The sequence below is a fragment of the Alosa pseudoharengus genome, unplaced genomic scaffold, assembly GCF_046254945.1.
Source record: "Alosa pseudoharengus isolate Yale_2024_CS ecotype anadromous, Long Island Sound unplaced genomic scaffold, YU_APseudo_1.1 YU_APseudo_1.1_scf_2, whole genome shotgun sequence".
Lineage (NCBI taxonomy): Eukaryota > Metazoa > Chordata > Actinopteri > Clupeiformes > Clupeidae > Alosa > Alosa pseudoharengus.
In genome coordinates this window covers 20649408-20793586 of record NW_027468663.1, presented here as the reverse complement: position 1 = coordinate 20793586, position 144179 = coordinate 20649408, and the positions used below count along the sequence as shown (strand labels likewise).

Below are 144179 nucleotides of genomic sequence, written 5' to 3'. Positions count from 1 at the left end.
GCTTGAGATAATGGAGACATTGATAAAGGGCTAAGCCTGAAACGTTTGTTTCCTAGTTTTTGTCACTGTTAAAACCTCCCTCCCAAAATGTAGTGATTACACGTCACAATGCCAATGACTTTATCAACATAACATAACCCCTGTTTTTCCTGAAAATGTTGTTTGTATGTATGCATCAAATTTTTTGATGTCCTCACCCTCTGTATTGTCCTACCTGCAGAAGATGACTGAGGTCATGAGGGCACTGACGCCGACCAACTCCCCTCTCTCCTCTCCCAGTAAGCATGGGGACCGGTTCATCCCATCTCGAGCTGGGGCCAACTGGAGTGTGAATTTCCATCGCATAAATGTGAGAATGTAGTTCTAATCTAATCAGCATCAAACTGGGATTCATCCAGTCCAGTGTCTGAATGTACAGTATGCCGCCTCTGTTTTACCATGGCCCTTATTTTGTTTGTTTCCAGGAAAATGAGAAGTCGCACAATCAAAACAGAAAGACAAAAGATGGCACATCAGACAACAGCAAGGGTAACACTGATAATTCTTAATTACTGTCATTTATTTATGTTTTTTTGGTCACACTCACAGTCTTTTGTACCTCTGACAACAGAAGAAAGTGAATCAGTATAATCATCAGAAAGATGGCAGTGCTCTAATGTACGTAATCCATGCTATAAAGAGTAGAAGAATTTCTTCAGGCTCGCCAGCAATGAAATACTCTCCTGTGGAACAGTGAAATGTGTTATGGCCCCCTCCATCGGATCCAAATCATCGTTCTTGGGCTCTAATTGTGCAGATGCGTCTGTCCTTGCTTCAGCATGGTAACCACGGCAACACATGCTGAGGCTTGTATGAATAGTTTGAGCTCGCTCACCTTTTTTCCTCTGGCCGTCTCCACTGCTGTCTCTTCTCCTCCTCTGTGATTGCCACTGTCTCACTTACTCCATATTCACAAGATGTATTAGCCAGGGGGCAAAAAGAAGCCATGTGATTTCTTTTAGTTGGTTTTTCAGCTATGTCTGGTGCAGAAGAAAGAATCACAACTCACAAGCATCACCAATGCTTAGCAGATGTGTCTAGTGTTAAACCTTACCCAGTGTTGTAGCGTGTTGACTTTTAATGTGGTGTGAGGGCATTACTGCTGGTATCATTATTAGTTGTCTGTTTAAACATTGATTTCTCATATCAGTTTGGAGTTGTGTTTGAAATCTACTGAAATATCTTGCACACGTCACATATGGCAATGACAGAGCATCATGGTACATACTGCTGGTGTGTTTTAACTCTGCTTGTTAGCTGTAGTTGATCCCCCAGTGGGGTTTCACTCTGCTTTATCTCACGGTGGTGTCTTGGGAACTGTGTGGGTCTGTGGTCTGGTTCCTACAGCAGACGGCCTGGCGTACTCTGCCCTGCTGAAGAACGAGCTGTTGGGCGCGGGCATCGAGAAGGTGCAGGACCCCCAGACAGAGGACCGCAGGCTACAGCCCTCCACCCCAGAGAAGAGAAGCCTCTTCAGTGTGAGTAGGACTTGCTCTTTAAAAATCATCTATTTCTTGTAACTTTTAACTCTCTCTCTCGTGATTTTTTTTTTTGTGTGACTTTCTTGATCCTATCAGAAATGTCCTTGAGTATATTACAGTGAAACAAAATGCTTCAGCTTCAGACAATTTTGATATCTCTGTTTACAGTATCTTTAGTGTTTGTAATCAACCTTTAAAGTTAGTTGTGTGTGGGTCACGGATGGTTTTTGAAGGTGGCTATGCCTTTTCCTTTAACAGTATTCCCTCAGTGCCAAGCGCTCCCTACCAGATGATGGTAACAGTGTATCGCCATACTCTTTGTCACCTGTCAGCAGCAACAGGTACCTTGGCATTTTATGTGTTTATTTCTCATCAATTTTCTTTTAATAGGAACACTTTTCTAAGAAGCACTAGAAAAGGACCTCTCTTGAACTGTTTGACTCCTTACAAAGGCTTGATGCTGAAATGCGTCACTCCATGACAATAAAGCCTTTTTAATTGTTTAAATGAGAGAACCTTGGAGTTTGCTTTTTGGTTTTAGTTCTCAGACCTCTCAATTCTTGTTGCCTATCCTAGTCAGAAACTGTTGCGGTCACCAAGGAAACCGACTCGAAAGATCTCAAAGATCCCGTTCAAGGTGCTGGACGCTCCTGAACTGCAGGATGACTTCTACCTAAACCTTGTGGACTGGTCCTCCCTCAACGTACTCAGCGTAGGCCTGGGCACCTGTGTGTACCTGTGGAGTGCCTGTACCAGCCAGGTGTGTATGGGAGCTAGACGTGGACAAGCCTGTCTGTTTGTGTGTGTATGTGTGAAGAATTAAGTGGTTATCATAGTAGCACAAGTGGTAGATTGGTCGATTGTGTCCAATAATGACAGAATGGGTGTCATTGCAAACGTTAATATGTTGGGAAAAGTGCATTGATTTGAGTTAAGCTTGGATTGGCTTTTGACTGAAAATGCAATGCTTTTCAAATGGTTTAGAAACATTTGTAATGTTTGAATGAGAGTATGAGGAGCTAGTTATATTTCAGACATCATTCAAACAATCACCAAGACGCATAATGGGAGTTCTAATGAATGTGACCTTGACGAGTGCCGAATCTAAACACAAGTTGTCAGCAACAACTTGAATACAGGTGTAAACAGCAATGTGTCTCAGCTGACCACTTGTGATCGGATCACCCAAGATGCATTCTAAAAACAACAGGTCCTTAGAGGTCTTTGTCAGTTTTATATGCATAGCAGGTTCTTGATTTGTCCAATGATATTCCTTTTGCAGGTGACCCGTTTGTGTGACCTATCAGTGGAGGGGGATTCTGTGACATCAGTGGGATGGTCAGAAAGGGTACGTTTGTTTGCCAGCTTGTGTCTGTGTGATCTTTGGTTTTGTCTGTGTGACTTGATGTGTTATTAGTGTTATTAAAAGATCACACATTCAAATAAATGTATTGATTCATTATTTTTTAACCAGAGAATATTTTTTGAAAAACAAAAATGGCTAGAAGTGGGATGTACTACGGTGAATGTTTTGCCACCTTATTTTAGGATTTAGGAGCAATTTTAGTGGTGATTTGGGGCAATTTTGGAGAGTCATGTGTGCTGTATTGCAGGGTAATCTGGTGGCTGTGGGCACACACAAAGGCTTTGTACAGATCTGGGATGCTGCTGCTGGGAAGAAGCTCTCTGTCCTGGAGGGACACACAGCCAGAGTGGGTGAGTACCAGGAAAGCTCAGGGTTGGCTCACAGTCACTCTCAGCAATCATGCCCTGAACAAAAAGCCATTTTCTACGTTCATATCCTGCCTGGCTGCCATCTCGCCGTCTTTACCACTTTGCGTCTGTGTGCGGCGTGCAGGTGCTCTGGCCTGGAACGTGGACCAGCTGTCGTCGGGCAGCCGTGACCGTCTGATCCTGCAGCGGGACATCCGGGCTCCGCCGCTGCAGTCGGAGCGCAGGCTGCAGGGCCACCGGCAGGAGGTGTGCGGCCTCAAGTGGAGCACTGACCACCAGCTGCTCGCCTCCGGGGGCAACGACAACAAGGTAACCGCCCGCACTGACCACTCACACAGCAGACCAGTGCAGCAGACCAGTGGCTTGTGGCCAAGTCGCAAATAGGGATAAAGGAAATGGACTGATTGACTGATAGGCCAGAGTGGTGGACATAGTGACATGATAAGGCCCTTACAGGATACCTTATAGGTCATCACTGATACTGTACAGATACTTGTACTGTACTGTTTTGCGCTCCTCTTATTTCCCTTAGAGGAGCTACAGGGTTACATGTAGCTGTCTGCTATCTTTAATAATCAACACATAGTTCTGAGGACTAAAGGGTCATTCACAACAAGAACGATAACTATAGACAAATATCATTCTCGTTAATATGAATGACGACGTTCACACAAACAATAACGATAACGACATGAAGAACAATATGGTTGGGGATCACTTTCAGAGCGATTTTTAGAACGATAAAAAGCTAATAGCCAATCAGAACCCATCAAATTTTAGCCGTCACATTCATTAACACAAGGACAGACTTTGTTTATCGTTGTTCAGTGTGGACACTTTTATCGTTATGATTATAGTTATTGTTATCGTTATCGTTCTTGGTGTGAATGACCCTTAATGCCTCCTCTTCCTATTCTTCTTTCCCCACTTCTTCTTTTCCCCGTTCTTTTCCCGTTCTTTTTATTTCTACTGACCCCTCTCCTTCCCTCTGTGCCCGTGTGCCCTTCCTGGCCTGGCCTGGTCCACCTCCTCCTCTCCCCTGTGCACTCTCTCTCTGTGCTCCCTCCCTCCTCTCCTCAGCTGCTGGTGTGGAACCACTCGAGCGTGCTCCCGGTGCAGCAGTATACGGAGCACCTGGCGGCGGTGAAGGCCATCGCCTGGTCGCCCCATCAGCACGGGCTGCTGGCGTCGGGCGGGGGCACGGCCGACCGCTGCATCCGCTTCTGGAACACGCTGACGGGCCAGCCGCTGCAATGCACCGACACCGGCTCCCAGGTCTGCAACCTGGCCTGGTCCAAGCACACCAACGAACTGGTACGTCAATGGCAATGGTGTGGAGGAAAGGGGGTTGAAAACTCAACAAGGGGAAATTAAATAAAAAAAATAAAAAAAACTTGATGCTCGAGGTCATCATCGACTTTTAGAGCTGGCTGGTTGTGCAGTAGAGCGGTCAGCTGTTGAGGTAGTGGCCACATCGATGGCCAAAGATGTAGAACATGGCCATGGCTGAAGAGGGAACAACAAAACCAACCCTGGGTGCACAGTAGCTAGTTGCAAGCTGGACAGGGCCAGGGGTCTGGTCAGCCTCTGCTGGGTCATGTGGGAGACGGGGTATGATGTGGAAGACCCGGAACGATGCTGATTGTGTGTGCAGCTGCACCAGAAGATGTTTTCCACACTCTGCGAATAGGTCACACTGCTGCAAGTAGGGATGTAACGGTATGAAAATTTAACCTTACGGTTATAGTGACCAAAATTATAACAGTTTTCGGTATTATCACGGTATTTCTAAGTGTGTTCAATATGTTCAGAAAGCACTGATAGGCCTACACAAGCTGAAATAGTTTCAAAAAGTGTCCCGTTCACTTTTTTCTTCATGTTTAATTGGCTATGTGCTTATAGCTTAACTTACCCTACCATAACTTGGAGTTTGTTATTTCTGTTATTTGGATGCAATGAGTGAGACCAAAGTAAGCGTTCAAAATAAAACTGTAGGCTACTGTATTCTCCTCATAACGTGTGTGGAATGGATTTAATGTGGACGCGAACATAAAAAGATGCAGAGTGGCTACATGATACAGTGCACGTTTTGCGGTGAAAAAGGTCCGCCTTTTAAAATCAGGTGTAGCCGAATCGTTGTTAAAACCATCAATTAGACAACAGAATCAGTAGGGTACCAGTTTTGTTCCATTGTACCAGGGCTACTGTATGTCAAAAGCAGGCTCGGATGAAGCTGGGAAGGATTTAACACACGGTTTCCACACCGCGGTAATCAAGAGTGATAATCATGATATTTGAAATGAAAACAGTAATTATTATCGTCAACATTTTTATCGCGGTTTACCATTATACCGGTAATCGTTACATCCCTAGCTGCAAGTGTGATGGTGTGAATTAAAAAGAAATGCCAGTTACACCTAAAACCCCTAAACACACTCACATACACACAAAATGCATCGCAACACTTTCCTCTTTCATTGATCCGCTCCGCTCGGTGGTGTGTGTGTGTGTGTGTGTGTGTGTGTGTGTGTGTGTGTGTGTGTGTGTGTGTGTGTGTGTGTGTGTGTGTGTGTGTGTGTGTGTGTGTGTGTGTGTGTGTGTGTGTGTGTGTGTGTGTGTGTGTGTGTGTGTGTGTGTGTGTGTGTGTGTGTGTGTGTGTGTGTGTGTGTGTGTGTGTGTGTGTGTGATGTGACGTGTGGTTTTGTCTCTGCTCCCCAGGTGAGCACACACGGCTATTCCCAGAATCAGATCCTGGTGTGGAAGTACCCTTCCCTCACACAAGTGGCCAAGCTCACGGGCCACTCCTACAGAGTACTCTATCTGGTAAGGTGTCTGGAACCCGTCTTATTAGCCAGTAAAGTTATACGCAAATGGGAAGGCAAAATTATTTCAGTGTTTATTTTTGTGTAGCTAATATATTGTTGGATTGCTTTGGAATAAATGGAACATGCTCTTTGGGGCTGATGGTAATTTTGATACCATAGATTTAATAAAGACCCAGTCAGACCAATAGTATGAAAAATCAGGAACAGAGTTTATTTACAATGATGCGCATCAAGGGAGAGACAGCATGACTTCACCTAAAGATCCATCAGCTGCTCTAACTAGACAAGGAAATAGTTAGAGTTTAAGTATCCTTCCAGGCTGACGGGAGATGGCGTTGGTCATCCCATCTCACGTGGACTACACTGAATCAGACCCTGATTAGTGGCAGCCTGGCAATCCGGAGCAGATAGCTACTGACGCAGCCATGCAGAACAGTGAAACACTGCAAAGTCATAATATTCCTGCTTATCTCTAACTACAGTCACACACAGATATACACAAGGACAGTACAGATATCATACAGTCATTACATAGAATCATACTTTTAGTATCAAAGTGACCCACTAATGAGAAATGCAGAACATTAAACCACATATTGGAATATTGGACATAATGCAGAACATTAAACCATATATTGGAATATTGGACATAATGTTCTATTCCACTTTCTCTCAGGGCTTTAAATGTGCAGTAGACCTCTTTAAAGCTTTGAATATAACATGTAAAATGTAGAAGCATATCACTAATTACCAGAATAGTCAGTTGGTCATAGATAGATCACCATTGATGGATGTTGTTTAACAGTGCATGGCCTTTCATTCAATCAGAGGATTAAGTCTTTTTTTTTTTTTTCGTCCTTAGGCTATGTCCCCTGACGGAGAGGCCATTGTGACCGGGGCCGGGGATGAGACTCTGCGCTTCTGGAATGTCTTCAGTAAAATGAGATCTACCAAGGTACAAGCAGACGCCAGTGACTCACATCTCACCTATCCCTGAAGATAGGCAAGAGCGGAGAGCAAATTAAATTGCATGCAGAGGTTCAGTGGATACAGTGAATGACCCCCATTTACACAAACAAATATTATCCGAGACCTAACGGCTAATTTTATAGCAATGTGCCTGTGTTAACCATTGAAATATTATATAACAATCTGCATGCATAGGAAATTGAGATGGCAAAACACTGGGGCTATACTGTGTATGGCCCCTGGATAAGATGATATCACTGAAGCATGACTCACCCGTTGAACATCTTAAATATTAACTAAAATATTCACTTATCCAATACATTTTATCTTGTAGGAATCCATATCTGTTCTGAACCTCTTTACAAGGATTCGATAACAGAAGCATATTCGGTTGGACAGGACTGACAGACCCTCTAGGTCTATGTACACTGACTATCGCACAACCAGGATTACCTGTGGAATGGCATTATGTCCACGGCCCTCTTCCTCCCTTCTGATTGGTTGGTCAGGGGATGGAGATTCCTCTCTGACCTTGGAGCTTATTTCAGAGACTTGTGCAGGACTGCCAAATACTGATTCTGTCTTCATGAACAATCGGATTTTCTGTCACCATTGTGCTCTTCAGCTAGTTGTTTTTTATTACGTTTTTGTTTGTTTGTTTACCTTTTGTATGTTGAGGTTTATTTTGTTGGTTGCATATCTTTATGTTGTTTGCGGTGACAAGCTTTGTGCCTACTGGTGAAGTGTGTTAACCGAAGATGGTTAACACCTCACCTCAGAAAGAGACCTGGATAGGGATTGAGGTGTGTATGGTATTTTAATTGACTGTTCATTTATTTACCGAAATACTTTTTAACTTCATTTTTAACAACTGACAAATTGTCTAAAGTTTTTTTTTCCCACCCAGCCCAAAACAGAACTATTCAACTAACAAATCTGAAGAAAAAAAAAATGCTGAAAAATACCATTGCTTAATTTGAGATTGAAAAGATTGTGTATTTGATGTGTGTGTGTGTGTGTGTGTGTGTGTGTGTGTGTGTGTGTGTGTGTGTGTGTGTGTGTGTGTGTGTGTGTGTGTGTGTGTGTGTGTGTGTGTGTGTGTGTGTGTGTGTGTGTGTGTGTGTGTGTGTGTGTGTGTGTGTGTGTGTGTGTGTGTGTGTGTGTGTGTGTGTGTGTGTGTGTGTGCATTGAATGAATCAGGTTCAGTAAATGGACTAATTGGGTGAATAGCTGTAATGTACGAAACCTCCAGTTTGTTATTAGTTCCCCTTGCCCATCTCTCCAGTCCATCTCACCATTCACCCGTAAAACCAAATTACACATTACATTACCCACTACATGATTTCATTGAAGTTCTGTATTTTGTGTCGTTAGTACAAAATCTGGCTCGCTTTGATTAAGGGTCTGTTGCATTAGCCCACTGCTCTCTGCTCCAATCAGTGGAACTTCTTTAAAAAATGGTCTTTGGCACTTTTATTTCTATTTTAAGAAAGGAATGCCATGTGATTTTGAGTTTTTTTGTGTTTTGTTTGTTTTAAGTATTCTGTTAAATCAGGTTTGTGTCTGTTTTATTGTAGCGTAAATAATTTTATGTGTGAATGAGTGTTATTTATTTGAGTTTATCTGAGAAATGTAACATTGTGAGGATACATGAAGAGTTTTTGGTTTGTATGTTATTTTTTGTTTATTTTTTGCCTACGGAATGATGGATGGTCTATTTTATTTTTTTTTACCCTGAAAAAAAGATGGCTGCCAAGTCAGTGATGAATGTTACTGTAAATAGGTTAATGGAGAGACACTGATTTCTTACATGGGAATCTGAATTAAAAGATCAAAGTTCCGGTTGCTTGTCTGTTTTTAGTACACACACACACACACACACACACAGAGATAGATTTGGCAACACAAAATGTGTAATAGGAGAAAATGTCCAAACTGTAAATTCAGTAATTCTGCAATAGATATGCAACCTATCAACCTCACCCCTTTACAATCTGTTGCTAGTGTAGATTGCCAACACATAAAAACAGCATTGCAGCCATTTACAGCTAGATGGTTCTTTAAGGGCCCGTCCACACGGAGACGCTTTTTAGGTTAAACGCAGAGGTTTTGCTTCGTCTTGGCCGAGCGTCCAAACGAATCCTGTAAACGCACTGCCCGAAACCGCACTTTTCTGAAACCTGGTCCCAGAGTGGAGAAATCTGAAACCGTAGCCCGTTTGAATTCGTTTAGACAGCGAAACCGCACATCCTGCTTGCTTATCGATGATGTCATCGCCAAACCTCAGCTGCCCTGGACTTGCACTTATAGTTTTGCTTAACAATACTAGTTTTCATACATGACATTACCTACGATTAGCCTACACTCCGTAAGATAAATATCACAACTGGTGCTGCGCAGCGCCGATAGCTTATGACTCGGTGGACTGAACACTGTTTTTCCCGGTGTTTTTTTTAATGCATTCTAGCTACTGTCAGTGACGCGAGAGAACTTAAGTTATTAGGAAAGTGCGGTGTAAGTTTAGGCTACATTAATTTGTGCGTATAGTGCCAGTGTCATTCATTTTTTTTACATGTCTTCCAACATGTATACATGCATTCACAGTCGAGTGAAATCAGCTTACAAAGACGCTTAGAACTCACGTTAAGCCGATTGTAGCACACTGAGTGCGAATGCGCGATTTGATGCAGGCAAAAGTATTGACTGTTACTAACGAAGGTTTTATAGCAATATTATAAATGTGGCGACAGAATAGCCTAGAACTTGGGTAAGCTTTGCGTTTAGTAGCCTAATTGCGGTGACAGCCAAGACTAATGTGAATCACGGACTATCCTACAACCAAAGAAAGTAAAGGTGATTAGTAGCCTAGGCCTACCTGCGTTAGCCAAATAAAGGACGGGACTGCACCCTTCACAAACCGTAAAATAAAGTTTATTAGTTTTACAGTTGACTACAGTTGACAGTTCACCATCAGTCCACACAAACAATTCTGGTTTCCTTGCACTAGCCATTTCGTCTAATCCAGGGGTCTCAAACACCCGGCCCGCGTCCGGCCCAATTCCGGCCCGCGACGTAGGCCTATGTCAAAATAATAACGTAATCCGGCCCTTGAGACTTTTTAATTGTGACAAACAACGATACTGATTAAAATAGACGATAGTTCCAAGTACGGTGACAAATCTCATTTGTACTCTGCTCCACTATGTGCTAGACATCCAGATCTTAATTCAAACCCAAAATCGCTGCGCAAAGTTTTCAGGAAATACTTGTATTACACGCGAGAAACACAAAGACGTGCATTTGTAATGACGCGGAAGCGATGCAGGCCATAGTGTTGCATAAATTGAAGCAGAAATTAAGCAGAAATAGGCCTACACCAAATGTTGAAAAACGTTTACGTGTGATAAAGTCTTAGGTAGGCTATGTTATTCACCTATTCTAAATCTGAAGGAGAATATCCTTTTGGAGATTATGATCGATCGTCTATTGAATGGAGGTGCATCTGCGTGTATACGACGGCATAATAAGCATGGCATACCATGCTTATTTCGACCCTCTGCCCAACATAGCTTGGAGGTTGCAGTGGTAATCGTGATGATAGTGTCCGTAATGGACGTGGTACAGACAGCATGGTAGAAATAGGGCTCTAAACTACAAAGTCACCTGCAATATGATGCGAACTTCTGGGTACTCAGATTACCCGCGATAGGAACTGATTTAACCAGAATACTTTATTGTAGGCCTTGTGGTTTAGAAACCATATACATCTTAGGTGTTGGTATACATCTTAGGTGTTTTCCTGTTAATTTGTTATGTGGGTAATATGAAAAAAGTAAAGTAAACCTGCTCAAATATGTTCATCCGGTATTTATTGAAAGATGCATAATTTGAGGTGCTTGCCATCCAGTGGCAAATTAGATGGGTAAATTTACCCCCTTCATAAACTTTTTGTTTTTCTCAAAGATTTTTACATTTACAGTAGGACTTTATCTCTGACCACTTTCAAGCCATGGCCTTTTGACATTTTGATATAAAAATCCAATGGTGTTGCTTAAACTATTTTTATTTGGTGTGAAACACACACATACCTGTTGTTATGCTTTTCATTTGTTTTATAATTTGTATTAATATTTATTTTATAATTGTTTTATTTATAAGCTAAGGTTGCTAGCACAGGTGTCTAAAACTAGATAAAAACACTTGCACTTGCTGTTTGCAGTTCTGTGTGGTATTTGAAAAAAAGAACATTGCATTTTCAGAAATAGCCGGCCCTCCAATCAGATGACGTTGGCAGAATTGGCCCCCAGCTCATTTGAGTTTGAGACCCCTGGTCTAATCTGTCTGTTTGTAAAGCCTACAGCGTGAAAGTTTTGGTAAATTACTGTAAAGAAACAGTGCCACCTATAGGCCTGGGATATGAAGTAACGTGTTGAGTCGTGTTGAAATGGATCCGTTTGGACGCAAATATTCTTGATACGGTTCCAGGGAAGACGGAGGAAAAAAAGATCGGTTTGGTACGTGTGGACTAGGCCTAAATGTAGTATAGTGTGGTGTGACGGTTAGGCATCAGCCTGAAAGCATTTTTTTTTCTGAATTAGGCCTAGTCCACACGTACCAAACCGATCTTTTTTTCCTCCGTCTTCCCTGGAACCTTATCAAGAATATTTGCGTCCAAACGGATCCATCTCAACATGACTCAACACGTTACTTCATACCCCAGGCCTATAGGTGGCACTGTTTCTTTACAGAAATGGACCAAAACTTGCGCTTTACAAACAGACAGAATAGGCTACGACGAAATGGCTAGTGCAAGGAAACCAGAATTGTTTGTGTGGACTGATGGTGAACTGTCAACTGTAAAACTAATAAACTTTATTTTACGGTTTGTGAAGGGTGCAGTCCCGTCCTTTATTTGGCTAACGCAGGTAGGCCTACTAATCACCTTACTTTCTTTGGTTGTAGGATAGTCCGTGATTCACATTAGTTTTGGCTATCATCGCAATTAGGCTACTAAACGCAAGGCTTACCCAAGTTCTAGGCTATTCTGTCGCTACATTTATAATATTGCTATAAAACCTTCGTATTCGTTAGTAACAGTCAATACTTTTGCCTGCATAAATCGCGCATTCACATTCAGTGTGCTACCATCGGCTTAACGTGAGTTCCAAGCGTCTTTGTATGCTTATATCTGATTTCACTCGACTGTGAATGCATGTTGTAAGACATGTAAAATAAATGAATGACACTGGCACTACGCACAAATTAATGTAGCCTAAACTTACACCGCACTTTCCTAATAACTTAAGTTCTCTCGCGTCACTGACAGTAGCTAGAATGCATAAAAAAACACCGGGAAAACAGTGTTCAGTCCACCAAGTCATAAGCTATTGGCGCTGCCCAGCACCAGTTGTGATATTTATCTTACGGAGTGTAATCGTAGGTAATGTCATTTATGAAAACTAGTATTGTTAGGCAATACTATAAGTGCAAGTCCAGGGCAGCTGAGGTGTGGCGATGACATCATCGATACGCAAGTATATAAATAACATAGGTTTGGGTTTAGACCCGGCCAAGGTACACCTTTATGCAGATGATACAATCATTTATGCTATTGCTCCCTCAATACAAGAGACAATGGATACCCTACAGGCTGCATTTGATTCACTACAAATATCTTTAGTCAAGTTAAAACTGGTATTAAATGCCAAAAAAACAAAATATATGACTTTCACACGGGCACGGTCAGTTTCTGACTGTAAAATACTGTCACTGGATGGCATTCATATATAAAGGGTAACCTCATATAAATACCTTGGCATCTGGCTTGATGACAAGTTATCTTTTGATGTTCACATAGATAATCTTACTCTAAACCTAAGTTAGGTTTTTATTTCCGTTTAAAGAATTGCTTTCCTTTTACTGCAAGAAAAACATTGGTCCAAAGTACCTTTTTATCAGTGTTAGATTATGGTGACTTAATATATATGCATGCCTCTCTAGGCCTCCTAAAGAAAGTGGATGTGGTGTATCACTCTGCTTTGCGGTTTGTAATAGGAGTACCTTCTAGAACACATCACTGCATGCTATATGAAAAGGTTCAATGGACTTCACTGCATCTAAGAAGAAAAATCCATTTTAATCTTTAGAGCAAAGGCCCTAATGGGTAAACTTCCCAGTTATATTTGTAATCTTTTGTCATTTTGCCCTTCTACATACAACACCCGTTCCTCAAACAAGCTCCTCCTACAGTCTTCAACTTCCCGAACTAAATTGGGAAAATCTGCCTTTTCATCCTTTGCACCACATGCATGGAATGAGCTACAACACACACTTAACATGGACTCCTTACCCTCCTTAAATGTTTTTAAAAGTATTTTAAAGCTTGCTTACACTGAGCAGTGTCACTGCTTCTAGTGTTCTATTTTTTCAAATATATTTTAGCTCTCCTTAGTCTTTGTTGTCTCTGACTCTGTGTCTTCTGTGTTAGTGTGCTGTTGTTGTTAGTGTGCTTTGTTGTCTCTGACTCTGTGTCCTCTGTGTTAGTGTGCTGTTGTTGTTAGTGTGCTTTGTTGTCTCTGACTCTGTGTCCTCTGTGTTAGTGTGCTGTTGATGTCTTTGCTCTGTACCCATGTCCCATGTTGTATTTTCTTTGTCTTTTAAAAAAAATTGCTGCCATCTTGACCAGGACTCCCTGGCAGAAGAGACATTGTGTCTCAATGGGACCTTCCTGGTAAAATAAAAGTTTAAATAAAAAAATAAAAAAAAAATAAGCAGGATGTGCGGTTTCGCTGTCTAAACGAATTCAAACGGGCTACGGTTTCAGATTTTTCCACTCTGGGACCAGGTTTCAAAAAAGTGCGGTTTCGGGCAGTGCGTTTACAGGATTCGTTTGGACGCTCGGCCAAGAAGAAGCAAAACCTCTGCGTTTAACCTAAAAAGCCTCTTCGTGTGGACAGGCCCTTATATTTTCAAACATTTTTTTACATGTCTTTAATATGTCACTTCACTTCAAAATCATGTCACATGTCACTTCAAAATCATTCTTTACTTTTGTAGCCTAATTATCAACTTTACTTTTGCACTAATGCCCTTGAAGGTAGATTTTCCGTGAGGACCATTGACTCAGTAGAAAATAGGTGTTAGCTACAATGAAAATGTTGATGCTAGGATGTCAAAAGCACACGTCACTATCAGAATTACTTTTCATAGGGAGAGTTACTCATTTCTAGGCGTACATGTTGTACAGTGTGAATCTGCTGGTTTCCCTTTGGCGCACAGTCTATGCACATGTTAATGGCATTTTAACCTTCCACAGAATCGCATCATGATCAAATGTAGCCCAATTGCTTTTTTGCCATTAAGTTAAGGAGAGATCTTCCATGGTTTGTATTATTTCCCCTCGCTTGTCTTGAGGCTATAGGCTGTCAACAATTTGACAGTTTGACAATTTCAACAATTTTGCTAATCTACGTTACATTGATTAAGGGCATTGAATTAGCAACCCTATAAGTCAAAGCTTTGTTTATACACTAAAATATTTTATAGTTTGCTGCTTTATTTGCCACAGGCTGAGAGCACCTATGCACTCCTTTAACCCATTGCCAACTTACCAAGTTCAGGAACAGGGTTCATGTGAAGAAAATAATTTAGGATTAAAGCCCTGTTTTGAGGATGCAGACAATGGGCCTGGTCTTTCTTGCTGTGGGAAACTATTCAGTGGAAATACGATGCTATGAATCACAGACGTATTATAATATTCAGGTGCAAACAAGCTCATGGAGAAACTACAACATCTGGCTTAAGGCTGACACAAAGGAGGAATATTACAATGCATAATCCTCCCACATGTCCCTGTTGAGCCTGAATGTGAAAGTTTTTCCATCATAATGAACAGGCAGGACAGGGATATATGAACTTCACCCTAATATCGCAGTCATTTTTACGTTCAGTTTTTATCAAGTCATAAACAATGTCAAACAGAACTTCTGATTATTGTATGCCTATCAATTGACATGAATGGCGATGGAAGAAACATTTTTGATACATTGTGTGCTCCTCAAGGACATAAGACATATAATCAACAGCAGCAGAAACATGAGAGTATTCTAAGAATGCCTTTTCAAACACCATACATTTTCTTTTATAATTAGGCCTATGCATTTTCTTCTGTAGAGCAGATTATGATAATATGAGTTTCTTTAAATTGTGATAAAAAAAAAAACCTGAAAAGATAAAGCAAATTATTAAGATGTCCTTTGCTGACAATTCCTCATATTGAAGCGGTGTGGTAGCCTACAATAAGGACTCTTCTGGGCTTTCAAAAGAGATATAGCCTAGGCCCCAAAACGTTTTTAACAATAAGGAAGGAGTAATTGAATTATTTATGACCTGGCATGTGTATATCACAGACTAACAAAAGCACCCTCAATAGGCCTACTTGTATCGTGATGAAGTGAGATTAGGGGAGGAAAGGGACGAAAATCTCGATTCAAATGCAAATAAAATCTCTTCAGTGTGTAAAATGGATATCATGCAAGACTAGCCTACGCCTACAAGTGGGTGGGAGTGAAATGGAAGGCTAATAGGACAAGGGAGGGCAACAACACATTTTGAAATGCTAAAATGCATATTTTTTATTTCATGACATATGAGTTTTTTATGCAAGTGGCTTTAACTCATTTGCTTAATAACGCATAGGCCTACCCGTAACAAACATTTGCTCGCTGTTTTCAGGCCTTTTTTTTTATGTTCAGCTTGTTCTCAGTATCAAATTGGGCAAAGGCTTGCATGGCCACTCCAAGCATCTTGCCTTGGTGATTATCCCAACCATGTAAAATATAACCGATATTCAATTGGCTGATTCCTGACATCGTCATCAAAAATATTCCATCCCTCTTTCGTGTTTGGACAGTATATAAACAGACAGAATTTCATCTTTCCTGTGGCACTTAGGAACATCACTACGTGGATCGAAAGTGGGTGGGAATCTGCCACGATTGACATTTGTTCAATGGCAGCTGCAGACGGCGCAGAGAGACTCGCGCGGCTTGAATAAAATTACCCGAGAGAGTCACCTGTTGATTCTGTCCTGATATGGTGAGTACCGATGGAGTAACTTTAAAATCAAAGAGAGATCGACTGTCTTCGTTCTCTTCACCGGGAAAACTTGATCGATTTAGTCGATGCACAAGGCTACAGCAGCCTATAATTGGCTGTTTAGCCCAGGGGCTGTGGTAGCTTAAATAACAATCGGAATCTAGAAATTGTATAGGCTATAAATGCTTGTAGTAGCCTAGCCTGTTATTTATGTAAGGCCTACATTTAATTGAACTGATTAAATTGTTGGTCTATGGCTTAAAGCAGTTCTCTCACAGAGACACTTGCATTTGTGTATGTGTTTACTAAACTGCTCTTAAAGGCTAGACGAATCGTTGTGAAATGTTTTGTTCTTTAAGGGCTTTTTTGGACCCCGAACTTTCATGCAACAGGTGGCAGATTTTTTCAGCCGGAAGACAGAATGGCGAATGTCACACGTGCAAAGTCTCGCTGTTGGGCGTCTTTCAGCACTGAAGCAGTGAACAGCTCCCACAAGTCGTGTCGTTGGAAGGTCTGGGAGATATCAAACTGTAAAGATGCATCTATCTATCTATCTATCTATCTATAAGGTGAAGGCCTATATACATAGGCTATGCTTAAGGAAGAGGCTCTTCAGTCATTTAGTTGACAGAGTATTTTTGATAGCTATATTCCCATGCTCTTACAAGTTGATAAACAAGGTTTTTCCATATAAAGGGCAACATAGGTCAAAACTCAAGCTTACAATGTACTGGACATCCCCTCAAACGTAGGTTTCCTTACCATGGAACACTGTCTGTCCACAGACCCTTCCCCCATCTTCCGTTTTTCTTGTTAAATTGACACTCTCCACCCCCCCCCCCACCCCCTCCGTCTGCTGCCTCAGCTCTGTTGCATAGCTACCAGATCTACCCTCAGAGCACTGACGATAAACAACAATGACTTGGGCTATATGTTTGTATTTTAATTGCTAGAGCTAAACCAGTTTAACTTAATGATATCATGGCCATTGTGGGCTTTATCATGGTTTAGGTTATATTTTGTTCTGCAGAAAGCAGATGAAACTGAACAGAGACTTTCTCTAAAATGTCATGTTCTGAGAGCTGGACTTTTTCCTCACACACACCAGTGGTTGATTATGAGAGTTCCCCTCCCCCTTTTCTGTCCCTCTTTGAAAAGGGGACGTAGGCTTGGCTTATATGAATAAAGGGAAGAGAGGATGTCTACTTATTTAACAGGTGAAGCAGGAGCGGAAATAAGTATTAGAAAAAAGGAGAATAATGTGATATAAAAGAGTGAAGTGTCAGACAATGGGATACATGGAAATTAAGTGTATAGTCTTGTGCCCTTCCGGTTCATGGACTATTTCCTCTTCAGAGGTGGTGGACTTTCACAGCCAGGAGGTTTGGGAATTATCAGCACTGAATGGATTGATTGAGCTGTAGAAAATCTCAGATGACAGACAGACAGACAGACACACACACACACACACACACACACACACACACACACACACACACACACACACACACACACACACTCACTCACTCACATACTAAGATGAAGAGGACCTACACCTGCAAGATTTACAGTTATAGGCATAGTTAAGAGAGCCTGCAAGAGCCTCTTCATTGTATTTTTTTTTTTTCATTCCTCCTGTAGGCCTAGATTAATGGGGACCTGGGTGAAGAAGCATGGAGACATTTTGCTCTGTGTGCTGGGTGGAAGACTAGTGATTTTGTTGTGAAACTGAACAAAGACACTAACAACAAAGCCCAGTCTACCTCTCAGCACAGGGTACAGGCCTGCAGTGTCTTTTGTTAAATATTGATATTATGATACTATGTAGGCTACTCATGCAATGAGATGAGAGGGTGAGTTGGCTATTTTCACAAGATAGCCCACTTGGTCATCTTTTGCTGGATGTAGGCTAAACATTATGAAATAAAATGAATAGCCCTACCTGATCTATTTTAAAATCAAGATATATTAGGCTATAACAATATCTACAAAGTTGTCTATTATCTGTGATGCTGTTGTGTTTTAAATGACTGATCAATAAAAAAAACTGTAAACCTATTTATTGTTCTGATTTTCTATGGACTATGTTGTGGGTAGGCAATAGGTGAAGGCTACGATTGTGAACTAGAGTTTGTAGCCTACATGTCCTTTAACATTTGCGCAAGAACATTTGACCTCAGGCTTGTTCCAGTGAGCTGTGTGGAATAAGAGTTTTTTTTATTTTTTATTAATTTATTAAATTATATTATTTTATTAAATGATAGTTCTAATGTAGCCTAATAACACTAGTCAGCCCAGTTGGCCTGCTTAGCTGGTTTTGGAAAGGTATAAAGGTCGAATGTAGCCTAAGCCAAAACATGGAAAATGGACAAACCTGTCCAATGAATCGTATAGAACACATTTAAAAATATATATATATATATTTCGATCATTAGGCTACCTTCACAAAGTAGGCTAGCCGACATCCACGAAAAATCATCGAATGATTTTCGATGACTGACAAGGCTGTCACGAATTCCATAATTAGATCGTGAAGTCTGATTTTGTGCCATGGACCCTGGGAATGTAGTTTCAATTGTATGATTCGTCGTGCTGCGTGGTCGTTGACATGACTACAAGTACCGGCATAATAGAGAAGGTACTTCCGTCTGGAGCAGGTCCAATGCCCGATAGGTTTGCTGGGAAATGAATTTCTGAACACTGGAACGCAGAGAGGTGGATTATCGAGCTCTTGTTTTTTAAAGACTACATTATCCATGATGCCCAGCGTAAATGGTAAACATAGACCTGTCAAACAACACAGATGCCATTTTGAAAGTAGCCTTAAAATGGCAGAAAAATGCAGGAAAGAGGCAGGGGCACTGCCAAGGTTTCTTCTCTTTATTTGAATAACCAAGCTCTACCCCGCCGTTTTACTTTTTTCGGGGTTTAATGGAGAAACAGAAAGACGAGCGCAGGTAAAATGGATATCACAACTGCGGTATTTAATGCGGCGAGAGATGGTAAACTGAAACTTATCCAGAAGTTGCTGAGCAACAAAACTCCGGAGGAGTTGGAAGCGCTTACCGAGGAGAAGACCCAGGGAGGTACCCCACTGTTGATCGCTTCTCGATATGGACATTTAGAGGTGGTTGACTATTTGGTTGAACATTGTAAGGCTAGTGTTGAACTGGGGGGCTCTGTGAACTTTGATGGCGAAACGATCGAGGGCGCCCCTCCTCTGTGGGCGGCTTCTGCGGCAGGTCATCTGCCAGTAGTTAGAACTCTTTTAAAGCACGGTGCCTCTGTCAACAACACAACTTTGACCAACTCCACTCCTTTGCGGGCTGCCTGCTTTGATGGTCACCTGGAGATCGTTCGCTACCTTGTCGAACACCGGGCAGACATGGAGGTAGCTAACCGCCATGGCCACACTTGCCTAATGATCTCGTGCTACAAAGGCCACAGAGAGATAGCGAAGTTCCTTTTGGAGCGGGGAGCAGACGTGAATCGTAAAAGCGTTAAGGGCAACACTGCCTTACACGACTGTGCTGAATCTGGCAGCCTAGAAATTATGAAAATGCTTATAAAGTGCAACGCTAGAATGGAGAAAGACGGCTATGGCATGACCCCTCTCCTTGCCGCTAGTGTCACAGGCCACACCAACATTGTGGAGTACCTCGTTCACCAGCCTCGAGCCACAAGGGAGGATCGGATTGATGCCCTCGAACTGCTGGGCGCAACCTTCGTTGACAAGAAACGTGACCTGTTGGGAGCCATGCGATACTGGCGCCGGGCCATGGAGTTGCGGCAGCCAGGAGACAAGACTAGCTCACTATCGAAGCCCCCTCCGGGACCCCCAGTGCCTGCTTACGACTGTGCCCGGGAGGTGAGCACTGCAGAGGAGCTGGAGGCCCTCATCACTGACCCAGATGAGATGAGGATGCAAGCACTGCTGGTGCGTGAGCGCATCCTTGGGCCCTCACACCCAGACACATCCTACTACATCCGATATAGGGGTGCCGTGTATGCTGACTCTGGGAACTTCGAGCGGTGCATCAGCCTGTGGAAGTATGCACTGGACATGCAGCAGAGCAACCTGGATCCACTCAGTCCCATGACAGCCAGTAGTTTCCTGTCATTTGCCGAGCTTTTCTCCTTTGTCCTACAGGACCGTGCCAAGGGCACTTTGGCCACGCGGGTCACCTTCCGTGACCTGATGGGTGTGCTGACCAAGAGCGTGCGTGAGGTGGAGAGGGCGGTGGCCCAGCGCGACAACCCCCCTGAGGCCTCGCAGTTCACCAAAGCCCTGTCCATCATCCTGCACCTGCTGTTCCTACTGGAGAAGGTGGAATGCTGCCCGGACGAGGAGCACTGCAAGCGTCAGACCGTCTACCGGCTACTCAAGCTCAACCCACGGGGCCGCAACGGCTACACGCCCCTGCACATGGCCGTGGACAAGGACACCACGTCTGTGGGGCGCTACCCTGTGGGCCGCTTCCCCTCGCTGGCGGTGACCGGGCTGCTGCTGGAGTGCGGCGCCGACGTGGACTCCCGGGACTGCGACAACAACACGCCCCTCCACATTGCCGCCACCAACGGCTGCCCCGAGATCATGGCGCTGCTGGTGCGGGCGGGGTCCCACTTTGACGCCACCAACTCCCAGCGCAAGAGTGCCTATGAGCTGCTGGACGAGCAGAGCAGTGGCCGCCACGCACTCCACCCGCTCAGCTACGTCACACTGCAGTGCCTGGCCGCCCGTGCCATTGAGAAGCACAGACTGCCCTACAAGGGACTGATCTCCGAGGAGATGGAGGCCTTCATTGAGCTGCACTGACCTCACCTGCCCACGTCCCTTATCGACCACCTTCCTGCTCCACCAGTACCTCACCCCCCCACCCATAAACCCCATATCCCTCTGAGCCTCCCCAAACCCCGCTCAGGCTTAGACCAAATGAAAGCAATAATCCCAGGCCACTAATCGCAAAATAATGAAAGGATTTGTACTTTGCAGCAGTGTGTGTTGAGATCTTTCTTTCCTTCTCTCTGTCTGTGTCCGGATTATTCTGTTGCAGGGCTTATGAATAGGTAAAGACACTTTTGATGTGCTGTGGTGCTTTTTGCAGCAAGCAGATGGCTAGACATTTTGATTTGATTTGCGCACCTCGGTTCATTGATCAGTCTTCTCTCCCTTATAGGCTGCGACAGGTGAACACTTTTGCATTGGCAGTGATTCTGTGTTTTATAGTATTTAATTTTGAAGGTGGTGGCTTTAGCATCAGTTTCAAATCTGGGCTTTTTGCTTCAATTAGGAATGATAAAAGTAAACCTTTTTAACATTTTATTGCATGGGCATGGGTACAGAGAGCTGAGTGGCTTGAATAGTGTGCTTTATTCTGCCTCTCATCTAATGCAAGTGAATTTAATGAACATTATCAGGGCAAAGCGGTTTCTCTTATTCACCCTCCAACGTAATTTAGCTTGTTAATCTCATTTTGTTTTACATTCAGCGGAGTGGTTTAAAAAGAAAAACTGTGCCAAATGATTTGCCTCAAGTTCTCGACTTTTTCTGTGTGTTGTCAGACTTTACTAGCCATTAATTTACCTTTATCCTGAATGGGCCCTATGTTGTGATGTTGATAAGTGGGAACTCTGTCATGTGGCAAGCTTTGCTACAGCTCTGGTGGCTTGGATTACCTGAGTGAAGTCACACTTGGTCACCTGAAGGCAGTCACATCATAGGATTGATGGTTTGCACTTCATGAAATGAGATTTCATTTTTTTTTAGGACTTGGCACTTTACCCATCATAAGGTCATCCATCGTCGGTTGCTGAAGTTACATGGAAATCTATGCATTATTATGTTGAAATGTAGTGTTATTATCAGCTGTGTACGGATGACAACAGTTTTGGCAACCTGGTTTACAGGGTATGGTAATGACTTTACTTTTACACCGTAGTCTTATTTTTACCCCATTTATGTGTTCCAGTCAACTGAGTCGTTATCTGCGTTGTTTGTGTGTGTGTTCAGTTAAATCTCACCTGGTTTGACAGCACTTTGACAACACCCTAACCCCTCTCTTCTGAACCAGGGACATTCTCAGCAACTCCAAACTGATTCAATTAATTTAAAACCATTACTTCTGAACACAAAACATGTTTTGAGATGCCTGAATAAAATTCAGTATCCCAAACAAGAACTTGTATTTTTGTAGTCTGTATTTGAGCTTTCTGTCTCAGCTTAGTTTTTACACTGATCACCTTCAGATGCAATGCATGGCAACCAAACATACTCTTAGTACGTATGTAACTTGAGCTTTAGGTCTTTTAGTGCTGCCATATCTTATATCGAGTAGTCAAGCCGACCATTTGATTCAGTGGGCTCACTGGGCTGTCTAGAATAACTGGGTCTTCAGATGTGTAAAGATGCAAGGATTGAGTGTAGGCTATCTGCTTACGGTCTTCGCTGGGGCTCTAAATAATTGGTCTCTTTTGTCACTGTGGTATTATCTTTGTGCTGCTCTTCAGAAAAGTATTTCCCAGAGTAGCATCTATTTATAAATACATAATGACCGCAATAGGCACACTAAATATGAGGCTTCAACAGAAAGAGATTTAGTTGCCTCACATTCAATGAATGGGTTAGACAATTTGTTCTTGTACTTGGGATGGGGATGTTTAAGCAGACACCTAACATGTCTGTATGCACACATGAACACACACAAATACGACGAGTGCGTCCATGCAGAAAAACTCACTCTCTCTCACACACACACACACACACACACCAGTCATTTTCACACCAGTCAGCATTTCCACTACAAATGTTTCATCACATTAAGTGGAATTATTCAGTCTATCATGTGGTATAAATTGCAACAGCTGGGATTGCTCATGAACTGGACCCACTTCCCTCCCTCCCCTGGTAGTCTGTAGACAGAGTGAGCCTGCAGTAATAGAGGTTCAAATGATCATGGCATTCCAGCTGCAGGCCTTTAAAAAGGGGTGAGTGTTCTGCATGCTGCTTTAATAGCACATAGAAAGCAAGCTTCACAGGGCCCCTCCCAAGACATGAGCATGGAAGAGAAAGAGCATGTTTTGCCCGTGAACACCTCCCTAGACAATGAATCATATTTAGGTCAACCTCCAGGAGACAGCCCTGCTCTGGAATGGGGAAGCGCTAGGTCAGGGTAGTGGAGTCTCAAACGGTCTTTTTTCTCGCCACAAAGAGCCGATGTCTAATTTTTCCCTTCTTGTCATCAGCTTCTCACTAGCATGGTATGAGGTCCCAACCTATGTTTACAGACTGAGGGCGATGCACAAAAAGACCAATCGGAAACTTGAGCTTGCCACATCATAGCTGCTTACCATATAAATAGAGTGTGACAGACGTCAGTGGGAGGGGTGGATTTGTGTGTGTGGGGCACTAGATGGCAAGTCTGCCCCTTGCCCCTTACCTACCATTACCACTATTTTAGGTCCTGGTAGTCCCATGCGGTAAAGTGCACGAGTGTAAGACAACCCCTTAGAGTGTGTCAGAGAGGGCATGTTTGGTGTCATGCTTTTAATTAGGTTTCCATTAAATGATTGCCAGATAAATGCAACAGCATTTTCACTCAACCAGGTCCAGCTTATCTCGCTCTAATGATTTTGGACTAAGTATAAGTAAGTATAAGTATATATACTCTTTTGATCCCGTGAGGGAAATTTGGTCTCTACATTTATCCCAATCCGTGAATTAGTGAAACACTCACTGTGTGTTCACTGTGTATTTAGTTACATTAGTGAAACACACAGTGAGGTAAAGCACACACTAATCCCGGCGCAGTGAGCTGCCTGCAACAACAGCGGCGCTCGGGGAGCAGTGAGGGGTTAGGTGCCTTGCTCAAGGGCACTTCAGCTGTGCCTACTGGTCAGGGTTTGAACTGGCAACCCTTCGTTAACAGGTCTGAAGCGCTAACCAGTAGGCTGCCCACAGACTAGAACTGTAGTAATGTAAGAAAATATCTACAGTTTTCAAAAACACATTGATTTTTAATGAATAGTTTATATGCAAATATTTGTGGCAGACTGATTTTTGTAATGTAATCTATCCTCTGACATCTGACTCTTCTACTGCAAAGGAAAATTGGAAATTGACCTAGATTTTTATGGTGGTGGTAAGGGTTTATTATTATCTATACTGAGACTGTTTAAAAAAAAAATAGATTTGAACAATCACAATATATCGCCTTGCATGTAGTATCACAATATAGGGATATAATGAATTTAGAATGACCATAATTATCGTTTCGCGAAAACATTTTGGCTCGTGTGAGGCAACATTATTTAAAAAAAAATTCTGCCCATCCAAATTCATCCAGTGTCATTCATATACTTCAGTCAGTGCCATCATTCATGACTATATCTTTCAGTTAGATGCAGATAAATCAGGTTTTCCGAATGCCACATTGTGACCAAGTCCCTCTCTATACTCCCAGGTCCAGTAACTGTGCCTGCTTGCCTGATCTCTACAAAAGCACCCAAACCCTTCTGATGAAACAATGCTTTTAAAGTCTGGGGATGTACTGAATATGAATAACCTAGGTTATTTAAGCCCTGTGAATAGGGCTACCCTGGAAATCAATGCATTTGCGCTATTCACACAGAAGATGATTTCTGTAGAATGGCCTCCAGATGATACATCACTCTCACATGGTGATGTATCACACTCCCATTAATCATAATCTCGTGTTGTGTGGAGAGTAAAGAGTAAAACAGCTTAAAACATATTGAGAACATATTATATAATCGTATCAACTACTCAATCAATATTACAGTATTGTGTCGTTTTCAATTGATCTTAATCAGGTCTGAATTTGTGTGAAATCACATCTCAAGGGTTTAGGCTTTTGGAATAGATATAGTTTTGATGGTTTAATCGGCCTCTCCCTAATGGTAGATGCCAAAATGTATCAGACGTATACTTGGTTCACCAGGTCAATGTATAGGTCATGGTGCACCAAAGTATGGTGGAAAGTGGGACATGTCAGTTCATTAAATCACATGTAGGGTATATGTTTTTAGGAGGGCTGTCAATCGATTAAAAAATGTAATCGAATTAATTACATACTCTGTGATTAATTAATCTAAATTAATCGCATATATAATTTTCGCTGTGAAAGTATTTTAAATATTTAAATTCAAATGAATCATTGAATAATCAGCATTAGTGACATTAAAGTTCAAAAACTCTTTTATTATTGTGTGCATGTGTGCGTGTACATGTTTATGTTTATGTGTGTGGGTGTGTGTGTGTGTGTGTGCGTGTGCGTGCTTGTGTGTTTGCCTGCGTATGTGTGTTTGTGCATGTGCAGCATGCGTACATATGTCTACTGTGTGAGTATGTGTCATGCGTATGATTACTGTGAATGTATGTGTGTGCATGTGTATCTGTTAATGCACATGTGTGCACATGGAATGGGTTAACATGACCCCTGGAGGCAAACATACGGAAAAAATTACGGGAAAAAAAATACGGAAAATCATCCTAGGCCCTACGGTTCTCAAGATATTCACAGAAAACTGTGTCTGCCCTACCCTCCTTTCGGGGGGTGCAGTCCAGCGGGGGGGGGCTACAGATCAAAACAAAAAACGATGGTTCCATGCTATCCATGTGGGGTTACATGCCCACCAAGTTTCGTGTACCCCGGTCTTTCAGTGTCCCGGGAATCCTTGTTGGTGTACGGTCACTAAATGTACACATAAATTATTTTATTGTAAGGCCCCCCATGAACGAAAGTTCACTAAACTTGGCATGCATTCAGGGGGTGTCATAATGATCCTACACTTTCAATTTCGTGCAGTTTTGACCATGTCAGCCAGAGATATTGTGATGAAAACACCTAATTTTTTGCTTTTTAATTTTTAACTAGGTGGCGCTATACATGAAATAAGTGGTAATGGGATGGGTTGACATGCCCCCTTAAGACCAACATACAAAAAAAGGTGGACCTCCTAGGCCCTACGGTTCTCGAGATATTCACAGAAAACTGTCTCCGGCCACCTACAGGCCAGTTGGTGTATAGGAACATAAATTAATTTATTGTGTGGCCCCCCATGAACAGAATTCCATGAAACTTGGCGTGCATTCAGAGGGTGTCATAATGATCCTACACTTCCAGTATTGACTATGTTAGGTCACAGATACCTGCGATTACAACACCTCATTTTTACTTTTTTGTGTTTAACTAGGTGGCGCTATACATGAAATGAGTGGTTATGGAATGGGTTGACCTGGACCCTTGAGATCAACATACAAAAAAAAAATGGTCCTCCTAAACCTTACGGTTCTCTTGATATTCACAGAAAACTGTGTCTGCCCTACCCTCCTTTCGGGGGGTGCAGTCCAGCGGGGGGGCTACAGATCAAAACGAAAAACGATGGTTCCATGCTATCCATATGGGGTTACATGCCCACCAAGTTTCGTCTACCCCGGTCTTTCAGTGTCCAGGGAATCCTTGACGGAAATTTGGACATGGGAAAAAGAAAAAAAAAATCTGACTAAACCTATATATTTATTATGAACGCCGCTTCGCTGCGCGGCGTTCATAATAAATTAACACTCCCCACAATGTCAACACTATTTCTTTGCATTGATGTGCAACTTTAGAGTAGACAAAGTCCAGTGATATGCAAATACCTTGTTAGCAGGGTGCCATTTGTGTAAAAACCAGAGGGGGGGATGATTTTGAATAAGTTTGTAAACCCCCCCCCCCCCCAAAATTATTATTATTTTTTTTTAAATGAACGAACGATTCATAGCCTAGTAATGTCATGGCTAATAATACCCTATATTATTTTTGCCACCTTTGTAACATTTTAGTTTTAGTTTACCGTGGTGTATGACTTTAAACAGCGAGTGTGCTTTGTATGATGATCAGCTCCTCTAATGCAGGGTAGGACTACGTTTTGACAAGCATACCAAATTCACCTTGTTCTTGCCCCATCTGAAATGACTTCTCTACTTTTGCTGCCTCCATCCTTTCTGTATTTGTTGTGTAAAAAACGTTGTATATGATTGCACTGAAGTCTTAAGTTAGTGAATTGGCTAACAGTGTTAGTTGGTAACCAAATAGCCTACACATTGCGCTACACGCTGCGTAGGCTACGTGCATTCTGTCTCCTGCTGATTTGCGTTCAGTAGCCAAGTGCGTAATATTGCAAAAGTTGAAAAAATAAATGTGTTTATTGTAGCCTACAGAAAATAAATAGCCTTTCATACTGTTAGTTAATTGCCTACAGTGCAGTAAAGAGTTTGGAGAGTAAAGTTATAGGGCAACTTGAAGTTTTATGAAAATAATTTACGAACCAGAACATAAAGACCATGAAGCTTCTATTTCTTGCAGCTGTTAAAACACCCGCTAGATAGTTTAAATATCCACCAACATTCGTTTTTGCAGTAGGCCTACAGATTATTTCTAAAAGTTATTTGTCTACTACTGGCTGATTTATCAAACAAGTGCTTTCTCGTTCGTCCTCCGCAAACTACAGGTGAAGCAATTTCTGTAACACTTTTTGTGATGCACAATATCTGCTCATTTAATATAAGTTCCTTCGGACAATAGGCCTACGTTCTACTCTACGTGCAGTTGTCCTCCACCTCAGTTGCATCAGTTTTCTAATTTTGAAGGTTCTAAAACATTATTGTGCTTCACTGAATCCTTCTCGTTTTCTTTTATTTGTCCAGCTAACTTTTCCATTGAACCTAGCCATTTATGATGGATTACACACTCGACATTCTGAAATGTCCTGCACGATCAAGGCCAAATTAAGTTATCACGCAGCCACTGTCAGCAGCATCAGTGCTGACGGTGATGGTGCGTTTCTGATGTCAGATTATTATGTAGGCTAGCCTACTAGACTGTTCTCACGTTGCAGCGCTTTACTTATATGAAGTAGCATTAATCAATATGAGGGGCAGAGGGGGATAAATGTTGTCCCCCCCGACGATAAAAATAATTTAGCAGAGGTAAGGATAGGAAAACCAGAGGGGGGGAAATCCTCACCATCCCCCCTACAAATCGCACCCTGCTTGTTAGACATTGCAGAGGACTTTATTTTAATCAACTCTTTACGGCCATCAGGCCGTTTTTTTAAAAGTAAATGTTCCAATCAATGATCTAGGCAGTTTTCTTCTCTCTCCTTCATTTTACAGTATGGTTACTGACTAGACCGGCTTAGGGTCAAAGGTCATACGGAATCGATTAATCTGCACTATTTTTTTAATCAGTTATTTTTTCTTAAATTAATTAAGCGAAATGAATCAGTTATTTTGACAGCCCTAGTTTTTAGAGAACATATATATTGTTTAAGTTGAAAATAGATTAATCTTGATGGTGAGGCCAAGTCATACACTTCACCCGTATCATACAGCACTATGTAGGGGAGAGTGGGGTGATTAGTGCCAGTGGGGAAGTTGTGCCACCCCCTATTTCGAAGAAATTGGTCATGTGACCACACATTTTTGAAGACTCAGCCATTTCAATCATCCTGCAGAGAAGAGAGCCTCATTGCATGAGAGGTAAGCACATTTAAGTTAAAAGAACTGTTTTTTGCCTTTCAAAGTAAAATTTCTATGATCATGTTTTTTTGATTGTTGTGTCAAAACAGTTATAGACAAGTTTGAAACATTTCACACATGTTTTAGTGCTTTGGTAAGCTACATTATGAGACTATACAGGTAGCATGATGTTAACTCAAATCTGATGGATGATGCATTTTTTCCAAAATGGTGGGGTTGGGGTGATTTGTGCCAAAGGCCCTGGGTTAAGTTGTGCCAGTGGCACCTCCACTTATACTCACCCCCACTTATAAATAATGTTTTAAACATATTATTTTATTGTAATTGTGCATTTTATTCTTACATTTTATCACTAAAACTATGTGACATTCTTTATTTGAGACCAAAAATAGAAATATACCATCATGCCACAGAGTTATAAGAGGAAGACAGGCAGGGCATACTGTATGGAGAAGGAGCTGGCAGAACATATAAAGGCACGAGCAGTAATGCTTCACGGTCTAAGTCCATGAAATGCTGTGAACTTTACACACACACACTGACCAGGAAGCCTGGGAAGGAGAGGGGGAACATCATCTAGGTAGTAGCAGTGGCAGAGTTGACATCTACACAACCACATCCAACCACCTAAATCTGCTGTAAACTTCTCTGATCAACAAAACTTTAATCTCATTTCAGGTATGACTTCCCTCCACACAAGATCTACAACATGGATGAAACTGGTGTGACAATGGAAAATGACCTTTGATGTGCTCGTGTGGTGCAATAGGCTTGTAGAAAATTGGCCCTTTGATGTTGTAAAATAACTTTAAATAAACCTTAAATGAGTTATTTTGTATTGATTTTGTCTAGCTTTTATAAAGCATTACAGTGTCTGAGATCAAAATATACTGTTTGAAGAGAATCGATGGCACAATTTACCCCAATGCATTCTCTTCAAAGGCACAACTTACCCCGCACCGGGGGCAAGTTGTGCCACAAGACCACTTTTTTTCAGAAAGCTATATCTCTTAAATACTATATTTCAGATTGAAAGTGATTGTTCCCAGAGATGCACCACATCCTGAAATATATGTTCATATTGTAGTTGGAAGCATTACTATCATGGCCTCCCTTTACCGTCACTTTAGTATATATATATATATATTTTTTTTTTTTTTTGGGCTTTTTTTTTATGCCTTTAATTAGATAGGATAGTGGAGATTGACAGGAAGTGAGTGGGAGAGAGAGTCGGGGTGGGATCCGGAAAGGACCACGGGGCGGGAATCGAACCCGGGTCGCCGGCGTACAGTGCAGGTGCCCCAGCCAGTCGCGCCACTGCTGGGGCCCCGTCACTTTAAGTAAAAACTGGCACAACTCACCCCACTCTCCCCTATGGGTCATGGAGCACAAAGGTATGGAGGGAGATTGACATTCCACTATCTAGTCCAGTGTGTCAGTCTGTCTTTGGACAAGGCTTTACCACTAGAGGTAGCCCCATAACACACAATAAACTGGTCACATTGTCAAAAATCTGCCAATAGCACTGAGCATATAACCTATTCGATCTTTGAAGCAAATGGCGGTGGGGAGAGATTGGCCGTCCAAGAACCTAATTCTGGAAACAATAGGAGCCATGATCATCTTAGGTGTAAGAGTAGGCACATCACCATTGTATCTACCCTTGTTAAAAATGCTGACAGGATGGGTGAACTGAGAGTGCATGAACACCCATAAGTTTGCTGATGCACGTACAGAGGCAGTTTTAGCACAGACCACAGGTTCAATCGGATCAAAAGATCCCAGTAGGTCGGGAGACCCTAAGCCACTTCACTCCTACCATAAGACCTGACACCAGAGTGAACCTGGGCCTGCATCCTCAACGTGGAAATGATGTCAGAAAGAGCTACCAGATGGTCTTTGAGAATCAGAGCAGCTTTCCCCTGTTGAAGGTATCAGAGTAATTTTCCCCTGTTAAAGGTGAAATTATAGTCAGCTAGCCTGGAGATTCCAGACCCAAATCCGAACGATTAAGGGTCTCGCCACGAATAATGTAATGGCCCAACTCGAGGGGCAGCACCAAGCATGCATTTGGAAATCTCACTGCACGCAAATGAATAACACTATACGACCTAATGTTAACTGACACATTCCCGGACTTCGACGCAATTGGATAACACTATGACTGTCATCTGTTTAGCTCGCCTCTGGCCCGCCTATATCAGATACACAGATGTGATTGGTTCCTCGCGATGCAAGAGGCAAAAGTAACGTGCATCATTACTCATTGCCAGAGTCTGTCGCTAAGCAAATTGATATTGCGCTCCCGTGAGAACTCTGGATTCCCAGGGTAATAGTCCGCAAAACTGAGTACTGAAAAGGACTGTTATGACTTATCACTTCATAGAGAAAAAATGCATAGGTAGAGCCCTGACGCTCTGAATGGATGCTACCACGCCATCAGACAAGCCTGATGTAAGAGCCTTGTCCTCTTACAAACCCATAGTCTCCACAGGGCCACCTCCAGCTGCCCTACTTCGCACAAATGGGATAATATGGGAGAGGTGGACACTGGCCTAAAAGACACATAACAATTCTGGGCTAAGGGAGTGATTGTAATTGCAAGATTACACAAAATACGCTTGAGATTTCTCTCTGCTGCTTCATGGCAGAGAGCAAAATGGTGGCCACGGGGTATTTTTTCTGCTCTAAAGTCCACTGTTTTTCACCAGAAAACTGTAAAATGATTATAGTTTAATAGATTTTAATGTATTTGGTGTTCTGGTCAGTGGTCCTAGTTGCGGAAAAGCTGATCCAGAGTACCCAGGACCTCAGACTGGGCCAAGGTTTTACCAGAGTGGTAGAGAAAACAGAGGGGAGACTCCCATAGGAGACCAAACAATGGCAGCGCTTTTCCATGACAGTTTCCAGATTATGGGAGTTTTGGAACTTAAAACGGCCAACCACTTGGTCAGTAGTCAATGAGTTAATTGATAACGCTCTCCAGCATCCAGAAATACATCCCACCCTCCTGCGATTCAGCCATTCAGCACATTTTTGGAACTTTTGATCACGTGGCAGCGACATCAGAGTGTCACTCTCGCATCTCTCTCTTTCTATTGCTCTGGGTTTTACCTTCCATTAGGTCAATGAACCTAGGCACTCAGCCAAGACAATGACAAGACAAGACAAAGACAAAAAAGTGGCTTATAGAACCCCACTTGAACCCCACCAAAAATCACTACCGAACAGCTTGAGAGGATGTGCAGAGACATAATAGCATCAAAGCAATTTTTGAAAAATGCTTGTTTGTTGAGATGTTTTTTTCTGTTGCTCTGCATATGTCCTCTCCTTCATTGCTCTGATTGGTTTTAGGTCTATCCAATTGCGTCCAGAGGCATTTTGATTGGCACCCACTGGTGACGGCCCATTGGAAATGGGAGGTGAATGAACCGTTATATATAATACCTCCATGGAATGAACCTTATCCAGACCCAATTTCAATTGCAAGAAGACTTGACTGGCTGTAATCGCTTCCAATAGGCTAATGCTTTTGGGTCTGAGTACATATGTCACATTGCTTTTTTCATACATCTGAAAAGTCCTGCTTGTTTTATCATTATAGGGCATTGAGTGTAAATTGATGATGGAAAGAATTTAAACAATTTTATAGTGCAACATGAGGGGGCGTGAACTTCGACTTTTTGAAGGCACATAGTGTGTTTCTGAATGCACTATAGTGTGTTTTTGAATGCACTTAGTGTGTTTTCTTTTAAAACAATACTCCTTATCAACCCCTTAAAGCATCTGCAGCATTTGCCACTTTTTGGGGTTATGCTTCTATAGACAACAAGTTGTGGTCTTCATCTTCAAATTAATTTGGATTGTGTATGATTATGTGAAAGACAGACACACACACATTGTTCTCACTAGCCATTCAGAATGTGCACAGATTACCTACATCTTTCAGTCTGGAACACCCTATGAGAAAAGCTTTCATATCTCAACAATCATAGCATCATCGCCAGTAGTTAGTGTGTTGGTAAGCTATTATGAGTATCACCATGACTGTTGACATATCTGTTGAGTATATCTATCTATCTATCTATCTATCTATCTATCTATATATCTATATATCTTGAGCATGAGAGCGGATTGGGGATAACCCTGACATCCTGTGGTGGAAAATGTTCACTACAGATATTTATGTATACATTTAGGAGGAGATTGGTGGTAGCACAACAAAGCTACTTCTCTAACAAGTTCTTTTCACAGGGCAAGGCATCTACTGCCTTGGCCCAGGCAGTTGGTAGGTTGGCCTTACTGATTGCTTTGCTGTGTGTGGACTTTCTTTCCCCAAATATCATACTTGATGTGGTACACACTTTCTCTAACAGATAATTAGTCCCTAGTGACCCCACCTAAAAGCAAAGGATAAGTTCACACATGTATTAATAATATTTTTCCCACATCTGTATAACTCAAGTCACTGGAATAATCGGCAAGAATCCAAAGAATCCACTTTTTGCCACAAGGTGGCAGTAGATACAAATTAATTTATCTAAGGCTGTTTTTTGTCTTGTACTGAACAGCCTACCATCTGATGACAACAAAGACCTTTTCTAACTGTCTTATTTAAACAACTTCTCCTTGTGAATGTATATTCACCATATAGTAAATGAAATGGATGACAGCCTTTTGTGCACATGTAGGCCTAACGGGTGTAATGTCTTAAAACTGACATAATAGGCTACTATACACTCAATAATCATGGGATATATTTCGATATATATGGGATATATTTTTTTTATAAAAAAAGATCTTGAGAAAAATGCATGATTAATTTGTGAAAACCTAAGCAACTTCACAAGTCAGCGAGATGTATGTGTTTAAGGTACCCATCCCTATTTGACCCATCTCCATAGAGACCCTACAACACCCAGGGCTATTCATTCTTCCTCCAGGTAGACCTTATGCCTTCTCAGTTTCACGTGTGTGTGCTGTTGCCAGTTCTACTTAGTTCTGCAAAGCAGGCCTCCCCACGACCCATGGTGCTGGAGCCGTTTGCGTACTACAGTGCCTTTTAATTTCCAATCTGAGCAAGTACATCGATGCAGAACACACCAGTGGAGCTCAAATCTGTGTCAAATGAGAGGGTGGAATAGCCTGATGAAGGCTATGGCTGTCTCCAGTATAGGGGTGGAAACTGTGTCAGCTGGCACAGCTTTCTGCTGACTTGGCTGGCCCTAATGCTGTATGCTGCAGATGAACTCCTGGATTACAACAAGGGGAAGAGAAGGTGAGGGGGGTCACACAAGACACCGTTTTATCAAAACACTGTCAAAACATGCTGGATGATTTTAACAGAAATAGACATTTCATTTCATAATTAAAGAGGGTATGTGCTTCATTATTGCTCTTTTAGCCTAAAATAAAATAAAGATTTAACCAACATTATGCAAGGTCGATGCCAGGACAGTCCATGCCAAATTAAAATAAAATTCGTTGTGCCCAGACTGACTTCAAGCTCTTTCAGTTCACAAAGCCTACACACATAGGTTGCCATTGGCGAGAGAGGCCTTCATCACATCACCGCGAGTAGGGTGTGTATGTGTGAGTAGGGAGGGTACCAAGGAGGAGGGCTGAGAGAGTATCGATGACATCAACCACCATTCTCCTACACCGCACAGCCTAACGGAGGCTTCTCGAAATGGGGACAGAAAGATAGCAGCCCAGTGAGATAGCGCAGCTTCACTGACACCGTTTTTTTTATTTAGACTATTTTTTCATTGAGACAATTCGAGCATCTCAAAATTGTTGAAGAAAGCACGGAGATACCGGATTATAATTTGCCAGGCTCCCCTTACCTCCCGCTCCTCATAATGCCCTATGTGGATGGCCTCATGCCTTTTACCAACAATAAACGTTTTTAAGGTGAGTGACATTTTTAAAATTATGCAGCCTGTTTAGTTTTGATATCGGTTTGCCATATGAAACGAAATAATAGCCCACTAAGAGCCGAGGTGCTCTTCACTCAACTCTTCTTTATGCTCACCTCCGTGGGTGCAATGTTGGATGTAGCTGTCTGCACGAGAGAGAATTTCCCGTTTCTTTCGACTAGAATTTCATAGTCATCTAAAGTCAATAATGACAGAAATAGCCCAACAGAAAAGCAGAAAGCCGAAGACTGAAACCCAACATTTGCCATGAACATTATATTGTTTGCCTATGCGGTTGGTGCAGGTTGTCGGTGGCATCCGATGCTCGTGCCACCCAGCTGTATCCCACAGTCTCATTGTTCGTTTAAGAATACACGGGGGACCCCTCAATCATCGACGGCGGCGTTATTTGCCTTTGTTCTTCTTTTATTGTTTTGCATAATGACTTCAGTTGTAACACGATCGTTTTCTTTCATAAGCCTTCCTAACACGAGCGTGGGATTCCGCACAAAGACTTCTTTTTAAATTACGCTCGTGGTAACTGCCGACTAAGTGACCGATGCCAGGTTTTTCCGGAGCGTAGGCTATACTCTGTGATTGCAACTCAATGGAGGCCAATAGGGTTTGTGGACTGGCTGATAAAGGAAATTGCAGGCCACATCAGATTATAGAGTCGGGTATGATTGTTTTGCGTTTTAGTCCAACAGTTTAGTGAAATACATTTGCAACTGATTGTCACTGTACATCGCACAGATTGTGTATTTGAATAAATCTGGCCAGTGCAGTGCAATGTTTGGTGAATAACGGTGGGATAGCGCAGGATCATATCGTTGTTCAGGTTTTCGATAGCCCATCTGTGCTTCTACCATATCAGAATCGCATCGGACTAATGCTCTCTTGGTGAAACATAGATGTTTGGGTGCCATGGGGATTAAGATAAAATGACATTAGAGGCTATAGGCCTATGTCAGATGGTAGAATAGGCTTTAGCATAACCTGGGAAATAAGCTTTTTTCTGATAGATTAATCAGACCGTTGATGAGAGTTCACTCTGAAGTCAATACTAAAGGCTACTTTATTGTATGTTTGTAGTGTGTGTGTGTGTGTGTGCGCGTGCGCGCGCGCGCGTGTTTGTGCGTGCGTGCGTGTACGTGTGTGTTTACAGAAAACTAGTTCTTCATATCACCATAGGCACCTGCTGTGTCTTGTGTTATCAACCATTAACAGCCCAAAATGTAGTAAAACATTAATGGTTTGGCCAAAGTCGAACTGAATTGTGAAGAGAGAGCAGGGACTCCAGACATGTTTGTGCGGTAAAATGAAACTGAAGGCTCACCATTTTCTTGTTCATAATTTTGGCTGGCTCTCAGAGATGTGTCGTGGTTAAATGTGATCGCGTCTAACTCCACAGCTTGCATATTCAAGTTAATTAGATCCAAAGAGGGAACAAGGTTCACTAAACTGTTTAGGTTCACTGGACTGCCCCTTCCACTCTTCTGTCGTCAGAAACACTGACGTTCAATTACTGAAGGGCACGTTTGTATTATGAACACTCATATTGCCCTGGATGCACATTTGTCAATTGAAAACAATTTCAATTCCAAAAAAATCATCCGCTGTGCAGAAACGTCCGTTTCTGCTCTTTACTGTGTCTATATGCAAAAGATGAAACAGGTGAGCAGGAATGCAGATTGTGTGGTATTTTTTGTTATTCCCGCACATATGTTTGAGAGTTGTAAAGGGCCAACATGGAGTTATTTCACGCCTTTCCTTTTATCTTTAGGGGATGAACTTACCATACTTCTAATGAGGTTAGCATTACAGAAGAAGAGACTAAACAAACATCCCAAAGAAAATTGAGATTCACTGGGGTGGATGTCAACATTGCTCTGTATTGCTAAATGCATAGGGGAAGTGGAGATGGTTGCATGTATGTCCCCATGACGTCTCCAAAATGTAACCTCTATCTTTTGTCATCCCTAAGAAATATCTGGTCTAGGTTAAAGGCCACAGCCAGTCTGTTATCTGTGGCATCAGCAATAAATTAAGCCACCAGATCTATCTGCTGTGGACAATAAAGCTTTACCTGGAAAGATATATATTATATTGACAACATTTCTCTCCTGTCTTGTTCTCATTTAGCCTCTTCAGTGTTATATAAAAGCACTAGTGTGTGCCTTGAGTTTATATTGTTTTAGTCATTTTTGTTTGCATCAGAAACGAAAGGTCAAGGCCATCCTTTGTGACCTCACTGCGCAAAGACCGAACACGCTTTGGCTGACACTGACACAGACATGTGTTTTGGGATGCCATGTTAAGTTTCACAGGAAAAAACAAAACATTGTAGATGCTTTCCTCTTGACATGTTACAACTTAATATTTGGCTCCTCTTAGTGCTGACATGCCAAATCCAGTTGAACATGGTGGTAGGTGGTGGGAGCTGTCTTGACGACTGACGTAAATGGACGGCGAGATAGTGACAAGTGCTAGATGTGGGTGTGCATGGGAAAGATTGAGTGGAATCATGTCAACACTCTTTATCTATGTTAGAAAATGTTTGTGGGCACAGCATTAATTCATCCCGCATTAAGATAATTTTTTTTTAGATGAATTCTGTATCCTCTTCATGAAGTGTCTGTGAATTAGCTTTAAAAATTGGAATATAGGTGAAGTACTGAATATATCATTATGACCTGTTCTTTCAATAGAGGATGTTTGCAATAATAAGCCTCTTAGTACCAACACGAACACTTTGAGCGCAGCAGTGTATGTGTTATAGAAACAGAAATGGCAAAGGTTTATTATCCACAGCAGTACCACAACATTTTATGTCTGTGCCTCTTTTTATGGTTGGTGAAATTGTGTTCTCTGATGTCATGGTAATAACTGTCCCAGTGTGACATGATGACTGGCTCTCAGAGTAGGGTCCCTTTGACCTCTGATCTCTCATGGTCGCCTCTGGTCTGGGAGGACCAAGTGGACGCCACAGCCGTAGATGAATCCATTTTGAATTTCACCTCGTGGCTGCGGGTCAGGCTTAATGAGCCAAAGATTGGTGTTGAGTTTTCGTAGCAGGTGTCCCGTCATCTTGCTCATTGTCAGCCCTTTTGCGGCGCCCATTGATTTTCTTCACATAAGAATTTTAGATGCTCTCTTCACCCCTCTCTGCTCGATCAATAAAGGAATTTCTCACCGGTTACCAGGATGGGTCGTCAGGGATATAAAGGAGGCCACTGCAGCAGCTTGTAAGAATTACCCGCTGTATCAGGAATTATTTATCATCAATTACCTGGGGAAATAAAAAAGGCAATGCACTGTTTTACATGCTAAAAAGTGAACTATGAGCTTTTATGTGTTTTTAAACAATGTCAGCTTTCTGTGGCAGTGCCAGAAAAAATGCTAAAGGCCTGCATTTAGAACCTGGTAAATTTCATATGAGTGAGGGGACAGTTGTATGCTAAAGGCCTGCATTTAGAACCTGGTAAGTTTCATATGAGTGAGGGGACAGTTGTATTCTAAAGGCCTGCATTTAGAACCTGGTAAATTTCATATGAGTGAGGGGACAGTTGTATTTTAAAGGATACCAAGAGAACAGGGGAAGCGGTGGAGGGCTAAAAATAAAACAGACTGTGGTGGTGCTTCAGTTGACAAGGTGCTGCCATTTTTCATAGAGTTCCCGAGATGCTCGTCTGATTGGATCTGCTGTCTCCTGGCAACGGCTCAGGTTACACCCTCTACCTTGCTGGATGGGTTTAAATTTTTAATTTAGCGCTGGAATAATGGGTTGGAGGAGATGAAGCTGTGTAGCTATTATTTATCACATATAAAAAAAGAAAGGCAGAATAATAGCAGGTCCAGAGCGCTGCAGCAAAGGTTTATCTAAGATTGACAAACACTGCAAGTGAATGATGCCTCCTGTATAGGACCCTTCTGTTCAAAACTTTTAAATGGATGAATGCCATACATGTAAATCTTCTCGTCATTGATAAAATATAATTGAAGAGATATTTCCTGGACTGGATCATATTGTGTTTTCAGCCTTGTCTATATGTTATTTTCTTCTTGGTAGTAAAGGCAGTGCCAGACAGGCCACAGTAAAGGCAGTCTAGCTGAAAAGGCCTGTGAGGCAAAGACATACTAATTGGAATGTGTGTTGACAAGGTCTTAGCTGTGTTATGGATCTCTGCCTTTCACTGGTTGATGCAGTGATTAAATAGCTTATTATTTGATTTGAATTCAAGTAAGATGAATAGGAGAGCTTAGGATACAGACAAGTATGAATTTTACCTTGACACCTCTGCATACAGGTAGACAAAATTATTCAAAATTATAATCTTTGCCAGTATGTGTGTGTGTGTATTCATTCCTGGTCTACTGAGAGTTATGTATATTGAGTCAGTTCAGAGAGACAAACTGAAATAGACCCATTAAATGCTTCAAAGATCATCTTAACATTCATGAAATGGAACTTGTCTGTAGACAGTTTGACCTGCACAATCTGGGAGGCAGCTTCAAGTCAACTTTATGTTGAGGAAATATATCACAAATCCAGCACATTTCAGCCAAACAAGAATACCAGGGCAAGAGCTGCCCTGTGATGCATTATAATTATAGAGCTGAGTTGTTCAGCCATCATACAGTCTGGTATGAAACTGTCATATCGGAAGACCTCGACTCCCCTGATCGTTACATCTATGGAAACAGTTGTGTGTGTGTGTGTGTGTGTGTGTGTGAGAGAGAGAGAGAGAGGGAGGGAGAGAGAGAGAGTATGTGATATACAGTATGTAAATGTGGATGATGTGTACTACATAGCTACACAGCCTCTGCCACACCCGTGGTCCTATTGCACTCAGGACAGTGTGTGTGTGTGTGTGTGTGTTTGTGTGTGCCATTTTCTACTTAGTGACTAGACCAGCACTTATCCGAGGCTATCTCACTCAAGTTGCCATAAAAGCCGCTGTCCACAATGGGAGCAGTTGTGTGGTGATGTGCTATCATGCAGCTCATCTGTAATGACAGTAGATTAAAGAGGATGATCTGGGCTTTGGGAAGCCTGTTTCCGGGGTGGGAGAGGTAAAAATAAAGTAGGCTTTCATTCCACTGGCACTAGGTTGTATGCTATGATATTTGGAATGGTTTCCATAAGTGGGTTATCAACACATGCTAGGGCAGTCTCAGCATAGGACTAATGCAGTGTAGAAATGCAATGTCATTATTCATGTTATTCATCTTTAAACTTAGTGTGTAATATTTAGACTTAGTGTGGTGACTTTTTAATGTACTAATATTCAAACTCTTACTTTGAAATGACTTTTTTATTTAGCTTGACTTGACCTGAATAATACAGCATCATGTTGACATGACATGATGGTCAGCAGCAGTAGATGGACATGATCAAAACTAGGCAAAAAAACATTCTCAACTTAACCATAGATTTTATTGCAAGACAGACACGGCTGACCAGTTAAAGGTTCTTGGATCGATGGGCACTGAAAGTATTGCTTCCTGTATTAGAATGGTGTCCTTTAAAAATCTAATTTCACTTTAGAGGCTCTTAACTTTATACCTTAAATGTAATCATGGCCACATCGTTATTCCTGGCAGTATTCTATTACTCTAGAGTCTAGAGTGGTCCTGCTGGCACACATCACTGCTACTGCTACTGAGGCATTTACTCCTTTCAGATTCACAGATCATCTTTGCCATTACATGTGTACCGTGAATTTCTATTTAGATTGCTGGGCTGTGGCTAGCACGTCGGGCCCTGCTACACTTATCATAGAGGAGCAGACTGGTAATGATTCTAGAAGGTTCTGTACAACCGGTTGCCGCGCGGATGTGACAAGTCTGCATGAGCAGAGGAAGAAAAAAAAAAAAACGTCTGAGCCCAAAGTGGGAGGATTGAACACATTCAGCCTCTAAGCCTCTCAGCACTTGTCTGCGCCGCACAGAACCCTGGGGATGTGATCAGAGACCTCGCTATCACCACCAGCCCAGCTCAGTCTCTGCATTTGTGCTGCACCCGCCCCCCCCCCCCCCATCCCCACCACCCCAGTGCTGTTCTGTATCAGCCCCAGCTCATACAGCTCGGATTTATTGAATTATGTTTTTCAGCATATGGAGAAATATTAAGACTGCTTGTAGCCCCCTGACATTTACCATGTGGAGCACTCGGGCTTATTAGCAGTCTCCTATTCAGGCATGTCTGTCGGGAGCCGTAAGCCTGTGCTTATTTTATGCCAGATACCTGCCTGCTGTTCTGGCTCATGCTTTCAAACACACTGATGCATTCCACTGATGTGGTGATGTGGACTCACTGACTGCTCTTCAGTTGGATGTTCTATTATGTCACCTTTCCCTATTTGGTCATCCTGCAACATAAATGCATATTAATGTCATGAGATATGTTGAGTGTGAATTATATATAGGCTAGTCTATATTCTCAAGTGGGAAAACAGTAAGAAAGCAATTGTAATGTGTCATTATCAAATATGTCCACTTTTTCACTTCAAGTGCAGGCATTAAAACACAAGTATTGTCTCAAGTTACATGTTAAACTGTGTAGGCGGACACTGCAAATGCCTCTGAGCTGGCCCATCACTCACAGATGTAAACAAGCCTTTATGGCGAACTAACACTAAGCCTCCCACTGTCTGGCTCTGGATGGATAGTGTACCTGCTGAAAGTGGGCCCAGTTTGTCACCCTCCCCCCTGCAGCAGTGGAGCCCTCCGCGTAGCGCTTCCCTCCATCAGCGCTCTGGCAGGCACCTGTGTGCGGAGTGCCACGATGCGGACTCATCTGCCTTTGGCACGCCACACACGCACGCACACACACACATACACACACACATACACACAGGCACACATTTACACACACACACACACACACACACACACACACACACACACACACACACACACACACACACACACACACACACACACACACTCTACCAACAGGCTGTAGGGTCATGGAGGGAACCTACCGCTCAGCTCCAGCAATGCCAACCGACCGTTCTCTCACCATTTAACAGTGGGGAGATATTATGATCACTGTTTAGAAAGCCACTGCCAATGTGGAAATCAGAAAAAAAAAGCTGACAGTGCCCTACATATCTTAAATACAGTAATAAAGCAGCCTAACGGATGGATATGATCGTTTACTTGGGGTCAATTCTTTTCTGTTTGCTTCGTTGTTGAAACTCGAAGTCGAAAGCATGACAAGAGGATGAGGATACCACTAGAAAGCTTTTTCAGATGTTACTTCTTTTGTAAACTAAAGTAGCCTACCCTACATTCAGAACCAAGAAAGTCAAAATCAGGAATCTGGCAGTCTCAGTTGTGTGTGTCAAATGCTCCTTTCGTGAGACAGAAAGCAGAGTTCAATATTCCACCTAGCTATTTTGTGCAACCTTAAAAGGAGAACTCCTGCAATTTTCCACACAGATATGGGGGGGGGATCACCCTTAATGAGTTACTGAAATGTGATCAAAGTAGAGGTCATTAATTAGATTTACTGACTGACTGACTTGCAATAAGGAGTAGCCTATTTTTGGGTAAACACAAATGTGCAGTTCTAATGGATTTAGCTTAAAAAGTAAATAAAAAATAAAATAAAAATATTCTCCTACATTCTTGTAGATTCAAAATGGGCCATTCTCTCATTGCATTAGGCTACTTTATTGTCATTCTATTAATCATATAATTTCAAGTTTGAAAGAGAAGAGGTGTCACTATTTTCTATCTTCCCTAGGAAGTTTGCTATACCCTGCTATACACTGTTCTGCTGAATAAATCAATAAACAAAAATAAATCCACCCTACAGCTCTCCCTCAAACCTTTACTTGGGCTTAGCCATGCTGGCTCTCTCGGCATGTCCGCTCTTATTTCCATATCTGCATATGCCTTTGTGGGATCGCAGAGGGTCTAATGCTAATGTCTGACGCAGCAGCTCTTTGGCCATGAGCTCCGGCTATAGACTCCATATCATATCCACAACATTCACACATGACATGGGGAGAGGTGGAAGGGGGAAGTCCACAAACTGAATGGGAATGGATATCTATCACCCAGTATAGGGAGTCATAGGGAGTCTCAGGCAACATCTGTATTGTTCTTCCAAATTAGTCTGATAACCCATTTCCTTGCTTTCAGTCCATGTCATAAGCCTATGGCACCATCTGCTCAGTCTAGCCAAGACGCTCACCCTAAGCGCACCATTCCCCCACCCACAGTTGACCTCAAGGGATGCCCATTCACTGATGACTGCAACTCTGAGCAGCTGGTAGTGAGAGTGCTTGCTCTAAGCTTGCCACTCCACTCTCTGCAAACCCCAGGCATGGCTAACATCTCTTAACTTTACTGGTGACCCTGGGCAAAGCTGCTTAGCCCCCGTGCATTAGCTGGAAACAACCGAGGTCAGCTGGCTGTTTCACTGCAGCCATTATGGCCGCTGACGCCAACCCATTCACCACCTCAGGAGGATGGACTTCCTCTGTTTTTCAGTTGAGGAGCTAGCAGACCTTTTTGCTTTAAACCTCAGTCATGCTACTGTGTCTCTCTGTAACCCATAATGTACCGACCCCACAAAATGGAGAGCTTCCACCATAATTGACTCATGGTGAGAATATCTTCCTTTGATGGTACTCCAAGATCAATGGAGGAGTCCTGTGTGTGAGACCCAAACCTGAGACTCATATAATCCTTTCCTTCAGACCTCACAAGGGCAGCTGTTATTTGGATAGTGTAAGCTGAGCTGGAGAGGAGCTTACTGCGTGGTAGTCGTGGAGACAGACTCCCTGGAGGTTTTGGATTCTGTTTGCAGATCTCACAGATGGATGGGAGCTGCGCATGCAGGATGCTGCTCAAAGGGAAGGAGGAGAAAGGAAGAAATGTGTGGTAGAACAATCTAATGACCACACATTCAATAAGAGAGATCTCTACATAATGATTTTGAAGTAGGCCCTAGTGTTTTTTTTAACATGCGATTGTGACAAGAAAACATCTGCGTATGTGTGGTTTGCTTTTATCATAATAGGATAGATACTCAAAGTGTCTGTTGCATATATTTGTTCACAACTCTCCCAGTAGGTTTGGGTGATGTCATCTTAATCGTGATTTGACATGTGTACAGTATAACATTGCGATGGACGATGATACGATGACATTTATGCTAAAACATGATATATTAAAATATTTCATGTTTTAGCATAAAATAGTCCTAATGAATTATTAGGACTATTTTATGTTAAAACATGAAATATTTTAAGTTCAATGTACGCTACAGTGCGAGACATGCAAAAAAACAAAAAAAAACAATAGCAATGTCACAATCAGGAATTATATCTTATAAGACGGTAGTTTCACATAGACTATTAAATCCTTAATTTTTGCTCTCTGTCTGATAGCCCTTAAAGTACCCCGCATATGCATCCGTTTAAGGCTTAATTTCATTTCCAGGGAAAAGTTTTAAAAAAGAATGTATCTAGCCCATGTTACAGCAAGGTTTATAGTACGTGCCTGGCAGGTAGGGGCATGGCACCACGATGGTTGCTTCCCACTGAGATGACGTTCAACCATCACGATGGACGATGCCTTACCCAGAAGTGGTCTTCTATTCTACATGCTTCCATTGAGTCATCCGGTTGTTGTTTGTGTATAACAATATTAAGGCCTTAGCAAGCAGGTTTACAGCATTTTTCGCTCACTATTTGTGAAGCATATTCCAACATTGTCTGCTCCTTGAGACATGTAATCTTTTATCCTCTATCTGTGGTTTTAGGTGTACTGGCTCTGGCTGCCAGGGATTACGGAAATGAGGACATGAAGCTAAATAGGTTTTAAAAAGACAAAGTGGTAAGGAGATCCCCTTTCTTTTGCTTCGCTCAGTGCTTCTGATTTCAAAACTGACTCAGGTTTCTGGCCAAAACGCTGCTTCTGTGCAGTTCAGCAATTCTTTGTGCAGCCAATTTGGTCATGAATGTGTTTCATTAAAGAAAAGTGACAAAGGCAAAGCATTAAAAAAGATCAGAGCACCGCTCCAAGTAATGAATCGCCCCAAACTGCTCTGCTCATTGCGTCATCAGCAAAAGACTATCCGTTACTGCGGGTTCTTACTAAACTGTGTTAGTAGATCACATAGAACAGCAACATCTGGATGGGGTCATTTCAGGGAGGGAAATCTGCCACGGTTGGGAGGGAAGCTTAAATACAGGAAAGAGGAAGAGGTGGAATTCACAGGCTTAGTGAAAGCCTCGGTTTGCGTGTTGACTGCAGAGGTTTATATGAAAGGAGAGAGAGAGAGAGAGAGAGAGAGATAGAAGGTGCTTTGCATGAAAATACAAAATACATCAAGTGAAGACACTTTGTTTTGTCTTAGGTCACTCTTTAATGATGCCTCACAACCTATTGTGCCCCAAACAGTGGATCCTAATTGTCTCTTTCCCTGCATAAGTGGTTAACTACTGTCTTTTATATGCAGGGGCAAAGCACAGATTGTTACAGTGTTGTAATATGAAAAGCAGGAGAGAGCAAGAAAGAGAGAGAGAGAAAACTTATTATCAGATCCCATCTCGCTTGGCTTCACACCTGCATGGTGGAGCGAGGGGGAACAAAAATCGATTGGACTTGTGGATTATCGACTTCTCACCAGGGAGCTTTTGCAGACCTCGGCTGAATTGATGCACTTCTGCCAATGGTGAAAAATGCCCTCAGTCTGAGAGCATGTTCATGCGCTCTGGGTTTTAATGTGAGACTTTGGACTGGAAGGGGCACCAAGCCCAGGAAGTTGCTTAATTATTAATGGAGCCCGTGACAATCCATTTCCACCCCTGTCTTAGGACGGAGCCGTGTTTCACATTAGTGCTGTCAATAAGAGACATATGTCAAATACATGTGATCATCACTTGGGCACTTACTGAGGCCGGTGTGTATTTGCGTGAGGGATTGCAAGCAGAGTGGAGGCTTGAGTGAACAGCTGAATTTATAGACTGTAGAGCAAAGAGAAATTCATCATTACCCTTGACATCCTAAAAGACACTCAAAATCCAATCTTTTTGGAGAGTAGCAATTGCTATGTGCTTCCAAGTGCATGTGTGTTCATTCTTGGCATGTGCCATATGCAGCGATGTTTATTTTTCATGTATCAGCTGAAAATGAAGAGTAGAGGACCATATTTGCAGTCTCTCTACATGGCAAAAACAGATGGTTATGCTGTGAAAATCCATGCATTTTTTCTCCACTAATCCACATATGGAGGCCTCTCAACCTTCTGCCTGTCATTGCGCATTATGTGTTGTAGGCCACAGCGTACTGTTGAATATACCGTAGTTAATTTTGTGTACACAAAACTGTAACTGTTATACATGAAACATCATAATCTTCTACCAAAAAAAGATCAGTAACCTTGTTGTAATCTTGTCACACCTGCATGAAATTTAGTATCTGAACAAGGAACTGGAGTGACTGTTGGTATAATTATATTGATCTGTCTGTCTCTCTGTCTGTCTGTCTGATAATATCTGTCTGTCTTGCAGAGTGCCTGGCCATCATAAGTGAAGCGTCCATCTTTGCCCCCTCCCCACTGAGGGGTCATGGCTCTCTGGACAGGAAGAGGCGCCTTGGCTCAGGCTGAGCCGAGCTCCCGCCCCGCCCACCGCCTGGCGCTGCTCCTCAGCCTGCTCCTGTTGCCTCTGCACAACCTCTCCGCTGCCTTAGGTACCGCCCATCTGTCCGCTCGTTACAGCACATCTCCTCTCGCTCTCCTGCATGCTGACAGAGCCCTCCGTGTGTCATAGCACTGGGAGATAGCGTGGAACAGGTAGACAGGCTGGGCTGTTGAAAGGGAAATAGAAAAATGCTACATGTTAAACGCGGATGGCTTATCTAGGGAGCAGTGAATCAAGCCAAGCTTACTCACCGTCCATCATAGAGGGGCACACAGATTTATCTCAACTTGCCCAGTACATTGCATGAACCATAAAATGGGAAAAATGACTTGCCTTTAACCATGCTGCAGGATTCACCACATGTAGCATGCCAGTTAGAGAATATTTCACGCATCCTTAGTCTGTGCGTGCCTATATGTGTGGCTATACCCTGCATGTCAGTGTTTGTCAGGCTGTCAGACAGACATAGGCTACTAGGATCTATATATTGTGTTGAGTTTTCTGGCAGGAACCCCCCCCTCCCTTTTTTTTGTGGTCTGACAGGGGGTTGATCATGGTTGTCATGGTGATGCTGCACCCCGTGTACTGGTGATGTGCTAGTATGGTGTCCACAGAAATGAGGGGCTAGATGCACAGTTGTTGGTGAGATACTGCCGTTAAGAGCTTGGCCATTTGCAGAGAAATCAGGGAATTAGTAAACATAAGATTCAACTTATAAATGTATAAATGTATCTGTGCTGGATTTATTATGCATTATGGGCTGTAGGTTGCTGGGGCTTAAAATACTACAATCCAAGTACTTAATTGCTGAAATCTTGTTCCATATTGTCATATGGATTGTTTGATGTTCAGCTCTCTGCTTTGAGGATGTTATTTTTGCATAACATAAGAAAGGTTGATTATTGCACCAGCACGGTTCTGCTAACATGGGAGCTGAGCTCTCCCTGGAGATTTTCACCCTGCTTCTAGAATTCTCCCAGAATTCCCGAGTAAACAAAAACACACCCAGTGCAGTGCTGATGCTGTTGCGTCTGGGAGAGGTGCGAAACCAAGATGACATTGGCTTCCTCGCTCGTTCTCGCTCTCACTCTCTCTCACCCTCTCTCCTTCTCTCGCCCATCTCTCTCACTTCCTCCTCTGGGAATAGTTTGATAACGGCAAATACAAAAGCCCCTGACATGCCTGAGTAAGTGAGTGGTTAAATCAGAATGACAGTGTGTGCAGTGGAGAAGGAGGAGGAGGTTTGGATGCTTGTTCCACTCCGGTACTCTCTACATGGAGGAGACTCACCTGTGAAAGAAGACGGCGGAAAGAGGATGAGGAGGAGAAGGAGCTGAAGCAAGAGAGCGTGAGAGAGACAGCAAGGAAGAGAGAGAGAGAGGAGGGAAGGGGGAGGGGAAAGGGTGGTTACCATGGTGAGGGGTCAGCTCTAGCTGTGATCTGACAGATGAGTCTGATTCAACTCCTGAGTGGGAGGAGTTTCAGCTTGCCCCGTTTGACGTGCTGCCATGGCAACAGCGCACAGAGGCCAGGCTCCGGTGCTTGGAAGGTTTTTGTATCTATGACGACGGGCCTCTGAGCACCTTGGGACTCACCGGGTGTCAATCTCAGGTGCTGGGGCCGTCTGTCTGAGCTGAATTTGATCCTATTCTATTCTGGGATGGCTGGGGATGGATCTGGTAATGGCTTATTGAATTGGGGGGGACAGAAATATTGCTGTGTGTTATTGCCTTCTGTCACCAGAGTGTCACTGAGATGGCCCAGCGTTGTCAACGTTCCCCTCCTCGACTGTCTCACCTCTTACAGGGCCTGTCACTCTTTTTTTTAGCCTGTGATTGACAACATTTCCAGACACAAATCTTTTTCTTTTCCCCCGTCTCCCCCCAGTCTCCCCGAGATTCATCAAGCTTCCCACTGACCAGATCGGTGTGTCAGGGGGGGCTGTCTCTTTCGTGTGCCAGGCCACAGGTGACCCCAAGCCACACGTCGTGTGGAACAAAAAAGGAAAGAAAGTCAGTTCTCAGCGCATTGAGGTCAGTCACCTACCCTTGTTCAGTATCAGTTACTGCACCTGTATTTACTGTTGTTCTGTTGCACACACACTCCAGCATCAATGGATAAATTACATACATTGTTAAATGTTCTATGAGTAGGTTTATATGTATGGTATATACTTGGCTGAAATTATTATCTTCAATATTTACATTTACATTTATTCAGTTAGCAGACGCTTTTATCCAAAGCGACTTACATATGTCAATTATATGACAAGAGCCATTCTCCCTTCTCTCAGAGCATATCAGGACTAAGTGCCTTGCTCAAGGACACAATGGTGAAACTCTTCAGGCTCCTTGCATGCTAGCCCAGCTCCTTAGCCACTATACGTTACCACCGCCCCATTCCCATATTTCTACTAATTTTTTATATTTTTTGTCCATGTTTGAGTAAAAAAAAAAAAACTGAGACAATGTGGTTTGCGGTCCTCACTGTGTTCTGGGTCTTTCTGGGTGCAGACCATAGAGTTTGATGGTCCTCACTGTGTTCTGGGTCTTTCTGGGTGCAGACTATAGAGTTTGATGAAGGCGCAGGGGCAGTGCTGAGGATCCAGCCCCTGAGAGCACCGCGGGACGAGAACATCTACGAGTGCGTGGCCCGCAACAGCGAGGGAGAAATATCAGTCACTTCCAAACTCACAATCCTTAGGGGTAAGTGCCATGGTTGAACCTCCTGAGCGTGAAACATAAGCAAAATAGTGTCCATTGTGCAGCTAATTTAAAAAAAAATACCATCATCCATGCCATCAACACATACTTATGAACGCATGTGAGTCATGAACCCCATCTCCATTATTGCTTTGCAAATAAATTATAAATAGAAGCCATTATTACATGGTCAGCCCTGTGGTCTTCATAGTGGCGGTAATGAGATCTGATACAAAATGGGAGAAAGCTTGTTGCCATAGTAACATTGATACTCCTGCGAGTGCATAAGACGAATGAAAATGAAAGTTTCTCAACAAGTTGAGCACGCTCCTGCTGAGGCACTGACTCACCAGTCTGCTCCAGTCGCTCAGAGACAGACACAGAGCTCCTGTAGCCATGCCTCTCTCTAACCTCTCCAGATTTGATGTCCAGACGGGGTGTGTGTGTTGGTGTGTGTGTGGATGTGTGTGTGGGCGTGGGGTGGGGGTTTGGTGTCTGCTAATCTGATTGGCGGGTCAGGGGGCGGGTCTTTCTGCTTAGGCTTATGGTAATGGATTCCTGCCCCTCTCAGATGTGAGTCTCAGAGGTTCCTCTGGCATACTTTGATTACCTAAAAAATGGTGAAATATGTCCCCGTGTTATGCCAGTAAAAGCCCAAGATAATTCTGCATCTTTTGCAGTTTTACCTGAGATTTGCTCACAAGTATTCCCTTGGTACATCACCTAATCTTTCCTGATGTTGTCACTTACTGCCAATTTCCATGTATACGGAATTGTTCTGAGGTTCAGAAGGTCTGATGATTTACAGCTAGAGCTTCTCCTGTAATTTGATCTCTATTAGTTTACTATCTGTGAAATCAAATGTAAACACACATTTATCTCAGGTATTTTATAGTGTCATACATAAATGTATGTTTTTTTAAGCTTTAGGGAATTTCAGGTTAGATATAGGCAGTGTCAGCATTGAATGAAATGGTATGCACTAAAATGTTTGTATTCATATGTATGTAAGCATTCACGTATTGATGTAATTATATGTATGTATTCACCGTCATGCTCTGCTGGTAATGAAGTGCCTCCATGCTGGTTGAACTGTGTCTCTTGGGCGCATTCTGTTTTCTGTGCCATGTAATGGCGGCCTGCTCAACACACAGACTTCCAGCTCCAGTAAGGGACAGTTACGATAGGAGGCTCGTTTCTACATGAGGAACTAGGGGATTAGGCAAGACTGGGATGTATGTGTGTGTGTGTGTGTGTGTGTGTGTGTGTGTGTGTGTGTGCGTGCGTGCATGTGTGTGTGTGCATGTGTGTGTGTGCATGTGTGCATGTGCATATGTGTGCGTGCATGTGTGTGTGTGTGTGTGTGTGTGTGTGTGTGTGTGTGTGTGTGTGTGTGTGTGTGTGTGTGTGTGTGTGTGTGTGCTTTGGCAGGGCTCATGAGGCAGCAGAAGGGCCGGAGCCTGGGGAATAGCCTCCTGCCCATCTGCTCACTACTTGTCATTGCTGCGGCACAAACAGCTCCCACCCCCTTTATCACTCTCTTGAGTGTGTGAGAGTGGCGGTGTGTGAGGTGTGTCTCTTGGTGTGTGTGTGTGTGTGTGTGTATGTGTGTGTACCATGTTCACGTGTACTGAGATGGAGAAAAAGGATGGGCAGTATATTGGCCTCCTGTCGGCAGCCTTAGCTAAAGTCCCAGCAGAGAGCAGACATGAAGGTGGGTCACGGAGCCGGTGAAAGACCTCCAGCGCGCTGCAAACGGGAGCCTATTACCCAGCCGCTTCAGCAGGGTAAAAATAGTGCCTCTCTGAGGTGTCACAGAAAGAGCCATCCTGCACCTTGACTTTGTCAACAGAATGTCAGCGCTGTATCGGCTGGATGCCTTTTGAAGACATGGCAGCTCTGTGCTTTCACCGGCGCGCTGTATTTCCCTCTCTCTCTTTCTGTTTCTCTTTCTCTCTCTCTCTCTCTATCTCTCTCTCTCCTTCAATCTCTTTCCTCATCCCCCCCCCCCACTATTCCCCTTTTCCTCGCTCTTCTTTTTCTGTTTTCCTTTTTTCTTTAGTATGATCTATTTTTTCATTTCCTATCTGAGTAGCTTGTGATCTTTGTGTTGCATGGCTCCCCCTGTGATTTAACCTTCCTTCTCATCCTCCTCCCTTTGTCAGTCTGGATCTGCATTTGCACATCACCATCTCTGCCCTCCCTGAGCAGTTACTATCCTCCCTTATATGCGCTCTCCCCTCCTTACCATCTCTCTCTCTGTCTCTCTTGCTCTTTCTCTCTCTCTCACTCTTTCTCTTGCTCTCTCTTGCTCTTTCTCTCTCTCTCACTCTTTCTCTTGCTCTCTCTTGCTCTTTCTCTCTCTCTCACTCTTTCTCTTGCTCTCTCTTGCTCTTTCTCTCTCTCTCACTCTTTCTCTCTCTCACTCTCTCTCTTGCTCTCTCACTCTTTCTCTCTCTCACTCTCTCTCTCACTCTTTCTCTCTCTCACTCTCTCTCTCTCACTCTCTCTCTCTCTCTCTTTCTCTCTCTTGCTCTCTCTCTCTCTCTCTTGCTCTTTCTCTCTCTCACTCTCTCTCACTCTTTCTCTCTCTCACTCTCTCTCTCTCTCTCTTTCTCTCTCTTGCTCTCTCTCTCTCTCTCTCTCTCTCTCTCACTCTCTCTCCTCTGCTGGCTCCAAGCCTGGCCACTTGGTCACACATATCTCAGTCTTACATAAATACCATCTTACATCCTTATCAACCCACTGGATGGTGCTTCATGTGCTTCCTGTTTTTTTTTTTATTCATGTTCACGTTTCTTTGACATGTTTGGTTTCTTCCTCTGCCTATTCTCTTCTACTTCTACCACAATTCAGATTCTTTTTCTCTGAGAAACGCCTTCAGTTGGACACAAAAGGGAGTGTAGGCTACATTTGTGCCCACTTTCTAACGTATGCAGTGCTTTCAGTCGTGCCAAAACATTATTTCACCAGTCCAGGCATCCTGCTTCATGCTAAAGCTGTTTGAGTGCTTTTTTATAAATGGAGTCATGATGTACTGCGTTTGAAGAGAGAAGGAGAAAGGACAGGAGCAAGCAGGCCTGAGCAGAGGGCCATTCACTCATCGGTCAGCGACCCACTCTCTCATCTCTCCTCACCATGGAGACCACTGCAGAGAGACATGGGATGGTGGCCTGTGGAGGGTTGCAGGTTTTGGTAGACAAATACAGTCCCAAAATATCAACATATTGGCCCACGTGTGTACACACACACATACAGTACACGCATGCATGCACACACACACACGCACACGCACACACGCGCGCGCGCGCACACACACACACACACACACACACACACACACACACACACACACACACACACACACACACACACACACACACACACACACACACACACACATACAGGCTTTGGGTTTCAGTTCCATCAATATCCATGGTAAATGGCCTCTGGGTCATCACTTCCAGCAGCTGTCCAATCTTTCTGGTGAGATGAGTCTTTTGTAGTTCTTCATTGCATTCTTCCTTCCCTCACTGCATGTGTACACAGCGTGCCTCCCTCTTCTCTCCCTCTCTTTCACACACACACACACACACACACACACACACACACACACACACACACACACACACACAGTGTCCGCCTTGCCTGGAGGTAATAGAATGTTTCTGCGGCACTGCACCCTAAAAGCCTTGTGTGTGTGTGTGAATAGCTGGAGTGGGTAGAGCACGGCTGATTGCTGATTACCACCTTCCTCTGCCTATTTCTGTGGGCTCTGGAAATAAAGGAGACAGCAGAGTACCCGCATGCTCCGCAGCTACCAGCGCTGGGGAGGTGGCCCAAGCTCAGATCACTGAGCCATAGTCTGATTGGGGACATATGGCTTTTAGCGCTCCGCATTCGTTTTCTTTTTATCTCCTCTGTTTGTCCCCCTCCCTCCTCCCTCTTTCACAATCTGCTGCGGAGATATGTTTTATATGCCTCATAATGTTCCCTTGTGTATAGTGTGTGTGTGTGTGTGTGTGTGTATGTGTATGTGTGTGTATCTTTGTATGACGTGTGTATGTTGTGTCTGTGTGTGTGTGTGTGTGTGTGTGTGTGTGTGTGTGTGTGTGTGTGTGTGTGTGTGTGTGTGTGTGTGTGTACGCACATTCTGTACATATCTGTGCTTTTGCATGGCTGTGTGTGTAAGGGTTCTCATACACCAAATGTCTGTTCGTTCGTCTGCATTCATAGCATTCTGTGTTTGTGTGTCCATATGTGTCTGTGTCTGTATGGGAACAAAGAGTGGCCGTTGGACCCGGTGCTGCTGGCTCAGTGCTCTGGCGCCGGTACAAAGCCTAATTCCCCGCATGTAAACAGAAGTGGGGTTGGACTGAGCCTGCAGATGGGCACCGGGGCCTGGGGGAGCTACACTGGCCAAACCCCCCCCCCCCCCAAGCAACCATGAAATAATGTTCTGTCATAAATACCAGCTTTCCTCTCAAACCTGCTGACCTTCTGAAATGCTGACCTGTAACCAGTCAAGCACGGGAGGGAAAAAATGGCTTTTCGAAACTGATACTTGAATTTGTGGGTTATTGAGTTTAAATAATGCTGAACTTTGAAAAAAATGAGCTGTTGTGCTGTGGAGATTTCTCAGTGAACTTGTGGCGATTTGTCCAGGTCCTGCACCTGAATAAAAATACTGTATAGTCTGATACAGGACAGGACTTATTGCAGCATCAAAGCGCTTGCGTGTGTGTGTGTGTGTGTGTGTGTGTGTGTGTGTGTGTGTGTGTGTGTGTGTGTGTGTGTGTGTGTGTGTGTGTGTGTGTGTGTGTGTTTATGGATGTGAATGTGTGGAGTGGAAAAGACTAGAGGGGAGTTGTAGAGGAGAGGAGTGCAGCATTCTGCAGTGCTAGCTTTGTGTACATGGTGGGGATGGAACTCTGGGGATATGCTCATCGACTCTCTCCTTCTTTCTCCTTCTCTTTTTTTCTTTCTCATTTTTCTGTCTTTCACATAATCTCCTCTCTAGTGCTGATTCACCCACATGAGGACAAGCCTGTAATTAGCATTGGTCAGGGTGACACATGCATACTGTACACACACACACACACACACACACACACACACACACATGCACACACACACACACACACACACAGACACACACACACAGACACATTCAGCAGCATGCCCCTACACGATCAGTGGAATGCTGCGCTCAAACACTGCCCATTGCCTGCATTGCCCATCCTTAGCGGTCCCTATCTCTGTCCCACTCAATCTCCCGCCCAGTCCTGACTGATAGGGAATACATTTGCCTTAATGAGTCTTCCTTTTCAAAGCCCCATTCTATATGCACGATCAGTGGCACACATCCCCAGAGAGGGGCCGGTGTTGACCCTGTCAGCCCCTCACACCCTCTCTTCCCTTTAGTACATTTCCCTCCTTTCTGTGAGATGACTACACATCATCAGAACATGTCACTCTGGAAGGAGAGGTCTCTTTTTCTGATTGTGCTGCCGGCGCTGTGATGGGAGCGAGATGATATTCATCTCAGCACCGAAATGGCTCTTTAAAAAACGCAGTCGCTCGCCGCCAGCGAGTGGCTGTGTGCTTCATCCCGATTCCCTAAAGAGCTCGCTCGGCTCTGCTCGGAGCGTTAAATCGTTGCATGGGCATGAGCCAGACTGACCAAACTAAGCTTAAATTAAATCCAAATGAGGCGACGGCAGCCTCATCAGCAGCCAGGGACGTCCGCAGGAGAGGAGAGCTAGTCTACAGGCCCTCTACAGGCTCCGTTAGGGAGATTTAGCGTGAAGCTGGTTTCTCTGAGCTCAGTTCATGTTCACTTTATAGTCTTGTTAAATTCACACACATAGGCGCACACACATACAGTACACACATACAAGAATGCTCACTTTCTCATTCTCTCTCTCTCTCTCTCTCTCTCTATCTCTGTCTCACACACACAAGCACACATACTACAAACACTCAATCAAGCACACTCAATCACACACTCTTGTCTTCACAGTTATCCTTTTCCCTTTTCAGTGCGTACACCACTGATGTTTTTCCTTCACACATCACATCCACATTTCCTTAAACACAATCCCCCATCCCTCCTCCCCTGTCTGCGCCCCCCTCTCACACATACACACACACACACACACACATACACACACACACTCACTCACTCAGTGCTTTATTGTTTGTGTACATTTTCAATTAATGCTAGCAAATAATCATTACTTGGAGGGTACACCCCCCCACAACTTTATTCGTAATGCATGTAATTGACATTGCCGCTGCCGAGGTGAATTTGTGCATAGTGATTAGGAAGGGGTGTAATTACAGCACTCAGCTAAGCCTTGGAGGAGAGCGAGGCTTTCTTCCTCCCCGCAATTTACGGCTGACACCTCTAATGTTAGGGACGACTGCCTGCTGTCTTACTCAGCCTCAGGAAATGTCTGAAGTGCTCCGTAGGAGATTTCCTGTCGAACAGACCATAACATTAGAAGTGTTTAAGACCAAAACAGTAACTAAATCATTTCTTAAAAGCGCGGGCGAGTAGTTCCTAATCATGGGTTCTGAGTGTATGGTGACATGATGATACTGATGTTGGCAGCTCACCAGGGAAACGGTGTGTTGTGTTGTTTTTCGTGGACATTGCAGGTGTGAGATTATCACAATGTGGGATCTAGAGGCTTGGGGTTTTATTTGGATGGGAGCCCATACTGAGCGTGGCCTGAGCTGAGCTCTTGCTGCTTTTTCACATTGTCAAAATGTCAAAAAGCTGTGTTTGCTGGAAGCTTCTGCTTCTCTTGGAAATGTAATTGTTTTGCTCTTGGCCAAAAGTGACATGCTTTTTTAACACCTTTTTGGACACAACTGTGTGCATCTTTCCTGTGTGTTTAAAGCTTGTGGTTTTGAAAATGCTGTAGAATTGTCCAGCCTGAGTTTCAGCATAGTACTGTTAAATAAGGCACTGCTTGCTGGTCACCATGTAGAATTCTTATTTTGGAATAAACGATTCAGCACTTTTAGGCAGCAAGATAATGTAGGTTGTCAAGGGTTTTACTTTAATCACAGTTTTACTTTAATATTAGTTGAGGTAGAGTCTGACAGCAAAAGCTTTAAAACATCAGCCTCAAACTGTGGGAATTGTACACCTTTATCATGAGTCAGAAATATTCTCTGTCACTCCGCCATGTTTGAGAATTCTGTCTCTCCAGTCAGTGTGTGCCTCAGCTAAGCATTACACACAGTATGTGCACAAGAAATAGGTCTTGGTTTTGAATAAATTAACCTTTGCAGTATGGAACATACCAGTAGGAACTACATGTGCAGTATGGAACATACCAGTAGGAACTACATGTGCAGTATAGAACATATCAGTAGGAACTACATGTAATGTGTAATCACTCATTAAAAAAACTCAAGCAGAACATTAATACCTTATTTGAATTAACCACATAGCTAAATGGCATATACATTAATGATCCATGCTGTATGGACATGGACAGCCTCATTAGAACCATATCTTTGAACTTTTTGATTGGGTTGTGTCATCATGCATGCATGCCGTAGGATTTTATTTTTATTCTTCTCCTCCTCTCTGCCTCCACAGAGGACATGCTTCCCCCGGGCTTCCCCTCCATAGACATGGGCCCCCAGCTGAAGGTGGTGGAGCGCACTCGCACGGCCACCATGCTGTGTGCCGCCAGCGGCTTCCCAGACCCCGTCATCTCCTGGTTCAAGGACTTCCTGCCTGTGGAGCCCAGCGCCAGCAGTGGACGTATCAAACTGCTGCGATCAGGTGAGTCGTGCCTGCAAATTCATGGCTGCTATTTTTTTGTTTTTATGCCAGAAATGGAATAGATGTTTGGAGTATGTTGATATTAATTCTGCATGTGACTTGTGCTGGCAAAATGGGAAACAGGTTGCAAATGGATGGCGGACAGTCGAGTAATGTTCACTTATTTATCGGTGTGAATTTTCCGAAAAGGGCTGGTGAAGTTTAATTTTTTGTTTTCCACAACCCAATCACTTTGGAGCTTTGGTGTAAGTCCTGCAAAAGTAACCGCTTTGCTGTAGACAATAATGATTTCAATTCTAAGATTCTATATTATTTGTGCGATTGTGCAACTGAAATTACCAAAACATTAAACGATTATGAAAATGATGCTTACATATCCTTCTTTGACATTCATCAATTTCAAAAAAATCTTGCTAGTTTGTACATACTAACATTTCATCCGCTTCCTTGGTTTGCTTTGCATATTGTTTTTGAAACATGTGTAATCCCCATTGACACACCCATTGTAGTACTTCATGGCTCCTTGGCTCCCAACAACAAAACATCAAAATAACTATCAAAAGCAAGACGGCAAAACATCATGACCTCCACTTCCATCTGACAAGCACCGCTAAAAGCTATCATTTTCTGTTCTTTTTGTTTTGTGTGTGTTTTTTTTCTTTTTTCTTTTTTGTAATCTTCAGGCGTCTTTGGTGAGTATCTCTCTGACCCTGAAACTACCTTTTCTTCTGCTGAGGATGATAACATCTTAAAAAAACTGCATGTCATCCTGACAGTTGTCTTCCCTCCAAATCACTCTTCCCCATCTCCTCTTCCTCTCACTGACTTGGAACTCCGCCCATTGCTCCCCAGACCACTGAAATGATATGAGTGATAAGAACATATTTTCTAGCACTGCCTTTTTCCATGCTCTCTCCCACTTTGTCCCCATACATGGGCCACCGTAGAATTGTTGTTGTTTCATGTATAACCTTGATAGCACAACAATTATTATTACCATTACTATTGACAGTAGCAGCTAATTCCTAAAATCCACTGCCTGGTGGCCATTTTGCATCTTCCCCTTGTTTTGATGCCCCTAAAGTCAGTATGTGCATAATTATACTCATTTGTCTGTTTCTTTTGTTTGAAGAATACAGCACTGCAGTGAGAATCTGTGCGCTGAAGAGTTACTATGTGACTGTGTGTTTCTCACTACATCCTCAGGGAGAGAGTGTCTAAGTATTAGAGTCAGAGGCTTGACAAAAGGGCGTAGGGAACATTAATAGGCTTTGTGTAATTCTGCTCTCTCAAAAAAACTGTTTTCTGCATGACCCTGCAAGACACAGACACAGACTAAATCATTCTCAGACAGTGTTGTTGTTCATATCTGTCCCACTCGTCTTTTGGGCCCATCCAGTATAAACCATCCAAAGGTTAGTGATTCAGGTTGAATTTGAAGATTTCAAAACACAGGCTTCCTCCTTCAAACAGATCTAGCCGGCTCTCCAAAGGCATTTTGTTGTCCAAATCACAAACCCCAGTCTGCAGTCCACCGTAGTCCTGCCCTCCAGCACAGAGTAGGCAGGGAGGCTGCAGCAGAGCCCGTGGAGCGGCGCTGCTCGCCGGAGAACAGGAATTGTAATGGAGGGCATTAGTTATTCCCTCTCATCAGCCGCAGCGCAGCGCTGCACTGCATTGTCAGGCCGCGGTGGACGCAGGGGCAGTGGCCTGTGGGAGCCTGTCACGGGGAGCATGACCGACCGCTCCAGCTCCGCCATTTCATATTCCCCCAATAGAAGAGGCCTCGCTTTGTTATCAGCTAAATGGTCCGGCCAGCACCTTCCATTTGAAGAGAGCTTTAGGTCACGTTATTTTTTCACTTTTGGGCAGGAATTGTGTGGACTTTCTTTTCCATGTGACCCCCCCCCCCCCCCCCCCCCCTTGTTTTATTTCCTTCTCTTTTCCACCTCTCTTCACCACCATTTGATCCTCATAATTACCTCTTTTTTGCTAACAATGAGATTATAACTGTAATTTACGGAAATAAACTATAATTTACGCAATACTCAACAGTAATTTCCTCAAGTGCCGCTCTATATAGAGAGGCAGAGAGTGCGTGACACAGAGAGCCTGTGAGTGTGTGTGTGTGTGTGTGTGTGTGTGAGAGAGGGAGCGAGAGAGAGTGCAGTACCTGGCCATGTGGGGCGGCAGCGTTTATGAATGCATTAGACTCTGACAGATGGCAGCTGCCACCAGAGGCATCCAGCCCGAGGCTCGCACGGCTCTGGAGCACGGAGCTGTGGCCCGCACTCGCCCGCACTCGCTCACTCACCTCCAGCCCCGCTGCACCATAATCAAACTCCCCATCTCCAGCTGGCCTCGACAGACACTACACTCCAATCAAATCAAATAGGGTCGTTTCTCACAATGCCATACCCTGTCTACAGCCCATATGCATAGTGTTCCATTTAGGAATAACATACTATTTTCCCACCACACCTGAGTCCCACTCCAGCCTCACCTCTGCCCACCTTCTGTACACTCAGATATAAACTGTACACTCAGATATAAACTGTACACTCATATATAAACTGTACTCATATATAGACTGTACACTCATATATAAACTGTACTTAGATATTAACTGTACACTCAGATATAAACTGTACACTCAGATATAAACTGTACACTCATATATAAACTGTACTCATATATAGACTGTACACTCATATATAAACTGTACTTAGATATTAACTGTACACTCAGATATAAACTGTACTCATATATAAACTATACTTAGATATAAACTGTACTCATATAAACTATACTTAGATATAAACTGTACTCATATATAAACTACTTAGATATAAACTGTACACTCATATATAAACTGTACACTTAGATATAAACTGTACTCATATATAAACTATACTCAGATATAAACTGTACTCATATATAAACTATACTGAGATATAAACTGTACACTCATATCTGTTCACTCATATATAAACTGTATACTCATATATAAACTATACTCAGATATAAACTGTACTCATATATAAACTATACTTAGATATAAACTGTACACTCATATATAAACTGTACTTTCAAATATAAACTATACTCAGATATAAACTGTACTCATATATAAACTATACTCAGATATAAACTGTACACTCATATAAACTGTACATTCAGATATAAACTGTACTCAGATATAAACTGTACACTCAGATATAAACTATACTCAGATAAAAACTGTATGCTTCTATAAAGACTCAGCCCCTGAAGCCTTGTTATATTAACTGGAAGGACATTGTCCACCTCATGCACTCATTCATTATACACCAGTGTTTTCTAGTTCCAGCATATAGATCCTTATTGAATCTTTGAAATCCTCCGTTCAGCTGAGCTGCGGTGGTAAATTAGTCTCTCACTACCGGGGTGTTCTATCTACGAGATTTCATACCCTCACCACTCAGTCACAGACCTCCCCCACCAAGATCCTCTCTCCCTCTTCTCTATTTTTTGCTCCTGTACTGTCTTCCATCTCTGTTCCCTGTCTGTATGAGCAAGTTTGTTGTACCAGTCAAGATTTTTTTTTCTTCTTTCCTCCAATTTTTTTTTGTGCCGTCTTGTCAAGACAGCCTGAGAATTCAGCTTTGGTGTATTCCTTGGGGATCTGTTGCCGGGGAAAGAACCAAACAAGCATCAAAAAATGACTGTGTGCTGTGGGGAGAGCGTGTGCAGGGGAGAGACTGAGGCGAACGCTAGGAAAGAGTCGGTTCAACAGGAAGCATGTGCCTTAACGAGACAAAACTTTGCCTTCCAACTTCTTCCTTGAGTGTTGTAAATTGCCCCACCCCCCAAAAAAGGAAAAAAAACCAATGGCTATGCTGTTACCTGTAGCTTCAAATGATCTTGCTGTCGGTAGAGAAGCAGGGGATAGGTTGTGTTTGGGAAGGGAAAGAACACAAGAAGAGAGAGAGTGAAATGGAGATAGTGGTAGGGCTCCTATTCAGAGGGTATGTTTCGGTCTCAATGTATTTTCTTAAGCTTTGTCGTATTCACAGAACAAACAGTAAAAACAGTCTGACTTATGCAGACTATGACCACTGCGTTAAAGAATATATTTTATATTACCGCATTAGCAAACAGTCCAGAATATGAATGAGAGATTGTGAGAGAGTGTTTATAGACTCACTAGGAGGCACTGCCTCGTAGTATCGAGCAATCACGTATGAGTGATTACAAATCACCACGGCAGGAACATTTGTGCCGCCGCCCCCCCCGCCACTCCGTTACATCCTAGTGCACTGAGAATGTATTTGCCTCCGTCTGCTCTCTTGTTATCGCCCACACCTGAGGCCTGCAGATCAATCTCCCCCTCCCCGTCCTGCCCTGCCCAGAGGCCTGCCAGCCGAGCTCATCTCCGCAGCAAGACAGCTGCAGCAGGCCTGAGGACCGCCGGCGGCCTCCTTTAATCAGGGCCTGCTTACTCGCGGCCAGGGCGGGGCCACTTGCAGCGGGGGCTGGTAAAACCCAGAGGCCGGCGCAGGTGAACGGCAGAGCGAGATGGACGCTGACAGGCCCAGCTTTCAATCAAAGCGGTGCAGGAGATCGTATTGTAATCTCAAAGGGAGAGAGGGCGAGAGAGAGAGGCAGAGAGAGAGGGAGAGAGAAAAACAGAGAATATGTGTTTGTGTGTGGGGGGATTCAGCTTTAGCCAGACAAGCATGCGTTTCATCTCAGCCTATTTTAAGACCAGTGTTCTTTTTAGTCGGCAGCATTAGTTATTAATTCACTATAAAATGTTATAATTTGATAAAAAGAGATGAGATGCAACAATAATTGTTGTACTGTATAAAAACATCTGACAATAGACTAAATTAAATGTTGGCAGGCAGGGATGTGCATGAAGCTACTTGCTTGCTGTTGTAATTGAGAGCTATGCCTTTAATTGTGCTGTCGTAATTTAGCGCTATATGCCTTTAATTGTGGAATTGAGTCCTCCAATGATCAAACATGAAAAAATTGGCTAGAAGTGTTGCTAGGCCTCAATGACTAAAAGAGAGGAATAGAATGGAGCATCACAAGCTGTGTCTTTGGTCCAAGGATACAGATAGCCACATTCACACTCACACACACACACACACACACACTACAAAGCAGTCTTGCTATGCCGCATTTTCCCTCTGCCAGCATTACCATTTCGGTCACATTGCTTTAAAGTCCCCATTGTCTCTGAAGAGCCTTTTAGTGCCTATCTCGCTGTGTGAAAATTCGTCAGAGGCACCCAACGGGTAGCGATTCCCCAGAGCGGTTAGCTGGAGTCGGGCTAATCCTGCTTGTCTGCGCGCGTGTGATTGCTCCTCTGGACATCCTCTAAGATGGCCCGCGATGCTGCTGGCGGCAGGGTGGGGGAAGGGCAGGCGGGCGGGAGGGGAGCGGAGAGCTGTGAGCCATTTGCCATGGGACGCAGGGACAGTCACACTGACTTGAAAAGAAAAGTAATTATGGTGAGGGGAGAGGGAAGGGACTGGGGTGCACTGGGCGAGGGCAGAGGCTGGCATTAAAAACATTAATTGATTTGAAAAGGGGAACGCAGCTCCAGGGTTCTGGCCTGCGTTGAGCTGGGGATAAATATGTTAAAGCTAAAGAGTCTGGTGGCTGTGGAAATGTTAATGAGATGCAGTTTATGCAGTGCTTCTAGTTTAAATAAGGAGTTTTCATGAATGAATTATTAATCTCATCTGCTGTTCTCTCTCTCTCTTCTCTCCTCTTTTCATTCTCTTTCTGTATGCTTACTTATCACTTTTTATTTTCTTCTACACCCACCCTCACTCCCTCTTCCATTCTATTTTTTTTATTCTCTTTGACCTCACTACTTACTTGTCTGGCATTCTCTTAACATCTCTGGCATTTCTCTCTTCCCCTCCATCTCTTTCCACTCCCCTCCCCCATCTCTCTCTCTCTCTTTTCCTCTCTCTCGCTTTCTTTTTGTCCCTGTCTGTGTGTGTGTATGTGTGTGTGTGTGTGTGTGTGTGGCTCTCTCCAGGTGCTCTGCAGATTGACAAGAGTGAGGAGATGGACCAGGGGAAGTACGAGTGTGTAGCGTCCAACTCCCAGGGCGTGCGCTTCTCCGCCCCAGCCAACCTTTACGTGAGAGGTAGGACACGAGTCGCCGGTCCAGAGAGGGCTGCTCGGACTCGCTGGCCATCTCGGCTCAGCAGCCGCTGCACGCTCTGCCCTTAACCAGAAATGCCCTCAGCGCCATAAACAATGACAAATTTACTGCAAGAACTAAAACGATTACAGCTCACATAAAATAATCAAAGGAAATCAATGAAGAACATGTTTGTAAGAAATACAGTATAAATTGTACTGAAGGAATATGGTTGCAGTAGCCCTTCATTTGTAGGACTTTGCATGGTGCACATGAGATAGTATTTCTTGAAACAGCTGAATTTCATTTAGCGCTCTGTAGTGCAGTACACAGCACCTTGTGCTCTTTTACAGTTCAGAGTGTTTCCGGTTCATGAGGTTTGGAATAATCATAGCATTACAAAAGCTAATTTATATTGAAGAAACTGGGCCTAGAGGCGTGTAATTGTTTCTTTAGAGTCAATTAGCGCTGACTGTTGATTTAGGCATCGCTAAATGCTTCTTGCCTTAACCGTTTCCAAACTCTTTCTGATGCACAGTGTAAATACGTTAATTGAATTTAATGAAATTCATTAGATAGCTTGTTCATGCAAGCCAAAATGCCCAGCTTTAAATTAATGTGGGATTCACTTTAAATTATGAATACAGTCTGTCAATGACCAGTCATCTAGGGAAAAACAAATGGATATTTCAAACAAAGACCATATATTAATTTGCTGCATGCCACCTTGTCCTGCTAGGCAAGCTAACCAGATTATAATCAAAGTACAGTGTCTCTAGTGACTGAAAAAAAATAGACAGGTTGCCAAAGAACTGTTCTTGGACACGGAGAAGTGAGCTGCAGAGCAGAGAGGGGAGAGAAGATAGAAAGACTGAGACCATTTTTCACCCTTTACAGTTGAGTCTTCACTATTAACGCCTTGTTACTACACTAATATGATACTCTTAGCACTGGGAACAGATCAAACATAAGACGGGCACATATTTGAGTCCATTTTTGGGAATGAAAGGAGAGATGTGTTGTGGATAGGATAAGAATGGGGCCTTCCATCCTCTCTACATTTCTTTAGGATGCACAAAGAATATTTGAATACCTTGCATCATTTGACTTGATACTAATGAACACAGATGTCTGGGGGGTTTTCTGGTTGATATAGCAACTGTTGTTAGCAGTTATACTTGAGGGATAATTAGTCATTGTCTAATCAAGGCCCCAAAAAATTGAATTCACTTCCCTAAACAAAAGGGTCACCCTGACCTCTGGCTGTCACACGCACATGCACACAAACACATGCGAACGCACACACACACACACACACACACACACACACACACACACACACACACACACACACACACACAAACACACACACACACACGCACAAACACGTACGCTTATCTTCTACAGTACATTGTACACACACCATCCCTTGCTGATAGGCCTACTGGTAATTTCACACAGTTTATGAAGAGAACAGTCTGACTGTTTTGCATGACAGATTACCCAAACAAACATCAGATCCAAGAGCCATCTGCATAGTGCTTAGCTATGCACAGCCTGAGTGACTGGTGGAGTGCTTTCTCAGAGTAGATGTGTGTGTCAGGGGCTGCAGCATGAAGGCAGAGGAAGGGAAGCCGTTTACCACCACCAGCCTCTCTTTACAAGTTTTTACTCTTGAGGAACTCACACTCATAATTCATTTATGGCTCCCAAGTCCCAGACCACTATAGCGAGCGAGGGGGGGGGCGGTGGGCCAGTGGTGGCAATGACACTCAGAGCAGTGGCCTTTTCCCTTATGACACGCAGTTCATTCAGAGTGGAACTGCGGGCACTGACCAGTTCATCCAGGCTGTGCAGAGCGAAGGCTGTGCTTATGTAAGGCTAACTCAGGTCAGCCGAGGGGGGGGGGGGGGGGGGGGGGAGGGGGGTCATTAAGAACCATGGAGCAGCACCAAAGGCTGATCTGGTAAGTTTCACACAGTGCTACGGATAGAAATGTTATCTGTTGGCATTGCTGGTCCTGTTATGACAACCTCTCTTGGAGAGCAGTTCGTGTTTGACGTTGAAACCCACAGAGTAGTGTCCTGCATCGACCCTCCCAGCGGCCTCTCTTCACTATATAGTTTCATAAGGAAGGGGTTCCTTCTAAAAATGTTTCTCCACAAAACCACGTTACAGAAACATAAATCTTATTTCAATGTGGAAGAGCTGGTAGTGGTGTGTGGGGATGGACGGGGCTGACCCACGAGCCCCAGCGCAGGGCTGCGGTAGGCTGCTGCTGCTGCCCGTGTGGGAGCCCTGCGCGCCAGACGAGGTAAGCAGGGAGTGAAACTGAGAGATTGTGGCAGGTGAAATCCTTGAGGTGGCCTTTTTTACTCTCTCTGTCTTTCCCCTATTTTTTCTCTCCTCCTCATGTCATTGTGTTCTGCATCAACCCCCTTACATTCCCAAGAGCTGCGAGAAGGTTGGTGTGTTTTTTCGTTTCTTTTTTTACTTCCTTTAAAAAAAAAAAAAAAAAAACTCAAACGACATTCAGTTACAGACAGTTTTAAAACATATTAGAACTAGATTTATTCACAGCATATTTTAAATAGATCATGATTCATATTTTATTTTTTTAAAATAGATAATTTCTTGGAGGGTAATGGAGAACAATAACAGGGCTTGGTTAGGGTGTTTACGTTTTGCATTGTGGGGTCTTTTCTTGTTTGCAAAAAAACCTTGGAATTGCTTCCTCCTTTGAAGGCTTCTGTGCACGTGTTGTCATGGAAACCCAGTAATTGGAAATTAAGGACATTTCTGCATGATGGGAGAATGTAACGATGCTTGCATGCCTGAACAGGAACCTTGTTTGGATGGCTCCATGTGTTTCTAATGAACTGTGCTCGTTGTCCCTCCTTCCATTTCCTCTGTGTGTTGTTGTGAGCGTATGTCTGTGTGTGTTTGTTGTGTTTTGTGCACTGTAATTGCTTATTGTGGATGTGGGACTTGTGTTTGTGTGTATGCTCTCAGTGTCCAAAGGATTCATTCCTTAGCTAGTGCTAAATAGATCTATCGTGGTTTTCATTTTTTCTCCAATTTTCCAAGCTATTGATTTGAATGCAATCAATGGCAGTGAATGACTATCTTTCACCTCTGTCGTGTAACCATTCCAGTGCCCAATGTTTTACCTTATACTGGGGCTCATTTTATTCCTATTAACAATCACTACTTATAGATTATCTTTAGCTTAGAATATTATAACCAAAGCTATCTATGTTTTAGATTCAATACTATCCAGATGCTTTCCACAACAACAGGTCAAATTAGATTACATATCATTAGATTAGATTACACCATGCCACTGGAACTGCTCCAAAGAGACATGGCAGAACTAGTTTGGTGGTTGTTTGGGAAAGGATACTCCATTAAAAAATGAGTTCATTTTTACCCTTGTGTGTTACGAAATGAGATTAGCATCAATGCTGCATGGATGAAAGTATCGCAATCAATGGGGATTAGCCTGATGTTGGATGAAGTATAGTCTTAATCCAGTGCACTCCAAATCCCCTCCCGTGATACTCGGTAGACTGATCATCGTGCAACCTTCCCTTCATCACAAAACCCTCCCCAACTCCCCAAATAGCATCTTCAAGTTTGTTTATCAGGAAACATCCATGTGTTTACTCGGTAACGTAATTAATGTGAGCGAATGCAATGTGAATGTGTAGTCTTGATTTGGCCCCTCGCCTGTGGCATGCGCTTGCATGGTCTGTTGTATGCTGCATGTGGAAGAAATGCAAAGATGGAGAATAAAATATATAATTGGGCTTCATCCTATTATCTTTGCTTAGATTTCAGTGCTCGCTGCAGTATAGTGTCATTTAAAGCAGGAGCAGTGCCTAATTCACTAACAGTGGTGCAATTCAAGTTGTTCCCTTTGTTTTTTCAGTGACTTTTTATTGAGGGAGGGAAACACCACAGAGTTCTGATGCCACAGTGTCCTCTGACATTTTAAAAAGGTCTTATTTGATGTGTGAATCACTTGCCGCGCGTGCACATTGCCATGCGCTATCACTGTAGCATTTCATCTGAAGTGCTCTGGAACTGTGGCCATCAAAGAAATGGCCAGCCCTGGCTGTCCATTGTTTTTATAGCAGTGTTTGTTCAATAGAGCCCTTTATTGCTGTCTTACACACGGAAGGAAATGAACCCCGGGCCACTGGTGCCACTGTTCTAGAGCCTGAGTAGTTTTAAGGGGCTCGGTTTGAGCACTACCAGCTGGGTGGACAATGACTGCTGGATTAATGCACTATTAATTTCACTGGGGTGTCAGAGCAGCCAGGGTTCGACAGTGACAAATCCATCTGAGCAGGAACAGCTGGGGCCATGATTTAGGTCTGGCCTCACAACAAAGAGATGCTATCAGTTTAGGCTTTTACCAGTGCCTAAAGTGACATCTGTGACAAAGTGTCGTCTTTGTCATCCATTAGAATGGTGTTTTAAAATCTATAACCAAACGGCAGCATCCTATATCAAATCACTGAGGTAATTATATCAGTTGGTGGAAATCAATCCTAGTCACAGGGGTTACTAACCCAATTGTTCTCTATGGAAATGTACTAGTGCTAGTCTTTTATCGTTTGGTGTTTGTTTAAAAACGTGGCAAGTAGAATTCTCGTTTGGTGCAATATTTTTTTTAAAAGTGTAAAAAATTACTTAACCAGAGATGGCATGCCCTGATTGTTGCATGTGGATGATGTCTATTAACCCAGTCTTTATTTGTCATTATACTCACATAGGCATGTAATCATTAGCAGTCAGCTTTGTTAAGTCTCTGTTTAGATGTTAATCTCCAGCTGAGGCTTTCATGTGCTAACATGTATGTGTCCAATTCTGGGTATCTGCTGGCAAATAACAGTTTTACAATTTTAACAAATGTGTATTGTTGGTTAAAGGTTGTTATCAAAAGTATGCCTTTTTATTCACTGAAAAAGCTGTGCTTCCAAGAAACAAAATTGCCCCTTCATAATCTGCTATGTTTCTGTGATTGGGTTTGAATTTTTGCTAATCTTTGCTAAATCACTAATGCTAAGGAGCAAGGCCAAATCTTTTCTGGAAAAGACAGTCTCTAGAGGAACTCGTTCACAGTGACAGAGTTCTGAGTTAAAAGCACTTGAAATATGTATTTAGAATGAGAGAGATTATAACAGGAAACAAATGCCTGGAATAAACAACAGTGTTAAATATCTGAGTGTGAGGCATTGGTGAATGCAGTGTTGCATAAAGTAGCCTACTCTTCCAGTAGTAGCTGTACACAGGTTTTGCGATAGGGGATATTCTCTTATCCCAAGTCAGGGAGTGTCTACCCGGAGCCATATAGCAGAGACCATCTGAGCCACCGGATCAAAGACAAGACTGTCAGAAGAACTGGCTCTGTGCTCTCCAGCCCCCCTCTTAAACACTCGGAGCCTGAAATAGACCTTGTCGTTTCTCACACAGTCGCTGTGGAACTCCACACAGCCTAAGAGAGCTCGGCAGTGACTGTGCTCTCAACTACAAAGTCATATTTCAAGCTCTGTCCTTGCACACGAGTGAGCAGATGTGCTGACAGCCAGTCTTTTTTGACTGAGTCCCAGTCCCCCCCCCCCCCTTTCTCTGTGTCTTGTCGCGTTGGTGGTTGACGTCTCTCCCTCCGCTCTGCCATTATGTCTGTCCTCAGCATCCCTCTGCACTACACCATGCTCAGGTCTCTTTTCTCCTCTTTCTCTCTCTCTCTGTCTCCCAGTAGTTCCTCCTTTATTAGTCACTCACAGTTTTCTCAACTGATGCCATTAAACACACACCTCTGTCCCTTCTGTCTCACCGCCCTCTTCACGTTTCCCTCCTCATCACATTACATCCTTTACCCTGGTGTGTGTAGGATCCACCGCACCCACCAACAGAAGGGATTTACACATTTAATATGTTTTTATTGTTTTTATTATTATTATTATTATTATTAGCAGCGTTATTGCAATCTCTCCCAGAGTGCATTGCAGCAGCCTCCTCACAACACTAGCCCCATTTTCTCTGAATGTGGCTTTCTTCAGCAAGACCTGAAGCCCATGGCAGCCCATATACCTGTCCTTCTGTATCCCTGACCATCTTGTTCCTTTTTCTCTCTCACACACACTACCTCGGTTGTCCAGGCATGCAAGCGACTCATGACTCATGAGCACCATTTCTCCTCCCCGTTTCGAGCTGAGATATCTGAACACTCAAACACTCTCTCCAGCAGAGCTGCAGTCTCCCGCTGCATGAAGTCTCTGAGATCGATAGCTGCACCTATTGATTGGAACCATGTCAGATCTTGAAAAGGCTTCATCTGGTTGATTCTGCCCCTTAAGGCACAAAAATCTAATTTAAGTTTCTCATTGTACCGGCAAGCAGCAAGGTAGCTAGCAGGGGTGTAGCCGTAGGTTTAGAACCATGCCTGGAAACTTTATATGCTATAAAGGCGTATGCAGATCTGAGAAAATGTCTCCGTTTGTCCCATAATTATGGTCTTCCATTTCCTTTATATTGGGAGCTCATTACGGCTAAAATAGCCGCCTGACACCTGCGAGCGGTGTCTCCCGCTGTCCCTCTCGATGCGCCAGACTGCTTTTTGGTCTTATCCCTTCATCTGAGGCCAGCAGTAATCGGAAATGAGAAACTTGAGTTGGATTTCTGTGTGATTCTTGACAGTTGAAGTGATAGTCATCCAGAACAGCAAAGAAGTACATTCTGAAATGGTAGTCCAAAGAAAGCACTTGTTCATATCCCAGTAGATCTGATTGCTAAGGCTGTGCTGTGTGTGCGTGAAGCCCGTGTTTATTCCACACTTTTGTTACCTCTGTGTTTGTCGATCTTTTCCCTCCTCCAGTTCGGCGTGTGGCCCCGCGCTTCACCATCCTCCCCACCAGTCATGAGATCATGCCCGGGGGCAGCGTCAACATCACGTGCGTGGCAGTAGGCTCGCCCATGCCCTACGTCAAATGGATGCTCAACTCTGAGGACCTGACCCCAGAAGACTCCATGCCCGTGGGCCGCAACGTCCTGGAGCTGGAGAGCGTACGCGAGTCGGCCAACTACACCTGTGTGGCCATCAGCAGCCTGGGCATCATTGAGGCCGTGGCACAGGTCATCGTTAAATGTAAGCTTCTCGTCCGCTGCCATGCCATCTGCAGGAACAGTGTGATTATGACGGGCCTCATGGAGACGTGCCAGGATATCGCACGGCGTAGTTTTGTGCTCTGGGCTGGAATACCAGCAAACATTTCATCAGCCAGCCAAGTATCCCAAAATCCAAAACAACATTAAGCTAATGAATTTAATTTAGAATCGAAAGATATCTGTAATGTGCAGTAATGTGGATTCAGAACCTTTCCAGAGTGTTCAGACAATAACAGACAATGTTCAGACAGTGCTAATTATAACACTGTTTACCAATTACCTCCATGTGTACCTTGGTTAATTCATGTTCATCCCGTCCTGAGGGGCATCTGAGCATATTGGCTTCACAGGCACCATTAATGAGGCCTCAGGACATGTGGAACACTCCAGCAGCTAAAATTAACAGTGTCTAGCCTGGTGTTTGGATGTCTCATAGCCACCCCCCCCCCCCCCCCCACCCCCACACACATACACTTCAACCGGCCCCAGGGCTGCCACAGCTACCTTAGACACAGGCTGGTATTACAGGGCCTCACTGTTGAGTGTTGAAATGATTATACTTGAATATGAATGGGTAAATGGTCCAGATAGCCTCCCTCTAATGAAAGGGAGAAACCCATCATCATCAATACTGCACAGTGCAAAAATAGCTAGATTCAGGATCCCTCATGCTGAAATTCCTAGAGCAAGTATTGTATCAGGTTATCAGGCTGTTTTTTTTTTGACATGATGGTAATTAACTGCTCCTGCTATGCCCTTTACACCAGACACAGATAAAAATACTTCACAACGCTTTGATTCCCCAGCAAAAATGACCACTGCATGGTGTTAACAAGGAATTCAATCTACCTGTAACATTTGCAATACCAATCTGTGCCTCTGGAATGAATTTTGATTAGGTAGTTAGTTACCATGGGAAAAACCATGGGCGTGTTCATGACTAAATGGACTATTTTGGTTCCTCTGTGGGGCCATTTGCCTATTTCTAATCCAACTACCATCAGAAGCTGCAGACAGTAATTAATGTAGTTAGTCAGAAATGCCATAGGAACCTCCAGACACCCGTGTTGTGTATTATCATCAGTGCAGTCCCAGACTATTGGACTCTGTAGACTCTGGGTAGAGCATTACTGGTCTATTACTTACTGGTCTAGTACTTTGAATTTTTAAGCTGTCTTTGTGTGTTAAATCTTCAGAGTTGTCATTGAATTATTACCATTCTTCTTTGATCAGTTAATACAACGGTGCTTTAATAGTTCACAAATCAATGCATTTTAGGGTTTTCAATATGCCTTAAAAAACGTCATAAAATAAGACCATAAAAAGAGTCTTTATAATGTTAACACTCCCGAGGGCACATTGTGTTTTACATTGGGGCTGTAGCACCACCTTGGTCTGCATATTTTTTCTCTGTAAGCGCATACTGTCATCCGTTATTCCTTACATAATTAATAAACTCAAGGTCGATTGATGATATATGGGTACTCATGTTTGGTCTTTGGCAGACTATAGCTCTTGAAAATAACAAATGATGTGTGTCTTCACCTGGCATGCTGGTATTTAATAAAACCACTCCCTCGCTGTCAGTCACTCTGTCCTGCTTATGCCCTTATAGCGTTGCCTAAGGCTCCAGGGACACCCCTTGTTACCGAGACAACTGCCACCAGCATCACCATCACCTGGGACTCGGGGAATCCTGACCCGGTCTCCTATTACATCATCCAGTACCGTGCCAAGAGCCCCGACAGCAAGTTTGAGACAGTGGACGGCATCACCACCACGCGCTACAGCATCGGCGGCCTTTACCCCAACACAGAGTATGAGTTCCGCGTGTCGGCCTTCAACAGCATCGGCCAGGGCCCTCCCAGCAGCAAAGTGGAGGCGCGCACGGCCGAGCAGGCGCCCGCCAGCCCCCCGCGGAACGTCCACGCCAGGATCATATCCTCCAACACCATGATGGTGCGCTGGGAAGAGCCGGAAGAGCCCAACGGTCAGATCAAGGGCTATCGCGTGTACTACACCATGGACAAGGATAAGCCCATGAGCACGTGGCAAATCCAGAACGTGCAGGACAGCGTCATCACCACCATCCAGAGTCTGGTGGCCTCCGAGACGTACACCATCTGTGTGCTGGCCTTCACCTCGGTCGGGGACGGACCCCCCTCTGATCCCATTCATGTTAAAGTCCTGCCAGGAGGTAAGGAGCACATGCGGTCAAAGCAGCGTCCGGTAATTACTAGCTTGTACTAATTAATGGGCGATGACACAAACAATTTAGCATCCTTTCATTGTTAGAGCTGCAGGGAAACGTCTGGTGTGTTTGTACAGTAGCTAAAGCTGATGGCATACTACTGTGGCACTAACAGTACCTATTCTGCTTTAGTTCCAGGGCAACCAGGCAAGTTCCAGGTGGGCAGAGTGACCGACACGAGCATAGAGCTGACCTGGGAGCCGGCCTACTCCAAAGAGAGCATCCTGAGCTACGAGCTACAGTTTAAATCCAAGTTTGGGAATCAGGTGAGTCCCCACTGTGTCTGTGCCTCCACAGGCCTGTGCAGAGCACATAGATATACAAAAAAAAGACTGAAAATAGAGGATCTGTAGCTCTAGTTGTCTATCTAATCTATATTCCTATTAGTCTCCCTGCAGTATATTTAGAAATAAAGTCCTTAATCTATATTTTATCTAAATATAGAAACTGTAGAACCATTAAAGGCATTAAAGGTTTACTTTGTTCTTATTTTATGACCTCAGGGCAAGCTCCCCTTTGTGGGCCATAACAGAGATTAAGCATATTTTGTTTCCACCTTTTAGGAGAAGAGGACCTTTGGGCCCAGATCCTCCTATGTAATTGAAAATCTGCGAGCCAACACCGAGTACTCCTTTTCCCTGGCTGCTAAATCCAAGCAGGGCATTGGCGCCTTCACCAACGAGATCACCCAGAAGACCGCACAAGCCAGTATGTATCCTCAGCCCTGTCCAACAGAGCCACCATTGATCAGCCCCTAGCACCCTTAAATGGCTCCTCTTGTGCTCATCCAATTCCATTAGTCACCATTGATCTCCAACTCTTGGTAGGCCAGTTGGAGGTGGACTTTATGGGGTTTCTGCCATAAACTCCCCAACAACATCTAGCTACCGTACTTAATTTGGGCTTGTTACAGTAATGACAGAGGGAAGGAGAGAAAACGAGATGGAGCCGTTTGAGGGTCACGGGCAAAGAGATAGTGCCTTCTGGTGCGTCTGGTGTGTGGGCTGTTCTGATCCATCACCTTCCCTTCCTTGATGTCACCCACCTGATGTGTTCTGCTGTGAGAGTGACAGTGTGTGCTGTCTGTGTGGAAGCGTGCATCACTTCAACTAGGACAAGTCCACTGCTCACAAAATGGCTGACACACTGTAAACCCAAGAATATTTCCAGTTTACTCTTTTGTTATTATTTCAAAAGATTTTAAGTTTTCTTGACTTAATATGTTATACTATACTCATACTTTTATCTTTTAACCTCTATATGGTAAACCCAAATAAGTTCAGTGAATTCAAAACTTTTGTGGTAACAGATTACATAAGAAAAGGTTTATGTAACCTTTAATTAAACCTTTTGTTATTATTTCAATACATTTTAAGTTCTCTTGAATATGTTTTATTATATTCATACTTTTATCTTTTTAACTCTACATACTAAATTAGTTTCATTCAATGACACTTAGTCAAACTAAGCTAAACCTACTTAACTTTAACTTTATAAATGTAATGGTACACAACTTAAATCTACAAAACATGAATGGATCTACTCCTAATTAAAAACAACCTTCCTTATTGCAGGTATTAACCATTATCAGAGGATGAAACATACTGTATAAAACACAATTGAATTTCAATATCAAGTCTCGATCAGGCCGAAAACATCTAAAAATCTTTATTTAGATAACTCTGGAGCATTTCTACCTCACTGAGCATAGCTTATGCCTCAATTAGCTGACGTGATATCAATACATATATGCTGTATAGCTATGCTAGGTGAACGATTCGCCTATGACAAGTTTGTTTACCAACAAATTGGTTTCATAAAGGTTATACAGTATTAAGGTGAAAATCTTGCATAGTGTATCTTTAACTGTTCGTAAATTCGGAATTATCGTGTGTTCATTCAGAGCGTCACACTCTCGGAAATATTGCGTACTGATACTGTTACATATTGTCCAGGTATGATAATTCACACCAGGGGCGTCGCTAGCAGTTGAAAACATTCAGGGCTTAGCCCGTAGAGTCTAAACGGTTCTAAAGTCAGTAGAACTGTTGGGGTTTACAGTGCAAGATGCAGACCCATCTCAATGTGTGTGTGCGCGTGTGTGTGTTTGCTCATCCGTGGGGTCATTCTCCACCTTCATGACCCCTCATGTCCATGCTTTGTGTGTGAATTGTAACTGTGTGTGACGCCGTTGGTGCAGACTGTGTGTTTTCAACAGATGTCTAATCATCACAAACATGCCTCAAACAGACTGGATGTGTTTTTCTTTATCTTAGACACCCTGCTCTTCACAGGCACTTTCCTCCCGTACACACTTTTTTTTGTGTTGTTTGTTTGTTTGTTCACTCAAGTCCAGCAAGACAAATGAGATTTCTCCCAGTGCACCTTCCATCACTTACATTTTCTATCTGAGTTGACTTTTCATTTTCAATCTCAGATCAGTGAAATGGTCAGTGCAGCATAGGGTCCAGCCCAGGATGTCAGCTGTGCTGGAGCCTGACTGTAGGGCCTGTTTGGGTGTGTGAGCAGCCGTGTGCGGGATAAACCTTTGATACACCAAATTTAAAGGTGTTAGAGGCAGCGATGCCGAGGTAAGTGAGGCTCGCCCTGAGACTGAGGGGACAATTACCGTGATAGCCGAGACCTCAGCTGGAATGAGGTCTCAGCTCAACACACACACACACACACACACACACACACACACACACACACACACAAACACACACAGATCACACCTCAAAGCTATTTCTTTTTTTTTGATCACATAGACACTCTTAGTGTGGGAGGGATCAGTCTGTAGCGGTCTCATATCCACGGTTTTCTTTTGAAAAAATTGAAACGATCCTTCAAAACTCCATTCTGTAGACCTCTGTATTATCCATTTGTCTGATATAATTGTTTTAAAAGTTAAAGCTATTGCTTTTGACCGAATGTTTCAAAGAAAACTGGGTCACTATGCTGACTGATTCTCTCTTCTGGTGTTGGAACCACAGTTCCCACAGTGGCTTGCAATTCACTATATGTAAATACTAAAAACGGCCAGGCATGCATACTCCCTTCAAATGACTGTTTGTGTGTGTGTGTGTGTGTGTGTGTGTGTGGGTGTGCATGCGTGCATGTTTGCGCACATCTCGTGTCATGGATTGCTTGATTGATAAATTGACTTGCAGATGGATGGCCTCTTGGGTGATGCTACAGAGTACAGACTAATAGCCTCGTGTGAGTGCTCTGACAGAGATCTGCAGGCCCTTTCCTCTGCCTACCAGGCCAACAGAGAGCAGAGAACAATGCAGACGCACTTGGGTGGCAGACAGATTGAACAGGAATGGCCTCTGATAAGAATACCATTTTACTGTGCAGAATTCATTTCAGGCACTTACGATGGCTTTGTCATATATTGTGATTGCAGCCTAAAGCTATTGGAGTTTTATCTTCACAGCTGAAGGTGCAGGCACTCAAAAAGCCTTGTTGTCATCTCGGTTGCCTCGAAGCCCCCCCCCGCTGCAGCCATTCACCAATAATATTGTATTCTTCATAATTTTCTCAAAACATTATAAAATACAATATGGCCTATTTTTCATGGTGAACACAAAGGTGATACACTGTGCCTCAGAGCCTGGATTATAATCAGGAGCATTTAGGAAATCCAGAGAACTGTTAGACAGCATTGCTGCAAGCAGCTAAATCGTACACCATGGAGTGGATCCCTTCTCTTTTCTCTTTGATGTAAGCTGCTTAACAGTTTAGTGTTAATGCCCTAAGTGTCCAAGTTAACTTTGGGAATTTGGAGTAGCACTTCTTTTTAGTTTGCCCTACATATGAGTTCTTTATCTTCGTAAGCTTCATATTTTGAAACTCAGAGACATCACACACACACACACACACATGCGTGCGCGTGTGGACATGGATGGATGTCACTGTCCTTGTGCCACCAGAGCTCCTCTGACCCATCCCTGATGTAATGGCCTTGGAGCATCTTTTGAATACGTAAATTCTCAGTTCCTTCACTAGCCTCAGCGAACGCTTTCATTCAGACACCGACAAAGGCCCTGATTGTCCAGGGCGGTGGGCTCTCCGGGTCCACTCCGGGTCCACTCAGGGCCAGTCTAGTGGAGTCACGTTCACCAAGCCCCCTCCTGCACCGCCTCACATCCTCTCAAGCTGCAGCCAATCCCAGCGAGAGTGACAGAGGCAGAGATTGCGCTCTAGGAGCGGCCAATTACACACTGTCATTACTTAAGTGTGACTTGTCGTCTTTGATAATTGAATTATTTCGGCGTCAGATTTAATTATCATGTTACATGTTTTTGCGTGCGCAGCCGCTGAAGGAAAGGCAGTGGCCGGGTGTAATGCACAAGCCTGGGCTGCAGAGTCACATGCTGTTATCAGTCACATTGATTATTACGAGCGCCCGATTCAGACAGCCTATTATTTTTAATAAGTCACACCATCTTCTCTGGTTGGATGCCCGCGAGCGCTTGGTCCAGCCGACACTGCTTGCACACGTTTGCTCTCAATCAGTTGTCCAAAGCCTCAAATTAGTTGCCATGCCCTGATCATAATTTTATTTGAACTACATTTTACGCCATTCATTGCGTAATTCACATGGGAGAGGACAGGGTTTAGAGTCGGTGTGTATGTGTGTGTGTGTGTGTGTTTGTGTGTGTGTGTGTGTGTGTGTGTGTGTGTGTGCATGTTATGTGTGTGCCTTTGTGTGTGGTAAGAAAGTCTTTTATCCGAGGGACTAAAAGGTAAGTATGTATATAATCATATGTTCATGTATATCTGTAATATATATTTTGCATCCTCAAAGCGTTATTCTGAACAGTCAATTTCATTTCATTCCCCTTGATGTTCACCATTTCATTTGATTTGGTTTGATGCATTTAGCAGTTTGTCATTCTAAACTCATTTTTTGCTGGTGCATTCAAGTGCCTTGCACCAGTAGTCAGTGTAATGTTTTCTGCTGTTGCCATTGTAATAGTGTAAAGGCAGCAGTAATTCTCTATGTGTGGAATTCAATTCTGCTCAGTTGTTGTGAGTTACAATGACTACTCTGAATCCCGGCCTCCCAAAGCTGAAATTATTTCTCGTTTGTAGCACCACAATTACAGTATCAGACTTTAAATGTTATTTACAGTGACCATGGGCTGGCAAAGGCCCACCTCTACAAGACCTAGAAGTTGTATGTAATTTCTAAAGTAAGAAGTTCTGACATAATACGCCTTTTTCCCTGGTGACATCTGGTCATTGGAAGAGGAAATTGGCCTTTACTAATGCAGGCACTCCTGAAGCTTCAATTCGGCTCAGGTTTCTCTGGCAGACTGTGCTGGAGGCCTTATCTTAACTCTGGCCCTAAATCCATCAATCACTCGGTGTGCTGCAGTGGGCTCGCCTGGACACCCTGCAATCTATTTCACACGCTCTGTGTTGTGATTATGCAGGCTGTTTGGGAGCTTTAGCCCACACCCCCTTCCTGTCAATACGGCATCATGACCTGTCACTTGCAGACAGAGGGGATACCTTGATGATAGACTGGCACTATTGATCACCATTATGACAAGTCTATGCATCACCATCTGTCACTAGTGTCCAAGCTTTTGCATTGCTGATTCATTTCTTATCCTTTTGTGTTCTCTTGGGTTACTCTTTGCTGGTTGTTTTGTATTCCCCTTAATCCAGCACTTGCTGGCGTTTGTTGGATTTTGCTTGTGTTAAATTTGTCGTTCATTTAATTTAGCATCTCTCACCCGTCTGCACCTCTACCACCTTTTATTTGTTTTTCTGTCTTTCACCCTTTTCTTCCTCCTGCGTTCTTTCTATGCCTACCTTTTCCCCTATCTTCCTGTCTTTCCTTCTATCTCTCTCCTTCTTTCTTGATTCCCTTTCTCTCTGTCCCTTTCACCTTCCGTCCGCAACACTCAGAGCCCTCATCCCCCCCTCGTGGGGTGGAATGCTCTCCCATTGGCTCCTCCTCCTTACGGGTAAGTTGGCGCGTTCCCCCAGAAGAGGGGCGGAGTGTGGACCTGGAGGGCTACGAGATCCTCTACGGGCCGCTGGCCAGCGGGCAGGAGCCCGAGCCCCAGAGGACCCAGCGTGTGGGGCCGGACGCCCTGCAGGCCCGGCTAGGTGGGCTGCGCAAGTGGACACGCTACCGCGTGTCGGTGGCCGCCTTCACGTCGGAGGGCTCGGGTCCGCAGAGTTCGCCGCTGGACTGCCAAACGGACGAGGACGGTAGGCTACGATCAGGCCCTGATTTACGAGCTCGTTGAACTCTTAAATGCCTCTCTGCATCGATTTCTTCATAAGGAGTACATTTAGAGATTGCATTAGCAGACCAGAGACAATTGTAAGTAATGTGGTAATAACAAAAGCTTAGATTGAAAAAATACAATGGAAAAGATGAACAAAAGCAAAGGTCTTTTCGGGTCAGAAATAGGCCTAATGATAGAAAACCAGGCTTAAATGGGAGCTTGGGACAATGTGTATCCAGCAATCAATGGAACAATGAAGTGAATGACCTAAGGAAATAATGTAAGCCTCCCATCATCAGAGAACTCTCGGTCTTCGTGGCCTTGTTCGTCCAATCAGAACTTACTGAATAAAGAGCCATCAGGAAGAAAATTGATAATTTAGTTTTAACCAGGAAATCATAAACCACAATCTACATTAGACTGGAGATTCTCTGTCGTCTGCTGACAGTCTTTCTAGCCCTAAGTGAAGAGCATTAATGTGAATTGTAAGGTGTTGATAGCCAGAGACACAACAAAACCAAATTCTGTTTGCCTGATAGAACATTCAGACTTGGATCTGAAAGCATATGGTTTCATCATTTATATAACAGGTTGTGAATATTAGGTGAGAATGAATAATTGCTTTCTCAACCTGGGGGGTTTTTATCATGTATTTCCTGTGGCTTATCTGTCTGTGGCCACATTGTGAGCTGAATGCTTGAGAGAGATGTATTATCTTAAAATTGAAGTGAATATTTCCTGTGCTGCTCTACAGGTCCACAGGGACCTCACAAAAAAAAAGATGTTGCTAATGTAGTCGGGGGAAATGTATCAGATAGGTAGGAAATGGTTTTCCATAAAGAGTTTCTTGTAAAAATGGTGGTCAAACACTGATGGAATAATTAAAGCTGTTCAATCCCTCCCACATGCATATGAAAGGACCACTGTATTTGCCAGACTTGCCTCTCATTTCAGCATGAGCGTTTTCTTATTTTTGTCAGAGGGGAACTATTTTTTAGCACCTCCCTTATTGTCAGCTTTGTACCCTTTTTATATTTCCTCGACGAGCCCAAATTGGACTAGACTGCTAAATTATTTAACATGCGCAACGCTAAAATGTCACAAATGTGCAGAGGGCTGCAGCGGGAAGGGTGTGTAGACGCCTTTGGTGTCTGTCTGAACACCGTCGTGTCTCTGTCTCTCGCAGTGCCTGGGGCGCCCCCTAGACAAGTGGAGGTGCAAACGTTGAACGCTACCGCCATCCGGGTCAGGTGGCGCTCGGTGGTACCTGAGAGGCAAAACGGGCAGATCCGGGGCTACCAGGTCCACTACGCCCGCGAGCAGGAGGGGGAGTCACGCAGTCTGCCACGCATCAAAGACATCGTGCTGGACGACTCCCAGGTGAGGGCCTCACCTTTAGCCAGAAAACTACACTACACTACAGGAAATTCTGAGAGTCCGGATTAAATTCAGTGTTATTGAAACTAGATTAAAATGAGCAAAGTAGTAAATAATGGTCAATGGTGTATTGCAAACTGTTATACATAAAGCATCAGGGGTCCATGGCTCTGCCCAAGCTGTCTTTTGTCTAGAAATCTGTCCGTGCCCATGATTCTAAAGTACTGAAACCAAGAATCTGTTATCTTTAGATGATAGACATTTATCATTTCACTATTGTCATGTCTACAATAGTGCCATACATAATGGCTAAATATATGTAATGGATAACAGGCAAGAGAATTGACATTGATTCAACAGATAAAAACAAGCAGGCTCGAAGCATTCACACTAAATTTAAGATCTCTCAGATATGTTCTGTAAGGTCCTGTAACTGTAACCTAACAGCTTCCACTGGTGAATTGCTTCAGCTGCAGGGTTTGGATTCTTCAGGATGATCCTTTTTAAATGATGTGGGCTAGATGTAATTGGAAAGTAATCGTCAACAAATAAGGCATCATAAAAGAATGCAAAACAAATCAACATATTTCAAGAGGTTGGCAGGACTAGATTCGGACATTATAGACACATTTTATAGCGAAATAAAAAAAAATGTTTGGTGGAAGTTTCTATCTTAGTGCCTTGAACAAGGTTATCAGTTTTTGTCCGTCCACATTTGCAGTTTCTCTGGAAATTTCTTGTTTGTTTCATCTCTCACCCTTGCTTGCCTCTTCCTCCCACTCTCCCTCTGTTCCTGACTCATCCTCCTCTCTCTCTCTCTCCTTCCCTCCCTCGCGCTCCCTCTCTGCGTTCCTGTTTGTGGGGTGTAGTGGGAAACGGATGATTCTGCTGAATATGTGAGTACAGAAATCTGCGCCCAACACATTGCTGTTGCATAAACCTGGTTATAAAAGCCTGCTGTTCTTCTCTGTGCTCGTGCTGTCCCTTTCAGCAATGTGCCACTTCACATTGTGTCACTGTAGATACCATCATGAGCAAGCGTTTTTCACTACACACTCAACTTCATTAAAGCAAGCCAACCTGAAAGTCTGACAGAGGGCTTCAGACAGCTCTAAATGTACTGTATGGTTCCCACGAGTCATGGAATTTCTGGAATATCATGGAATTTTGGAAAGTCTATTCCAGACATGGAAAGTCAGGGAAATTTATCATTATGAAATATCAGGGATTTTTTTGTTTTGCAGCTTAAAATGTATACATTAATACAAATAATATTTCTGTGCAGAATTGGTGTATATCTGGTTATTAGCTTGCTTGAGAAGCCCAACTTTGCTCTCCCGCTCTAAAAATGTAAAAGATTCTTGAACGCTACGCGTCTGCTCTAAAATCATTGGTCCGTATATTGCACAATTCAGACAGTAAGTCAGGGAAATTCAGGTTTTTCTGTCAGGGAAAAGTCATGGAATTTTACATTTGACTTTGACTGGGAACCATGGTTCTGGCTACTGCAATACAGCTTTGAGATGGCACACAAACAAGGAGAGTGGGGAAAGAGGGAGGCAGAGATAGATTCTAAAGAGGCATTTATCTTTTCAAAACATGCTCGAAAATACTGAGGATAAATATGTCAGTCTCACTCTCTCCTTCTGCTTTCTTTTAATGTGGAGGAGTAGAATGCAATGCAATGCTTACTGGGAAGTTAATCTCTTTATCTCTCTCTCTCTCTCATTCACTATCTCTCTTTCTTTGTGTTGGCAGGAAATGTTTATCGGAGGTCTGCTGCCCGACACCTCATACTCCATCACTGTGGCAGCGTATACCACTAAGGGGGACGGTGCACGCAGTATGCCACAGATGGTCCAGACCAAAGCCACATGTATGTACATGGCCATGCCTGTGCCAACAGGCCTGTGATTCATCTCTCAAGCCCCCCCCCCCCTGACAGAGCCTGAGAAAAGAGAGGGGAGAGGAAGAGAAGGGAGGGGAGAGGAGGGGAGGAGAAGAGAGAGGAGGGGAGGGGAGAGGAGGAGAAGAGAGAGGAGGGGAGGGAGGAGAGGAGGAGAAGAGAGAGGAGAGGAGGGAGGAGAGGAGGAGAAGGGAGGGGAGAGGAAGAAAAGAGGAAAGGAGGAGAAGAGGAGAGGAGGAGAAGAGAGGGGAGAGGAGAAGGGAGGGGAGCGGAAGGGAGTGGAGCGGAGGGGACGGGTAGACGTGTGATTGGGCTGTTTGGATTTCTTTTTTTCTTTGCTGCTTTCAGAAGTCTCAAAGTGCTTCCACTTGAAAAGAAATGTGCGGTTTCCCTGAGTGTTTGTGGTTTTCCTGGTAGCTGTGTGGCGAGACGCTTGGCGATGTAAATGCAGGGAGAAATGCTTAATGATGCAGTGTGTGCAACAGCGCTCTTATCCATTTACTGTCAATTAGGTTGATTTCAATTTGAACTATAGCAGCAGCAGTCTGTTAATGGACTCAATGTTTTAGCTTTCAATAGCTGTTTGCCAACAAAAAGAGGAACTCCTAAGGGCTCTTTGTGAGTGCGCAATTACAGTTATTGTCTATGCTCACCAGTTTTGTTTTGTTCTGTTGTCTCTGTCATTGAGTTTCTCCATGGAGAGATATGGGATATATTTTATTATGCTCTCTTATCTGGTTAAATCTCACCAGATACCGCCCAATACAATCACACACACACACACACAAACACACAAACATACACACACACACACACACACACACACACACACACACACACACACACACACACACACACACACACACACACACACACACACACACGTACACACACACACACACCTTCAGGTCTTGCTCTGTTTAATTATCCTAATTCTGAGGAGCTTAAATCTAATTTCGACATTTTTATTCTGTCTGTGTGTGTGTGTGTGTGTGTGTGTGTGTGTGTGTGTGTGTGTGTGTGTGTGTGTGTGTGTGCGTATGTTTGCTTGTGTGGGTGTGCAGTTCCAGAGCCCCCCATGCTGTCTCTGAGTGTGGAGCAGCAGACGTCCATCTCTGTGAGGTGGCAGCCCCAGCCTCCCCCTGGCTCTGGCTCTGGCCCTGCCCCCACCTCCCCCTCCACCTCTGTGCTGGGATTCCGGCTGCGCTACAGCCTGAAGAACGACTCCCAGGACCTGGCTGAGGCGCTGGACCTCCCTGCCCAGCAGAGGCAGTACATGCTGACCGGCACGTTCCCGGGTACCACCTACGTCTTCGCTCTGGCCGCCAGGGGCCACTCGGGCTACGGGAAGGAGGCCCTGCAGGAAATCACTGTGCCCGAGTACCCGCCTACGGCATACCCGCTCTTGGCCAGGGTCATCAACGCCACCTGCTGCACCCTCCAGATCTACTGGAAGCCCCCCGACCCGGCCGACTGCAACGGCGCTCTCACCAGCTACACGCTGGCGTACGGCGAGGCCAACGGCAGCCTCCCGCCCCGCCTGGTGTCCGTGCCGGCCACAGAGGCCGCGTACACGGTCATCGGGTTGAACCCAGACACTGACTACCACGTGAGAATTCGGGCGCACACTAAAGCGGGTCCCGGGCCCTTCGGCCCCCAGGCCCAGTATCGCACGGTGGCCTTCGACACAGGTAGGGTTCCGGCCACGCCTGCCGTGCTGCACGGGATTGGGGATGTGGAAGCCCAAGAGTCACCACCCGACCCGACCTGACCTGACCCGACCCCCCTCCTCCGGTCACGCCCACCTTCACCTGTACCCCCCCTCCTCCCTCAATCCACCTGCATCCCCACCAGCACCTCACACTCAGGGATGCTGCAGATGGAGCACTTACATAGGGGGACGGGAGCAAAGACAATGACAGACAAAACAACATCTACACACATACACTTACACACACACACACACACACACACATACAGGATTGGTGGCTGCGACGTGTGACACAGGCCCAGGTAACACAGCCATACTGTGGCTGAGCTCCTCTGAGGTAGGTGAGGCTTAGTCCAGTCCTGTTCAGTCAGAGCGCGCAGTGCTGCTGGGGAGACTAGAGGTGGGTATCCAAAGGTAGGCTCTCCTCACACCGCCGCTTTCCTGCCCATTTCCAGTTTTTGTCTGGGAATTGGCCTTGTTTATTTTCTCTGGCACTTCCCTGCAACTGACACACACACACACACACACACACTCGAATACTACACACTATCACACCCTTTTTCATGATGTTGAGGCACACCTGATTTTTTTCATTTCCCCTGAAACACTTCACTTCTGTGTGACCATGAGTGTTTGTGTGTGTGTGTGTGTATGTGTATGTGTGTGTGTGCGTCTCTATGTGCATTGTTTCTGTGTGTTTGTTGCCCCTTCAAAACCCATTTTCAGTAACACCTTCCGTAATAGACGGGGCTGAACTGGGTCAGATCTCTCTGGAGCGGAGAGCCGGGCCCAGCAGTGGCATATGTGCCGCTCTGGCATCCATCTCAACACGAGCACCTGTCAGACCGACATCTTATATAACCCTCCTGTTGCGCCCCCAGCAAACGCCCACCCCCTGCAGCCTACGGTCCACCTGGGGGAGAAGCCGACACGTGTTGACGTTAACCCCTTCCTCTCCTTCCAGAGCCCACTGCTCCCAAGGGGCTGCCGCGTTGGTCACTGATGGCCGGCGGTGTTGGGCTAGATAGTAACGAGCTATTTGTTTTGTTCTTGCAGATGTCCCGAGGAATTTTTCGGTGAACCTGGCGACAAAGACGAGTGTGCTGTTGACGTGGGAGTTTCCAGAGAGCAGCTCCCCGTACCGCTTTACTGTGAGTGATTTATAACTGCAGCCGTGCTCCCCGCATTCATTTACTGTTTGTTAGCATCCTGTAGGAGAACTCATGAATATATGTATGTCGTTTCTTTCTCTTTCTCTCTCTCTCTCTCTCTCTCTGTGTGTGTGTGTGTGTGTGTGTGTGTGTGTGTGTGTGTGTGTTCCTTTTCTCTCCTCATTCAGGTGGAGTACAACAGACAAAAGATGGAGGTGGATGCCCGTCAGAGGAAGGCTGTGATCGCCAACCTGGCGCCCAACACCAGCTATGACTTTAAAATCACCAGCCCCGAAGGCAACATGGGGGGCTTGAGACACCGCATCCCTGCTAGGACCTCTCCCTCCATCCACATCAGACGACCTGAGGTGGACCGCAGCCGTGAGACTGAGACCACCATCACCATCATACTGCCCCCTATGGACACCCAAAGCAATATCAGGCACGGAAAGATAACTGCAGATAACATAAACACTCACATGAAAAGAATACACACACAGATACACACACACATGCACACACATGAAGGACACACACACTCACACACCCACACACATACATTCAGGAAAAGGAGTATATGTAAAGCATAATAGCTACTGATGTGCTCCAATATACAAACATAAAGGATGAGGCAGAGGCACTCAACAAAGCAGAGTGGTTTCCTTGCCTACTCTATTGGGACATATCCCACTTTTACCACAGGTACTAGATAGCAGTGTGGTCCTCTAAAGATGCTCCACTTCCTTTTATAAATCCATAAGTAGTGCTATATCTTTGTGTTTAATTTAGCCATTTCTGATATTTACGGCTGACAAGGATATTAAGGTTTTTATAGTGCAATAATATCTAGAAAAGTGATTTCCCTAGCTATTGGCTACAGCACTCCCGCCACTCTGTCTAATGATTTATGCTACATTGACTTAAAGCTTAACAGTGCCAAACCCATGGACAGATATTTTCTCTGATTTTTTTTGCTAATGCAGTTATAGTTGTCCTATTTAAATGACACAACAATTCATCACCTGCCAGTTGTATAGAACATGGCAGGTGATTTACATCACTGTCCATTTTTAAGTTCATTTTCACAAACATCAGTGCGGCATCATTAACTTGTGCTTTGTTGACACAATTAGTAATGTGTCAAATTAATTTGCAGTTAAGACAATCCATCATGTTAGATGATAGGATTCAATTCAGAGACTTAAGTTACCAATTGCAATAGCTATTCCTTGAAGTTATGCTTTGTGTGTATTTTTAATTGTAAAATGTATTTTTTTTTTGTTTATTTTTTTAAAATGTATTTATTTATTCATTTGTTTTTGGTGTATCTTTGGCACAACATGAGCTAGACTGTTATAGAGAGGCTACACCGATCACAGAACTGAAGCGTTCCGTTCACATAGCATCTGCTGCAACAATTAGCTAGCTAATCTATGGAACTGAAAAAATTAAACTACTAAGAATATTTTTACGCTGCGCGAACGGAGCGCCTCAGTCACGTGCCCGTAGTAGCCTCCCTGTTAGACTGTCATTTTAGTATCACTTTAAGCAGTCACTTAGTAGTTGCTGCAGGATCTCTCCAGTAGGCCTCTGGCCAGGAGGCATTTAAAGGGAACCATTTGTTGTGCTCACAGGAACATCTATGTGGTGGTAGTTCCTCTCAAGAGAGCTCGCGGAAGATTCCGACTCAAGAGTCCTGATGACATGGACCTGGAGGAGGTGAGTGCCATGGCAACAGTTGCCATAGAGCTGGAGTGTAGGTGTGGGCTTCATGGTTGGCTTCTCAGGAGATGTCTAGAGGACCGTAGTGAAATGCTGGTGTATCCAAAGGAGCGTAAACAGCTCTTTCAAACATTCGCTTTGCTCTCAACCTGGCAGGTCGTTGCTCCAGACAGCCTGTCCCACAGCAAAGTGTTAAAGTGTGTCAGTTAAAGTGGTTTAATGGAACAGGATCTCAGGGCATTTTACAGTCTCAGCAGGTAATATATCAGAGTAATGCCGAGGTGTGAAAACTGACTTCACATGCATGCTGTACACAAGACATAAATCAATGCTTATTCTGTTCAGATCGACCTGTGACAATTTCCCTGCTCTCAACGGACAAGAAATACATGCAAACTGTGGTACATTACTCTCTCTCTCTCTCTCTCTCTCTCTCTCTTTCTCTCCCGTTCCTTCTTATTCATTTCTTTTTCTTTCTCTTTCATCCAGCCTTTCTTCCTCTCTTTTTCTCTCTGCTCATTACCCTGTGGATTCAGCTCCCTGTTAGTGACCCAGCATGTAATGCTGTGTTCATTATTGACTCTGCCCTTTTCTACATTTCATCAGGAGATGCTAATCAGGACCTCTGTATTTGCTGTGCTTGTGTCTGCGCAGGCTTTCTCACCCTTAGCCTGTTCCCGCTCCTCTCCTCCACTAATGATCAGATTCTAAAAAGAAACATGTCTGCGTACTGACAGGTTTCACAGATAGGCCTCACTCTCCATTTGCTCCTTGCTCTTGATGTGAACTGGATTGGCTTTTCAACTGTTTGTCTTTATTACCACAACCCCTTGTGGACATCATCCACATAATGTCCATTGTGTGAACTATTGGGGTTGATGAGTGATGTATATATCTAGACAGCAAATTGGATCTAGCTAGCACTGAGTTAGGTAGAAAGTTATATAAACTGTACAAAGTTGAGTGAGCAACAAATAGCCCTAACAGACTTCACACCACTCACACTTTTACACCAGGGGGCCAAACACCAACTTTAAGACAAACGTTGATTTCCTGTATTTATAATGAACACAAATCTCCACTGTGAAGAGCAGCTGAGATAGCCATCTCTTAACCAATCTGAGGTTTTCAAAACTACTGAACATCTTCTCCATCAACTATTGAGAGATGCATAGCTAGCGGATGGAGTGGGCAACTGTTAAGGTTTTGCGAGTTCAAAAAGGAGCTATGAACGTTACTCTGAAGCCATCCATTTTTGGGAATTTCACGTGTATTTAGATTCAGCTCTTTGCTTGGTCTTAATCTAACCGTGACTTCCAGTGTTTTCTAAGAAATGAAACCGGTATGTCAGGTGTAACTTGACATGTGACTGTCGTCATGTGAACCGGCGTGCCGTTGTGCTTCTGCCCTCAGCTGCTGAAGGACATCAGCCAGAAGCAGCTGGACCCACGCCAGCGGCAGGTGGACCTGCGCCGGGCCTACATCACGGCGCGCTTCTCCCCCGCCACCCTGCCGGCCTTCTTCACCCTGGGGGACCAGCTGGAATATGGCGGCTTTGAGAACCGCGCCCTGGAGGCGGGCCAGGAGTATGTCTTCTTCATCCTGGCAGAGCTCAATGACACCACTGGGGTAAGAGGGGAGGAGAGAGCTCCCACCAGAGACACGCATGCTACATCTCACCCATCCCTCTTCTGTTGACAGCAGCAAATTGAGTTAGATAAGGGAAAGGGACAAGACAGGGCAAAGAAGCGATCATGTTTATTTCCAGTAAGCAGAAGCGTAAGCAAATGAGATAAGAGCAGGTTGATGACAGTGCTGTTTATATTTGAGACACGGAATCAAATTGGGGGGGATTTGATGTCATTGATAGGAGCTCCAACAAGATTGATGCATAAACAGACAGTTAATTATAAGGACAACTTGGGCAACTGGTCCAACAGTTTATGCTACACTGTAACAGTACATCCATGCACAAGATTTAATGAACTGGATGCCAGAATATTACCTGAGGCCTGAATGTTTGTTTAAAGCCTCCTGTATTGTCTAATGATCTCCAGTGGTTTAGAGAGGCCATACCATGTTAATTAGTGTTGGGCGTCTTGCTCTGCCTTCATGCCTTCAGAAGATGTTCGTGGCCAGTGAATATTCTGAGCATGTGATGGCCCCGGACTCGGACCCTCAGCCTCTGGACGCCGGCGATGGGCTCATTTGGGTGGTGGGCCCCGTCCTGGCCGTGGTCTTCATCATTTGCATCGTCATCGCCATCCTCCTCTACAAGAAGTGAGTGCTGGAAAATGGATGCAGCAGTGTAGTCACTCACTGTCACTCAAGAGCATTGGATACTGCTGGCTGGGGGAATTGAGAGGTCCCAGGCAGATTGTCCCCTTCTTTATTCCCCTAGTATAAAATATATGGGTAGGAACAATTAATATTGCCCAAGGAGCCCAGTGCACTAACTGTGTCTCGGCTGGCGGCCATTTTGGAGTGAGCATGTCTCTGCATAAGAGATTTCTTTCAGCCAAATTGATGGTGTGACCTTGGTGTAGGAGCAGGCATTGCAGCGGGATGTATCAGCCTCTTGTTGGCAGATAAATCCGCCCTTGGTCCTGATATTTCCTGGCCCCCCTCTCCATTTAGCCCGGAACACTGTTGTCCCCTGGAGGGTTAGCGTTAAACTGTCCCCAATGAAGAGCACTGCTATCTGCAAGGGGGTGTCATGTAGCCTGTGCATACAAATGCAAAATATTGATCTCTCTTTCTCTCTTCTGCGTTTTTTTTCCCCTGGCCATCCTTCACCCCCCCCCCTCTTCTCACTCTATCTTTCACTCCTCTCTGTGCCTCCCACTCTTTGGTGTCTGGTCTGTCTCTCCTTTGCTCATTTTTTATTTACACCTCCTCCTCCTCTGCATCCTCTTTTTTCCTGGAGCAGCAAGCCTGACAGGTAAGACACTAAGATGGCCTCCAATTAGTCATTAGGGATTATAGCCGCTCATTGTTTTTCCGAGAGATCACACAGATTTGAGACTTCAAATGTAGAGACTTACTATTCATAGACTGCTTTGTAATTATTAGAACGTCAGTTCAGTGTTTTTATTTTCCATGGATTCTTTATGTCAGAATGCATGTTTTGCTTTTGTGTTGTATTAGCAAACGAAAGGATTCAGAGCCAGGCACAAAGTGCTTGCTGAACAATGCTGAGATGATGGCACACCACCCAACAGATCCAGTTGAGATGAGACGCATCAACTTTCAGACTCCAGGCATGTTTAAACACACACACTCTCTCTCTCTCTCTCACACACACACACACACACACACACACACACACACACTCTCTCTCTCTCTCTCTCTCTCTCTCTCTCTCTCTCTCTCTCTCTCTCTCTCTCTCTGCCCAGAGGTGGACAGAGTACACAGCTTCATTACTTGAGTAAAAGTACAGATACCCTTTGCTAAATTTCACTCAAGTAAAAGTACAACAGTCAGATGTCTACAGTACTTAAGTAAAAGTACTGAAGTACTTGTTTTTAAAAGTATTTGAGTATCAAGAGTACAAGAGTAGCCTACATTTTCTAAATATTGCATTACTACTGCCACAGTGCTTACATTTATGTACAGAAATGTCCTACATGGAGTTATGATATACCTTGGAGAATGTAAAATGAATTGGAAGTAAAATCAAGTCATTTTCATTTTTTTTACCATGTTGCCAGGGATGGGCAGTATTTCTAATACATGTATTTAAAATACGTATTTCAAATACAAAATACTATTTTGTAATTGAAACACTTGAAGCGAAAACTATCATTAACTTGTTCAGAAAATTGAAATAGTCTGGCGAGGTGGGGTTTGAGAGGGAAACAACAAATTGAGGGTTTCCGAGATTTTTCTTTTTTCCTTTTTTTTTAGAAGTAGTAACGGGTACTCACAGTTATGGATAGAAATGTAGTGGAGTACAATATTTGCCTCTCAAATGTACTTGAGTAAAGTCATGAGTACTCCCCAAAAATGATACTCGAGTAAAGTACAGATCCCTCAAAATTGTACTCAAGTAAATGTACTCCGTTACTGTCCGGCTCTGCATGTGTCCTACATAGAAATACATACTGTACATGGAAAGGGTGCATGACCTTGTAGCCCCAAGAAACATGTCACAGAAAATGAAGTGAGACCTTTCAGGTCAGCTGGCTCCCCTCCATCAGCCTGTAGCCCCTGAGAAAACGCTGAGGCAAACAGCTAAAGCAACTATGCTAGCAGGATGGCAGTCGCTTTGCCTTAGTTATGAAGGCTGACCTTTATTGTCTCCCCTCCACCATTAATTAATACTTTGCAGAAGCGCACAATTGTACAGTCGGCGGGCCTGGACCATGGCTACGGGGCGGGCGTGTCACAGTGGCTCAGCGCGCAAGTGGCCTGTGCTTCTGCAGGAGGGCGGCAATTACTGCGGCCTCAAGCTGAGGCCAGCTGACGTCATTTAGCACGAACTGCAGCCTCGTCTGGAAGAGGCGCCCCGCTTTAGCCACGTCTCCCCCCGCCGCTCCACAGGCCGGCGAATCAAAGGGACGCCTGCCTTGCGGTAGAGCAGTCATTATGAGTCACAAAAACCTGCAAGATCACACCTGCCCGCAGTCTAAATCTGTCGGCAGAGACGGCAGAAATAAATAGAGAAGGATCCCACCCAGCGCGCGGCAAAGCACCAGGCCCTCCGCTCCTCTGACTAACGCAGATGTTTCTCATGACTGTGCCTCCCTCAAGGGTGTTGCCGCCCCCCCCCCCTTTTGTTTAAGGCGGTGGGTTGGCCCTTAAATGACTCCCCCCCTCCCTCTTCCCTTGGAATGACCTTTCGACCCGCTCCCCTTGTCCCCTTCACAGGTATGATGAGTCACCCCCCCATCCCCATCTCCGACCTGGCAGAGCACACGGAGCTGCTGAAGGCCAACGACAACCTCAGGCTCTCCCAGGAGTACGAGGTGAGTAAGCGTGAGGTTGGCCAGGGGCAAGGTCACCTTCAGCCGCAGCCAGGCTCTCTCTCCAGCACGCTGGCCGCTCGACGGCAGCCCCCGCTAATCCACTCTTAATTAGGCCCGCTGAAGAATCATGCATACAGAGCATGCTAAGGAATGCTATATTTTATTGATCTTAATACTACTTTATGTCAGTGCAAAATACTGATCCGGCGTAATCCTGAAATAATGGTCTCTTTGGTGGTTTCTATTAGGGAAGGAATAAATGTCGGCATGCTGAAAGATGATTTTGCATTGTAGCAAGGGAATCCTTTTTGCTTTCCCGCTTGTGTCTCTTTGACCAGCCTGAAATCCACACACTGTCCTGAAAGGTCACAGGCCTCCAATTTGGGTTTTTATGTACTCCGTCTCTCTCTTGATTACTCCAGTCAGTCGATCCTGGCCAGCAGTTCACCTGGGAGCACTCCAACCTGGAGGTCAACAAGCCCAAGAACCGCTACGCTAACGTCATCGCGTATGACCACACGCGAGTCGTCCTGGTCCCCATTGAAGGTGAGTCTGGGGTCAAGCTGACCGTCTCCAGCCGGCCCTCTCATCAGCTCACTCTCTTTCTGTCCAATAATCAATGCACGTCTGAAGGCACAACCACTCACATTGCATCTATTGAGTTGAATGGTGCCATCAGCTCCACAAAGAAATCCCTTGAGAACCAAATAATCCTAAGCAATGACTGTCTAATCGCCCATGTACATGCAAGAATATATTAATGTATACTCAATCATATGTTATATGTATGATAATTATATAAGCAATTATTTTCTGATGAAACAGAATTATTCATGACAACTATTATTAGCCACTTCATTTACAGTATATGTTCCATCTGTTTTTATTTAGGCATCATGGGAAGTGATTACATCAATGCTAACTACATCGATGGTTACCGTAAGCAGAACGCTTACATCGCCACCCAGGGGCCGCTGCCCGAGAGCTTCGGGGACTTCTGGAGGATGGTGTGGGAGCAGCGGGCGGCGTCTGTGGTCATGATGACCAGGCTGGAGGAGAAGTCGCGGGTGAGGCCCTGCTGACCTGCCTTCACTCAGACACAATCACAGCTTTGAGCTGTAATAACAGTTATTATCATGGCGGACCTCACGGTGGAGGGGAAGCAGAGCTTGTAATTCAGAAGGTGATGAAGGTCGGGCTACTTCCACCGAGACTAAAAGGCCCTTTCTCTTAGACCGATACATCTGACTAGGGAAAGGCCCTTTCTCTTAGACCGATACATCTGACTAGGGAAAGGCCCTTTCTCTTAGGCCGACACATCTGACTAGGGAATGGTAAAGAGATGGACATACAGCTGGGGCCAGTTTTTACTCTATTTTATGTATGTTTTCCATTTAATTTTCTTTAACGTTACGTTTAGTACATGTCTAGCTCTTTGTCTTTATCTTGTCATTCTGCTTTTATGTATGTAGAGCACATTTAATTGACATGTGAAATGTGTCAGCCTTGCCTTGTTTTGGTCATCATGTAGTGAGTGGTAAATGTGGTGGTTGGAGGAGGATGAAGACGATGAAGGTGATCTTGAGAAACAGAGCGGCCATTTTATGATTATGGGTTTATGATGGTTATGTTTTTTATTTGTAGATTAAGTGTGATCAGTACTGGCCGAGTCGTGGAACAGACACTTATGGAATGATTCAGGTCACTCTGCTGGACACCATGGAGCTGGCCACCTTCTGTGTGCGCACGTTCTCTCTGCACAAGGTACACACACACACACACACACACACACACACATACACACACACACACACACACACTCTGCACAAGGTACCTGTGCCTACCTTCCCACTTCTCACGTTCTCTCTGCACAAGGTACCTGTGCCTACCTACCCACTTCTCACGTTCTCTCTGCACAGGGTACACACACACACACACTCTGCACAAGGTACCTGTGCCTACCTACCCACTTCTCACGTTCTCTCTGCACAAGGTACCTGTGCCTACCTACCCACTTCTCACGTTCTCTCTGCACAAGGTACCTGTGCCTACCTACCCACTTCTCTCAACTCTATTCTGTCCTGCTGTCTTCTCCTGATCTGTCTGCGCTTCAGCATATCTTTGTCAGCACTTTTTCAGCCACACACACACACACACACACACACACACACACACACACACACACACACACACACACACACACACACACACACACACACACACACACAGGCAACATTAGCCTCTAGCTGTGGCTTTAAACTGAGGTCTAATGCACTACTTGAAATGTCGGCATAATGTTTTCATTGACAGCATCTGACATAAGTCAAACGCAGACCCATGACCTAGAGCACACATTGAAATCAGCATGGATGGCATGCTGCCTAAATGGATTATTGTGCTTTACAATAATCCGACACAATGATTTTGCCCTGATCTGCAAATCCATCTGTCATACGATGGCCTGCAGCAAGTGACGGCCACTTTGTGGCTTCTCCCCTTTGCAGAACGGCACCAATGAGAGGAGAGAGGTTCGTCAGTTCCAGTTTACCGCCTGGCCCGACCACGGGGTGCCCGAGTACCCAACCCCGTTCCTGGCCTTCCTCAGGAGGGTGAAGGCGTGCAACCCACCAGATGCCGGCCCTGTGGTTGTCCACTGCAGGTCAGTGGGTCCATGTGAAACACCCCACCCTCCTGTCTCTGAGAGATTAGGAGGCGAATGTTTTACACACAGTTTAGTGATTTGAAGTCCGTCCTTTTGAGTCAGGATTAGGGCCAGAGGCATTCCATTCAAAATCAACTTAATCCCTGCAGCCAGTCCATGTCATTGTATCCTTCTGCACTGTATTTGTCTAATCCAAACATTTCCTTTAAAATCATTTTAAATACTATCAAGTGAATCAGGAAATTGTTTTGTAATCATGGATGAGTGTATTAAAATGTAAAAAGAGTTCTTAAATATGGGGAAAGCTTGCTGTGGAAGTGATATTGAACGTTGCCCACTCTCCGCTGCAGCGCGGGTGTGGGCCGGACCGGCTGCTTCATCGTCATCGACGCCATGCTGGAGCGGATCAAGCACGAGCGCACGGTGGACGTGTACGGCCACGTGACCCTGATGCGCTCGCAGCGCAACTACATGGTGCAGACGGAGGACCAGTACGGCTTCATCCACGAGGCCCTGCTGGAGGCCGTAGCCTGCGGCAACACCGAGGTGGCCGCCCGCTCCCTCTACTCCTACATCCAGAAGCTGGAGCAGGTGGAGGTCGGGGAGCACGTCACGGGCATGGAGCTGGAGTTCAAGGTGCGCCGCAGCTACACACTGACACTCAGAAAACTATCCACAGGGACAGTTTTCTAGTGAGAGAGAGGAGTTTATGCAGACTAGACTCTGACGAAGACGTGGCAGTACGTCGAAACGTTGGTCCTTTATGTTGGCACATTAAAATAAAAATGTTTAAACATTTCGTCTCCTTAGAATTATAAGGTTCTATCTGACATTTTTGTCAAAATTGAGTTATTTACATATTCTTATTCTGTGACACCTTAAGAAGGTGAGGTGTTTCTTGTAGTTGTATGCATTTTTGGACATTATATCTGAAGAGGTTTGTTCCACTTATCAGTATAAGTCTATGGAATTATAAGACTTTGAAGCTCAATATCTCAGAACTACTCAGAACGTAGATAGAACCCTATAATTCTAAGGGGACGATTTGTGTTGCTCCGGTAAAACTCCTCTCTCTCGCTACAATTAGTCTTCTCTTGTTGACACACCAGATACATCTGAGGCTGGAGATTTGGAATGGAAAATTGAAGTTACCAACAGATAAATATTTTGTTTCCATGTAAAATAATTTTACCAATCATGTTATATAATCATGTTATCTCTGAAAATATGTATATCTACTAACTAACTAGTTGAAAATGAGAACGCTCTGTCTACTCCAAAGAGGATAGGCGTGGTTAATGCATCTCTACAATAAGTTTTAGGTGTCGCTCAGTCTTCTTGACCGCCTGATCCTCCTTGTTCTTCTCAGCGCTTGGCCAACACAAAAGCTCACACGTCCAGGTTTGTCAGTGCCAATCTCCCTTGCAACAAGTTCAAGAACCGCCTGGTCAACATCATGCCCTATGAAACCACCCGCGTGTGCCTACAGCCAATACGAGGCCTCGAGGGCTCTGACTACATCAACGCCAGTTACATCGATGGATACAGGTTGGTTGGGTTGAGTTATATATGCCACAATCTGTTAGGAATCAAGAGGAGTTTGTACAACAACTAAAGCACAACAAAATAATACAAAACAAAAGGTAATATAAGTCATATACATGTGGAACATTTGGTATACCTTTGTGAAATACCAAGACACCCCTCTAAATGTTAGGCATCCAAATGTCGGGAAGAGGAAGAGGAGGCAGTAGGCTGTGTATGCTATAGATATTAGAAAGCTAGATACCGAGTTGTCCGTCGAGTTCTATTAGGTGGCATCGTAAACGCGGCCGCCATATTGCTGGGGGCAAACACCTTACTGTTTATGGGCAACACTTGCCGACAATCAGAGACTGTCTGATTTCCAGTCAGAGTCACATGCTCCTTCATTGGCCTCCAGTGATTGTTGCCCCCACCAAGATAGCGTCGCTATTTACGTACGTTCTGGAGCCCAATGCGGGATCTAGCTTTCTAATATCTATGATGTATGCTGGGTAGGCTGTGTAGGCTGGGTAGGCTGTGTATGCTGGGTAGGCTGTGTAGGCTGGGTAGGCTGTGTATGCTGGGTATTGTGTGTGGAGTGGGCCTGCTCTGCTGTGCTGTGTATTGTGTGTGGAGTGGGCCTGCTCTGCTGTGCTGTGTATTGTGTGTGGAGTGGGCCTGCTCTGCTGTGCTGTGTATTGTGTGTGGAGTGGGCCTGCTCTGCTCTACTGTGTATTGTGTGTGGAGTGGGCCTGCTCTGCTCTACTGTGTATTGTGTGTGGAGTGGGCCTGCTCTGCTGTGCTGTGTAATGTGTGTGGAGTGGGCCTGCTCTGCTCTACTGTGTAATGTGTGTGGAGTGGGCCTGCTCTGCTCTACTGTGTAATGTGTGTGGAGTGGGCCTGCTCTGCTCTACTGTGTATTGTGTGTGGAGTGGGCCTGCTCTGCTCTACTGTGTATTGTGTGTGGAGTGGGCCTGCTCTGCTGTGCTGTGTATTGTGTGTGGAGTGGGCCTGCTCTGCTGTGCTGTGCTCCATGTAGGGCTGGCACCCTCCGTGGCTCTGGGGCTTCTGAGCCCTGAGATAAGAGTCCTTTAGGACAGCAGAGGTTAACTGGCAAGGGCACAGCCACATTAAGAGAAGAGGCATGAATGGGGACAAAGTTGTAAGGCACACCTGGTGTCTGGCCAAGTTTCCACGGCATGATAAATGGCTTTGTTGGGTCCACAGCGCAGAGTTTTATTTGGGTTTATCAGCCACTTTCTCTAATGTCGCATTTAGGGATCACAGACACCTCAAGAAAAATACAGCAGACACGTTCACACATTCCAATTGCATTTCAAAAGCATAGGAGAGATGCAAGTGTTGCTGAATGAGTTCTGTTGTGTGTCTTGTCACAGGCAGCAGAGAGCCTATATTGCCACTCAAGGTCCACTGGCTGAGACGACCGAAGATTTCTGGAGAATGTTATGGGAGCACAACTCAACTATTGTAGTGATGCTGACCAAACTGAGGGAGATGGGCCGGGTAAGTTAGTCTTGAAAAAATGCACCAAATCTGATACAAAATTCCAGATTGGAGACACGCAGTGATTCTGTAAAATGTCACTGATGCAAATCAAAAATGTAGATGTTTGAAAATGACTATCCATTGAAGTCCATTAATGTCCTTGTACGCATCTGTGTGCATAAAATATCTTTTTAGGGCCCCTGGCAGTGTTGTAATGTAACGGAGTACAAATACTTCGTTACTGTACTTAAGTAGACATTGTACTTTACTACGCTATTTAAATTTATGTCAACTTTCACTTATTTACTAGATAAAATATATACTTTTACTCCTTTATATTTCCACTAAGCATCTTCGTTACTCGTTACTATTGAAATTAGAAGAAATGTGTGCGACTGCAATAAGGCAGGTTTGGTGAATCACTGCTCCTAGATTGCTCCGCACGCTGCGCGCTTTATTTCAGCGCTTGTTTGTTGCTAAAGGAGGATGACGCACAACTGAAACCGCCATGGAAGCACGAGCACCTACTGGAGGACCTCCCGTTATTATAGACGACCACCCCGACGATAGTGGTGAACTCGGTGAACAGGGTAGTGGTGAAGATAACGTCATACACCCGTGGCCTTATTTGCAAGAAATGTTTCTGTACATTGGCAGCTTTCTGTGAAGCTGAACACTCCGCTACCTGCCTCAGCGGCCTGTGAAAGGCTATTTAGCATCGCAGGACTTGTCTTCAGTTCAAGAAGAGTAAGACTGATTCAGGCCCGGGTGGGTAATCGGGAGAATTCCCGGTGGACCGCTTCACTTTTGGGCCGGTCGAGGAAAAACATATTGCAAAAATATTTGTCACGATAGTCTATCTTTTCTTAAAGTAGGACACGTTCCGCATTCTGTGCATGACACCAATGCACGTTGTAGCCTACGTGAGGGAGTTCTCCCCTCCCAAAAAGAGTTGGTTGGGTCCATATAGCCCATCTTTTCCAAAACGTTTTCTCAGATACGGATAGCCGAGCCGGTGTTCCAGTTTAGATGGTGAGCAGGTTAACTTGTGATATTTGCATAAAATCCGTGAATATTCAACAAGACCCTGCCTACTTGTTAACAACGCTTTGCTCTGCCTCCGCCCTTCCAGTGCTGGAGATTCACAATTTCACAAGCCTACAGTGCGCGACAGAATATGAAGCAAGATCTTGCCGAAAACATGCGGGAATCGCTATGTATAATGCATGTCTGTTTAAGCATCCACACAAAATGTTGTGCAAACAGGAAATGTGTCAAAGTAAATCAGCGAAGGTTTTGTTGGGTTTCGAACATGAGTCTCACTGAGGCAAAATGTTCCAAGCAGTAAGCACTATCACCACTACCCCACAGAGAGCAACGCTTGTCATTAGTCTAGAAGACTAGTCTACTAGCTTACTAGCTATCCTGATGTCCATGTTAACTGGTGATAGCCTATAACATGAGCAAACAGCGAATGCATGCCTTGAATAATGCAGATGAATTTTGCCTCAGTAATTTTGCATCACAAACAGTAACAAATGACCCCATCAGACGTTGCTCGTTTTTTGTGCAGAAACACACATCGTGATTATAATGCGCAAAAACTTGGACCTCGAACTGCTCACTAAAATAGCAAGCTAGCAGTAATAGTCCACCCTGTTAACCAATTACACCACTGGTTATTTTGTATCTATGCAATAGCATGGTTTTCCTATTAAATGAATGTAGGTCTATGTTGTCTTGTGACAGCTTATTTGTCAATCGATCAAGATATTCATTATAGCAAACATCTAGGCTAAGTGAATGTTTTGCAACAGGCTGCTGAACGAGCAGTAAGTAGGCTAAACTATTTTCTAATTTAGGCTATGTGGGAATCTGAAACAGCAACATCTGTCATCAAACTCTCTAGCTACATCGAAGTTTTGTAATATATGCTACCATGATAACCATTTTGTGTCATCAAATTAGGACCAACAAATTAAATATTTAACTCGGAGAAAATAAGTTTCATGTGTTCACTTCAAATCACTAGACAGCTCACTGCATAACTTCACTGAGACATATGGCACTATGATAATTTTTGCACACGACTGACGTGTTTCATATTATTAACCCCCAAAACGGAATAAAGTGTTAGTGGGACATGCCAGTTGTACATCAGTTAGGTTTTGGTATGTGAGGCAAAGATGAACCTATTTTGTTGTTTTGAGGCTTGCATATGCCCATGTTAAATTGTGATAGCACCAGTTAATATGGGCGTATATTTCTCACATATGTTAACCTGTGTTAACTTTGACTAACAGTTCAATATATACATAGAAATCTGGTATCAATTTCAGCGGCTAGTAGTGTAGTGGTTTAGACGATGTAGAAGCTAATCCAATCAACTTTCTTGTCCATGCTTGGTTCGAATCCCAGCTAGATCGCTAGTTTTATTTTTGTCCATTCATTCAGTATGTGTCATATGTGTGGATAATGCTTAAACAGACATGTATTAGACATACACTGGTGATGTTTTCAGCGATATCTGTTATATTGTCTCACTTACAAACACTTCGTGAAAATGTGAACCTGCTCTAGGCGTAGGCGGAGGCAGAGCAGAACGCTCTTAAGAAGTAGGCAGGGTCTTGTTGAATATTCACTGATTTTATGCAAATATCACCAGTTAATCTGCTCACCATCTAAACTGGAACACCGGCCCTACAGTAGACACAAGCGTCAGGAAGGATGGATGGTAGAAAGAGGCCAGGAGAGACTGAGCAGCAGATCAACCAGTCGACCACTGAAAATTATGAGCCCGAAATTAGTGATGAGGAGGCCATGACTACAGGGACAAGTAGAGAGGATAGATTAAAGTTATCTAATGTAAGAAAGAGCAATTACCCGACATGATAAACCTATATGCCTTGTTTGCTCAGAAGAGGGTTTAGTAAAGGAATAGGCTAAATCACCAAACAACAATATAGCCTACCCATGCAAAAAACATGTAACCTAAACATTAGTTTAATATGCTTCTTTGTGGAAGAGTGGGATAAGCTACATTTCAAAGGCTTTCTTTCTTTCTTTCTTTCTTTCTTTCTGTTTTTGTTAACTTGTGGAATAGTGGAATATTTTTTGTTAACTTCTCAGTTGAAGTGAATTATTATATAACCTTTACACATTTGTTGAACCATGGTACTAATAAATATTATTTATTAGTACCATGTTATTAGCTGCTGGACATAGGTGGCCTGTGTGTGTGTGAGAGTGAGATGGTGACCTGGAGATTAAGCCCTTGAAATGCTCATACCACATGACCAAAATGTTTTCCCTACAAGCAGGTCATTTTTTTTTTGAAAGAAATAAGTTATTTATTTTTCATTTTTACCTGAAGATCATACAAAAGTGACATTTCTGTTTCTGTTTTTTTCTTTGATGTCAGCTCTAAAAATATGCTGTTTGTTCTTTGAACTTAAGAGAATTGTGCCTAAAAGTCCTAGAAAATAATGTGATTTTGATTTGATGAGTGAGATTAAGAAGATATTATAAGAAAGCCAAAATAAAGTTCACAATAAAAGTTCAAAATAAAACCGCTTGCTTTTTACTTTTTACTTTTACTTCAAATACTTAAGTACATTAAATATCAGTAAATTACTTTTGATACTTAAGTACAGTATATATCAGATACTTTAAGACTTTTACTTAAGTAATATTCTAAAAGGTAACTTTCACTTCTATCAAAAAGTCTTTTTCTAGTACGATACTTGTACTTTTACTCAAGTATTGCTTTCTAGTACTTTATACAACACTGGCCGCTGGTCTTTGAGCCAATTTGAAACGTTTGTTTTTGTCTGACCCCACAGGAGAAGTGCCATCAGTACTGGCCGGCTGAGCGCTCTGCCCGGTACCAGTACTTTGTGGTGGACCCCATGGCTGAGTACAACATGCCGCAATACATCCTGAGAGAGTTCAAGGTCACAGATGCCAGGGTGAGCGGAGTAATCCGTCTTCATGACACGCTTCACCTTTATGATAGCAAACCCTTCCCACCCCCATCACTAACTGCTGGACGACCCTGTTGCATTGCCAACTCTATCTGGACCAGTAATTTGCCATATTTCCCTATAGATATGTAATGCTAATAAAACAAGCAACAGGGACACTCATGTTATTCAGAGAGGAAAAACATTGTACACAGGAGAGAGGGATCATTTTAGAGCACTGAGGCTGTTTTCTGTCCAAGCAGCTCATGATGTCCCTTGTTTTGACCGTCTTGTATTTCAGGATGGGCAGTCCAGGACAGTGCGGCAGTTCCAATTTACAGATTGGCCTGAACAGGGAGTGCCAAAGTCTGGAGAGGGTTTCATTGATTTCATCGGGCAGGTGCACAAAACCAAGGAGCAGTTTGGACAAGATGGCCCCATCACAGTCCACTGCAGGTCAGTGATATTGAAACATTATGACAGGTAGTGTGTGTGTGTTTGTGTTTGTTGTATGTGTGTGTGCGTCTGTGTGTGTGTGTGTCTGTGTGTGTGTATGCATATGCGTGTGTATGCATGGCTAGGATGGGGCTAGTAGAGGGAAAGGTCATTGCAGGTCTTTTAGAGAACAAGCACTATTACAAGTGGGGATGAGATATCTATTCTATACCTTAGGAGTGGATAATGAAATGTACATTTCATGCCATTACTCACTGCCCACAGCCAGTGATGCAGACAGGGCTATTAGCGTATTAACCGCACCATGATAATGGACTCGGGCTTTAACCGTCCTCTCTCCCCCTTGTGTGGCAGTGCGGGAGTGGGCCGGACCGGCGTCTTCATCACCCTCAGCATTGTGCTGGAGAGGATGCGCTACGAAGGGGCTGTGGACATCTTCCAAACCGTCAAAATGCTGCGAACACAAAGGCCCGCCATGGTGCAGACCGAGGTAAAATACTCTCTTCTTAAAAATACGGACAAATAATCAAAGATCATGTCAATTACAGCATATGGTCTTAGCAAAGCCAGATATATTATTATTTTTTTCACACATGAAGCCATGCAGAGTGCCTCAAAGGTCTCAGGCCATCAGGAGAGTAGTCTATTTGAATTATACACAGCTATATGGGGTGCTTGTTAATGTTTGTCTAGATATTAATTATATAAACACTTTTCAATCTATTGTTTATCACTGCAGGATGAGTACCGTTTCTGCTACCAAGCTGGCATCGAGTACCTGGGGAGTTTTGACCATTATGCAACATAAGAGGAAGGGAGGATCGCCATCAGCCAAGGCCCCACAGCACTAGAGAAAGCCACAGTAAATAATGAACTTTACCAAAAACCAATGACTGATGTCATTACAGCAAGAATGATTAGAGTCCATCATTGACATCATTTGGAGTTCGAAGTTCAAAATAATGAAAAAATAAACATAAAAAAATAAAAAAGATAAAAAATAAAAATAAAAAAGCATCAACAACACATGCACTCTCAGGAACTGCCTGGAAGGACCGGATCTGGGATGTCATGTGTCACACTGCAAACTATTACCTCAGTGTTCAAGTATCCTATCAAATGTTGTGATCAATTTTCTAAAAAAAAAAATATTAATGGAGAGAGAAAACCTATGAAAAAAATCCTCAAAACAAGTAATTATCAATACAAACAGTTCAAAGCCTGGAAAAATTGCTGCATCTTCAATTGGAGTGACAGTGCATTCAAGCTGTTTTTGCCAATGGAGTTGAATGGTTTCAGATCAGACAGACCAATCTTCCTATGACTCAGCTGACACAGGAAACAGCTGCGGCTGCTGTGACAAGAACAAGGACTTTGATTGTGAATCATCTGGAGAATGACAATGCCATCAGAAACACCCATACGTAACAGTACCAATACTGAAGCAGATCTTCTACCTTCAGTGCCTCGAAGAGCAATTCAAGGAAGCATACAAGTGTCTCTGCTGAAAAACAGTGGGAGAGGATTGATGGAGTCATATGGTTGTTTCAGCATACAGTACATTATCAACATGAAAGGATAACGCTTCATTGCGGTTTTAAGGCTAGATCTGAAACCTGGTGTACACAAACAATCTCTCGTGATCATAAATGGAGGGGTCATTATCTGGCCAATATGTTCCTGTGGGTAGTTTTAACATTTTAGTTTGTTTCCTTTTAATCACAACATGCTGCTTATATTGTGTGTATGCCGCGAAGAGTTAAATGTGATGGCTTGTATAAGACCAGTTATTATAAAACCCTCAATGGACCCACCATGGATTGACAATAACACCCTATAAAGACTACTGAAAGGGAAACTCAGCATAGTTTTCCTTTTTGACATTCCTCTATCTGCAGACTAGCCAGGAGATGAAGAGCCTGCAGTCCTCTCTGAAATGATCCATTTGAAGTGAGGAAATGCACACAATCTATAGATGCACAGATCACGTGTCACGCTGCCTCTCAGTGACAGAGAGCCAAGACATTCAAGTGTTGAACTACTAAGACAGAGATACTAATTGACAACATGTCATATTATTGAGTTCCTCTCTGATCTCAAGTCTTAACATATTTTATACAATTATATTAGGAGGTGATCTAACGGGCCAAGTGCACCTAAGCATATCCAAGAATCCAATTTAAGAAGATAATATATAAACACAAAGCTAATATTTTTTACCAGACTGAAATAGATCCTTTTTATTTTCAGTGAAATCTGGAAAACATTTCAGTCACTTTTAGTTAGCACAGTTTTGATCCATAGGTAGCACAAAACGTGTTGAACTCGTACAGACATTTTAGCACAAGCTGTTGAAGAAGGCCAGTGGGGTGAGTTGTGTAGGTCCAAAAGAGACTAAAATGAGCCTTATTGTTGTTGTCAAATATTTAACCAATATTATTTTTATTATTTTTGTTAATATTATGCTTGAATTTTTTATTCATTTATTTATTTATATTGCGTTTTGGACTACTTATATGAATATAACCTAATGAAATGTTGTGTAGTTGACAAGCAAATGTTACTGTACGAGGTTAAAATGTACAGCGTCGTAATCTGTAGCCCTCTGGAGTTTTTGATATTATTGATATTATCATTATTATTATTCTCATCGTGCTCTAAACTTTGACCACTGAATTCTAAACCTTGGGTGTCTGATGATGCTGCGTAGAGCACAGGAGGCAGAAAGACACTTGTCACAATCGCCGATGGCAGCCTCGTCCGTCTAGAAGCACATACACTGTCCAAAAGCCCAGAATTAATTCTCTTTTAATCATTCAATTGTTCATTCAATTACCTGTTAATTATTCACTTGGGTGACTGCATTTTTGGCAGTGAATGCACAAAGGACATAGCATAATAAATGTTATTATTCTGCTGTGTCATCTTTCCTGCGAGCACAGTGAGTTCTCTGTCATTCTTACCCGGAGAGAAGAGAAGGTGATTTTTTTTATTAATTAAAATTGAGCAGCATGCCCAAGGATAACACAACTCATGTCAAAAAAAAAGAAAGAAAAAAAAAGCAAAGCAAGGCTGGTGTGCACACAATCCACAATGGCCATAATGCCAATACGGGAGGGATTCTCACAGGAGTTTGGAAACAAATGGAACAAAATACCCCCCAAATTGGAGCATCTTTAATGTGGCCTACTGAAAAGAAATCACATTTCTAAGCGCACATTTGAACAGAGGACAAGAACAAATCCCCACCAGAGGTCAGTGAGGCTGCCCAAATGGTACTGAACAGTACTGTATGAGGGTCAAGTGCTACTAAGTGTTTCAACTTTCAACCTGTTACTTCAGACTCTGTTGATTGATTTAGAACCATGTATGTAGATATGTTGACTTTGTATTAAAACAGGATAACTGAATATAACGTAAACAGATGCTTGTGTTCCTTCTTTTGTCCAAATCAGTTCCATCTAGCATATGCATATAACACTGCAGGAGTCTAGAATTCACTTTTCAGCAATCTGCTGAATATTGTCTGCATTCTGTCCTGGGCCTAGTAAGGCTGCCTTAGGCATCTAATTGGTAAGAAAAGAAATTAGCAACAAAAGGTTTTTGTGAATTCATACCCCTGCCAACTATTGTCACATTCATCATACTTTGATGCACACTAAGAATGAAAAATTACGGAAGAAAGCATGCACCTCTCTTTTTTTGCCTCTAGGTGGTGTGATTGGCTGGTGTTTGCCTCTAGGTGGTGTGATTGGCTGGTGTGACTAGACTATCAGTATCTGCACTGAGATGCATCTGCTATATGATATTCACAGAGATCACACCATGCCTATGTTGTTGTTTTTCTTATGCTATGAGATAAGCTACATTTGGTATTCTACTTTGCACCTTTTCATTTTTCCTTTTAATTTTATAATGAGTCCAAATGTGTCTATAATGACCCAATGAAATCACGAATCCTTTTCCTCAGAGTTTCATATTTCCACCCGACTCAGGTAACCCAGCTACACACACTGGCTCACATGAACCTCTATTGTTCTTATGGAGAATAGTGGCATTCTATTTCCACCACGGCTCCATTTTCACTTGTCTTTCTCTTAAATACATTCGGGACTTCCTCAAAACAGATACTTTCCTTATCTAGAATTCCCTCTGTTAACAGGAATCATTGTTATTATTGAGTATTTGTCGTGTTGTTTTGTTTGTTTGTTTTTGATCTCTTTTTCTAAATGAAGAGACAGCAAGACACATGGAAATGCTTGTCACCGGTGGACAGTGAGGACAGCACCACCACAGATGGATCTGTGAGGTAAGTTTGCTGTCACTGGTAGGGGTGCATGATACCAATGCCAAGATCGTGGTGTCTTTTTCCAGGGAGTGCACACATTGAGGATTCACTGCAGTTTTTCCTGTGCTAAAAATTGACAAACACTATATCCGACCACTAGATAGATAGATAGATAGATACTTTATTGATCCCCAAGGGGAAAAATCGAGGTCTCAGTAGCATAATCAAGATGGCTAAAACCTAATTCAAGCCAATCTCCACTATTCCCATAATGTTTTTTTTTTTAATCAAACTACTTGAAATAAGTGTATCAGAATCAAGCTCCTTACTGTCTCATTTACTGTAGATTTATTACATGTTTCATTAAATATAAACATTATATGAACTACGTAAACTAGCTATCATAGAAAATATGGTGAATGTATATGTATATATGAATATATGTGAATGAAAAATTGCATCAAGTTGTCTTGTTTATGCATTACTTGTTGTTTCTGGAATTGATGCTTATTCTGTGATTTGGTCTGGTGGGTATTGGCCCAAACATCATTACATCAAGTGAATTATGGAATTATAAAAGTTGAAAGGGTGTAAGCAGAAACATAAACAATTCACTGTCAAATGTTTATCCGATTAAACAAACAAGACCGCAGTTAAGTCAATACACAGATGATGCACAAATGTAGGACATCACTTTCAGAACCAATGAGGGAACTGGAAGTGGTCGAAGGAAATTGTGAAGCTCTCTGCACATTGTTGAAAATATAATATTACTATCCGTAGGCTGATACTATCAAATGAGAGTGATTGGTTACATTCCAGTGAAACCATCAGAATGAATCAATGAAGACATGACAATGTATACATTTGATTACATGTCCTGTTCTCAGTTAACTTCTCCTGTGGAAAGAAGAGAAATTTCCTGTGGAAATTTGTCATTTATAAATGACACTAAAGAAAACTGCTTGAAAAATTAACACAAATCCTTAACCAATTATATTATCCTAAAAATGTATTCCTTGACTTCCCCTCTAACCAATATTATATTATTAAGGTTATTATATTATTATAAGGTTATTATATTATTATTAAGGTTATTATATTATTATATCATTTGTTGCTACAAGGAAGTGAAGGAGACAATACCACACGTTGAGTCACACCCATAGCATGATGGGAAGTCTATTTTTAAACTATAAAACATAAAAATTACCCAACCTAGCCTAAACTGTTTTCTAACTATTTTAATCATTTCACATGAAGATATCTAAAAAGCTTTCTTCAAAACCTGTAACAAGTTCATGTCATGTATAACTGACTAAGTCCTATTAAGGGATAGAAATTTCCACAATGACTCCGTCTAGTTTTCTATTGTTGTTATGCATCATCAGACCATTTACACACATTTCTTAGGATGTTTCCAAATGTTATATCAAAGTGAAATGAACATGCTTATTACTGAGGGCAATAAGGACAGTGAAATAAGCAATGATGGGGATATGGTAGTTGTAATAGTGGAACACAGCATCAGGAATGACCAACGGTGAGACCGATGGTAGTGAGGATGAGTAGGACGAGAATGAAAAGCCAGGCAGTGATGAGAATCTTCAACCTGGGACAGGCCGTTGGTTGTTGTGGAAGTCAGGGATCCATGGCCATTACCTAGTCCCTGTCTGGAAGATGGTCTAGCCAACGCAGAAAGGGAAGGGATTATTCACTAACCTATTACTTTATGCAGGTGTTCTCCTCTGAGTGTCTCATGCACATTGTGCAGTAGACAAACCTTTACTCTGTGCCGAATGATGTAAATGTATTCATCTGAACTGTGTAGAGAATGCAATGGAGCCGTTCATAGGCAGCAACAAAGGAAGAGGGAGTCACTCCCATATGGAGAGATCAGGAAGGATAGCATTTGCCCACTGGCCTTATTACACTCCCATATGGAGAGATCAGGAAGGATAGCATTTGCCCACTGGCCTTATTACACTCCCATATGGAGAGATCGGGAAGGATAGCATTTGCCATGGACTTTGTACACTGAAAAGTGATGCAAAACTGATGCAAAAATGACAACTGCCCTGGCCAAATATGAGTGAAGTGCAGTTAAGTGTGATGTTCACCTGTGCTTCACACCAAAAAAAGAAATGCCTGGTTGAGTTTCACCAGTGACATGCATAGTAACAAGAGAGATGTTTTATGACATGAATCAACATGGAATATACTCAAAATTCATCATTCACAAACATATTTTTTTATAATTGTTGTTTTGTCAGAAAGATCCTGAAATAAAATGAATTCAGTGATCTTGAATATAATATGTTCATGGATAATTAATCCATTTATCATTAATCAATTGTTTTTTACATTGAGAAATTGTGAAAAAGTTTATAGCCTAATGGGACGTAGTCAGTTATAAATGACGGTACCCAAAATAAAGGTCAAAGGTCAATTTGGGAAAATGAGCTCAGGACATTTATTTTAGGCCTAAATAGACTTCAAATCAAGGGTGTTTGATTTTTTTCAACTAATATTCTTAATAAGTCCCATAGAGGGTTAACCAATTACACTAAGTTTGGGGTCACTTAGAAATTTCCATTCCACTCCATTAGATAGAATACCAGCTGAGATCAGTTGCATTGTTTTTTAATCAGGGCAGCAGTTTTCAGATTACATAATGTGCTTACATAATTGCAAAAGGGTTCTCGACTGTTGTAGAAAGAAATGGCTGATTTTTAATGCAATATTTACATTGCCCATTATCAGCAACTATTCATCCAATGTTCCAAAGGCACATTCTGTTTCATTTTAAAAGACTAACTGAGAAAACATTGGAGTACCCTTTATACCTTAGAACATAGTCCGTTATAAATGACGGTACCCCAAAATTAAGGTCAAAGGTCAATTTGGGAAAATTAGCTCAGGAAATTTATTTTAAGGCTTAAACAGACTTCAAATCAAAAGTTGTTGATCTAAATGATCTTATAATTAAGATTATAATAGCATAAATTAACTTTGTGACAACTATGCTTTTAGATAGCCTCGAGGAGGAATGGACACAGGATGCTGTGGGATATCTGTAGACACTAAAATAACCTTAGGCGAGTGGTTGGGGTGCTGTAAAACCATTTGTTCCTTACATACACTGTAAAAAAGGAAAAGTCAGGGCTGTCCAATTCATCAAACCATTAATTACATAAAACATTCTAGTTTTGAATGAAACACAACCTTTTTGTGTTCAAATAGTCATTCCAATGGAGTAATCCATTTTTCTAATCAAATGAAGTAAGGTAAGTGTATATACTGGGGTAAAAGAGGGTTTGTCACAGTTACTAAACCACAAAACATGAAATTAAATAAACACAATGTTATTACATTGAACTGACATATGTAGCCACAGCAATGGATTTATCCAACAGAATCATGTAGATCAATGTGAAGCACTTAAGTACTGAACCAGTAAGGCAAATGAACACATGGGATGCCATGGTGTTCGCATTGTGTTCCCATGAGCCTTTGCAAGAACACTGATATACTCATGCAGCTAACTGTGTCTCAGTGCTTGAGACCAGTAGAATTTAGAGCGGAGTTTGTATCTTGCTTATGCTTTGAGATGAAATTAGTTTGTTTGGTAATAGTTTGAGTATTAGGCCTTCCCTGACGAGTACCCCTAAAGTGCAGCATTATACACTTTTTCCGCCACAGATAAAAGTGTGACATAAAGGGCATGAAGGTGATCACTCACAAACAGAGTGCATTTATGGATGCACTCCTTTGACCCTAAGAAAATTCTAGAAGGGTTTTTAACAGAGAAGAAGATGTGTATCTGAATATTTCTTCACTGGATCAGCATGTCATGGCTCTTTCACCTGCTGTACTATGATGCCAGTAGCTGATAAACAGTCTGATGACCGGTGTGTCTTTAGTGAAGAATATCTACTTCAGTTTCCTCCCTTTGGTTTGCGTCATGTCCAAAGCATATCTTAATACATGTGTTCTATGTATAGTTCTTTTAAGAATAGAAATCATTGTGATGATTCATGGCAACCATGAGGGCTGTTATGGTGAGTTTTGTAATTCTACCTTGTAGCCGAACACAAAAGCCCATGCCTGTGAAGACCAACAAAGCTTCTGAAACGTGACTCCAGAGTTCAGGTAGATTGGGATCCAGGCTTTTGGTACAATTAGGAGAAGAATGCCATCTGCTCTCTGAATTGAAACCTTGATTGAAGGACACAGGTTCAAACTCAATGACTATTACATAATGGAGGGTTATTTGACAATGTTCTGAGAATTATATTTGACAACCATAAATTAAAAACAAATTATAGGCCTCATATGTACACAATGGCAGCCAGGAAATAATGACTCCTCCTTTTTAAGTGTCATGGGGGTGCAGACAAGGTAGGTAAAAAAAATGGCATTTGGTATGGCCGGCCACACACACACACACACACACCTGTCACCTGAGCTCTCATGACTTGCAACAAATTAGCCCATGTGCTTTTTAATAAGTGCGTGAGAGTGTGCTACCTGTAGCCCAGCGTGGAAGAGGAGTGCCCAGAGGGACATGGAGGCGGGTCAGACGCAGGTGTCTGCTCCATCAGTGGGGCTGTGAGACGCTGGGGGAGGGGCTTGTGCATGTTGTTATCTCTGTGTTACCACCTCAGGCTTAAGGGTAAATGAAAGCAAACAGTTGAAAGAGAGAGTGGCGGTTAATGGACAATCAGGCTGACAGATAGACTGACAGGCGCAGAGAGAAAGTCTTATCATTGGCATAAGCACTAACAAACAGCAGGCATGAAGAGGAGACAGGACAGAAGGTTCTCTCTGGACTCTCTGGAATACTCAGTGTAAGTAGAAATGTCTTCTAAATTTCATGCTGTAGACAAGCCTTGTGTGTGTGTGTGTGTGTGTGTGTGTTTAGATATTACGATTATCATAATAAAACACTGTACAGACTAGTTTAGATAAATGAGTATTCACATATCTAGTCTTTCTCTCTATTTTGTCTGGTTAAAGAAATATGAGAGAACTATATGCAATAACTGAAATAGTTCACAGGCAGAGCATGAAATCCCTTTCATTCTTATAAATCCCTTTCATTCTTAGACAGCAGATCTTTTGGCGGTGAATGGTTCTGATCTGTAACCAGAGTTTTAATTTCATAATGTGAGTCTTAATTCACGCTCCCATTTGCAAATTTCTCAGCATATTTGTCAGTGGTTGACTGTGTGAATGCACTCTAAATGCACTTTGCTGATGGTTAGATAGTATCAGACTACTCATGTGCAGGAGAGTTGGGATAACTGGTTCCTCTGCTTATGCCATGGCTATACAGTACATCATATGCTCTGAGTAAATACATGCTTAATGAACTTCTCCCAAAGCTAATAACATTTCTTCATTACATTTCATGTTTTAATTGGGTCCATATGAAGTTGCTGAATTAGTTAACTTCTTGCTTGCTATCAGCATTCATCTGCAGTGGAGTAATTAAGTAGGAGCAATGTAATTTAAATAAACAGAAACTAAGAACGAGAACATGCTGAAAACCCTGGACTAATAAAGTTTCACTTCATAAATTAAATAACTTTAATTAAGCATCATACTGTGTAATCATATGATACCACTTCACTGAAATGAAATGAAAACATCAGATGACAAACTTTATGTAAGGCAGCTAATACACTATTACTATAGCTGTTATGTTCTGATGATTCTATGATAGGACATGTGCCATAAAATGATTAAGACATGGTATGTCACTCTTATGACAGTGGGTTCAGTTGAAGTGTGAGCACATCTGCACGGGTTCAAATTGCGTGATAAGGGTTGGGTCAGATTACTTTGAAATGTAATCCATTACTGACTACAGATTACATGGCAATTTTTGTAATCAGTAACATAATCAACCCAAAACCCAATAACCCAAAACATGTAACGTAATTTGATGACTTTTTACACAATTACACATTCTTATTTTCCACAGTCTTTACTTCAGATGCGTTAGGCCTACTTGATGATTTTGCAAACACATTTTTCCCAACTGGAAGGGGTCTATCGGTCAACGTCGCCATTGACGGCTCCTCCATCTTGCTTCAGGCTGTAGCACGGCTTTGCCAACTACACAGTATTTCACTGCTGTTGTGGTTCAAGACTTATTTATATGGATTAGGTACACTATGACTTTTCATCTTCAATCCTGAGCCACAGCTCTGTCAGTAGGTTTGCCAGATGTCAGAAGTAAACATGACAGTAGCGTAACTGTGGATGCTGAGTAACCCGTGTGTACTGGTTGTCTGGCTTGTCTCAAAAAACATATTTATATTTGACCTGATTTGGAGCCTTAAAGCAGCTAGGCCTGCATGGGTGTGGCATGTACAATCAGATAAAAGATCCACCACTAATCACAAAGCCTGAGCTGAATGCTGAACAGGAACTGCTGCATGTAAGACATGGTGTTCATACAGGCAGTGTTGAGTAGTTGGCAAAGGAATATAGCACAGAGAGCAAATACCATGCATATGTGTATGGCACGCATAAGGTAAAGCCTGGGCGACGTCTCCAGACGCAAAGGAAGAGTCTTGATTGCAGCATGACTGAAGGCTGTGGTGGTGTCTCCAACATGTTGCCTGTGCAGTGGTGGTCTGGAGAATGGAGGACTGTTGGGGAAGGGCCCCAGAGGGAGCCGCTACCGGCGGGCATCTGATACCATGAAGAGTGCCAGTCTGGAGGAGGCCCAGCTGCAGTTCCTCGACCTCAACAGGAGCCTCAACCTGAGGTCAGTCTCCACCGGCCACTGACGCATGGCATGTGTTAGAGAGAAGATCGATACTCTTGCCCTGGCCAATGTCACGCATTGTGTTACTTTACATCACATAGATGCACACCCAAGTATAATAAAATATTATTATTGTTTTGTTGTGTGATTTCATCCTCCATTATTATTGCATTCAACAGGCAACAAACAATACAAGAGGAGCGTTTAGATCAAGTAGACGGCAGCATCACCCACCATGTAAGTTTACATTTGCATTTCTATTTAGTCATTTAGTCAGTTTTATCTAAGGTGTCTTACAGTACAGTGCATAATGTACTTGCCTATCAGTCTGTTAGTGCATGCATTCCTCAACCAGTAGTTCAGGCAGGGGGCATCCCTCTGGTTGCATGGTGGTTAAAACAAGACTAAATCGACTAATAGACTAACAGCACTTAGAGTAGACACAAACTGATGCATGATTGAAAAGACAGTGATCTATATATCTTTTCAATTCACAGACTTTTATGAATCACAACAAAACATTCCACAAAATATTCCCAGATATTCCGGAGGAAGAAGACCTAACTCATGGTGAGTCAGCAGACAAGCCCGTCTAAGTTCTCTTTCAGTTTAATGTGTAGTAGCTGTGACTGACTCATTGACTTGTCTGCTCCAGCGTTCACCTGTTCCCTGCAGAAGGAGGTGCTCTATCATGGCAAGCTCTATGTGTCCCGCCATCACATCTGCTTCTACTCCTCTGTGCTGCTCAAGGTCACCAAGGTAGGATTAGATACCCAATATTCCTCTTCATAACTAGTCTACAAGGTTTCTTGTATTGGGGTTCATATATCCTACAAAGGTTGTTAGGACAGTTTCCTGTATATGGATTAAGCCGTGTCTTAGACTAAAAGCTTTTGAATGAAATCTCCACTGAATTTATATTTTAGTCCAGGACTAGGCTTAAACCATGCATGAGGAACTGGCCCCATACAGTACATCTAGATAGAAATGGTTAGAGAGCACTTGCTTCAGGTGAAGAACCTGAGATACAATAATCATTACCTTACAAACTGCCATCTGCTGGAAAAAGCTTGAGAAAAGATGGTGAGGTAAATGTTTAGTCATGTTGTTGTCCATTCCAACTGGAGCAAGCAGAGGGTCTGAGGTGACTGCAGTGCTGTTGTTGTCCCCAGGTGATAATTGAGGTGGAGAGCATTCAAACTGTGAGGAAGAAGAACACAGCGAAAGTGCTGCCCAACGCGCTGTCTATAATCACCAACAATGGAGACAAGGTAGACATCAGCTCAGTGGGGAATATTAGTGTGGAGCACACACGGAGGGCTGAGTGAACAAACGTCGCTTTGCATTAAGTGCAGAGTATCGGCCTGGCCAGCTGAGCGAATGGCTATTAAGTCGTTACACAATCACAAGGGTGCAATTAGTTAGCAGTAACCACTGTTTTGTGGGTTTCTCACAGAGCTCTTGGAGATTGTTGTTCTGTCATGGAAACCATCTTGCCTTGCCATGCCACTCACTTCCCTCTGCTTTCATTCGTAGTACCTGTTTGTATCCCTACGGAATCGCCATTTATGTTACGAGCATCTTCTTTCAGTGTGTCCTCACCTCCAGGTTTGTGGCTGTTTCCCCCTTTTTTTTTGTTATAATCCTACCTTTGCCAAGAGAATAGAGTTTGGTTCCAAAACACTATATCCTCCATTTTAATGAATTTTCATAAAATATTTTTTTAAATGTTGTTTTTCAAGTAATTTTAGTGGAACTGATATTGGGTTATTGTTCTTTTTTTATTTATTGTTACTCATTCAAAACAACACAACTGCAATTTTATTGATATTACCTGAAATACACAATTAAATAACATGACTTATTAAAGTTTTCATAAATGGAGATATAGCATTTTGGAACCAAACTTTTCAGATATACTGTAATTGAGTAAGTGAAATTAAACATGTATCACTTCAACTTAGGTCGACAACGGAATGAGTAGTCCCCAAATATCCCAGGACAGCATTGACCGAGAAATTGACATGGTAAGACCACTAATATCAATCTCACTTTCATCTCAGCCTCATTGCTGTGTTAATTTCCCAGTTCATTAGTTCAGGGGCCGTGATGACATCTGTAATTACAATTCTGTCCACAGATGTCCAGCCACTCGAGTCAGGATGAGAGTCGGCGGACCAGTGTGGATGACCCACTTCCTCATGACTCTCCCTATCCAGACCTGGCCAAACGTGAGCACTATAGACATCAGGGCTGCCAGCATCAGGCATATCCTGTTAAGCAGGAAAGTGTGTGTGGAGGAGATCATGGGAATACTCTTGGATAAAGACAGAAAAGGACTTAAAGGTTAAAGACAAGTTGAAAGTGTTCAGAGGGTTTTTAAAAACACATTTCTTTCCTCTGTAGAATCTTCGTTAGCCAGGACCAGCTCGAGTCGGACGAGCAGCCTCAGCAAGGATGGCTATTCCACAGAGGATGAGAATGCAGGTACGGATGATGATGCTCTTTAATCACTGATCAATGAAGTTTGTAAACAAGCCCAAAGTGGGAGTTTTTTAACAACTGACTCTTCAACCACAACACATATGTGCATTTTCAGCAGGTAGATTGTGGATGTCTTTTGGATGGGAGAAAGTCAAGCCATTCGTCTTTGTGGGAGAATCAAGGAACGTCAGCTCATTCCTCCTCATTTACGTCCTACTGTGAGAGCCAGCCCTTCATCACTTTATCTGACACATTTCAAATACTGACAGGCCTATCACAAACCTACACCAAAACCCCACCTAAATCAGCTCTCACTTGTATTGTTGTAATTGATATGAAAAAGTATATGTAAAAATATTCCTCTGCATGAAAATAATCTAAATCATCCAGATCTAGACTAACCATGATCATGTGTGTTTGCTATATGTTCGACAGCAGTCTGCCCTTGCCCTCATCACAGGCAAATAACATTCTTGATAACCAGAAGAGCAATCAAGAATTTCATATCATTTCATTATCAGGTTGACCTATTGAGATATTAACCCAAATGTGTTTCAGGGGGTCACCATTGAGAGAGTATATTGTCCCTGGGATGGGGCATGTTGCTTTGTGGGAATTCTAGTAGGCATGTGGAACTCTGGATCTCTGATATGATGATTTGATATAACTGCACTAGAACAACCCTGTCATTGTCACACACACACACACACTTCAAAGGGTGATGGGAAAATGATGGTCATTGCCTATGAGAATCTGATTAACAGTTTGACTTTTTTGAGTTGGTCTGCACAACAAAATAGCCAGTTAGCCAGTTTACTTTCTCCAATAGGCAAAAGCCATTAATTCAGACGGTTAATTACTTAATGTAATACCGTATATGCCTATTGCTGACACGTGGTGTTTGCATCTGTGGTTCCCAGGCTTGTGCTGCTCCTCCTGTCCTCTGGCTACATTGGCCTGCGCTTAGTGGCCTTGGAGGAACAACTGAGTGCTCTCAGCTCCTTGCAGGAAGAGTAAGTCCCTTCTTTAGAATTACAGCTCTCTTGCTCAATCTGGTCTGCCTGGTCGGGTTGGGTCTGGGCTTCTGTAGAAACCTACTCGCTCAATCACTCATTCACACATTCATTCATTTGCTTACTCACTCATTTCTTCACTCACTAAGGAGTTGTAGTTGATATAAGTCTACTGTCAGGATGGCCATGCTGAGAGTAAAAACTGGGTGAGTTTAACAATGACTAAAGCAGTGAGACTTTTCCTCATTTGTTGGCAAATCAGAAGTAAGGAAGAGCTCCTCCTGCACCTTGTGAACTGTCACACGTTTTACAACAGGCACTCCCCTGCAGTCACAACACTGGATATCGTCATATCTATCTTTCTGATTTTCAGCTATAATAGGAATTTTGCAATCTGAACTCTGAACTGTGACGTGACACCACGTTTCAGTATTTGTCCTGCGGGGTGTGTGTGTGTGTGTGTGTGTGTGTGTGTGTGTGTGTGTGTGTGTGTGTGTGTGCACGTGCACTGGGAGTTCTCTGGGCCTCTCCCCCACACTAAATATGATCACTTCCTCTTCCCTAGATACAAGGAAACATAGTCTTTCATTCTGATGAAGGGTTGAGCCATCACATGTTCCAAGCACGGGAGGGCAACATTCCTCTCCACCTAGCCAGACGCCACAGTGACGCTCTAGGACAGAAAAGAAGAAAGGGCCAAGACTGGAGTGGAGAATGAAACCACACGGTCCACTGACTCTAGATCAGACGCATGTGCACCTCCCACTCCGTACACCTGTGTGTCTGATCAAAGCCCCGTGTGGGAGGTGCTGGTGGGAGAGCCTCATTCTCATTCTTGTCCCATCTCAGGGTTGATTGATTCCACTGCATCCCATATGAACCATCCCCCAACATGCCATTTGAAAAAGTCAACTTACATCTGACACAGTACATGACACAATGCATCCATATAAAGAACTTGTATCAACGGGTTATGCCTGTAACATGTCATATCTGATTCCAGAACATTTTCATTTTCATTCATTGTTTTTTTTCAATTCAGTTCTCAGATTTCAAAGAAAAAAACATATATAATAGGAAGGAATCATACTGTATCTAAATTAATGTTAAATCCAATATATTGCTGTTTAATGAAAATGTTTCAGAAACACTACATATTTAACAATTCAATTAACTTGTTTCTTGCTTCTTCATTAACTGTGTTTCTTATTTAAACTTTTAGAGTATTTATGTATAGTAGTCTAGCAGTGGAACAAACAAATTAGAAGGAAAATATGACTTTGGTAGCAGATGGAAACTTAAATAATTATTTAATTGCAATTGTTTGGGTGGCCACCGTGGCCTATGACTTTTTAAATGACATCTTTTTTCACAACATCTCATAGCCTGCATTATCACACATTTTCAAATGGTTTTCACTTATAACCTCACAATTGGAAATCTCCTTAAAGTGATAACGTAAGACATGGGAAGGAGGGAGTGGCTGTGGTAATCATCAGTAAATAAAAAAGTTCAGCATTATTGTTTCTCCCTTGTTTCACTGAACTATTGCAGTTCATATTTGATTTTTTCATTGCAGTGCTTTTTCCATGTTACAGTTTTTCTCAGTCGCTTTGGTGCTTTTTTCAGATCAGAATTAAAATTCTCATAACTATTAGTTCAACCTCCACAACATTTAGTCATTTGTGCACATCATAGTAGCAATTTCTCCTTCCTCTGAACAAATTGCAAATACTTTTGGACATGTATAAGTTGCTTTCATACAATTCTCTGCTGTTTTTTAACATTATCATTTGCTTATGTCATGTCAGTCAAAATGAACTATACTTATGAATGCTGAATAGTCGTTCCCAATAAAACTAAAAGTCTTCATTTCATTGCTTGAGTCATTACATACAAAATTGTTGAACTAGTTATCAAATTCTGTCACAATGCTGTAGAATTGCAAAGAGCATACAGTAAAAATGTATGTATTCAGTGTCTTGTACTCACTTACTCACCTAACTACAGCAATGTGTAACTTTACTGTAGTTTTCAAATGGCTGTACAAGTACTGTATAGTGCTGTCTTGAGCATGTTCAGGTAGTGTCACCGAGTTCTGACCTTTTTTTGCATTGGAAAACACTGAGAGAACTGTCATAAAAAAACATGATAAAGCCATTTGACTATCTTGTTCATAAACGATGGTGTCAAGACTTCTCATTTTGACGACACTGACAGTTTCATTGACATGAATACCTGCTTTTGAGGAATGGACTATCCATTTTGAGCAAGTGACGTGCTTTTGCAGGTCATCCACTAGGTTTTGCAGTTTGCACTAATTGTTTTGAGAATTGCACTAACTGCTGTGCAAATGTTAATAGTGATGTGAGAAAAGCACCAAAGCGACTGAGAAAAACTAACATTTGAACTGTAGTGTTTAAAGTTGACCTCTAGATGGCGACGACAGACATAAGTGAATATCTGCAAAGAAAACATGCACTTTTTTTGAGGTGTCTGAACTGCAATATTAAATAAAAAATAAAAACTCAAAAACATTTTTTTATTTGCTCCCTCAAATTAGTCTCACCCCCTCATGTAAATGTTTTTACCTAATTCCAATGTCTTTTGGACATGTGACATTTTATACTAAATAAATGACAACACTTGTAGTATTAAACCAATTTTCCAAGCAGGACCGAGGCATTATCACACCTGTCAAAGTCCCATGCTACAGACTGGATGGAAGAAGGGGCAGAACACAGTGCTTACCACCTAAACCTTCCAAACATCGTTCATCAAATCAGGACTTTTCTTCTGAATCCACTTTTAAACTAAAAGCATGGACAGACAATTAAAATTACTTGGGAGACTGTTGCTTTATTCATTTAAATTACAATACAACAAATAAACAAAAAATAAGGACAAAGCATTAAAATATTCTCTAAAACGGAAACCACTTCTGATAAGGAGCTATGGACTGAAGACGTTAAATCTCAAATAAATATTCTCATACAGTCTCTCTCGAGTCTCGATGAAGTCCATTTAAAAAGTCAGTCACCCCTACAGAACACTCTAAAACGGCCTTTGTCCATTTAAAAGCAACTCTATTTTGAGAAGGGTCCATTGGTTTATGAAATACTATCTTTTTACAAAAATAGATTTGGCAAGTTCAACATCCAAGTCTCTAAAGCACATTTAGTGCAGTCAGTAAAGTTTTATATAGAGGAAAAGATACAAAAACCATAATGAACAAAAACATGTAGTAGGAAATACAAAAAAACAACATACAGGACAGAAGACAAACTTTCAAATTGGCAACATATATTCTGTTTACGTGCAAAGTTACTCAAAAGGAACCCCCCCCCCATCCTCTTCCATTCCCAAAATGTTTCATATATCCCAAAGTAGTGAGTTCATCAGATATGTAAGCAGGGCATACCCATCGCACCTCAGGTTAAAAACCACCCCTTGAGTAAGGTTCATTTCAGCCACAGAGGATAAACAAGCAGTGTAGTTTCAGTCAGTTGGCTACATGAGCCAGAGGAGATCATGGGCTGATTCAAGTGTAGTGTGTGGTCCTTCTAAAGTTGTGAACTGACGCCACATTAACACTGCAAGACCAGCTACCACAGCAGGAGAGATCCAGGCAGAAGCAGGGGGAGGTAGAGAGAGCAGTGACAGAGCCGACGGACACACAGCCAATTGGGGGCTTGCGTATGCAGGAGACGAGCGACGCGACTCAGGTACAACCACCTGGGGTTATCGTCTGCAAGAGGTTCAAACCCTTCAAGATTCTGCGAGGCCAGGAAACAAAAGGCCAAAAAAGTTGTTGTGAAATGCAAGCGACCAGAACATGGACACAGAAAAAGAAAAGAAAAAAAAAACCTGGGGACTCTTGACATGAAAATATGTACATTCAAAACAAAAGATGCGCAAACACAAACATACCTAAAACAAACAAACAAAAAAAAAACAGATGCAACCAATCAGCTGGCTGGGGAAAAAGACAGGCACGGGAGCATCACATTATCTTGTGCCCATCTGAGTGGGAAACTCCTCTTCCTCCGTAGACAGACATGTGCACCTGCTCAGGCGTTTGCTGCCAGTTCCTGGCCAATGAAGCGGCGCAGACGCTCCAGGTACTGGCTGAAGAGCTCAATGTCGTTGTGGCCAGCTCCCTCTACCCAGAGTGGCTCCACAGCCTTGGGGCAGCGCTCGAACAAGGCCAGCCCGTGGGAAAAGTCAATGACCTCGTCCTCAGTGCCATGGATGATCAACACTGGAGATGTGATTTTGGACACTTTCTCAATGCTGTGGAGGGAGCATGACAGGGAACATCAACAACCTCCCTCGCTGACAACAGACCGTTAACACGTTCTAGGCAGAGATGCACCAATTGATCGGCTGGTGACCGGAATTGGCCGATTTTCATGTGATCGGCCATGACCGGCGACTGGCCGGTCAGTCTGAGACATGCCGATTTTATGCCGGTCAAATGCACTCGTGTGCCGCAATTGTAACAACACCCAGCTGAGTTTGCAAAGTTTGAAGAAGCTAGCAACCAGGCCAACACTCAGGGTTGGATATAGTATAAGTATAAGTATACTCTTTTGATCCCGTGAGGGAAATTTGATCTCTGCATTTATCCCAATCCATGAATTAGTGAAACACACTCAGCACACAGTGAACACACAGTGAGGTGAAGCACACACTAATCCCGGCGCAGTGAGCTGCCTGCTACAACAGCGGCGCTCGGGGAGCAGTGAGGGGTTAGGTGCCTTGCTCAAGGGCACTTCAGCAGTGCCTACTGGTCGGGGTTCGAACCAGCAACCCTCCGGTTACAAGTCCGAAGCGCTAACCAGTAGGCCACGACTGCCCCAAATATATATATATAGGCCTATAAAGAAAGCGCTAATAGGCTACTGAGTTTTTCTATGCAGCGAACGCTGTGCTTTGCCATATTGCGTGAAATTTACTAAGCTGTCACTTCATTAGGCTACGTAAACATCGCTCATCACCGCCCATCCCTTCCGCTAATTGCGTGCCCACAGCTGAACCACAAGCGCAGCTGAACGGAGATAACCGATTGCAACATTGAAAAGAATCAAAGTGTAACGATCATAGGCTACACATGATAATAAGATGTCAACAAGCAGCGACATACAGTAGCCCTAGTAGTTCTACTAAAAAAATACTCTAACTATTTACTGTACGTAGAGTAGGGCTATGCCTTAATAACCTAGATAGAAAAATGGATGTTGTGAAAGTGAACAAACGAAAGTAGCTTTTGACATAGTAGCCTACAATGAAGAAAACTGATGCTCTGAATACTGAATCAGCTATCTCTGAAAGTTTCTATAGCCTAATTGATGCATTTAACCGGAATTTGGATTTAAGTTTTTCACCGCAAAACAGACGTGCGCTGTTTTCATATATGGTGGAGCACCTAATCGCTATTAGCACTTCTCCTCCCCTGTGTTTGCGTGATAGCCTACTCCCACTTTTCCCACTTTTCCCTCACCCTCCCATAAATGCATCAATGCATATGAAAATATGTTCCATGGTAGCATATTCAAATGTATCATGAAAATTGTCTTTGTATTTTTAGTTGGATATTGGATGTGATAAGAAAGAAAAAATGGGTGTTCCATAACTGCATTTATATTAGTAGTGTGTGAAATGAATGCCCCACACTAGGAAGCATTATAGTTTGATACTGCAGCTTAAAGCAACATTAAAGAACTTCCCTCTGTCGCATGCACGCTGTTGTTTATCCAGGACCAGCTTTGCAAATAACGATGTCCACAGACAAGGTAGAATATGTTGCACGATTTATGAAAGTACGATGTATTGCGACATCAGATGCAAGTGAAATTTGTAGTTTCTTACTACTACCCAATCTGGCAAACTTACATAGTGCGGTTATAGCCGATAGAGGGCCGCAAAGCGAATGCAGAAGTGCCGTTCACCCTGTTACAAGTTGATGAACCACTGAAACGATTTTGGAAACATTATTTTAAGGTACAAAAAACTCTTTGGTGTTGCTTGAAGTTAGACTTGAAGAAGAATCTGTCTGCTCACCGGTTTTAACAGCCATTTAATTATTGATAAGTTGATTACATTTCTATATTAACCTGTTCTATTAAAGAAAACATAGAAAAATAACTATTTGTGTGTGCTGTAAAATGGTTAGAAGAAATGAAATCGGAATCGGCAGGTCAAACTCGGAAAAAAACAGAAATCGGTGCATCTCTAATTCTAGGCAGTGTGTATAATATATATATCTGTCAACTGTAAATTAAACTTACTCATGACTAGACCCATAGGAGGGTTAGCCTACATACCCCATATGACTATTTATGCTCCTCAAAATCACAACCGACGACTAAAATAAGTGTATTCAGAATAAACCCCAGGGCCTTCAGAAGTCCATGATGTCTACAATAATAGTGAAATTCACTCACTTTGGGAAGGCATCAAAGCAGTAGGTCTTCTTGGTGTCTGGGAAGGCGACTCTCATGCCAGAGGTCAGAGGTGAGTGCAGCACTACAGCGGCACACTCGTATCGCGATGCCAGATCCACAGTGGGCACGGTGCCGATGCTCTGGCCGTACAGAATGATGTTCTCTGGGCTAATGCCATACCTGTGCCAAAGAAATGGTGCCACACACTGTCAAAACTTGGACGTTTGGCCGAGCTCTACACAATGCTACATGCTTCTGAGCACCAAGTGATCCACCCATTAGATAAGCAGGCTCCTTTCCCTTCAGATCTATGTACATGGCATATGTTGCAAGATTGTGGAGAGGTATTGGTAACAGAAATGGTGGTTGGTGGTGGCAATCATTTTACTAATTCAAGGACCATTCACTCTTATCAGGGACTCCCATGATGGATGGACCATTAAGGAAGGGGAACCTTGATATGTGAAGGGGAACCTTGGATGGGAAGGGGAACCTTGGATGGGAAGGGGAACCTTGGATGGGAAGGGGAACCTTGGGATGGGAAGGGGAACCTTGGGATGGGAAGGGGAACCTTGGGATGGGAAGTGAGTAGAAGGTGCTTAAGGCAGGTTAGAGAGCGCACAACAATCACGGGGACGCTAGTCCTCAGACAACCGTACCAATGAACCTGGGTCAGGTCACAGCAGGGTTACTGCCCTGGACACTCAGGTCTGAGGCTGGATGTAGTGGCTGCTCTCTCCCTTCACAACACTCCCATTGGAAGAGCCTTTTCTCTTCCCACTCGCCTTTGTGATTATTATACCACATCTATGTCTTCTGATAATACTCATTATTTAAAGGTGGTTGAACACGATGCTAATCAATAATGTGCATGTGTGATTAAATTTCAACAGTATGGCCACTTCAAAGTAAAGTTTTGGGGAATGTCACACATTGTTATTGAGGACACCCTCAAGACACTGCTATGCCACATACCGGTATGGTCACCTGAAGCAGCACAGGAGTGGTGACACCGATTTTCACATTTGTTGACGTTAGAGGTCCCTTAATCATAATCCTTCAATCAACTTTTAGAGTACTGGGTAAAATCAACTCATAAAAAGACACTGCCGTGAAACATTACCTTGTCCGTAGTGCGTGCCAGGCTGCATCAATGTCTGCATACAAATTCTTCTCTGATGGCTTTCCAGTGCTAACACCATAGCCAGAGTAATCATAGGAGAAAATATTGCAGTTTATGCGCGTTCCCAAACCAATGTAGAAGCTGCTCATCTGTCCCAGGTCGACTGCATTTCCATGGGAAAACAGGACTGTGTATCTGTAAACCAGAGATGACACAATGTTTAAAGGGAAACCTAAAAGATGTGTTAATGAAACTAGTCAACAGAAACAAGTGGTTAAATCAATCAGATGTAGGCCTAAAGATCAGCTTGGCGATGCTTTGTCTCTCTTGACTTGACTCTCACCTGGCTGAGGGGGCACACCGGATGTACATACACCCCACTTTGTTTCCTCTACTGGATCGTGTCAGAAACACCTCGGTCCCATCTAGTTCTCTCTGGGAGTACTGGAACTCGGCACGTTCACTTAAGTGCAGCTTCCATCTTCCTTCACTTCCACTTCTCTCTCCTCCTCCCCCACCCCCGAGTCGTGAGCGCAGTCCAGATGCCCCCAAATTCGACGGGACCGTGTGTCCTGACTCCAAATCGGGCAAAAGTGCATAAGTGGGTTCGGGGGGTAAAAACGCCAACTTCGCTGCGATACGACTGGGGCAGGGTGGACAGCAGAAGAGGCCGCACAGTTCTCCGACAGACAATCCGTTCATCTTCTATGACCAAATGAAACCTTGAACTGCCAAGAGAAAAACAAATAGTTGGATATATCTAGTTCATCAAATAGTATGCAAAACATGGATCAACTGCCATGTTTATTTATTATGTCTAACGTTCATGACGTAATATTCGCTAAGAATCTTGACTAACTTTGCTAAATAGGCGTACGCATCGATGATAACATACTCATAAAATGTTACGTTCAATATCTCTCATTAACGTTAACGTACACACTACAAACCAGATAACGGTAGTAAGTTAGCATGCTAAAGTTAACTGGCTATAGGGCAACTTTAATCTTTAAATAGCAATGTTAGATTGAGAGAAAACGCCTGGCTGTTGCCAAATGACTAATCGAGTGGTAACTTAACGTGAACCTAACGTAAAGCTAATTTGGTCGCTAAAACACTCAAACGAGTAAAGAAACTTAGCAATATAAAGTCTGTTGTGGCAATGAATTCACGTTACTAGCTAAGTGTAAACTTGGCATTATGAATTATCGATGAACAGAGGGTATGCATAGCAAAGTCTCACACTACTCTAAATAAGGGCTTTCGGACAAGAAAAACACAAGTCTGAGATTGAAAGCTAGCGTTATCATAGCTAACCTTCCGGACAGCTAACGTTAGCAGTCATTCGTACCGACTAAAGACCATAGAGCTAACGTCAGCAAACAACATTGTTACTTACCACAATCCCGTAAAGGTGCAGCCCTAACAACGTGCCCCCTGGACATCAAAATGCTAAAATATACTTGAAGCAGGTTAAGTGAAGCTTGGTGTTCATCCTGATCTCTGAAAAGTTCTACAATGAGGGAACGAGTCTGATTGCCTTGGGCGTTTGCTAGCAAGCAAGCTAAGGATAACTATCGCGTAGCTACCGGAAATTACGATTTTGTATCCTTACGTCATCCAAAAAAGATACACAAGAGGACAGTGTTGGGAAGATACAAGGATACAAGGAAGTTTATTGTCACATGCATATAGTTACTGGAAGTAAGAAATACAGTGAAATTATGTCTGGTGTCAGCCTATTTGTGCATTTATGGGGGGGGGGGGGGGGTGCCGTAGGGAAAAAAAGTGCAGTAGAAGAGGGGTTTAGCAGATTAAGTGGCAAGGGCTGCATAGAAAGGTGGGGGAGGATTGGGATTGGGGGGGGGGCACCAACAAGGAGCACCCAAGAGCAACAGGGGCAAGGAAAAACTCCCTTACCAAGGAAGAAACCTTGGGCAGATCCACGGCTCAAGAGGCTAACCCAACTGCCAGGGGTCTTGGTGTGTGTGTTGGGGGGATGACAGGGGAGATGGGATAGTGTGCTGTGTATGTGGGGAGAGGGCAGTATGCAATATGTGTGTTGGAGAAGCTTCCTCATGAGACAATGTGCTGTGTATGGGGGGGGTGCTGTAAGTATGTTGGGGATGTGTGTTGGAGAAGTTTCCTGATGAAATAATGTGTGCTGTGTATGTAGGGGGGGGGGGGCAGTGTTCTGCAAGTATGGTAAATACTGCAAATACTATTGCAAGCAGAGTACAGTATGATGTATGTGAATGTGAGTGATGACAGTGAAGATGTATGTGTGGGCGGGAGGGGAGTGGAACAGTGACTGTGTGTGTGTGTAGTGTGTGTGTGGGTAGGTGGGGGCAGTGTGCTGTAACTAAGTATGTAGAGGATTTGTGTTGGAGAAGATCCTGAAGACAATGTGCTGTGTATGTAGGGAGGGGGGGGGGGGCAGTGTGCAGCAAGTATGTAGAGGAGGCTTACTGTAGCAAGCAGTGTGCTGTATGTATGTGAGGTGATGACAGTGATGATGTAAGTGTGTGTGTTTTTTGTGTGTGTGTTGGGGATGGGGGTGGGGTGGGGGGGCAGAAAGGCTAGGCAATCAAGGACATGGGTAGATGGAGGAGAAATCAAAAATAATAAATAAAAAGTTCTATGGAGATGTGCAAAAGTTGGAGAAAGTCAGATATATGTGTGTGTTTTGATGTGTGATGAAATAAGAAAATAAATAAAAGGTCTGTAGCATAGGGAGAGGGATGTAAAAGTGCTAAAAGTCTTGTAGGTGTGTGTGTGTGTGGGGGGGGTCATGAGTGCTGAGGAGTGAATGTGTGCAAAGTCAGTATAGTGTGAGTTCAGAGTTCGGATGGCCTGGGGATAAAAACTTCTCCTGAGTCTCTCAGTTCTGGCTTTGTGACTACATAGGCGTCTTCTTGATTTCAGCGGTAGCTGACGGCAGCTGTGAGCTTGTGCTTTAAGTGATAGGGTTTAATTGGCATCTTTAAATGGGAATGGAATAGAAACTGAGCACATGCGAGAGGTTACAGAACTGCTGCAACTGCTGTATCTCCCTCAAAGAAGAGCAGGACTGAGCTAGTCACAGACATCTCTAAACTACGGAACAAAATAAAATCTAAAGTTTAGTTTCATGTGCTCACATGAAACTTTCATGTGCACACGTGAAACTTACATGTGCGCATGTGTAACGGAGGCGAACTGAGCTAGTGTGCTAGTTGCCCGTGTAAATCCTCACAGCCCTAACCTTAAGAATGCTTCTAACCGCTGAGTTGGAACCCTGGGCTTTTAGCTCAGTGGTTAGAGTGTTCGACTCCCATGCCGGTGTGTGTCTAGGTGGCGGGTTCGAGGGCCGTGAGCGGCGGACGAATTACGACCTCTGTTGCACACGCGAAAGTTTCACGTGCGCACATGAAAGTTTCATGTGAAAAGGTTTTGCATGTGCACGTGAAACTTTCAAACCAGTCCTGAAGTTTGCGAAAAATATGAAAATGCCACTGTTCCACGAGGGTCAGCAAAAGGTGATTTATACAGTAGGCCTACGACTACACTGTTGAAGTCCGACACTCAAATTACAATTCCTCATGTATGTTATGTGGGAGTGGCCCCTCGACTGGACTGGCAGCTAAACATTTTAGACGTGGGAGCTGGTGTTGTGGACGAAGACTTCAGGGGAAACGTCAGAGTAGTGCTCTTCAACTTCAACAAGGAGACGTTTGAAGTGAAAAAGGGTGACCGGATAGCTCATCTGTGAGAGGATCTGCTATCCAGGGGCGCGTTTCCCAAAACCATAGTTGCTAACTAAGTAAGCAACTTTGTTGGTTGCAATCATAGACTGTAAAAAATATTTTCCATTGCCAACTAAAAGTAATTGTGGTGAATAATTACTTAATATTAATCTTAGACTGGCAAACTTCAGGAAAAACTCAGGAATCAAGTTTATTCTGTTACAAGCAGAAAGGGTACAAAAAAAATGGTCTATCTATGATGTAGCCTAGGTTGGCCTGTAGCCAATCTCTCCCTCTCTTCCGTTCTACATCCTTCTAGTATTAGTCTAAGTCCAAGTCTGACAAACATTGCAGTTTAGTTACTTTTGAATGCTTTAAACAAAGGAAGAATTTTGGCGCCAAAACAAGCCCACTTGGTTGGTTCTCCAGATGGCATCAGACACACCTACTCACACCCACTTCACACCCATCTGAATAGCATGAGGAGAGATATCTTATATATCAGAAATATCACTTATAGAATGTTCCAAACATTCTCACAATCAAATCATTACAATCATTGTACTGAGACTATAACAATGATACCAATCATGAATATATTCACATATATTATATCAAGGTAACATCCTTTGGCCTGTGTACCTGATAGCCCTTGAACCACCACATTAGCATTTCATTGGGGGAGGGGAGGGTGTCTTTGTTTTAAACCAAGAAGGGCCACATGGATAACGGAACCTAGTCTAGAAATTAAATTATTATTAATTTTAACCATAAAATTATTGCTATCACAACCAACTAAGTTGCTAACAGGACGCACCCCAGACCTAGTTGAACTTGAGACACTGGATGGGATTCGGATTTGGATCGACGGGAAAGAGTGATTGCTACTTGAATGAAATGTAATGTAGGCTAGCTTACAGTAACTCTGAGTGTGACCTCTGGGGGTCACAGGCCCCCTGGACTATAAGTAGGTGATGTTAAAGTTTTGACATAAATCAGTGAATATATAACTACAGGCTATTGGCTAGCTTCAATAATACATCTCTTCTCCATCAGTATCCCACTGGGACAAAAATAATTGAAGTCACTAGGCAATTAATAACCTATTTTTTAACCCCCCCCCCCCCCCCAGGGTCCCAAAGATAAAAATGTGGTTTACCCGTTCTGTTTATATATCCACTTAAAAATCATGTCAGTCATGAATCTTATTTTCCCACCAAGCTTTTGGGGAAAATTGAGGGCCATGAGGTAAATTGTGAAACTAATATCTCTGTTGTTGTACTCTACACTGCACATGGACTCCATATCATAAACTTTGACCTGAAACACCCTTTGAAAAATAAATTCTAAAGGTTAGAATGTGTACTTTTTGAAAGATGATGCCCATGGCTAACTCAAATAATGGTGCAGCTTGGAAAGCTATGTGGATACAGATATATTTGTCTGTCCTTCGCATGACTATATTCTGTCAGTTTGAATTTAGAAATAGGCCTAATACCAAAACTAGTTGTAAACACCTTCAACTGTTATACTGTCCCTTTAACTTACAGTAATGTTACTACCAACTGCCCGTTTCCACCTCATGGTGGCAGCAATGCCACACAGAGAAACATCGCCAAGAAACTTCTGGGCTTTTCCCGTGGTACAGTAGAATCTACAGATAGATGTTCACAGTGCAGATTTTCATGTTTGATGGTATGGAACGTTCTTTACAAAAACTGCAAAAAAAAACTTTCATTCACTACCTGACCATACATACATACACACACACACACACACACACACACACACACATATATATACACACACAATTGGTGTCAACAGAAGCATTGACAAATAGGCTATTATACCTTTAGGTAAATAGGCTATTGTAACTTTACAGTTAATGGTTGGAATTGTTTTATTGGTTTTAATACCTTTGTAGTGAGTGACAGATTACTATCCTCAGAACCAATAGGAACCAAAGGGAACATAAATAAGATGATTGATTTTTCTGTTTCCATCATACAAACATGGAAATTCTATAGATAATTGGGATAATCAATGCTGAGGAGATCAAAGGTTTCACAAGCTTGTTTAATATTCATACAATATTTCCCCAATGTTTCCTTTATGTTCTTTGTCACTCTGATGGTGATGGCACTCCTGACAAAAATATTATATCAAATATCTTTCCACCAAATAGCAGGCAGGAATCGTATTTTTTTCATTTTGTGATGTGTTGCATCCTGTCATTCTATTTATTGGTCTTAATTTTAGGTTTCAAACAAATGTGTGTGCTTGGATAAAACGGTGTTACATAAAATAAAGTTACTTTTAAGTATACATTAACAACAACTTTCCCATTCACGTTTCACAAAATAATAGCTGGCCGTGTGTGTGTGTGTGTGTCTGTGTGTGTGTGTATAATGCATGCGCGCGCGTATATTGGTGATGGATTTGTCTCGTGGCCTCTATATAGTTTTGTCCTCACTTCAACAAATTGACCACACGCCGCGATGCAATCATTTGCAGTGTCATAACATGTCTTGAAAGTAGGGATATTATTTTACAGTGTTAAGCACTGGTCTCATGAGAAATAAAATTACTAAACTAAAGGAGAGCAATTCCCAACCCATAGTCTGAAGCTTGCATTGGTGTCTTTGGTTCCATGACATGTAACACGTTCACAAATTATAGAAAGAACACTGACTAAATTCCACACGAATGGGGGCGATTTTGCAGATCTTAGGCGTGTGACCGTTCGTTTTGGTTCAGTGCAGCAGCAAGGCTTTTCAAGCCATTCAACCACACCTAGCGTTCATCCTTGGTATTCACTTTGCATCTGCACGGGTCCTGAAGCTGCAGTCACTCTGTAGGTTCAGTGTGCAGTTCTGGTTGAATGTCTTTAAAGGACATCGTGTCTACGTCGCCAAGGAGGAACACTCAGCACCAGGGTTCAAAACGGACAAAACGATAGGCAGTTTGTCTCAAGGATGTCACGCCAGCGCACAGGATCTGTCCTGGGGAGAGACAGGTGCAGCAGAGAAAGGGATTAATCCACAAAAGGTTAACCGGAGTATAGCCTACCGTCACCAACTAGACTTCTAAGATTCCCAGCGCCCAGCACCCTGTTATCGGTTCGAGGACTGCATTTTGAATTGGATCGAAGAACATAAACCGAGGGCATTAAACATACCAGGTGAGTCAGCGTGCAGACTGTTGAAGTACAGGTTTCCTTGCGCAATGTTCTCGTCGCGCCTATAACGGTGCTCATGTTTCACGGGCATTTGTGTCGGTGGCATACCGATTGCCTGCGGGTACAAAACATTTGTGAACGTTGTTAACTTCTTGGAGGGTTACAGAGATATAGCTTTTGTATGAACTGTAGCCCCTTTGTGCATATCACTGTTAGCGTCATGGTCGTTATCCCTGGCTGTTGTTAAATTCTGTGTTTGGTAACTGCTTCAGATTTGGTCTGGAAGGGAATATGTGGTGCCTCTGTTCGAATTCATGGTCCTGCGTATTTGACCAGGCCATAGATCTGCGCTTTAAAAAGATCATTGATGCAAGACGCTCTCTTCAGTGCGCTAGACTCATGGAAACCCAATTGCAATGTCAAGTTTGTACTGCTGGTGCAAATTAGGTTGTATGTTTAATGGATCATCAGAAAAATGTCCATCATGTCAGTCTGAGGGACAGTCATTTTTGCCGTTAGTAATAAGATTTGCTTTCTTAGTCATAAACGATCTTTTTAGTTGTCCCTCAGAGGCCATATCAGATCAAATCATACTGCCAATTTCTACTTTAGTAGGACTATTTTCCCCTTGTACTAGACACTGATGCTCAACTTCAAGCTATACCTCCTGGCCCATAGCAACTGAATCAGGATGAGGGCAAGCCACCGATCCACACAAAAGCCTGATTCAGGACAAATTGTTAAGCAGGAATGTTGTACATAATGGAAGCTATTTATTCTGTGTGGTCATGATTTATTCCACACCTTTTACCTATTAATGTAAATCATTAGGCTACTTGTTCTGTAGCTAAACAAACCATTTTACTGTTATAGGTATAGGAGGCATACTCTTCCACTAATATATTATGGTCTAAGTTACTCATGGAGACATGGAGGCAATATACCGTTGCCAATCAATGTTACTTCTTTGTCCTCTATTATTCACTGTTGGTATTACCCCAGACTTCACAGGCCTGTGGATTCCTTTAAAATTCCCTTTGAATATGTGATGTTTTTAATAGGCTCTGGATGTTATGGTAATGGGAAGGGATATAAGTAAATGATGTCCACTGAGGTCAGACCCTCCCAGACGAGAGTGAAGAGAGGGAGGATGAAAGGGGGAGGCGGACTGGAGGGAAGAATGGATTCCCAGGAGAAGAGCTGCTTGCACCAACCCCCATGTATGATCTTTCAGCGGTTCCCTCATATTATCGTCCATCAGACATGTGGCGCCACTGTTGTCTTGTCACTAACAGATAATACAGACCTCCCCCTTTGCAACTCCCTTACTGGAGTCAAAATACATGCATCCATAATGATGTGAATGAGCATAGCTCCCAGTCTTGGTATCATTAACCTCTTTGCTGTAAAGAGTAATGCATGTGCAGTGTACAGATACTGTATGAGAGCTATTCTAAGCCTCGGTCTTTGTTAGAAACTCACAGCCGTACCTTGAAGGAACAGCTCCCTCACACTTTCTCACGGTCGTTGTTATTCATCATTCTAAATGTCTTTACCACACAGAAATTTGCCTCTTGCTTTTGCACCCAAGGCCATAACTTCCAGCTCAGTGTTTTGCTTTCTCACAACTGCAGTTTTGTTTGCCCGTGTTTGTGTGTGAGAGTAAAGCAAGCGAGAGAAAGAGGAGCAGGTCTAGCTGACAGACTCCCTGTGAATGGCTGCCCTGTTATCACGACTCTGCACACAGACAGTGGCGCAGCAGTGCTCTGTGCAGGTGCTGAATTCACAGCACTAAAATAAGCACCAGGTGCCCCGTGTGGATAATATCCCACCCACTCCCCCTTGCCTCCCCCTTGGGGGGGGGGGGGGGGTGCCTGTAAGGGCTGGCTGCATCAGGGGAGTTTCTATGCGGGTACCAAGTGATCAAGTCCGATGCTTCTGCTTTTGTCAGAGCTGTGCCATGTGAGACGCCAAACCCAGGCGATTTTGTGGTCCGCAGACCAGAGCATCTGCCGCTTTGTCATTGCTCCACTTTAAAAGCCTAAAGCTTTTTGGTTGAGCACCAAGCCTCTGCTGAGCTTAAGGAAAGGTTCTCCACAGTCCTCTGAGAGTTTAAACTTAGGTAGCAGAGATGCAAGAGGAGGCAAAGAAGAGGCAAAGGAAAAATTCGGGACAAAGACAGCCTCAGTAAGTCAGGGTTTTCTTTTAGAAGCCTTCGTCTAGTGTAGAATATACAATGCTTTCAGTCCATTCCTGTGAAAAACATAGCCTTGATGTTTGCCTCAGCACAAAGGTGCATTTCCTGTTGTGAACATTTCCTCTGCATCTCTCCCTCTGGCCACCATATCTCTAGTTTAATGTGAAGGAATTGCAAAACAGTCCATAGGATTTATCTCCAATCCCATCACGAGATTGAGGGATGCAGTTGCAGCCTGGAGGGAGGTTTGTACATCCATGGCAGCCCTGTCACTGTGTGGGGAGAGCACCATCCTTCAGCAGCACAGCTTAGTAAATCTCCGTCTCCTCCAGGGATCCAGTCAGTCATTTTTAATCCTTCCTTCTACCTCTTTCTTTTTCTTCTTCTCTCTCTCCCTCTCCCTCTCTTCCCCCCTCCACAATTCATAGCACATACACATACATCCTTCCTTGCACCACGCCTGTTGTGATTAATGGTGTCATTGAGGATTGGTGTTCAAGGTTGGGTTTGCGTGTATGGTCTAGTATGTATGTTGAGGGCAAGTGGGGGGCTCCAGAAAAAGAGAAGAAGGTCTGTGTGGTGTTGAATGAAGTCCATGAAGCCTGCCCTGTCTGTGTGTCATCATAGAAGGAAGCTATGGTTATACAGTAGACGAATGGTGCAGTGTTTCTGGTAATTCCTCCAAGTGTTTCATTTTGTGCTATTTTTTATGTCTTGATCATGGCAAAAGTATGCATTGTCATGAACACAGGCAGTTAAGACCATTCAGGAAGGCTACTCCATTGTTTTAAGCAACACTTACACTGCTGGATGTGATAATGGGGTATTTAGATTTGGGGACTGCGTTCATTGCCCTTCATCCATAGAGATATGGACCTGTGTATCATGCCAGAATACAATGAAACGCGATGGAAATATCCCCATCGTGACTAAACATTTAGATGTCCATTTAGAATAAACTCAGGAACTGTGAGCTGAATTTTTCACAGCCTCTTAGCTGTTACTCCTGCTGCATTTATCAGGCAGCAATGTGGCCAAATGCTTTTCCATAAGCAAATAAAAAGCTGTCAGCTGGAACCAAAGCCCGTTATCAAACAGAGTTCTGTCACCTCCTCATAGCCGTTATTTCATTATTAATGCAAATAGTGAAGCATTTATTGCGCAGAATGTCAGCAATATTCCTGTTCGGGGTAAATGTCTGAAGCAGATCGTTTTTTATACTATGAAAAAAAAACAATGAATTCCCAAGCAGAAAGCAGCCCAGGGACCGGGGCAATCTTGTCTCATTGTCCACCATGCGAATACCATTCTTACCATTGCACACGTAAAAGCGTTAAGCATAATAAGGCACAATACAACACTGGGCATCCTACAGGCGGGTCTATAAGACTGAGATGTCATGGTTCAGTTCTTCTTAAGATATTGTTGCCATGATTCCCACTGAGCTCTTTTTAAGTGGTGATGTCTGTGTGACAGCAACAACAATTATGCCAGTCATAGTGCTATTCATCACACTACAACAAGGGGCGAATAGACACAAAGATATTTCTCTTTCGTTGCACTGCTCATGTAGCGTATCAAAACAATTTTAAAAGCAGTATTACCTAGCCCTTACCTACTAGCTAAGTAATTTTCCTTTAGTTGTTTATACCACTAAGCTTGTAGCGATCATCTGCGCACCACCAGCAGCACAGCAGCAGTGCTTCCTTCATCTTATTTTTGTAAACGAGGCGGTGGGGTCTTGCTGAGGTATGGCTAGCTGTGAGCGGCTATGACAAACATACATGGAATGCCAAGCTGCCACCCCACTGTGCTTTGCAGGGTGGCTCTGAAAGAGGCAACAAATAAAGCCTTTTAAAAGCGTTCCTCTAATGCCTCTGTGTGTTTGGAGAGTGGGATCAGAGGGGCCGGGCTGCAGGTGGCCCCAGTGCAGTGACCCGAAGGCCTGGCCGGCACGCAGGCAGATGGACTGGGGGGAGGGACTGCTGTCCCTAGGATGGCCGTGGAAGTGGAGAGAGGGGATGGAACAGTCCGAGGCGTGAGAGGATTGATTCTTGTGTCTGTGTCCGGATCTATTACACCGCTGATAGATTTGGGATGGAGTGCCTGAAGACAGTCCATCTCGGTGTCCTCCAACTGTTGTAGCCTCAGTGGCTTGGGGAAGAAACAGTGTCAACATATTGACACAGTCTAAAGCAGGCCTTTACCTGTGATGCTGTGACTGAATTTTTCTAGTACAACTGGGCATGTAGCATATGATAGTTAAAAAAATAAACTCTATTGAATTTTGAAGGTTGTGGTTGGAAATGCAGAGGATATTTTGGGATATTTTAATTTTGGTTAGAAGATCTTGGAGAGATCTTTTGATTTTTTTAACAGTAATGAACACTTCTCTCTTGCTGATGAACATCTCCCTTCGAGATATACACATCCACTGCCCATTAGTCCAGGTCTCCCCACTCTCCCTCCTCCTGTCCCCCTGTCCACCAGGCTCAGCCTCTTCTGCCAGTGGTCTGCTGCATGATAGGACCCCTGACTAGGGCTGTAACGATACACCAACCTCACGATTTGGTTTGTATCACGATTTTTGACCCACGGTTCGATACGAATCTCGATTTTTCTTTTTTCTTTTTTTGGGGGGGGGGGGGGGGGGGGGGCTAGACATTTTATTAAATAACATTTTTAATAGCCTCCCTTAGAACACCAGAGGATTACAATATAATACATCTATTATTTTATATCCTGATATAAAAATATTTTTCTGAATGACTGATATTTATGACAGCACACTTTATGCAGATTAGCCTATAGCCTAGGCCTATTTTTATTACAACTCTACCTCTTTAATTCAGCTGTCTGGTTGAAGCCTGGAAATATTGTAAACAAAGTAGCATAGTTGGCTAGCTTAGCTGATCATAGTCTACTGATTGGACTGTTTCCCCATGTGTGTTTAAGTTTCAAGGTAATACTTGTTCTCCTTGGGACAGGCCCTTTTGGGAAACGTTGGTATTGAGATGATCAGTGAACTTCAATGCAAGAGTTTTAAACAAATATGTGCAGCATGCTAATGATGCTAAGCGGATTTAATAGTAATTTAGCTAGTCGTCTTCTATGCGTCCTTGCTTTCACGATTGTGAATGTTTTATTTAAGTCGCGCGTGTTCATTGAGCAGGAGAGGGAGGGAGCGCGGGAGAGAGCGGGGCAAGGAGAGGGGGTTTACTACTGTTTGGTAAAGTTGCACACATAGTCTACAATGAAAGCAAGGAGAGGTATGAAATTATTATTTATTTATTTATGTTTTTGGACAACGTAGGCTATCGATAAGTAAAGCGGGAGACGTGGGTTGCTTTTGCGGCCGCGTAAGCTGCAAAGCACTGCATGAAACACTAGAAAGGGTGTGTCGCGATTCTGCCTTTTCACACCGCGACACAGTATCGTGGATATGAATGTCGCGATTTCGGTTTCGAATCGTATATCGTTACAGCCCTACCCCTGACACATCCGCAAATAAACTCTGGAGTTGGGTGATGGCCATCTGTGTAGCTTCAGGTGGCCAGGATGGCAGGGGCTCCGTCTGCGCTTTGTTCTCCTCCATGTTCAGGACACATGGGCTGCTACACGTTATTCAGCTCTAGAGTTCTGTTTCATGGGTTTTTTGGCTGAAATCTTGCAGTACAGTGTATTCAAAATAAACCTCCGCCACAGAAAATGCTGTTGCATGCATTCGTCATTAGTGTGGCTATTTCTGACATGTTCTATTGAACAGGTCCCTCGAAGTGAATAATTCTGTAGGTCTTGTAACAATAACAGAGCATTTGGTATACGGTCATTAACAGCACAATGACAGATGTCCTGTGATGAAAGTGTTAGGCTAAGTCAGGCTAACAGCCAAAGGCTGAGCTGACCCACTGCTGGGTCTCCAACACTGACTCATCTCTAATAGGCTAGCAAGACCCTCTTGTGCTAACGCTCACATATAGACAACTTGACAGGTGTGTGTGTGTGTGTGTGTGTGTGTGTGTGTGTGCAGTCCCAGTAAAAAAATGTGCTGCTCTTTCTTCCACAGCAGGAAGCTCTTTTGCCTGCAGAACAGCCATTCTGTGTTCTGGTTTAAAAGGCAGTCCTGTTTTGTGTGTTGGTTGGTGGCCTGTGCTGTTAGCTGGACAGCTGGGAGAGGTGTGCACAGGCGATGCGTGAGGCCGTGGACTGGCCTTGGCTTTCCTACTGGCCTTCAGTGATGCTGACTCCAGGGGGATTTCTCTGGCGGCCGCTTTGCTGTCTGCTGATTACTCGGCAGCCTCTTTAACCTTTAAACACGCTTTTGTAGCTCTATTAGTTGGCACTAAATAATGCAGCTGGTCCTCTCTGTCGCCGTCAGTGAGTTACAGGCAACTTTCTTTTCACTTATTATTCATCAGCTGTTATTTATTATTGATCAGTGACCGTCTTTGAGTGTCCAGACCTCGTCTTGATGGTTTACAGTAATGGCATTCCAGGGCACTACTTCAGAAGATGACTTCCATTGAATTATATTGAATTTTATTGGTAAACGTGTGCGTGTTGAAGGCTCCTGCTCCAACACAAGTTGCCTATGTTTGTACTGACACAGAACCTTTATATTATATTTCCTTTGGACTAATTTAACGGTAGCCTGCTGGTACATAGCGTGCAGTATATAAGTTGTGTAAACCTCCCTCCTGATGCCTTGATCTAGAGTCGTGCTAGTGAGAGAGCTAGCAGCCTGGGTTGTTAGCTCGATTGCTAGCGCACTTGACTCCCGATCCGAGGTGCTGCTGTTTGCGGGTTCGGACCTGGGTGAATGCAAGGCTGAGCCGCGCGGTCAACACAACGCAGGATACACTGACTCAGGACTGACACGTGAGAGTTGTGCAACAGAGCAAATACCAGGCCCAGACTCCATCGTGAGTAGCATGTCAAGGAAAGGTTCATTTTATAATTGTATATTACTATAGTATAGTGTTTCTGCTCTTCTTGCGTAACTGGTCACAGATTTCTACCCAGCTGTTAAGCTGTGATATGAAACAGAGCTGTGGACACAGCTGCGGTCTTCTCCCACTGTCGTGAAATCTGAAGGGAGAAGAAACCTTGACATCCTTTGTATCCACTGCCTTATCATTTTCATCAGACTGAGTGTGGTGTTCCAGGATGTTTTTAAAGAAACGGTTGTGGTTATGTATTCAGTGAGTGAATTTTCACATACTATTTCATGTACGTTTACAGTAATGTAAACATAATTGTACTTAAAACATAAACATGTATTTAATTCCAACTTCAGCAAACACCTCTACTTGCATCAAGTTCATCTGAAAGCAAGGTTTTTTTACATACATGGAACCAGTAATTGCCGCTTGTGGGGAGTTATGCAGAGCAGAGCTTGATGCCCTCTACACTACAGCGTCCATGCTGTCTAGTGGACCCTCCTGAAGTTGCAATCACAGCCTGCAGACTCCAAGTGTTTCGGCTGAGTTCCTTCTCAAGCGGGCTTCCACGCAGACTCATTGTCTAGTCAGCAGGGGGGAGCTCTCTGGCTTTGATTTGTTTTGCCTCAGATGTAATCACATCTCGCATTACCCACAGCAACTCTTCGACAAGAGAGGCGCACACCCCGCCTCTCGCCGGAGACCGGTGCTGCCACCCCGGAGTGCGCTGGCCCTGCCCACCTCGCTCCGACAGGCGGGAGAGAGGTGTTTCCTCTGAGGAGCGCCCATCACAAGTCCTCAGAGGAGTCATCTGTCACTAAAGTGGGCTTAATTAAAAGCCTTACTATAATGAGGCACGTCTCTGGTCTCAGCGTACAGTGGGCTGCTCAATACTGCCAGGGACCACAGCTGTATGCAGAATTAACCTGCTTAATAGTATGGGTTTTTGTGTTTGTGTGTGTGTGTGTGTGTGTGTGTGTGTGTGTGTGTGTGTGGTTTGTATGTGTGTGTGTGTGTGTGTGTGTATGTGTGTGTGTGTGTGTGTGAGTGTGTGAGTGTGTGTGTGTGTGTGTATGTGTGTGTGTGTGCACACGCCTGTGTGTGTGTGTGTGTGTGTTTATTTGTGTGTTGGTGGGTGGGTGTTTGATTTTCTTCATCTATATTTTGCTATCAATATTAGTTATCTTGTTCGCCTACTAGCTGTTGTTTTGACATATTGAAAGTAATGAATGGTAACCTGCTTAATAGTATGGGTTTTTGTGTTTGTGTGTGTGTGTGTGTGTGTGTGTGTGGGTGTGGGTGTGTGTGTGTGGTTTGTATGTATGTGTATGTGTGTGTGTGTGTATGACTGTGTGTGTGTGTGTGTGTGTGTATGTGCGTTTGTGTGTGTGTGTGTGATTTTCTTCATCCCTATTTTGCTATCAATATTAGTTAATTTGTTCGCCTACTAGCTGTTGTTTTGACATATTGAAAGTAATGAATGCTGTCTACTTGCTTGTGTTTCTGTTGTAAAATTGATTTAGTATCTCTTGGGAAGTTATTAAATGTGGCCTAAAGTAAAATTATATGAAAGATGTGCATCTTGAAGTGGAAACTTGCCAAAGAAACAGTTAATGGTAATTGCATCAATTTTGTTGTGTGCACCTCATACTTTGAGGCTGCCATATTGAACAACTAAGTCACCGGCTAAATTTAAATTTGCTAATGGGAGCTAAAGCTTAGCTAATGCCAGACAATTTAAAAACTGGACTTAATATCCTTCTAATATAGCAATAGAGGAGTGGTCTCTGCAGGTTTATAATAGAATGTTCATCCTTGCCTCCAAGCTTCAAACAGATGGTTTTCTCACATATAAGGATGAAGAGAGTTTTCACAAACACTTTGACTCCACTCAGTTGCCTTCATCAGAATAGCCTTTGAGAGAAAGTGGAATAGAACATTATGTCCAATATTCCAATATGTGGTTTAATGTTCTGCATTTCTCATTAGTGGGTCACTTTGATACTAAAAGTATGATTCTATGTAATGACTGTATGATATCTGTACTGTCCCCGTGTATATCTGTGTGTGACTGTATTTAGAGATAAGCGGGAATATTATGACTTTGCAGTGTTTCACTGTTCTGCATGGCTGTGTCAGTAGCTATCTGCTCCGGATTGCCAGGTTGCCACTAATCAGAGACTGATTCAGTGTAGTCATGGGATGACCAACGCCATCTCCTGTCAGCCTGGAAGGATACTTATATCCTAACTATTTCCTTGTCCAGTTAGAGCAGCTGATGGATCTTTAAGTCATTCTGTCTCTCCCTTGATGCGCATCATTGTAAATAAACTCTGTTCCTGATTTTTCATACTATTGGTCTGACTGGGTCTCTATTCATCTATGGTATCAAAATTACCATCACCTTGTAATGGCAGCATTAACCCACTAGGATATTTTCATTGAAATAATAAAAAAAATACCACATTTCACATTGGTCCCATACATCTATCAGATCATCCGTGTTTCCCTTAGTCTAGTTTTTTTACCTGGTTTCCATTTCCGTTCTGTATTGAAATGACCTCACAGGGGGTGGGCGTGGCATCCTGGCTCCTGTTTTGCAGACGTGTTAACAAACAAACAGCCTCGGCAAAGCCAACAATGCAGCCTGCCCTCTCCCTCAGCCTGCCTGCCTGCCGGCCGGTCATCCTCTGTCAATGAGCATTTGTGTGAGCAATAAGCATGGCATGGGTACCACCCAAGGATCTATTTTAACAAACGGATGAATAACAGTTTAATCTGCACTCACAAACGGCTTGCCATGACAAGCGCTCAACAGATGAGTGAGGGCCACATTTGGGTTGTTACTGCGAGGTGCTTGTGTGTGGCGGCAGCCTGTGGATGCCCTTACAATGCTCTGGAAATAGATTTGCCCATCAAAGACAGCCCTGGGAGCAGTTACGAGCGAAGAGGAATGGTTGCCACGCAGCTAGCAGAGGAAGTGCTCCCTGGACTCCAGGGAAGTGGTGCGGCCATGAGCAGTTGCCAGGAGACGGCGAAGCATTGAAGGGGTGGAGATGTGGGGAGGGAGGGAGGAAGGGCGAGCTGGTCTTCATCTAGTGTGTAACTATTCAGGGTACAGAAACAGGCAACTCATCACAATAGACACATGGGTACCCATCATGTCATTTTGTTGCTCATAGCATCTTTTGTACCATAAATTCTGAAGCTGGATATTTCTCTCAAAATCTCCTAATCAATCAAACAAGTGCAATTCATGGAATTGACAGATCCACTGATTAATCCAGTTTGGTCTGTAGTTATTGATTTATTGATTCTAGATGATTCATACCTCTGAACATAATGAGTGGCAAGGTCTTGAAATTGAAATATTGACATAGTTTAGACCGCGTACTTGAGAAATAATTCCACCTTTCCTGAGGATCATTTGTGAATTCTTATATTCTGTAACGATGCACAATACTTTCATCTGTGGAAACGTGTAAAGGGATCAGTTGGCCTGTAAAGAGTGTGCTATTCTTTTGAGAAAAACTGTTTGTCATGTGCCCTTTTCCACATGACAATTGTGTTCAAAGTGGGAATGCAATTACACTCCATATAACCCACATTTAATGCTGCATTGACCTTGCCGCTGTCTCTCCTCCACATCTTCCTCCTGAAGGGGAGCGCTGTGCAGGCAGCAGTACTCCCATGATGAGCAGGGGAGATATCAAGGGGGTTGGGGGGGGGGGGGTGGAGACACTGCTGTTCTAACCTACAATCATACAAACCCAAATGTGCCTGTATATGTGCCAAGGCGCTCACATGGTTTTCTATGTGTGTGTGTGTGTGTGTCTATGTGTGTGTGTGTGTGTGTGTGTGTGTGTCCTTGTTTGTGCTTGCTATACGTCTTGTGGGCAAACATCATGTGCTGATCTCAAAGACAAGCCAAGGATATCTTTAAACGCTATCATTAGCCACAAAAAGGTGTGCCTGAAACCACCAATAGTAACAAAGAGCCCTAAAATCAAGGAATGAATATGCTAATGCCTCCCAATTAACCGTGTCTAAAAAGTGCGCCTGGTGTCTGTGCCTCCCTGCCTGGCTCCCGTAGGCCCCCACAGGTTCCTGTCCTGGGCATTTCTCCTGGTGGAACCCACCCCCCACCCCTCTCTGCTCCGACTGGCAACACACTGGCACAACAGAATGTGAACGCAGCTGGTGTTTGTCTATGGAAAATGCAGCATTACCCAAAATGAAATGACGCACAGAATGAACAGAATAGCAGTGTTTGCTCAGAGGAAACAATGTAGGATAAGTCTGGTTACATTGTCAGCATGGTAAGCGTGTCTCATACTCATTCATTCTTATTCAGCATCTGGTCTCGCTCTTAGTAAACCATCACAGTTTGTGCCAGCGCTGGACAGCCATCTCTACTGTGGCCTTGATAAGATAGGCTGTGTCATGTGCTCCTGGTATGACTAAACAACAAGGTTGCCTTTTAAAACCTCAGCCTAATGAACTGTCAGTACAATATCTGTCGGGGTGATCAGCCTAGACGCTGCAGGACAGCTTCTGCAAACCAATGACAGGACAGGAGAAACTGTGGCTTTGCAGAACTCTCAGTTGAATCCAGAAAACCCCGTTCTTAATAGAGAGATGTACTGAAAGAGGGGTCTCTTAAAGAGACAAACAAGATAAACAGCCGCCTGTTTTCCTTGCTGTCTGCGAGCAGCAGTTCCACCAGACGAGGATTTGCCCTGGGCGCCGCCGTGCCTGTAGACGACAGTCTGTGCCTCAGCTGACTTGGGCGTGAAGTACTGTGTAAATACGCGGGGATCTATCTGATCGCACACCAATTCACGAATGAGATGCGCCTCAGCTCGGGGCTGATCAAATCACAATCCCATTATTGTGATGCTTTTTGTGACTTTCTGTCATATCAGCCGGTGAAATTAAGAGCCCTCTGCACAGCGGCTCGGATGGCTTTCATGGCACGTTGTCAGTATGGGGAAGGGAATTTAATCACAGGTCTCTGAGCTGCGGGAGCAGGTCTCAGATGGACCTGATTTCATTTCCCCTCCACTCTCCTCTGCAACCTCCAGCCTGAGAACCCCCCCGCAAACCCCCCCACCCCCCACCCCGTGCGCACTCGTCAACATGCACCTCACTGCCGAGGCCGACGTGACATGTGTGAGCCAAACAGCCAGGAGAGCACACATGCTGAAAAAGTGAGAGAGCATCTCTATGTATGAGTGTTTGTTTGTGTGCGTGCGTGTGTGTGTGTTTGTGTGCGTGCATGTGTATTTGTGTCTAAAAAAGGCTGTTGTAGATGATGAGTTGTTGAGAGGTCAAGGAATGTGAGGGAGAAAATGTGTGTGTGTGTGTCTGTCTGTCTGTCTGTCTTTATGAGTATGTGTGTGTGTGTCTGTATGAGTACGTGTGTGTGTGTGTGCATGTGCGTGTGTGTATGTCTGTATGAGCATGTGTGTGTGTGTGTGTCTGTATGATATGAGTATGTGTGTGTGTATGTGTCTGTATGAGTATGTGTGCATGTGTGTGTGTGTGAGAGAGAGAGAGAGTGAGAGACACAACCACTGCAGATGCTGAGTGGTTGAGGGCTCGGTGTTCCTCTGGATCATGATCCCATTAGAGGTGGCTGTAAACTGTGTCCAGGCCTGTTAACTCAACCCATTTCACCTCACACCAAAATGCCTTTGGTCAGCCTCGGGAGACAGGGAACAGAGAGAGAGAGAGAAAGAGAGAGAGAGAGTGAGAGTGTGTGTATGAGAGAGAGACAGACAGAGAGAGAGAGTGTACATGTGTGTGTGTGAGTTTGAGAGAGAGACAGAGTGTGTATATGAGAGAGAGAGAGAGTGAGAGTGTGTGTATGAGAAAGAGACAGACAGAGAGAGAGAGTGTACATGTGTGTGTGTGAGTTTGAGAGAGAGACAGAGAGAGAGTGTGTATATGAGAGAGAGAGAGAGAGTGTATATGAGAGAGAGAGAGAAAGAGAAAGAGAGAGAGTGTGTATATGAGAGAGAGAGAGAGAGAGAGAGAAAGAGAAAGAGCGATGGTGGGGGGGGGGCTTTGGGGGCACTCGGCAGGTCCAGACTGCTGGGGCGTGTTCAGGCCCTCAGTCCAGCCCTTTAATTACCTGCAGAAAGAAACACAAGAGGTCTTTTCCATTTGTCACTTGATAACCCAGGAGCTAGCTAGCAAATTTAATGTGGATGTAACGTTTGCATTAGCATATAAATTGCCCAGAAAATTGAAAAGTGCATTACAAAATGTACACCCCAAAAAGCGAAAGGGAAAGAATGCAATATTGCCTTACTATCCTGTGGGAGTTGGCCATGAGAGACAAGCACTAAGAAAAAGAGCATATTATCCAATAATGCTGTCTCTTGATAAGATAATGACCTGACCTGATTGATTCCTACACTGTGTGTGTGTGTGTGTTTGTGTGAGTGT

At 43.4% G+C, this 144179-nt stretch overlaps 5 protein-coding genes across 6 annotated transcripts in view; 4 read left to right on the top strand and 1 right to left on the bottom strand.

Annotated features, from left to right (window-relative positions):
• LOC143134053 (fizzy-related protein homolog) overlaps positions 1–8127 on the top strand; it is an 11850-nt gene extending 3723 nt beyond the window's left edge. Inside the window, exons 3-14 of one of the 2 annotated variants that reach the window (XM_076294116.1) lie at positions 221–349; positions 465–528; positions 1390–1517; positions 1779–1861; positions 2097–2280; positions 2803–2868; positions 3134–3236; positions 3379–3563; positions 4335–4568; positions 5973–6077; positions 6942–7034; positions 7383–8127. In XM_076294116.1, the coding sequence (XP_076150231.1) occupies positions 221–349; positions 465–528; positions 1390–1517; positions 1779–1861; positions 2097–2280; positions 2803–2868; positions 3134–3236; positions 3379–3563; positions 4335–4568; positions 5973–6077; positions 6942–7034; positions 7383–7424 (1416 nt within the window). In that variant the 3' untranslated portion in view covers positions 7425–8127. Of the gene's footprint in view, positions 1–220; positions 350–464; positions 529–1386; positions 1518–1778; positions 1862–2096; positions 2281–2802; positions 2869–3133; positions 3237–3378; positions 3564–4334; positions 4569–5972; positions 6078–6941; positions 7035–7382 lie in introns of both variants that reach the window. The other variant, XM_076294115.1, reaches the window with a different exon arrangement.
• Positions 8128–18975: 10848 nt separating this feature from the next.
• Positions 18976–22323, top strand: fem1a (fem-1 homolog a). Its single transcript, XM_076294114.1, has one exon. It carries the CDS (start codon positions 19107–19109, stop codon positions 20958–20960), a length of 1854 nt encoding a protein of 617 aa, XP_076150229.1. The 5' UTR covers positions 18976–19106; the 3' UTR covers positions 20961–22323.
• A 22059-nt stretch (positions 22324–44382) lies between these two features.
• Positions 44383–104943, top strand: ptprsb (protein tyrosine phosphatase receptor type Sb). The gene is made up of 33 exons (XM_076294113.1): positions 44383–44458; positions 46138–46318; positions 48157–48302; positions 48833–48974; positions 56590–56778; positions 62819–62929; positions 69813–70082; positions 71718–72299; positions 72486–72619; positions 72917–73061; positions 78279–78587; positions 79794–79987; positions 80854–80880; positions 81743–81860; positions 82955–83581; positions 84658–84752; positions 84941–85194; positions 86387–86471; positions 87888–88103; positions 88597–88754; positions 89622–89734; positions 91344–91441; positions 91864–91987; positions 92333–92508; positions 93086–93205; positions 93946–94100; positions 94454–94739; positions 95473–95651; positions 97025–97151; positions 100976–101101; positions 101397–101551; positions 101906–102041; positions 102291–104943. The coding sequence occupies exons 2-33, from the start codon at positions 46195–46197 to the stop codon at positions 102357–102359; spliced, it is 5790 nt and encodes a 1929-aa protein (XP_076150228.1). The 5' UTR covers positions 44383–44458; positions 46138–46194; the 3' UTR covers positions 102360–104943.
• Positions 104944–110509: 5566 nt separating this feature from the next.
• On the top strand, positions 110510–117989 carry LOC143134050 (GRAM domain-containing protein 2B). Its single transcript, XM_076294112.1, has 13 exons — positions 110510–110689; positions 112480–112620; positions 112800–112857; positions 113118–113190; positions 113276–113379; positions 113793–113891; positions 114157–114228; positions 114585–114647; positions 114761–114851; positions 115027–115107; positions 115220–115322; positions 116025–116117; positions 116683–117989. The coding sequence occupies exons 1-13, from the start codon at positions 110637–110639 to the stop codon at positions 116696–116698; spliced, it is 1047 nt and encodes a 348-aa protein (XP_076150227.1). The 5' UTR covers positions 110510–110636; the 3' UTR covers positions 116699–117989.
• Positions 117990–118956: 967 nt separating this feature from the next.
• LOC143134049 (alpha/beta hydrolase domain-containing protein 17A-like) lies at positions 118957–125248 on the bottom strand. Its single transcript, XM_076294111.1, has 5 exons — positions 125086–125248; positions 124030–124414; positions 123687–123881; positions 122564–122743; positions 118957–120410 (listed from the first exon to the last, which is right to left on the bottom strand). The coding sequence occupies exons 2-5, from the start codon at positions 124386–124388 to the stop codon at positions 120188–120190; spliced, it is 957 nt and encodes a 318-aa protein (XP_076150226.1). The 5' UTR covers positions 124389–124414; positions 125086–125248; the 3' UTR covers positions 118957–120187.
• Positions 125249–144179: the final 18931 nt, after the last annotated feature.

What these genes read in the sequence shown, in the direction of transcription:
- ptprsb (XM_076294113.1), top strand. Translation starts at nt 46,195, where the DNA reads ATGGCTCTCTGGACAGGAAGAGGCGCCTTGGCTCAGGCTGAGCCGAGC. An exon ending in GCTCCCCGTACCGCTTTACT is followed by an intron (nt 84,753 to 84,940) that starts GTGAGTGATTTA and finishes CTCCTCATTCAG; the next exon opens with GTGGAGTACAACAGACAAAA. An exon ending in CCGCCATGGTGCAGACCGAG is followed by an intron (nt 102,042 to 102,290) that starts GTAAAATACTCT and finishes TTATCACTGCAG; the next exon opens with GATGAGTACCGTTTCTGCTA.
- LOC143134049 (XM_076294111.1), bottom strand. Translation starts at nt 124,388, where the DNA reads ATGAACGGATTGTCTGTCGGAGAACTGTGCGGCCTCTTCTGCTGTCCA. An exon ending in CGGTGTGCCCCCTCAGCCAG is followed by an intron (nt 123,882 to 124,029) that starts GTGAGAGTCAAG and finishes TCTGGTTTACAG; the next exon opens with ATACACAGTCCTGTTTTCCC. An exon ending in TGCTTTGATGCCTTCCCAAA is followed by an intron (nt 120,411 to 122,563) that starts GTGAGTGAATTT and finishes CTCCCTCCACAG; the next exon opens with CATTGAGAAAGTGTCCAAAA.
- LOC143134050 (XM_076294112.1), top strand. Translation starts at nt 110,637, where the DNA reads ATGAAGAGGAGACAGGACAGAAGGTTCTCTCTGGACTCTCTGGAATAC. An exon ending in TCACCAACAATGGAGACAAG is followed by an intron (nt 113,892 to 114,156) that starts GTAGACATCAGC and finishes TTTCATTCGTAG; the next exon opens with TACCTGTTTGTATCCCTACG. An exon ending in TTGACCGAGAAATTGACATG is followed by an intron (nt 114,648 to 114,760) that starts GTAAGACCACTA and finishes TTCTGTCCACAG; the next exon opens with ATGTCCAGCCACTCGAGTCA.
- fem1a (XM_076294114.1), top strand. Translation starts at nt 19,107, where the DNA reads ATGGATATCACAACTGCGGTATTTAATGCGGCGAGAGATGGTAAACTG.